At 45.8% G+C, this 144,179-nt stretch overlaps 1 protein-coding gene across 3 annotated transcripts; it reads left to right on the forward strand.

Annotated features, from left to right (window-relative positions):
- The first annotated feature begins 21,983 nt into the window (after positions 1-21,983).
- Positions 21,984-77,455, forward strand: LOC123443805. Of its 3 annotated transcripts, XM_045120338.1 has the most exons (36): positions 21,989-22,925; positions 23,520-23,664; positions 24,228-24,500; positions 24,620-24,787; positions 24,873-25,085; positions 25,268-25,362; positions 25,956-26,130; positions 26,254-26,657; positions 26,937-27,060; positions 27,894-27,989; positions 28,074-28,145; positions 28,759-28,896; positions 29,255-29,405; positions 29,487-29,848; positions 39,268-39,731; positions 39,803-40,105; positions 40,238-40,462; positions 40,646-40,736; positions 41,223-41,300; positions 41,458-41,748; positions 41,830-42,027; positions 42,177-42,659; positions 42,997-43,158; positions 43,235-43,564; positions 43,651-43,733; positions 47,957-48,061; positions 48,393-48,624; positions 48,973-49,317; positions 49,409-49,510; positions 56,933-57,076; positions 57,287-57,375; positions 63,211-63,293; positions 63,807-63,922; positions 64,648-64,733; positions 76,253-76,352; positions 76,946-77,455. In XM_045120338.1, the coding sequence occupies exons 1-36, from the start codon at positions 22,222-22,224 to the stop codon at positions 77,009-77,011; spliced, it is 7,296 nt and encodes a 2,431-aa protein (XP_044976273.1). In that variant the 5' UTR covers positions 21,989-22,221; the 3' UTR covers positions 77,012-77,455. The 3 variants fall into 3 exon arrangements, with proteins under 3 accessions (XP_044976274.1, XP_044976273.1, XP_044976272.1); XM_045120337.1 differs by having other exon boundaries at positions 29,255-29,848; XM_045120339.1 differs by lacking the exons at positions 48,393-48,624; positions 48,973-49,317; positions 49,409-49,510; ... (5 more) ...; positions 76,253-76,352; positions 76,946-77,455 and adding an exon at positions 47,411-47,568 and having other exon boundaries at positions 21,984-22,925; positions 47,957-48,049.
- Positions 77,456-144,179: the final 66,724 nt, after the last annotated feature.

Here is a 144,179-nt window from a genome sequence, read left to right on the forward strand (position 1 = left end):
TATGGACCCGTGAACTCTTGGCGAGTTATTCCGCTCATGGACCCTGAACTTGCCTTGGTTAAAACATGTCTGGTACCGGCAAGCGCCTCACATGGAAAATAGAGAAACCATTGGTTCATTGAACCCTCTTCACTGAAGCTTGACTTGTGCCTCATCAGCCGGTCTAAATACTTGAGCTTTTGATACAAAAGTCTCCCTTGGGTGGCGCTTGAGTTTATTTAACTCGCCCTATCCTGTCGCGACCTGATGAGCCGATGAAATTGCTATTTTTAACCTTCCTGGCACTGCCACAAGGTTTTTCAGACTTTTTTCTGACTCGCCTCAAAATATCTTGGGGCGATTGCTATTTATTATCACCCATTACTCACTGAGATGGTTTGATATATGTTTTCAAGCTTAAAATAGGTTGATGATCAAAATCACTCTAGCCATGGCGGATCAAGCATCATGAAAACGCCTCAATGGCGGGTCAAGCATCATAATAATGCCTCAAACGGCGGATCAAGCATTTCAAAACGCCTTAAGGGCGACATAAGGATTTTTCGAGATATCACAGAAGCAGTTTGATTCCTAAAAAGACTTATTACATGGCTCTCATGGCCAAATCTATGAAGTTTTATTCTGTTGATGTTTTTGGATCAGCCTGCTGCGAGCTTTGGCCGACTTCAATTTGCAAGTCGCCCAGTACCCAGTTACACTTGGATAACGCGGCGAACTCATCTTCATCGTTCAACACTGATGAGAGATCCGCCTCCAAGTCAAAAGGATTCTTGGGTCGACGCGGAGTTAAGCTGGTCGTCACAAAGGTTGGTGGGTTAACCTTCTTGTTCTTTTTGTCATAGGTGGCTTGGTATTTTGATAAATCCAAGCTTGCAGCAAGCTGAGTCGCCGCCAAACGGGAGTCTTTAACAACACGCTGGTAGTCCTCTTCAGCAAATTCTGACCCGTCATCCTTGAGCTGAGGAAAGCCCGCCGCTACTTCTTCTCGGTTTATTTCTGGAGCATATGCTAAGCACCGACTCAGTGTAGTCAGTGCTCCTTTCCGGGCGGCTAACCGAGTTAGCTCGCCAATTTGAGGAGGAAGAGTAGATAAGCAGCCAAGCATATTCTTTATTGATGTTATAGGTTCCTTGGCACCCATCACTGCTTTCACGGTCAGCACACTTCCGGTATACAGTTGCTCCGTCAACGTGTAAGTCGCCTTCAGCATCAGGACGCAATCATCCTGAAGGTTGGCAGCTCTCGAACCTGTATAAGAGGTAATGATAGTCAGCGATTTATACAAAGCTATTTGTTTACAAAGGTCAAGGGTTGGTTTTTACCAAAGACAGCTTGCGCCATGTTGGAGATATGTCGCTTTAAGCCGGACAGCTCTTGTTGCACAGTATCCAACTTGGCTTCAGCTTTTTCTGCTCGCTTTATTAAGGCATCTTGATCAGCTTGAGCCCTTTTTAAGTCGGCTTTTAGCTTCTCCATCTCAGATAAGATCAGTTGATACTTCTCTTCTGATTTTGCCCGGGCATCCTACTGATCGGTTAAACTTTTCTTCAAGTCGCCAAATGCTGATTCAGTTTGGATAAGTGATTCCTGTTGTATATAGTTAAGGGGCAAGTCTCAGAATTATTGCAAGCAACATCCCTGACACTTGGGGGCTAATGTATAATTTTTTAGACAAAATTATACAGTATCAAGACCCGGCCTATCTTTTTTACTGATGACCCGGCCCTTGGGGGTTACAGGTCAAAAGTTTTTTCTTCAATTATCAAGACCCGACTCATCTTTTTACTAATGACCCGGCCCTTGGGGGTTACAGGTCGAAAGTTTTTTATTCAATTATCAAGACCCAGCTCATCTTTTTACTGATGACCCGGCCCTTGGGGGTTACAGGTCGAAAGTTTTTTCTTCAATTATCAAGACCCGGCTCATCTTTTTACTGATGACCCGACCCTTGGGGGTTACAGGTCGAAAGTTTTTTCTTCAATTATCAAGACCCGGCTCATCTTTTTACTGATGACCCGACCCTTGGGGGTTACATGTCGAAAGTTTTTTCTTCAATTATCAAGACCCGGCTCATCTTTTTACTGATGACCCGGCCCTTGGGGGTTACAGGTCGAAAGTTTTTTCTTCAATTATCAAGACCCGGCTCATCTTTTTACCGATGACCCGGCCCTTGGGGGTTAATGAGGATAATACAGTGTGCAATAAGACGTACCTCATGTTTGTTCTTCAGCAGTCGAAGCAGGCTTTTCTCCATCTCATAACTCGCCTCCAGGCGACTTGCAAAGCCAGAGCAAAGTTCTTTGAATTCGAGATTCTCATATTGGGAGAGCTTAGCCTTGGAAAGTTCATGCTCAAAAACAGGTTGAGCTGATGATGATACATGCTTCGATAAAACCGATGTGGCCGGCTTAGAGAAGTGAGTACCGGTGATAACTACAGCGTCTGGGTCTTCTGCTGTTTTCAATGGACTTGGCGGGTTAGGTGTTTCTATGGTTTCCTTGGGCGAGTTGGGGAGATCCGCTTGATCTTCAGGCTTGTCTTGGTCTGGGTTATCCTGGATCGGCGTCGATTGTTCAATAGGCTCCGAAGCTGTAAGGGGAGTTGACCCGCCAGTTTTCCTTTTCTTCGCCTGTGCCCTAAAAAGAGAAGAGGGTGCGTTTAAAGGAGTTGATGTTACCACCATCAGAACAAAGGTGAATGTTGTCAAAGGCTTACCCGGGGACACGGATCATTGGTGGGAGTGCCGACATCACTGAATCGCCAGATGTGGGTGGAGAACTCTGCAAAAATAATACCTCGAAGATATGAGCGAGTTACAAACGCGATCCAAAAGGACCTGAAGAACTGTTATTAAAAGATACCTCATTTTGCCTTTTCTTGTTTCTTGTTGGTAACCTGGACACTAGGTCTCCAGAATGACTTCGAGTTTTCCGATTTGAGGCATGTTGTGCTTTCTTCAGAAGGAAATTTGGATCCAAACAAGCATTTAGGTGTGAGAAGGGAACTTTTCCACAAATTCGCCTGGTCGGCTTAGGTGGACAAGAAGATGAGTCGGAGGAAACAGAAATTACCTCTACGGAGTCTTCCTGGCTTTCATTGTCCTCATTCTACACAAAATATATAGAGGTGTAAACGCAAAACTATCAGTAAATGGATGGCGAGTTAAAGAGGATGGATTTTTTACCTGTGAAAGTACGTCGCCGACTTGGGATTCATCGGCTTCAGATGGCTCAGTAACGGCGGGTTTGCCCTTGCCCTTGGACTTCTTCTTTGGAGGCGGCCTAGCTTGCTTCATGGCCGACTTCTTTGGCCTCTTGGACCAGAATTTATCACCTTTCTGAAATGGCATATTTTATAAGAGGTCATAGTTCAAGTAAGACGAAAGGAATAAAAACAAGAGGCGGGTTAAGTTATTTACCTTTGGTGCCGGGTTGATCTTGCAGAACAGCTTAAGACCTATTTGGCCGCATTTTGCCGCGGGTTCGCCGGTCAACTTCTTGATGATGGTTACAATATCACTCTCTGTCAGAGCCGTGTGGAAGTAGCACTGAGGGTGATCCAGGGTGCCGTCAAAATCACACATTAATCCCTCCCGGCGACTTAAAGGAAGGATACGCCATTCGACCCAGCAGCGGATCAAGTCAACCCCAGTAAGGCCGTTGTTTGTCAGAGATCTTAACTCGGACAATACTGGGATAAAATCTGACTCCTCTTCTTCGGTGAGCTTGTCTGGGAGTTTAAAATTTGTTGGAAGGTGATCTTTCCTATAACCGAGAAGCTTGTTCTCGCCCTCAGGCGAAGTCTCTCGACAGTAAAACCAAGACTCGCCCCAGCCTTTGGGATGGCTTGGCATGGCGAGTGATGGTAATGGACTATCCCTACGACGCTGAACATTGACACCTCCAAGCTCCAGACTAGGGCCATTGTGAAATTCTTTTTGGCGATTCAAGTGGAAGAAGTACCAAAATAAAGAAACGAGGGTTCCATTCGCAAGTAAGCCTCACAAAACACTTGGAACTGGCATAGATTGCTTATCGAGTTGGGTCCTAAATCCTGGAGGCAGACATTCATAAAAGTCATGGCGTCTCTGAGGAATTTCGATCCAGGCGGCTTAAAGCCCCGTTCAAGGTGTTCAACAAAAACAACTATCTCCCCTTCCTTCAGATTGGGGACTTCTTCTCCTAACCCGGTGCGCCAACCGATAACCTCTTGAGGGTCCAGATTCCCCGTTTTTACATAGTCATTAAGTATAGCATCATTAACCTTGGTTGGGAGCCAATCACTTTTGAAAACAGCGCCCATGCTACAAAGGGGTAAAATTACGGGTGAATCGACATGCCAAGCATCTACTGAAAATGGTGAAACAAGTTTATTTGACTCGCCAAAGCAATTTGTCTGATGGCTGAGGGAGGTTTTTGACCCGCCGACGAAGGTCCGGGTCAGGCTGCCAAAGGCGACTTATGAAACTCCTACTACTTAAAGGAGAGGTGTTTCAGAGCATCAGTAGTACTTGTCAAGATGGTGAAGTATAAGATTATAAACAGATTTCACTCGACAAGCGATAGATTATGGATCTACCGGACAAATAGAAATGACTGCGAAAAATGTCTGGATAAGATTTTTGCTGCGAAAAAAACGAGGTCTTCGGGTGACGGCGGAGCTCTCGGGTGGCGATAAGATTTTTGCTGCGACGGTGAGGAAGAGAAGGGCGACAAGACGGGTAGGTGAAATGCGCCCAGTCCCTTCCTCCCGCCTATTTATCAGGTCGGGCGCCAGGATCGAGGCGCCACGAGCGGGAACTGCCAAAAGATAAAGATTCGCCATGATGGCGCCCCAAAAATTTTGGGATAACGATGTCGAAGGATCCGTTGGGGATTACGTCATCATCCCTTCCGAGATTCAAGGGATAAGGAGGCGCTAACAAGAAGCGGTTGGGCGACTTGAGTTTTTCCGCAGCAGATGGCGGTTTAAGTACATGGCGCATAAGAGGAGTGAAGATGAATCGCCCCTAATTGAGTAAGGATGTTGGCATGAAAAGAATTCAAGTCAATCTAGGGCCTAATGTTGGGGATATTATCTGTTGGATAACCCGCCCTAGTTGGACCGGGTCACCGAAGCTGGCGATTCATCTCAATGTGGTTTGGGCCTTGTCCTGGTAAGGCCGGAAGTCATATGGCGGTTCTAAACCTTCGGAAGGAGTCCATAATAGAGAAGGTCTCCAAGCCTTGGAAAGGGGGTGACTTAGAGATTGCAAGACTCACGATTTGTGTAAAGGAAAGGACCCTTGTAAACCCTAAGGACTCGACCTGTATATAAAGGCGAGTCCCAGGGAGGAAGAGTGTAGGTTAGAAATCATCGAGTGCTAGGTCAGGCGAGTTACGCCTTCCTTGTAATCGAAACTCCATCAATACAACACAAAGCAGGACGTAGGCTTTTACCTCCTCACGAGGGGCCGAACCTGGGTAAATCTCTGTCTCGTTCCCGTTCAACCCCTTTGAGTCGCCACCAAGGTGCGATGGCTCCAACACTAAGTCCTTTCACGAGGACATCTGCCGTGACAAAACCACGACAATCTCCATGCTGATCGTATCAACCATACGACTCATGTTCGACCTTTCTGTCTCCCGTATTTGAGGCCATGTCTGTATATGCTAGGCTCGTCGAGTCAACCTAAGTATTTTGCGTGTGTAAACTGGCTTACACCCGTTGTATGCGAACGTTAGAATCTATCACACCCGATCATCACGTGGTGCTTCGAGACAACGATCCTTCGCAACGTTGCACACTTAGGGAAATACCTTTCTAGAAATTTTATGAGGGATCATCTTATTAAGCTACTATCGTTCTAAGCAATAAGATGAAAAACATGATAAACATCACATGCAATCATATAGTGACATGATATGACCATTATCATCTTTGCTCCTTTGATCTCCATCTTCGGGGCATCGCATGATCATCATCGTCACCGGCGTGACACCATGATCTCCATAATCATGATCTCCATCATTGTGTATCCGTGAAGTTGTCATGCCAACTATTACTTCTATTACTATAGCTAACCGTTACCAATAAAGAAAAGTAATAAACATATGGCGTTGCATCTCATAGAATAAATGAAGACAACTCATATGGCTCCTGCCGGTTTTCATACTCATCGACATGCAAGTCGTGAATCCTATTCCAAGAACATGATCAATCTCATACATCACACATGTAACATCACATCCTTTGGTCATGTCACATCACATAGCAAACCCTGCAAAAATAAGTTAGACGTCCTCTAATTGTTGTTGCAAGTTTTACGTGGCTGATTTGGGTTTCTAGCAAGAACGCCTTCTTACCTACGTGACAGCCATAACATTGATATGCCAAAGCTATTTAACCTTCATACGGACCCTTTTCATCGAATCCAATCCGACTAGAGTTGGAGAGATAGACACCCGCTAGCCACCTTATGCATTGTGTGCATATCAGGCGGTGGAACCAGTCTCATGTAAGCGTACGTGTAAAGTCGGTCCGGGACGCTTCATCCCACAATACCGCCGGAAAAAGATAAGACTAGTAACGGCAAGCAATTGACAAAATCAGCGCCCACAACTTTTGTGTTCTACTCGTGCATAGAATCTACTCATAGAAAACCTTGGCTCGGATGTCACTGTTGGAGAACGTAGTAAATTCAAAATTTTCCTACGCCATGCAACGATCTTGTTAGAGCATATCTCTCCATATGTGGTTTGGTAATTGATGACAATTCCTATGGACTAATGGTTGCCTTAAGTTATATTTATAGAATTTGTCCATAGGCACTTCTAGAAGTCCATCTTTTCGGTTCAAGGAGTTTATATGATGACCAAGGTGGTATTCAAGGTATTATCCAAAGAATGGCCATAAAGACACAAGGTTGATCAAGATCGTCAAACAAAGAGTAAATCAAGATGATCAACACACAAAGCGTACAAGATGTACCGAGAGGGATCAGGTGATCCCATGGTATGGTAAGCATTGTCCATTACGTGTTTGTGTACTAACCCATGGCCTTCGCGAGAGTTTTATGTGGGGTTAGGTGTATTTCCATGGGCTTGCGTCAAGAGTAAGATCTCATTCAACCCATGGAGGATGAAGTCAAGTGGTGATCGTCATCAAGATTGCGGTATGCAAGTTCAAGTGGATCATCATGAAGATATCATGCTTGAAGCTTGTCGTCCATTGTGGTGGCAATGGACTTGTGAAGATATGCTGAAGAGCGGCTAACCCAAAGTGTGTATGCGGGAGCAATCAACTAGTCTTGATCAAGCCAACGCAATCAAGAAAGATGGTCCATCTTGAGGAAGCCAAGATTGTCGTCATCTAGCTCAAGAGGACGAGGTGCAAGGTATAGGTTTGCCCTTGATAGGTTTTCTGTTCTAGGATAGATTGTCGTACTGTCAAGGGGGGCTCTCAAGTGAGTAGCTTGATCCTATCGTTTGCTGAGAGCTCAAATCGCTTGCATCCTTGCATCATACTTCCTGGTTCTTGTTTGGTGTTTCTCTTTGTGAGTTTTAGATCTTATGGTCATCTTCATGACAAACTCGAGTTCATCGAAAACAGAGTCCATATGCATCTTCTATGATGTTTTCGACGTTGGGAGTTTTTATCGGTCTTATTCGAGGAAGGGTTCTCACCATTTTCTATGCCTTTTCTCACTTGCTTCTTATTGATATTTCTATCAATATTGTGTTAGCCATGTCGTTAGCTTTCCAACAAATATGGTTTCGTTGAATTCGGAGTGTGTATGCGAAAGTTAAGGCAGTTTCTGTGGCGAGCAGTAGTACCGCTTGTGCCGAGCGGTAGTACCGCTCCCACGAGCGGTAGTACCACTCCGTCGGACTTTATTTGCACATCCTTTTTGCCTCGGCGTGGCTGGTGAACCTACGAGCGGTGGTACCGCTACCACGAGCGGTAGTACCGCTCAGTCGGACTTTATTTGCGCATCCTTTTTGCCTCAGCATGGCTGGTGAACCTACCGAGCGGTAGTACCGCTCCCATGAGCGGTAGTACCGCTCTGTGCGGGTTGTGAAGCATGACAGTTCGTTCTTTCCCACCTATAAAAGGGGGTCTTCTTCCCCATTGAACCTTATCTCTTTAGCTCGTGTTCTTCCCCCCATTGTTGACCTTCTTCAAGCTTGCTAACTCTCAATCCCTCCAATGATTCTCGCTAGTTCTTGAGGGAAAAGAGAGAGAAGATTTAGATCCACATTTCCACCAATCACTTTCTCCTCTAAGTGAGGGGAACCCCTTGGGTCTAGATCTTGGAGTTATTCGTTCTTCCTCTCATTTTCCTCCCTAGCATTACTTGCTTTGGTGGGATTTGGGAGAGAAGGACTTGGGCACTCTGTGTGCCCTTGCCATTGCATTTTGTGCATCGGTTTGAGTTCTCCACGGTGATACGTGGAAGTGAGAAGTTGAGAATCTTATTACCCTTGGGTACTTGGTACCCCTAGAAGCTTGGTGGTGCCTCGGAGCTCAATCATTGTGGTGTAAAGCTCCGGGCAAGCGTCGGGGTCTCCAATTAAGTTGTGGAGATTGCCCCAAGAATTTGTGGTCACCTCGAATCCATATGCCATTGTGGTGAAAATTCGTGGTGTTGTTGGGAGCCTCCAATTAAGTTGTGGAGATTGCCCCAACCTTGTTTGTACAGGTTCGGTGACCGTCCTCAAGGGTCCCTTAGTGGAATCACGACATCTTTAATTGTGTGAGGGCGTGAGGAGATTAGGTGGCCTTAGTGGCATCTTGAGGAGCATTGTGCCTCCACACCGCTCCAACGGAGATTAGCATCCGCAAGGGTGTGAACTTCGGGATACATCATCGTCTCCGCGTGCCTCGGTTATCTCTTACCCGAACCCTTTACTTTGTGATAGCCATATTGTTTCTTGTCATATATCTTGCTATCACTTAGTTGTTTATCTTGCTTAGCATAAGTTGTTGGTTCACATAGTTGAGCCTAGTTGTTTTAGGTTTTGTGCTTGACAAATTAAACGTTGGTTTTATTCCGCATTTGTTCAAACCTAAACTGTAATTATTTTAAAGTGCCTATTCACCCCCCTCTAGGCGGCATCCACGTCCTTTCAATTGGTATCAGAGCTAGGTATCTCTTTATTAGGTTTAACCATCTAGAGAGTAAGGATGTTGACTAGGGGTTTAGGATTCTCTCACACTCTTAGTTTCGATGGCACAAATTTTGATGTTTGGGTAATTCGCATGCTTAATCACTTTAGGGTCATGGACCAAATTTGGACTGAATTGTAGATATGGGGTTTTCTCCTCCAAAGGATTCTCAAAATATATCTTTAGAGGATGAGAAAAACTCTTACATCAATGCTCAAGCTTCTAATGTGCTTTTTGATGCTTTGAGCAATGTAGTTATATTTCAACTCATGCCATTCCGGCATGCTCATGAGTTGTGGACAAAGCTTCAAGATAAATATGGTACGTCCAAGATTTGTGGGAATGATTGTTCTCCCTCCACCTCCGGTCGTGTGGTCTTCTCAACTTCATCTACTTCACCTACATGTGGATTTCCACAAGGTAATGATATGGTGAGTAGTGGAGATGATTGCAATGATGATAGTGGGCTTATTGTTGATGATCCTTCATCACTATATTACTGCAATGCTTCATCTTTGGGCATTAACACTTCGAGCACTCTAAATGTTTTACATGCTTGTGTTGATAGTCCTTGCATATCATGTAAAAACAGCTTGACTAAATCTCATGATGATATGCTTTCTATATCTTGTTGCCATGGTAAAAATGTATCTATTTCCCCAAGTTGTTGTGCTAATAATGTAGAGGAAATCGATCACTCCATGGAACAAGATGTGGCTTTGAATGATTCTTCAAGGGGTCCTACATCATCATCTATTGTTTCTCACTTTTTCCTTATGGCTAAGGCTTCAAAGGTATCTCCTACTTTGAATCCCAATATATCTCATGATGATGATGTTGATGATATTGAGGATGAGGATAAAGATGAAGAGAGTGATGATATGGCATCCTTAAAAATTAAGGCTGAAATGATTTTTAAATCTCTTTATAAGAATAAACTTTCTTGTTCCAACTTCCTGGAAATCATGTCTATTGCCACTGAGGTCAAGAAATATATTGAGGAGTTGGAAGCTCATCTTGAGGAGCATGAGGCCACCATTGAGAGGATGGAAGGTCATGAGCGTGATTACGCTAATGATATCGCGGAGCTATCTCAAGCTCTTGAAAATGAACAAACCACCAAGGAATCTCTTGAGGAGACCTTTGATCTAGAATTATCTAGATTAAAGGAATCTCATGATAGAGATCTCGAGGTGGCTAATGATTTTAGAACTAAAAATGATAAGCTTGAAGTTGCACATGCTAAACTCCGTGAGGACTATGAGCACCTCGAAAATGGCTCAAGGGCTATTAAGAGTTCGCTCATTGAACTCACCGAATCTCATGCTCAACTTGAAGCTTCATATGCTAAAGAGCTTGCCAAGTTACCTTATACTCTTATTACTAATGATGATGCTTGTGCTACTAACTCTACTTCTTGTGAAGCATCCATTTTAAAGGAGAATGTTGAGCTAAGGGCTCAACTTGAGTTGCTATCTGGCAATTATGGGAAATTGGAAGAAAGTCATGTAATGCTCACAAGCTCTCATGATGATCTTCTAGCATCCCATAATGTGCTCAAATTAGCTCATGAGTCTATTACTACCAAGGTAACATGAAGTGAGCCTCATGTGGACAATGGCACTACTTCTAGTCAAAATGCTATATTGCCATGTGCTAGTCCTCGTAATTCTTTTACTCATAATGTTGCTACCTCTTGTGACTTTCCTTGCCTTGTTGCTCTAACAATGAATCTTATACTTCCTCTAGTACTTGTGTTGATACTAACCATGTAGACGAAATCGAAGAGCTCAAGGCTCAAGTCACTTCTTTGAAGAAAGACTTGGAAAAGAGTCATGAAGGGATGTCCACACTCAACAATGTCTTGTGTGGGCAAAAATCCCCGAATGACAAAGATGGACTTGGATTCAACTCCAACAAGAAGAGGAAATCCAAAAACTTCAAGAAGAAGGGCCAAGAACAAGTCAAGAATTCAGCCAAGATTATTTGCTTCAAGTGCAAAATTGAAGGACACCATGTTAGATCTTGCCCACTAAAGAAGAAGCCCCAAAGTCACAAGCAACAAGGGAAGCGGCCACAAGTTCAATCACATACTCAACTACAAGTTTAAGAAAGGCCTCTTCCCAAGAAGACCCAAGCCAACACTCCTCATGTTGAGAAATCAATAGGGAAGGAATTAAAGGGTAGATGTTGCTACTTATGTTGTGAGAAGGGTCACTTCGCTTCTTCTTGCACGAGAGGTAATTTATCCAACCCAATCATTATTAATGATATCTATTCTCTTGGGAAGGATAAGGTTGACAATGTGTTTGCCAAGTTTGTTGGTACTCAAAGTGGTGTCAAGAAAAGTACCATTTGGGTTGCCAAGCCTATTGTGACTAACCTCTTAGGACCCAACATGGTTGGGGACCAACAAGCTCAAACTTGATCAATAGGTGACTCTGGAGGACATTGGAGACTTGGATACATAATTAAGAACTAAGGGGTCTTCATCATTCATATTATCTCAAGCCAACTCATTTGGATTATCGAGTTTCTATCTTATATCCAATGTGTCTCCTTACGGTAACTTGTATTTAAACTGTTTACATTGTTAGTTACTTGCCCCTTTGCATGTTGTGGTTTTGTACCTTGCATGTGTTTGTATATGTTGTGCTTCCAACTTGCTTATCTTGAGTAATCGAGTATGTGTATGTTGGTTTGCACATCATGTACATGTGAGTCTTGTATTAAGCCTTTTTGCATCTTGTTTGTATCCTTGTTGGCTCTTGTGAGAGATTAATGGATTATCCCATTGTGGGGGAGTGATGTTCTTTGCACACCTCACAATCCTATAAATGTGTATACATGGGGAATACCACTTAGTATTGATATTTCAAGATTATCTAGTTTCTATGTGGTATGTCTTACTCATTAGAAATTCAAACTCTATATGGTCAATTAATTATCTCTTGTTGGTTTTAATTTGCCACTTGTATTGTGTTATCACATTATGGGGGAGTAATATGCTATGTGCATATTAAAAGCCTAGAAAATGTGTACATTTGAGGTATTGCCACTTAGTGTTGATATTGTAAATTATCTTGTTCCTAGGTGGCATGTTATCTCGACAAGTGTCATTTGCTTGCGTTTTAGGGGTAAAAGATGATGTTGGATATATTTGCGATCTACCAATGAGTATTATTTCCAAAATCATTCTTGTCCTTGACAATTGGTATTGCCATCATGTGGTAGAAATTGCTAATCATATTTACATTGGATTTTGTGTTTCATTTGTCTTCCTTGTCTCTTGTGGTTCTATTTAAACATGTCTAGTGTTTTTATAGATATAGAGAAAGTGATGATCCCATCTTGTGCATTTTGTATTTAAATGCAAACTCTATATAATGCACATCCCTTGGGGGAGCTATCCTATTTTTCTTTAGAACAGTCTCTTTATTCGTCCATCATAAAATCTTTTGATCCCCATCAAGTGTGTTGATGGGAGGCAAGTCTTGATCTTTATGATGCTTTGTGCCATCATGAATATTTTTCGAGGGTTCGGTTTGTTTGGAACCTAGGTCTCTTTTGGAAACTAGATACCTCGTGTTTGTTTTCCTTCAATTGGTATCTTGTTTCTTTTATTTGGCATGTGTCAATGGATATCTCATTCCTTGAGATATCTTTTAATTGATATCTTTCAAGTGATAGTTTTTCGTTTGGTATCTTATTATCACTTGATACCTTGTCTTTTGGTGACTTATCAACTTTGTGTTGAGTTTATTCTTGAAAGCCTTGAGCATGCATATTTACTATATATAGCTTCTTCTGCAGGCTTTCTTTCCTTGACCCGATATATAGGGGAAACTCCACCTTGTCATAAATTGGCTAAAGTGTGCATGAAATTCAATTTCATATCTATATGCACATATTTATGTGGAGTTTTTCCTATATATTGTTGGTTTTCTAACTCTTTGGTCCCAATGAGTTTGGGCACCATTTTGTTTGTTTGTTGTTCTAGGAACAATTGGAGATGCGTTGGATGCTCGGCTCACCTACAAGGAAGGTGTTGACACCGTGTGCTTAATGGAGCCAAGTTAGGATGATCAAAGAACAACCATCTACTACGTCAATCCAATGATGTCTCGGTAACAAGTATCTACTTCATGCATACATTCCTTGCAAGGCCCGAACATGTCTTCTCTTGGCTCGGAGTGGTACTACCGTGGGTAGCCATGGTACTACCGCTGGAGATGTGTTACTGCTGCACTCATGGAGTAGTAGCACCGACACGGTACTACCGCATCCAGCATGGCAGTATTTTTCTGCTGCCGCTAGACGAACGGTACTACCGCCCAGCGAGCGGGAGTAAAATTTTACAACCGCTGGCCAGGCGGTACTACCGTGATGACGTGCGGTACTACCGCGCCGTCGGGACCGCGAGGGGTTATACCCTCCTCTCGTGGTTCTGTCTCTCTCTCTCCAGGTTGCATCTTGGCATGAATCTCTCATTCGTTCTTGTGGTACTTGTTTCCTTTCTCAAAGCATCCAAACGATGATGTCTTATTGCTAGTTGGGAGCGATATTCGAATGTTGGAAGTTCATATTGTACAATAAGAAAATATTAGGCCATGTGCTATGCTTCCAAGCAAAGACCTTATTGATATATTTATGACTTCCTTTTGGATATATTGTTTGTTCCTTCTTGTAACCATTTCGTGTGTACATCCTTCTTTGTGGATATATATCATCATGATTGTCTTCTACCTAAAATCTTTTACACTTGAGAGAAGTTACATCTCTAATTGATATCCTCTTTTCTTTCACGCCCACCGTTGCATTTCCTTTTTCAGTTTTTGGTGGCTTCGTGAAAGGATTTGTCTTGAGTGTGTATCTTATATTCTTGCATCTTGATGCACTCTTTGGTGGTGAAGATTATTTTTCCTCATGCTTGTTTTGATGAGGGTTTTGCCATTTCGATTGGTATCCCTCCTCTTGCCAAGGTTATTATTTCCTATCTTCACCATGGGCTGTCACAAGTGTTGGTTCTCAATTTGTTTTTTAGTAAGCTTGTGAACCCATTTTCTAGTAGTGTGTGTGGGGGAAGGATATGTCTTGCACTTTGTTTCTCATTTCATCAATACTATATTTATGAGTAATGATCGTCCTTACCTTAGTCTTCTCAAGTGCTTTGCCATGACACACACACATTATTTTGGTTGAGCCTATCTTAAGTTGCTTCTTTTACATGTTGCTCAACCATTTGTTTTGTGCAAGTGATATGCTTATTGTTTCATCTATCTTCTTGCACTCGTTGTGTTTTTTTTATTAATTTTGGGGGAGCAACGATCCTATTTTGTGCACTTGTATCAAATACAAAAATCTCTTATTAGTGCACAAATCATGGGTAGCTTCTCTAGTTTTGATAAAACACTCCTTTGCCTTTATCATAATATATTTTATTCATGTGGTTCGAACGACCATGTGAGTGTTTGTTCCATATGGTATCTTTTGATTGCTTGCTTCTGTTTTGTATGTCTTTGTGTCATACGATCCTCCTTTTTGCAATCTTTGGGTCCTCAATATAGTTCGTTTTCCTCCAACTACTTATCATTGTATTTGTGTATTTCTTTGCACTCATTTCCTGCGAAGTACACACTTTTTGGAGGACCACCTACTATATTGGCTTTCTAAACTTTTCGTCCATTTTGGCAATCGATGCCAATGGGGGAGAAGTTTAGAGAGTTTACTTTGGATATGTTTAGAGGGTTTTGCTTTTATTGCGTAAGAATTTACATCTTGCACGCATGCATTATTGCTTTGTATGTGTGCGCTTGGTTATGCTTATTTCCTTATATAAACTCTCTTGAAGTGGTTGTCAACAATTACCAAAAATGGGGGAGATTGTTAGAGCATATCTCTCCATATGTGGTTTTGGTAATTAATGACAATTCCTATGGACTAATGGTTGCCTTAAGTTATATTGAATTTTTCCATAGGCACTTCTTGAAGTCCATCTGTTGGGTTCAAGGAGTTTATATGATGACCAAGGTGGCATTGGAAGTATTATCCAAAGAATGGTCATAGAGACACAAGGTTGATCAAGATCGTCAGACAAAGAGTAAATTAAGATGATCACCACACAAAACGTACACGATGTACCAAGAGGGATCAAGTGATCCCATGGTATGGTAAGCATTGTCCATTACGTATTTGTATACTAACCCATGCTCTTCATGAGAGTTCTATGTGGGGTTAGGTGTATTTCCATGGGCTTGCGTCAAGAGGAAGATCTCATACAACCATGGAGGATGACATCAAGTGGTGATCGTCATCAAGATTGCGGTGTGCAAGTTCAAGTGGATCATCACGAACATATCATGCTTGAAGCTTGTCGTCCATTGTGGTGGCAATGGACTTGTGAAGATATGCTGAAGAATGGCTCACCCATAGTGTGTATGGGGGAGCAATCAACTAGTCTTGATCAAGCCAACACAATCAAGAAAGCCGTTCCATCTTGAGGAAGCCAAGATCAACGTCATCTAGCTCAAGAGGACGAGGTGCAAGGTATAGGTTTGCCCTTGATAGGTTTTCTGTTTTAGGATAGATTGTCGTACTGTCAAGGGGGGCTCTCAAGTGAGTAGCTTGATCGTATCGTTTGTTGAGAGCTCAAATCATTTGCATCCTAGCATCATATTTCTTGGTTCTTGTTTGGTGTTTCTCTTTGTGAGTTTTAGAGCTTACAGTCATCTTCATGACAAGCTCGAGTTCATGGAAAACGGAGTCCATATGCATCTTCTATGATGTTTTCGATGTTGGGAGTTTTTATCGGTCTTATTTGAGGAAGGGTTCTCACCATTTTCTTATATGCCTTTTCTCACTTGCTTCGTATTGATATTTCTACCAAGATTGTGTTTAGCCCATGTCGTTAGCTTTCCAACAAACTTGGTTTCGTTGAATTCGGAGTCTGTATGCGAAAGTTAAGGCAGTTTCTGTGACGAGCAGTAGTACCGCTTGCGCCGAGCAGCAGTACCGCTCCCACGAGCGGCAGTACCTCTCCGTCAGACTTTATTTACGCATCCTTATTGCCTCGGCGTGGCTGGTGAACCTACCGAGCGGTGGTACCGCTCCCACGAGTAGTAGTACCGCTCAGTCGGACTTTATTTGCGTATCCCTTTTGCCTCGACATGGCTGGTAAACCTACCGAGCGGTAGTACCACTCCCATGAGCGGTAGTACCGCTCTGTGTAGGCTGTGAAGCATAACGGTTGGTTTTTTCCCCACCTATAAAAGGGGGTATTTTTCCCCGTTGAACCTTATCTCTTTAGCTCGTGTTCTTCCCCCATTGTTGACCTTCTTCGAGCTTGCTAACTCTCAATCCCTCCAATGATTCTTGCTAGTTCTTGAGGGAAGTTCTTGAGGGAAGAGAGAGAGAGGAGATCTAAATCCAAATTTCCACCAATCACTTTCTCCTCTAAGTGAGGGGAACCCCTTGGGTCTATATCTTGGAGTTCTTCGTGTTCTTCTTCGTTCTTCCTCTCATTTTCCTCCCTAGCATTAGTTGCTTTGGTGGGATTTGGGAGAGAAGGACTTGGGCACTCCGTGTGCCCTTGCCATTGCATTTGGTGCATCGGTTTGAGTTCTCCACGGTGATACGTGGAAGTGAGAAGTTGAGAAGCTTATTACCCTTTGGTACTTGGTACCCCTAGAAGCTTGGTGGTGCCCTGGAGCTCAATCATTGTGGTGTAAAGCTCCGGACAAGCGTCGGGGTCTCCAATTAAGTTGTGGAGATTGCCCCGAGCATTTGTGGTCACCTCGAATCCATATGCCATTGTGGTGAAGCTTCGTGGTGTTGTCAGGAGCCTCCAATTAAGTTGTGGAGATTGCCCCAACCTTGTTTGTACGGGTTCGGTGACCGCCCTCAAGGGTCCCTTAGTGGAATCACGACACCTTGCATTGTGCGAGGACGTGAGGAGATTACGGTGGCCTTAGTGGCATCTTGGGAAGCATTGTGCCTCCACACCGCTCCAATGGAGATTAGCATCCGCAAGGGTGTGAACTTCGGGATACATCATCGTCTCTGCGTGCCTCGGTTATCTCTTACCCGAACCCTTTACTTATGCACTTCACTTTGTGATAGCCATATTGTTTCTTGTCATATATCTTGCTATCACTTAGTTGTTTATCTTGCTTAGCATAAGTTGTTGGTGCACATAGTTGAGCCTAGTTGTTTTAGTTTTTGTGCTTGACAAATTAAACGTTACTTTTATTCCGCATTTGTTCAAGCCTAAATTGTAATTATTTTAAAGCGCCTGTTCACCCCCCCTCTAGGCGACATCCATGTCCTTTCAGATCTATCTATGGAGAGACCAGCAACAAGCAAGGGGAAGAGCATCTTCATAGCTTGGAAGATCTCTAAGCGGAAGCGTTACTATGAACGCGGTTGATGTAGTCGTACTCGTAGCGATTCAGATCGCAGTGGACTCCGATCTATGTGCCGAACCACGACACCTCCGCGTTCAACATACGTGTAGCCCGATGACGTCTCCAACACCTTGAACCAGCAAGGAGGAAGGAGAGGTTGAGGGAGAGAGCTCCGGTAGCACAACGGCGTGGCGGCGGTGGAGCTACGTGGAACTCCGACACGGCTTCGCCAAGCACCGCAGAGGACGAGGAAGGAGAGAGGTAGGGCTGCGCCGAGAGAGAGAGAGTTCGTGTCTCAAATCAGCCCCAATACCCCGGGTATTTATAGGAGGAGAGGGAGGAGGGTGCGCCACCTCTGGGGTTCCCACCCTAGGGTGGCGGCAGCCCCATCTGGCGCTAGGAGGTGGCGGCCAAGGCAGGGAGAGGAGGGGTGGCGCGCCAGGTGGGCCTGGGCCCCCTCCTGCGCTAGGGTTGCCCCCCTCCACCTCTCCTTGCGCCTTGGGCCTAGGTGGGAGGCTCACCAGCCCACTCTCGGCTGGTTCCCGTCCACCTTTTGGCCCATGCTAGCCTTTGGGGCTGGTGGCCCCTCCCGGTGGACCCTCGGAACCCTTCTGGTGGTCCCGATACGTTATCGGTGACGCCCGAAACATTTCTGGTGTCCATAATCTCACTTCCTATATATAAATCTTTACCTACGGACCATTTCGGAGCTCCTCGTGACGTCTGGGATCTCATCCGGGACTCCGAACAACCTTCGGTAACCACATACACTATTTCCCTATAACCGTGGCGTCATCGAACCTTAAGTGTGCAGACCCTACGGGTTCGGGAGACATGCAGACATGACTGAGACATCTCTCCGGCCAATAACCAACAACGGGGTCTGGATATCCATGTTGGTTCCCATATGTTCCACGATGATATCATCGGATGAACGAGGATGTTAAGGATTCAATCAATCCCGTATGCAATTCCCTTTGTCTATCAATATGTTACTTGCCCGAGATTCGATCGTCGGTATCCCTATACCTTGTTCAATCTCGTTACCTGCAAGTCTCTTTACTCGTTCCGTATCACATCATCCCGTGACTAACTCCTTATTCACATTGAGCTCATTATGATGATGTTCTACCGAGTGGGCCCAGAGATACCTCTCCGTCACTCGGAGTGACAAATCCCGGTCTCGATTCGTACCAACTCAATAGACACTTTTGGAGATACCCGTAATGCATCTTTATAGTCACCCAGTTACGTTGTGACGTTTGATACACCCAAAGCACTTCTACGGTATCCGGGAGTTGCACAATCTCACGGTCCAAGTAAATGATACTTGACATTAGAAAAGCTTTAGCAGACAAACAACACGATCTAGTGCTATGCTTAGGATTGGGTCTTGTCCATCACATCATTCTCCTAATGGTGTGATCCCGTTATCAACGACATCCAATGTCCATGATCAGGAAACCATGATCATCTGTTGATCAACGAGCTAGCCAACTAGAGGCTTACTAGGGACATATTGTGATCTATATATTCACACATGTATTACTGTTTTCGGTTAATACAATTATAGCATGAACAATAGACAATTATCATGAACAAGGAAACATAATAATAACTGCTTTATTATTGCCTCTAGGGCATATTTCCAACAGATATAATCACACAAGGACTCACTCAACTTCTGTACACAATGTTGTAACTCATAAAGGTCGGCAGGGCGCTTGCAAGTGCCCTCGAAGGTCTTGATGAACACTCGGGCCAGATCTGCCCAACAATATATGCTTGAAGGTGCCAGCTGATTGAGCCATTCACGGGCCGAACTATCCAGCATCAGGGGCAAGTGCTTCATCGCAACGTTGTCGTTGTCGCCGCCAATCTGTACTGCAACTCGATAATCATCCAGCCACGTTTCGGGCTTGGACTCTCCTGTGAACTTGCTGACTCTAGCCGCCAACCTGAAGTTGAGGGGAATATCGGCAGAGCGGATTGCCCTGCTGAAACACTCGGGACCGGAAACTGCGGTACCACTTCCACTCGTGTGATCTCTATAGAGACCATCTCTGTAGGCTGTGCATATGTCGATCCTTCTCTGTGCAAGTACATCTCTCGCATCAAATTCAGGATTCCGCTCGTCACCGAACGAGCGTCGGTCATCGTAGTGTCGGGACACATACGAGCCGCTTCATGGAGGAGAATGCACTCGACAGTGGTCATCACAGTGATAACGAGGGGGAAACTGGTTCTGACCCTGGCCTCGGTGCTGATACTCTCAGTGGGCCCCGTCTCTGCGACGCTGGGGTGAACCTGGACTATAAACTGAATGGACTGTATCTGCTCTTGGCGAATTACTGTGTAATCTATTGAGCGACTGCGATACAACTGAGTTTTGCCGTTGTGCTGCTTGATGTAAAGCGCGAATCTGCTGCTGTGACATTAAGTACTGGAGTACGATATACCTTAGTATTGTCTTGATGACCGCCTGAGAAGAGCTGTCGCTGACTGGAAGTTGGAGGACGACGACGACCGCGTCCAGATGACAGTTCGCCGGCCTCATGCACGCCGTGACCAAACCCGGGTGGGCTCTCCGCGGAGCCCACCATGAAGACCTGCGCTGCTGGGTTGCAGCTCTCGCACTCGGAAGGAACGTCAGACTGATCTGACGCCGAGTGGATCGGTTCCCGAAGAGGCATAACAGGCTCGATGGCTGCGACCTGAGGAGTCGACGGAGATGACGCCTGGCGAGCCACTGCGTGCTTCACCCATCGCTAAAGTCGTGAGCGACCGGAGTCAACGATTGCCGAAGAAGTACGTCGAAGGAGCTTGCACGGAAGTGCGTTGCTCCACGGATCGGGAGCGCCTCGATGTCGAGTGGCGCTTCTTGAAGCCATGCCGAGTCGTCGGCGACGAAGATGAGGGCGCCGAAACGGATCTCACCACCCATGAACGAATCGCCGCCGGAAGACATGACGAAGAGTGAAAAAATGCAAACTTGCTGAAAGTCGCTTAGACGCCTGCCCCATGGTGGGCGCCAACTATCGTGGGAATGAACGTGACAGTAAAGGTGTAAGGTACGAATGGAGAGGGCAGAGTCCTAGCTACGGCAAGCTTGTACAGAGGATGTATGAGTTCAGGCTCCTCTCTTGGAAGTAACAACCCTACGTCTCAGTGCTCGGGAGCTCTTGCAGTGTGGATTTGTAATACAGGGGTGCGAACCGTTCTGCCAGAGGGGAGGGATGACTTATATAGAGTGTGCTACACCTCAACAAGGCCTGAACATCTAAGAGCTCGATCAATATGAGTTAAAGATATACGTTACTGATAACATATGCAAGTAATAAATGCTACTAAAGACCATTGGCTGTACGTATGTCCGTTGGCCTTCGTAGGTGACTTCTGGTCTTCAATGTCGACTGGAATCATTCCGAGTGGATACATGTTGTCGAGTGGATGGGAATGTAGCCCGAGTGTTTGTGTACCGAGCACTTTTTAGGTGCCATGTCCATTGAGTCTGAATCTTCTGTGGACCCCTTGACCTAATAATGAGGTACCCTTGGGTAGGACATTCATGTCACGTCCATGACCCTACCCTAGGTATATATCCCCATCAGCTACCAACTGCTTCATTAGGAGTAGAGATTGAAGTATTTATAAGCCTATGTGTAAACATGTTTGAGAGTTTTTTATAGCTCGGTGCCCTCGGTCAGTTTTTTTCCCGGGTCCGTCCGTGGACATATGCACTCCTCTTTTAGGAGTAAAGATTAATGTAATTTGATGATGTATGAAAATATTAATAAATGTGATTGAGCCATTTATGATAAGATTAATTAATTCAGTTTTGATCTTTAAAAATTTATTAAAAATTAATATAATTTGATGATGTATGGAAATATTAGTAAATGTGATTTAGCCACTTATGGTAAGGCTAATTAACTCAGTTTTGTTTTTAAAAGATTTATTTAAAATTAATGTAATTTGATGATGTATGAAAATATTAATAAATACGATTGAGCCACCCATGATAAGGTTAATTAATTTAAATTTGATCTTTAAAGGTTTATTAGCAATTAATGTAATTTGCTGATGTATGAAAACATTAAGAGCAATTAGGAATGAACCACTTATGACAAGGTTGATTAATTCATATTTGATCTTTGAAGATTTTATTAAAATTTAATTGATTCTTTCACATAAATACATTACTGAATGTATTATGATGGAAGGAGGGATAAAAAACCCGAACAAAGATGAAAGGTATGACCAAAAAAAAAAAATTCTACCATCACGACCGGAGAATCCATGTTTAACAGTAGAGATGTTTGGATGGCCGCATTCGTATCTCTGTTCACGGATCGGTCCCTGTTACGGACGGATGGCGAAGGGAAATGGTGGGTCGGAGCGTATGTCTGAGAAAGATATCAGTTCCACTCGCGTCCATCCGTTCATCCGGCGTCTAGTCCGAACGGGGCATGAGTGAATAATCCAGCCTTATTTCCCCCTACGTTGTTTGTTCGTCTTCTCCTTCCTCCGTCCTCCCCAAACCGCGAGACATCAGCAAACCCTTCTCCAAACAGAACTCTCCGCTCGCCCGCACCGCGCTCCAGTTTCCGCCCGCGCCACCATGCTCATCGCCACCTCGTGATTCCTACCGAACCCGCACCCGGAATTCGCCATGGCGGCGTCGGAGCGGGAGGCCGCCCTCCTCGCCCGCGTGGCCGCGAACCACCTCTTCCTCGCTCAGTTTGAGCCCATGCGCGCGGCTCTACTCAGCCTCCGCCGCCGCACCGATCCCGATCTCGCCGCTGACTTCCTCCGCGCAGTGGTCGCCTCGGGGGGGCGCGTCCCTGGCGTGCTCTGGTCGGCGCTGCCCGCCTGCCCCTCTTCCTCCCACCTCGCCTGGCTCGCCGCGCTTGAGCTCGCTGCCCTCCCTTCCACTCCCAACCCCGAGTCGCTCCGCCTCAAGGCTGAATTTCTCATCCTTCTCCAGCCCATCGCTGATGACCCTGCCACCGGCGCCGATGCTCGGGGAACGATCGTGGAGCTTCTGGATTTGGGGGTGGCGAGGCTGAAACGCGAGGTCGACGGCTATGGGGAACTTGTCGAGGAGGTCTCGGTCACCGAGGAGGATCTGAGGGGGTTGTGGGGTGTGGTCCTCGACAATGCCGAGCTGTTTGACGCCCTGTGTGCGGGCGTTTCGAGGCAGATCGGACTGGACTCGGGTTTTGGTGTAAATGTGCTCCTGTGGTTGCGACGTAGCGTGCAGCTCGCCCACTTGGACGCCATGAAGGCGCTTGTCACGGCTGGTGACGTCGAAAGTGCTACTGGGCATATCCGGTTCCTCTGTTTGGAGAATGGCGTAGAGGAGGACAGTTATAAGTAAGCTCTATTGCAGCACCTTTTGTTAATTTCTAAATATGAATCCGGTCATCATTTCCTGTGGAACATCTCGACATATGTTTGATAAGGTTGCAAGCTAAGAATTTAACAGGCATCTCAAGCTGACATGGTGTGGTTGGTTGTAGCTTTAGGTACAACCTGCATTTGTGTGATTGCCTATTAAGAACATTCGAGCTAAATTACAGCCTTGAGTTAAGGTCCATGTGTATGTCATGGATGATCTTTTGTAGTCCCATTCCATACCAATGTCTCGATGAAAACAGTGAGCCCCTCTACTCATGTGATATTCTTTGTTGGTACTGGAATTTGCAAATTACAAGTTTTAGACATGCTTGTTTACCATCATTCATCATGATAGTTCAATGGGCGCAAACCAGGAAAGTAAGATGATATGCTCTTAAAGTGACTAGTGAACTGCTAACCACCAGGTGTTATTCAAAGCACTGTTGTCGAATTTTAATGTAGCATCACCATATCCGTGTTTGTCATTTCAGATTAGCACGTTTAAGTGTGTGGTGATAGATCTAGATATGACCAAATGTTCAATATTTTTTAATATAATTTTTTGTACAGGGTTGTCCTAGGTGATCTAGTGAAAAAGGGTTGGGAAAAATCATCAAATTATTTTGGAGAATGGTTTCAATCGCGTAATAGAATTATTAAGATTTATGGAGAAGCACTTAAGTCAAGCAGTCCCCAGCTTGTTCAAGTAATTCAGGTAAATGCAAAATTTTCATTCTTACTGGTATGGTTCTTCCATTGAAGTAGTTTACCACGAATTTGGTTGCCTGTTCATTTTTGTCAGCCTCCCATTACCCGTCGATGACATGTGATCATCTACAAGAAGGGAAATTTTATTTACTTCTGTAGCGCACAGAAATTCAACACCATCGAACACTCTGAATCCCGGATTCTGAGCTTTATCCCTTCATCATTATTCCGTGCTTTAGTTGAACAATAAATTAATGGCGGTGGCCAGTTGTACCTTCACTGTTACTTCCTTATCCATTGTACCTAAGAACATCCACATCTCTTATCACCTAATTTAGGTGCTAAGACTGGACGCATCAGCTCTCTCTGTAATAATAAATTTGCTTCCACCTCGCATTTGTGGCGCTGATGCTACCTTGTCTATCTCTCCTTTAGATTCTACCCAGGATCATCTGATGCGGATGCTCTAGCATATTGCCAGTATTTAGCTTTTGGAATGATTATACATACTTGGTTTTAGATAGCTGATGCTAATATCTTTTATTTTTTATTTTTGGCTACCGATACTAGATCATTCTGGATGGCATTCTTTCTGAAGAATTTGAAGACCACAGTATCTCTGATGCTCATTGGATGCCTCTTCCTTTCAAGAAGTTTCTGGAAACATTGTGGTTGGAGAGGGATGCTGATTCCGATGACAGGACCGTCTTGACCGAAGCTATAGTATCCTGCAAGAAAGATCTGTACCATTATTCTCGGCTTTCTGGAAAGCATGTCCTTGAAGTTATCATGGAAACTGCTCTATCATTAGTTAAGAGAGAACAGCTTCAAGAAGCTGTTAATGTATGCACGTTTTCAGTGGAATACTGCCATTTATTTATTTGTGGATCTGCTATGAGCACTGCAGAACTGATTCTGCTGTTTTCTGCCGCATTAACTTCTGGCAAGTTGCTTTTTTGCAGGTTGTTTCTTTATTTCCCCTTCTCCAGCCATTGGTTGCTGTGTTGGGTTGGGATATTCTGAAAGGTAAGACAGAACTGCGGAGAAAGTTAATGCAGTTGTTCTGGACAAGCAAATCCCAAGCTCTGCGACTACAAGAATATTCACATTACCGTGCACAGACAGATGAGGTACTTCCTTTTCTCCTGAATTATCTTGCCTCTGTGATATTGTTTAGCAAAAATATGTGAAGGACTATGAATTTTCCATTGGCAGGCATCCTGTGAGGAGTACCTATGTGACCTGTTATGCTTTCATCTGGATCTTGCATCTTTCGTTTCCAGTGTGAATTCTGGGCACCCTTGGAATTTGAGGAATTCGTTGTTGTTCTCCCAACAAGAGCAAGATTCAGTTGTTAATGCAGAAACATTAGACCCTTTTGTTGAGAACATGATACTCGAGCGGTTAGCTGTTCAGACTCCCATGAGAGTGAGTTCTCTTATCTGAATTTGTGATCTCATTTATTTATGATTCTACATGTGGCCATATGTTTATCAGTCCTTCACACCTTCTACGGTTGCCTTATATGCATTTTGGTCTCCCATGTTGCTTGCAAAAGTATCATCCTAGTTGATAGTTTGATGCTCTTCTGATTTATTTTTTACTTGCAGGTGCTGTTTGACGTAGTCCCAGGAATAAAGTTTCAAGATGCAATCGAGCTTGTTGGTATGCAGCCACTTTCTTCAACAACTGCAGCTTCGAAAAGGTTCGCAACCAACTTTTTTTGAAGACAGTGCAGGAGTACAACAACAACAACAACAAAGCCTTTAGTCCCAAACAAGACAGTGCAGGAGTGCTGCATGTAAATATATTAGGATATGAAAAAAGTCTTGCATGCACGAGGGGAGCGACCAACAATAAGTTTGAAAAACCAGAACGAAAACACACTGTACACTCAAAACAGGAAAAAAACCCCGCCTACAACCAAAGCCTCTCATCTCGCTACCCCAGCCAAGCTTCAGGATTTGAAGTGCGTTGCACCGCTCGCCGATATGAAAGTGTCCTTGACAACCATTTATGACATCACATTTGTAGCTGCTATGTTGTATTAACATCTTATATAAATATCATCTTCTATGCTTCATGTTTCCTGCAGCATAAAGATTTCCCCCTCTTTAGTTTTTGACCTGAGCATAAATATTGTATACCCCCCCCCCCCCCCCCCCCCCCCCCAACACACAGAACAAAAGAGCACACACGCAGAGAGAGAAGAAAACTTGCGGGATTGTTCACTGATGAATTGACACTATTGTTCTCGTTAGCAGTTTATTTCATGTGGGCTTCTTGTACCTATGGCAGGATGCATGACATCGAGCTGATGCACATGCGATATGCTCTACAGTCAGTCATCCTTGCTTTAGGGGAGATGGAGAAGTGTTCAGGTGATGACAATGAGCACCATTATCACATAGCTTTGTCATATTTGAAGGAGATGCAAAATTTTATGGAGGCTATCAAAAGCACTCCACGAAAGGTTGGCTCTGCTTTGTTATATCGATATTTTCAGGAGTCATGCTAGAATGCTAGTCTTGAAAGCTTCAGAGAAGTCGTCAGTTCCTTGAATAGTTAAGCCTCATTGGGCTACCTTCCTTTGCAGATTTTCATGGTCAGCATTGTGTTATCATTATTACATATGGACGACAGTATCAAGTTGCCGCAAGCTGCCCCCCCAGAGTGTTCTGTCAATCATGATTGCTGTGTTAGTAATACTGAATCTGAAGGGAAGAACATGGTGATATCTTTTGTTGGACTTCTGCTTGACATACTTAGGCATAATGTCCTGTTTAAAGGCCCTGATATGGATCAGTTGCCAAGTACTGGTCTGTCACCTGCTGGCAGGCAAGCATTAGAGTGGAGACTCAAACATGCCAGCCATTCCATTGAAGACATGGATTGGCGTCTATCTGTTTTACAACGCCTCCCACCTCTGTCTGGACGACAATGGAGTTGGAAGGAGGCATTAGTTGTTTTACGTGCCGCTCCTTCAAAATTGTTGAACGTGTGAGTTTTCTGTTCTGTACATTGGTTTCTTTCTGTATTTTACTTTAATCACTTTATGCATCTAAGATCAGGCTTTAATGTGTGCTCTTTGCGCATTACCCAGTATAATTACCTCACGTATTTGTTCACTATATTGGGGTCACATGTTGGTAAATATCACTGTTTATGCTCTGTGCTTCTTTTGAAACTTCTGTAGTTCTCTCTCCATGTGTGTGTGTGTGTGTGTGTGTGTGTGTGTGTGTATCACATGGTTGTGGAGTTCATTGGAATTCTTGACAGGTGCATGCAAAGGGCAAATTATGGTATAGGAGAGGAAGCTGTACAACGATTTTCTTTGCCTGCTGAGGATAAAGCTTCTCTTGAATTAGCCGAATGGGTAGCTGGTGCATACAGAAGAGCATTGGTATGCCTTTTCTTGTCTTTTTTTTGTTTCTTTATTGGTTGAGATGAAGTGGCGTCCCCCCTTTTTTGTCTATGCACATGTAGCACATAGAATTTTACACTTATGCTCTTCCGCTCTCCCCCTCCCTCTCAGCAGAGGGAAGGAAAGATGGAAGGGAAATGATTGGAAGTGTGGAAGTGGTAGAAATGTATGATTATAAGTGCCAGTCACAGAAGTAGCAAACTCTCGTCAGAGGGAAAGAGATGTAAATGAATTGAGAATGTGGAAGTGGCAAAAGTTATGATTTTAAGTCCCCACATATGACCTTAAGACGCAAAAAACCGTACCTTGAAATATATTTGTGAAATCAGAGAACATTATAATACTATAAAAAGTATCTGTTAAGATAAACCTACTCAAGTATTCATATGTCCAACCTATAAAAAGTATCTGTAAAGATAAACCTACTCAAGTATTCATATGTCCAACCTATAAAAAGTATCTGTAAAGATAAACTTACTCAAGTATTCATATGTCCAACCTAAATGTTTGATTGCAATTCTAGATGCCACCTTATTCTTTGACCGGACAGAGTGCATATCAAACCATTTTGCAGTGTACTCATATTAGAATTTTTGGATAAGCAGATATACAATCTTGTGATCTGCTATCAATCTATCTCAGGTGAGTACTTGATTGTGGCAGGATTGAAGGAAAAATGACAAATGGGTTCTGTGCAGTACCCCCACTTCATTTTTGCTTTCGTCAGAATAATTAAACAACGTTTGATATTACAAAATATTTTAAGGTTGTGTCAAACTTTATGTTTCTTATTTCCTTGTTTTATGTCCCAGGTTGAGGATGCTCTAAATCGGGCCACAGACAACCCAAATGTTGCAGGCGAATCAGATATTTTGTCATTCCGTGCTCAGCTTGGTCCTTTAACTACGGTCAGGATTTTTAATCATGATCTGCATTTGATGTTGTGATAGGTATTCGTGGTATTTGACCTGACAATAAATCTGAACCGTCAGATTCTGCTTTGCATTGATGTTGCTGCAACTTCTGCTAGGTCAGGGGATATGTGTCGATTTCTTCTCGATGAGGTAAGTGTTGACTGTCATGCATTTCTACATCTCGGACACTCACTTTTGGTACAGTATCTAGTACATTGTGTATATCTTCACTCATGCTGTTATACAATTTCTGGTGAGAAGATGGTTTTAACTGATAAATTTTTGGGGAGCTTCCTGTAAATATTTTTAGTGGAATAATAGGCTATCCATTCATTTTTGCCTTGTATTATTATGTCACAATCTTCCAAATTTGAAAATTTGTGGATTTCTTAGTGATTGATTGGATCATCAACACAGATCAAGTCTCGTCCTGCATTCTGTACTAGTGCCCGTAGGAACACTACCCGTCTGGTCCACATTCCTTGCTACCCACCACCAACGTAACACGACGCCATTCCCAGACCTGGGTATCTGGTGACTAACCAGAACGTACTTTGCCTTCTCTGTGTTTTGTCTTGTTTAATCTGGCATCTGTTTTTTGCTACCAGAAAGTGTGTAGCCATATATGTCAATTCTAGTTGCACAAGCTAGCCAAGTTCAGTTAGGTAACCATATTGCTTTGATTATAGTGCCATAGTGTGTGTAAACTGTCAAGCTTGTAAAGAAAGTGTATAACCTGACGTTTTCTTTTTCTCATGTACAGGCTACAAGTTTGTTATCTGAAATATTTCCAGGAACCTCCCCAAAAATAGGTCCCACTTATTGGGATCAGATTCAAGAAGTTGCTATCATATTAGTGATAAAGCGCATCCTTCAGCGCCTGAGTGGCATTTTAGATCTGGTGAGTTTTTTATTTGCTTGTGCCTATCTGTAAATCATGCATGGTTCATTTTCTTCATTGAGTTTCTTCCTCTTGTGTACCATTTGTTTATTTACTTGCGAGATGTTTGCGAATCTTAACGTACGATTTCAGCGTTGGAGGATGTATCAAAGGCCTCTCAGTTTTACATGTTCAGTAGCATAATCTAATGCCATACTCTTCCTTTATAAAACGGTATTTGATTATTTTTATGGCTTTGATTTTAAATATCACACCAAAAAAAGATATCTGTGATTATGATGTCATATTGTCCACAAATCGACTTGACTATGTAGTTATTTTTTAATACCAATAGTGCATACTTTTTGGTGTCATCTAGGAAGGTCGTCCATATCTTCAATTAGTTTTTACCGAAGTGAGTGCCTCTTTGTCAACTGAATCTAGCAGAGTTGGACAAAAGCAACGTCCACTTGGGCTCCTGCATCAGATGATTGATGATGCCTTCAGAGGAAAGCGTCAGTTCTTGAATGGTAATGCCTACTTTATTCAGTTGAACTGTAATTGTTGTTGTGATTATGTTCTAGAGGCATTTCTGAACTTTCCTATTTCAGGTAAGCTTCACAATGTTGCAAGAGCTATTGTTGATGAAGATTCGGATAAAACTTACTCAAAAGACGGTACCAAGTCAGAAAAAAAAGATGCTTTGATATCTGAAAAAGGTACAGTCCTTGGTCATGGACTTAGAATCCTGAAGCAAGCATCTAAGGCTGACCCAACAACTTCAAGCGTTCCTGAAAGCAGTTCGGACCACAAAGGTTCTACAAACAGATACTTGGCTCATGTATCTACCAAGCCGTCGACATACTTATCAAACTTCATAATATATATCGCAACCATTGGTGACATAGTTGATGGAACTGACACGACTCATGATTTCAACTACTTCTCATTGGTGTATGAACGACCAAAAGATGTAAGCTCCTTCACACGCTGGCTAAAAAACGTTCCATTTGTCCTTTTCTTCTACTTCTTGCAAAAATTACATGAAAGACCATAGCAAATTGTCCTCTTTAGAATGACATTTACTACTAATAACTGGAAATGGAGTGCTGGTTGTATTTGTAATAATCACCTAAAACAAATAACTACCCCCTCTGTCCCAAAATTCTTGTCTTATGTTTGTCTAGAAATGAATGTATCTAAATACCAAAACATGACTAGATACATTCATATCAAGACAAATACTCCCTCCGTTTCTAAATATAAGTCTTTGAAGAGGTTTCACTAAAAGACTACATACGGATGTATATAGACATACTTTAGAATGTACATTCATTCATTTTACTCCGTATGTAGTCACTTAGTGAAATCTCTAAAAAGACTTATATTTAGGAACGGAGGGAGTATAAGACAAGAATTTTGGGACGGAGGGAGTACTTTTTAAGAAATTCACTCCACCTACATGTTTATTACTTCAGTTATCCTATAATTCACTTACATAACTCATTCCCATATTATCGAAAAGGGGAGGATAAGCAGGAAGAACTACCTATCTTTCACTTCAAGAGTGGGGATTTGCACCCAAGGTCTCAACCAGGGACGTAGCTAGGAATTGTATTTGAGGGGGGCCAGTGAAGCATGTAAAGCATTGAGGGGGGCCAGTGAAGCATGTAAAGCATTGAGGGGGGCCAGTGAAGCATGTAAAGCATTGAGGGGGGCCAGTGAAGCATGTAAAGCATTGAGGGGGGCCAGTGAAACATGTAAAGCATTGAGGGGGGGGGGGGCATGCATAATAATTTAGCGGTCAAATTCATAAGTGCACGTACTACATAGGGGCAGGTTAAGATTTTTTTACAGCATGGGGGGAGCCATGGCCCGAGCTCACCCCCCGCTGGATCTGTCCCTGGTCTCAACAACCAGAGTCTTATCCCTTACCTTACCTTACCACTGGAGCCACAAAGGGTGCCCTCTGATTACCTATTATGGGACATTCTCTTCTACTCCCTCCGTCCCAAAATAACTGTCTCAAGCTTAGTACAAATTTGTACTAGAGCTAGTACAAAATTGAGACACTTATTTTGGGACGGAGGGAGTATTTTCTAAATGACAAAATTAGCCTGTTTCCATTGCAAGGAAGTTGAAATCCATCCAACACGAGAATGACATGAGGGCCAGGGTCACATGTCACTGGCATAACGCATGGAAGTATCCTACTTGGTAATCTTTATGATGGTGCAGTAATACAACCTACACGGCAGGCAATGTTCTATGGCAAGCAAATCGGAGCTGTTATGATGGTCCATGGCTAAGTGGATGAATAAGTTCCCATGGCGTCTAGTATGTTGATATATCTTTGGCCGCTGTGAACGTGGGAACCTCATGGCTGAACAAATAATAAATAAATATTAGTTATCACTTGTAGGTATCCGTGGGGTTTCGTCTACGAGCTTAGAGCATCTCTGACCGACCCCCTATAACTTAGAGGAGTAAATGGCCGAGTATTCTTTAGAGGAGTACATTTGCTCCTCTAAAAAAAGTGTCATTTCTAATCGCTCCCCTAAACCTAGATTAAAACTTACATTTGGCTCATACATTTCGTCAAACAATTGTTATGCGCTTCGCGACGAGTGACGACGATGTTGACCACGCCGGAGTCACGAGTCCTCGTCCGCTGCCGAACACATCACACATATCGCCCGCCTCATCATGTTGTTGCTCACTGCCGCGCGTGCTGCTCGTGCTTCCCGGGTCGATGCCGAGCCGCCTGAGTGATGGGAGCTGCAACCTGAGGTACCCGGAGGTGCCATCCGCTCCATCCTCATAGCGTGCTTCCTCTAGTGGTTGGACCATGAACCCATCGTAGCGGCCGCCGTCAAAGACAGCTCCGGCGTGTCCAACAAGTGGCTGTGGATACCGCCGCCAAGGCCAGGTACAAGATCGTGCATAACCTCCTCCACCGTGGCTTCGGCGGCTCTGACTATGGGAGGAGCGCCGCCGGGCTAGGGACGATGAGGAGGAGCGTCTCCGTGGCCGAAGGCGATGGAAATGACAAAAAATTTAAGAAAGAAAGATTGCCGGAATCTCGCTAGAATTTGGTGGCGGAAGGTCGACGGGGCTGTGGGGTGTCGTCGGAGGTAAGGAGGGAAGCGTCAGATGAGTATTTTTACTCCACGGGTTGGCAGACAAGTATTTTTCCTCCTCGGCGAGGCCGTGGAGGATAAACTATCCTCCTCTAAATGTTATAAGGCCTCGTTTGGTTAAGGGGGATTGGAGAGGTTTTGAGAGGGAGGGATTTCAGGGGGAATCCCTTTGTTCCACCCAATCCTCTCAAATCTCCGGGGTTTTGCTTCAACTAGTCCCCCGAGGAGGATTTTAAAACACATGGATAGGAAGGGATTGAAGGGGAACGGAGGGGATTGGACTAAGCAAATCCCTCCTACCAAATGGACGCCCGAGGATCTGTGGGGTTTCTGGGCCCCCCGGGGATTTTCCTCACAAAACCTCCCCAATCCCCCTTAACCAAACGAGGCCTAAGGGATTGGTTAGGTGTCGATTAGAGGAGGAAAACAGAATTTATCCTCCTCTAATCGATTATAGGGGATTGGTTAGAGATGCTCTTATGTGGTGAAATATTTGCAACCCATGTTAGTCTAGCTTGGCAATGGTCAGCGCTGTTCAATGCGAAAATTTCTTCAACAACATTAATGCAGCATAGAAACCATCACCGATCAGTGCAAGGCAACATTCATAATGTGGAGTGTGATTGGAGCGAAGGAGCTGCAGGCCTTTACATGGCAGTAGTCATTGCGTTGAATCACCTTTAGATCTTTGAATTTTCATGTTTATTCAGTCACGCGTTATGGACCATTTTTCATTGGCTTTGTAAAACCTTTTCTATCTTACTATACGTACATGCAGTCTTCCTGCATGGGCTCCATTCTTGATGATTTCGGGCCCAACCTGAAATTCTATGCATCAGACCACAATACAACAAAGCCTTTAGTCCCAAACAAGTTGGGGTAGGCTAGAGGTGAAACTCACCAACTCATGGTTCTGGCATATGGATCGCAAGCTTCCACGCACCCCTTTCCATGTCTAGTTCTCTAGTGATACTCTAGTCCTTCAGATCTCTCTCGAGTCCTTCAGATCTCTCTTTCCGCAAGTTTGGTCTATCCCGACCTCTCTTGACATTATCAACACACTTTAGCCATCCGCTATGCGTTGGCGCTTTTGGAGGCCTGCGTTGAATATGCCCAAATCATCTCAGATGATGTTGGACAAGTTTCTCTTCAATCGGTGCTACCCCAACTCTATCTCTGTATATCATCATTCCGGACTCGGTCCTTCCTTGTATGGCCACACATCCATCTCAACATGCGCATCTCCACCACACCTAATTGTTGAACATGTCGTCTTTTAGTCGGCCAACATTCAACGCCATACAACATTGCGGGTCGAAGCACCCGTCCTATAGAACTTGCCTTTTAGCTTTTGTGTCACTCTCTTGTCATAGATAATGCCAGAAGCTTGACGCCACTTCATCCATTCGGCTTTGATTCGATGGTTCACATCTTCATCGATAACCCCATCCCTCGACAGCATTGACCCCAAATATCAAAAAGTGTCCTTCTGAGGCACCACTTGCCCATCAAGGCTAACCTCCTCCTCCTCGTGCCTAGTAGTACTGAAACTGCACCTCATGTACTCGGTTTTAGTTCTACTAAGTCTAAAACCTTTCAATTCCAAGGTTTGATTCCATAGCTCTAACTTCCTATTGACCCCGTTCGACTATCATCGACTAGCACCACATCATCCGCAAAGAGCATACACCATGGAATAACTCCTTATATATCCCTTGTGACCTCATCCATCACCAAGGGAAAAAGATAAGGGCTCAAAGCTGACCCTGGTGCAGTCCTATTTTAATTGGGAAGTCATCACTTTCGCCATCACTTGTTCGAACACTTGTCACAACATTATCGTACATCTCCGTGATGAGGGTAATATACTTTACTGGGACTTTATGTTTCTCCAAGGCCCACCACATGACATTCGACGACGTCTCTTATCGTAGGCTTTCTCCAAGTCAATGAACACCATATGTAGGTCCTTCTTTTGCTCCCTGTATCTCTCCATGAGCTGTCGTACCAAGAAAATCGCTTCCATGGTCGACCTCTCCCGGGCATGAAACCAAACTGGTTCTTGGTGACGCTTGTCATTCTTCAGTTTCTCCAACACTTGTTCGAACACTTGTCACAACATTATTGTGCATATCCTTGATGAGGGTAATGTACTTTGCTGGGACTTTATGTTTCTCCAAGGCCGACCACATGACATTCTGCGATACTTATCGTAGGCCTTCTCCAAGTCAATGAACACCATGTGTAGGTCCTTTTTTTGCTCCCTGCATCTCTCCATGAGTTCTCGTACCAAGAAAATGACTTCCATGGTCAACCTTTCCCAGGCATGAAACCAATCTGATTTTTGGTCATGCTTGTCATTCTTCTTAAGCGGTGCTCAATGACTCTCCATAGCTTCATTGTATGGCCCATCAGCTTAATTCCACGGTAATTAGTACAACTCTGAACACCCCCCTTGTTCTTGAAGATTGGTACTAATATACTCCGTCTTCATTCTTTTGGCATCTTGTTTGCCTGAAAAATGAGGTTGAAAAGCTTAGTTAGCCATACTATAGCTATGTCTCCGAGGCTTCTCCACACCTTAATGGGGATACAATCAGGGCCCATCACCTTGTCTCCTTTCATCCCTTTTAAAGCCTCCTTGACCTTAGATTCCTGGATTCCCGCACAAAACGTCTGTTGGTATCATCAAAGGAGTCGTCCAGTTCAATGGTAGATCTCTCATTCTCCCCATTGAACAACTTGTCGAAGTACTCCCGTCATCTATGCTTAGGGATCCTTTGATTCAAAGGAATTTTATAGGATTTTTGGAGGATTGAAATCCTTAGGAATTTTTCCTACATTGGTCCTTTGATTCATTGGATTGGATCCCATAGGAATTTTTCCTATGGAATCTTTTGTACTGCATTTCATAGGAAATTTAACATCCACTCCAACCTCTTTTTACAATTCCTTTGTTTTTTCCTTTGACATCAAACACTCCTTACTAATCCTATAGGGTTTAAATGGACATACCGCTCCAACGCTATATGTCGGTGCGCTAAAGAATGGGCCTTTAGCGCCCATGACTTGTGCACATGCAGTGGTAGCCATGCCCGCGACAAGACTGCTAGGGACGACGGGAAGTAGAGGGGAAGCCCTCAGAATGTCGCCTAGATCAACAGGCAGGGAGGACCCGAAGGAAAAAGCCCCGGCAAGATCGGGGACATGACAACTACCCGACAAGACCTTCGACGCCCGCCTCGGCAAGATCGGGGACATGACAACTACTCGACAAGACCTTCGACGCCTGCCCAGGCAAGAGCACCTCTCCGGAGCTCGCGGGAGATTACCACGAAGGCACCCAAGGCCACAAGCCCAGAAGACTGAAGACATAGACCCCGACAAGGCTCTTGCCGGGGGAGGCCAGCGAAGCCCAGGCAAGGCCTGCCAGGAGAGTTGGCAACGCTCCAGTACGGTTCGTCCCCGGCAGGATCTCGACTCGCCCCTGTGCCAGCGCAGCGGCCAGCTGCCCCTCATCACTTGATACGTGTCGGTTCGCGCGACGCGTGTCGAGCGGTATCTGGGGAGAACAGTGCCGAAGGGGCGCGCCCCTGTCCCATCTTTGGGACACCTGACGAAGCATTAAATGCGTCTGCTATGACGCCAGGAACACTGTAATTCACTATACGTCTCGTGGGTGCACTATTTCACTGTGCACCCCGTGAGAACCCTGTGCTGCCACCGTTGGTAGCCCCTTAGACCTATAAAAGGAGGCCCTGGACATGCACGGAGGAGGATAGATAGCGAGTCAGTCAGCGAGGACGCAACTAACAGTTCATCATCTTTCATCAGATAAATACACACAAAGCAGGAGTAGGGTATTACGCTTCAATAGCGGCCCGAACCTGGGTAAATCCGCCCCCGACCTTTTGGTCTGCTCTTGGTGCATCCGTCTCCCGCCGAACCACATGGGACGCCTCCAGGTCCCATAGGTGCTCGTGATTCTGCACCCCGACATCTCTGGCGCGCCAGGCAGGGGAGAAGAACGCTAACCTGACAAAGAGATCGGGGCATCAATTCCGTCATCAGCACCACCGCCACGGCCTCCGAGGGAAGAGCGGCCGTGGTGGCTCGTCGATCCGCGGCCACCGCGCCTGTGACTACCTGGGCCAGCGGAGGCTCGGACGAAGGCTAGGGAAGCAGGGGCCCTGGGCCTCCACGCACTCCAGTGGACGCACCTCCTCCTAGAGTGCAGCGTTGCTGTTGAGCACGCGCTGAGGGCTCTGGCAAGACCTCCGGCACCCTCTCCAGCAAGCGCACCCCCCGAGGTGATGCGTCGTTGTCGAGGGTGTGCCAGGAAGCTCCTGCAAGACCCCAGGCGCTCGCTCCGGTAGGTCTTAGGAGTGTTGCACTGCTGTCGAGGGTACGAGGGGGAGCACCCTCGGCAAGACGTTGCATCCTTGCCGGGGCCCATCGCTCCCTAGGAGGCCCAACGCCGCCCTAGCCGCCTCCAGGCCGTCAAGATCCTTGCTGGCAGCCCCTGAAGCACGGTTGTCGGGGGCTCCCGACAACCATCCCTTATGCAAGTTTTGCCGGCAGGGCATGTAAATCTTTGCACAAGGCTAAGCACAAATCCTGTGCACAGTATAGTAAAAGTTAAGCGTTTCGCATTTCTTGCCGATTTTCATATTTTTTGGTGTGCCTAGTTGTGCGTTACGCTTACCTCCGGCAAGTGTTGACAAACCACCTAGTTTCCGAAACTTGCCCGCGAGGGAAACTTGGCGTGGCCAAACGCGCCCTTACTTTGCTCCGAGCCCGCTCAGCAACTTAAGCGGTAGCGCTGGAAGTGCCAAGGAAGCCTTGCTGGCAGCAGCGCCTCCAGCAGGTAGCTAAAGATCCGCTCCTCAGAGCGCCCGCGGTAGGGCTAGCCGCGCCGGAAGGTCCCAGTGAAACGGTTGTTTTCCTTGATAGATTTCCCCCTTTTCGATACGAGAAACCTGCACGCAAAAGGAACCTTGTCACGGTCCGTCGCACCCTTTGTTTCGAGTCCGCTCAACAACCTAAGCGGTTGCACTGATTGCGTCAAGACACCTTGCCGGAGGCTACACCCTCAGCAGGCAGCCTAGGACCTGTTCCTTCGAGCGCTCGCGGCGGGGCTGTACGCACCGGCAAGGTCGGTCGCGCCAAGGTAGCTTACCGGCAGCGGCGCCCTCGACTGGCTGCTGAGGACCCGTCCTCGAAGCCCAATACAGCGTAGGGTTTTTGTACCATACAGGGAGAAAACAGACAAGGAAAATAACAACCATTTTTCATTCATGATGACATAATATATTACATTGATAGTGATTGCCGTACTAACTTAAGATAACATTGTCTTTTGCCACGAGGCGGCACCTACAAGAAGTAAAAAGCAGCAAGGCCCGCGGCAAGGGCCCAGGTTGGTCCCTTCTGGACCAACACTGCGCAGAGGAGAAGCCAACCGGAAGGGATGACGAAGCCGGGGTCCACGAGCCTCCTGGAAGATGAGGCAGCGTCGGATCCACCGGCGAGTCCGCCCCGCCGGAGAGGGGGAGAGACGCGAGCTGACGGTGATGGTGCAGCCGACGGTCAATCCGAGCTCAGGTCATCGTACTCCGACTTGACCTTCACCATAAATCTTGTCGGAGAGCAGGTCGGCCTCCAGGTCCACATAGGTGCTCGTGGTCCTGCACCCCGACACTATACTTCTTCTATTCCTACGTTTTGAAAATCCCGCGAATCAAAGAGGCCCTTAATCTCCTCGTTCTTCACCAGGAGCTGGTTTGCTCCGTCCTCTTTCCGATCTTGGCGATCTTATAGATGTCCCACCTTCCTTCGTGTCTAACCACTGGTAGAGGTCCTCATAAGCCCGACCCCTTGCTTCACTCACAACTCGCTTTGCGGCCTTCTTTGCCATCTTGTACTTTTCTATGTTGTCTGCACTCCTATCCAGGTATAGGTGTCTAAAACAATCTTTCTTCTCCTGCTTCTACTTCCCCTGGACACTCCAAACTCCTCTGAGGCCACCTTACGAATGCAAGTCGCCATCTTCATCCACATATTGTCTTGCATCACCTCCTTCCTCCCAAGGCCCCTCCTTAATGACCCTCTCCTTGAACGCCCGAGCCACCTCCCCCTTGAGCTTCCACCACTTAGTTCTAGCGACTTTGGCACGCTTCTCCCGCTGGGCATGAATCCTACAGCGGAAGTCAACCACCACAAGCTTATGCTGAGGGACAACACTCTCCAGGTATCACTTTACAATCCTCTTGGTGTTCTCATTGTGGCCTACTTGCGGGGCATACGCGCTGATAGCATTGAGAACCGAGTCCCCAACTACCAGCTTGACCAGGATTATCTGGTCCCCATGTCTCTTGACGTCTACCACTCCATACTTGAGGCTCTTGTTGATCAAGATGGTACTCCATTTCTGTTTGCAGCCGTCCCGTGTACCGCAGCTTGAAACCGGTATCCTCCACCTCATTCGCCTTCTATCCCCTCCATTTTGTTTCTTGGACGCAAAGGATATCAACACCTCTCCTCACCGCTGTATGCCTGTATCAACAAGCTCCTGAAGCTTACCTGTCAAGGACCCTCTAGGCTTGGCTAGCTTCCTTACCATTCGCACTCGTCGAGTCAAATGCGTAGACCTTTGCTCATTTTCCACTACACCTGGCCGTCGATGTAGCGTGCCACTAAGGATGTGACGACCCGATCCTTGTTCACTTGCCACCATATCCAGATCAAGATACGGCGTGCCACCTCGGGAGGGGGGGGGGGGGAGGGGGTGTGACGGCCCGGCCCTTGCCCAAACCCGGGTTTCGATGTGATGCATTGCTGAGGGTTATGCCCCAACAAAAATTTTGTGTTTCATCTCCACAAGAGTGGCTGAGTTTTGACGTTGGCTCGCCAAGCCTATCACAACCCAGCTTGTCATTATATTGGCGAGCCAACTGTAGTCATGCCGTATACTGTTCTAATTGAGCATCCTTTAAAATATTGCCTAAAAAGAATGAGAAAAGAGTAACCGACACATTATATTGGTGAAGACATAATGTGCAACGCCATTTATATGAAGTGAACCTCTTTAAAGAATCACATGGTAATTAATGTTCAGTGTCCTTATGCATTTTTTAATGTGAAACTACGATGGAATATTGTTTACATTCAGTTTCTTTTGTCTTGCTGTTATTGTACTCCAAAGTGGTTCAAGAATTATTTCGGACTCATATAATGTTTGTTCCCCATGCAGCTTTTAACTCGTTTAGTTTTTGAGCATGGAAGCACAGACGCAGCTGCGAAGGTAGCTGACACAATGGGTGTGGATTTTGTGCACGAGATAATATCTGCTTGTGTGCCACCAGTTCTTCCTCCACGAACAGGACAAGGATGGGCTTGCGTTCCTATTTTAACCACAGTTTCCAATATTATTTCTGAAATCAGTTCAACAGTTCCAAAGTCCCTCCCCCCTAATCAAGGATGGAGTCCACATGATTCATTGTTGTCTTCTCGCCTGGATCCGCTGTATCCTCTTCAGTTAAATTTAGTGAAGCATTTGGCCCAATTATCATCAGTAAGAGCAGTTCTGGCATGTGTGTTCGGAAGTAGCATACTATCTGGTGACAGTGAATTATCTCCTACTTATGTGAAAGATGCAATGCAAACCACTGAAGTTGAGAGGTCATTCTATGAATTTGCTCTTGAACAATCAGAGAGGTAATGAATAGTCATTTTATGCCGTCATGTCCCAATCAACTTCACGTTGTAAGTATCTAAGTTATTTGCAGATATCCAACCTTGAACCGGTGGATACAAATGCAGTCTAACCTTCACCGGGTATCTGAGTCTGCCGTGGCAGTTAAAACTGAAAATGAAGTCGCCGTGCATCAATCAAAAGGAAAATTTTCTATTAAGCGAGCTCGTGAACCTGACAGTGATGCTGAATCAGAGCTTGAAGATGTCGTCATAAATGGAAATGCCGCTTCAAGTACACTAGAATCTCCTAAACACGATGATGCTAAACTAGAGCCAACAGCTTTTATTTCTTTTGACTGGGAGAACGAAGGACCATATGAGAAAGCTGTTGAGAGGTAGCAGGATTTTACAAGTTTTCCTCGGCCACACCTTTTGCTCTACACATAATGAGAGTTTCTCACTTGCACTTGGCCATTGCTTGCTGTGATAATTTTTTTGCGACAATAAAATTCGCTTTGTCTTTGTAGGCTAATTAATGAAGGAAAACTAACTGATGCTCTTGCTGTATCCGACCGCTGTTTGCGCAATGGAGCGTCTGATAAATTACTTCGATTGCTCATTGATCAAAGGGAAGAAAGAAATCTAGGCACAGGACAATTCCGTCCATATGGATCCCGTAACTTGGGGAGTAATACTTGGCAGTATTGCTTGAGACTGAGGGATAAAAAACTTGCAGCCCAGCTTGCTCTGAAGTACGTCATGTCATTTTGGTTCCAGCCTTGTTAGTACGATAAACCTTTTGATTTTGTGTAGCGAAGGCATTCTTTCAGTTTTAGTATATTTGATACATGTCCATTATGAATGCATCACCTTTGCTATATTTTTGTTCTCCAGATAGGCATATTGAGTTACTGAGTGCATACTTCCATTTCTAGGTACCTGAACAGTTGGAACCTTGACGCTGCAACCAATGTTCTAACTATGTGCATCTGCCACTTACCTGAGAATGATCCTATGCGGAGTAAGGTAGCTTGACTTGCATTTATTTACATTTCAAGTTCACACATTATCTTGAAAGGTCATATGGACATATGTTGTTGTGTGCCTGGTCAAGTCATGGCTTTACTTAGTAAAAAAAAAACTGTGATTTCATTTATGCATATCACCTAACAGATATTCCTGTCCAAGCCAACACTAGGTAGCTCTTGCTTGTTTGTCTTGCTATCTAACTTCAAAACGTAACAATATGTGCTTGAGTGCTTACGTTCATACATGATCGCATCATTCTATGACACAACCTGTTTAGTTTGACGCAAAAGGTTCAGTTTCTCAAAACTTAGCTTTTATGACCTGGTCTAGCATTTCTTCTTTGTTATTGTACAATCCCACCACCCATTCCTGGTCATCTTCAACTCGAATTTAGGGTGCCTGTTATTCTTAATTACATTGATACCTAGGTCCTTCTAGCTATCCATCATTTTTTTTTAAATTTTCTGTGTCATTTTGTAACAGGTGTTACACATGAAGCAATCTCTGCAGCGGTATGGTCATATTTTGAGTGCTGATGACCATTACACAAGATGGCAAGAGGTAAGCCAATCAATGAATGTCATATGATTTTGATCTTCCATCCCACTATTTTAAATTTTGTGACAACATGGGCTTCAAAATTGTTCCTTAAAAGTACGTGTCGCTTTTTGTATCAAAGTTTTCCATGTTTAAACTTGACCAACATTCAAATTACTAGGTCGAAGTTGATTGTGAAGATGATCCAGAGGGGTTAGCACTTAGGCTTGCTGCCAAAGGAGCTGTATCTGCTGCTTTACAGGTTGCCGAAAGTGCCTCCTTGTCAATTGATTTGCGGAGGGAACTGCAAGGCCGCCAGCTTGTCAAACTTCTCACGACTGATCCACTTAATGGTGGAGGCCCAGCCGCGGCATCACGATTTCTATCGACCTTACGAGATTCCAATGATGCTCTTCCTGTTGCCATTGGTGCCATGAAGTTATTACCTGACCTGCGCTCAAAGCAGCTTCTTGTATGTTGCCAGATCTGATAAGAGTTAATTGTACTAAACTTTTCTGACAAGGATTAAGATAATACTGATTAATTGTTTCAGGTGCATTTTTTTCTCAAACGCACAGTTGGGAATTTGTCAGATGCTGAGATTGCTCGACTTAATTCATGGGCGCTGGGTCTTCGTGTTCTTTCCTTATTGCCATTGCCATCACAACAGCGTTGCTCTTCTCTGCATGAACATCCTCAGTTGATTCTGGAAGTACTATTGATGATGAAGCAACTCGAGTCTGCATCTCTGGTATTCCGTTTCAACTAATTTTTTGCATGCCAACTCTCATCCTTCAGCTTTTTGGGACAACAGAAATGATTCTCTCCTTAGAGCTGCTGTTTTACTAGGAACATGTCAACCTACTGTGCTAATGGAATATTTCTTCTTTATGACTTCAGGTTTTGAAAGAATTTCCATCCCTGAGGGATGACAAGTTAATCATTGCTTACGCTAAGAAAGCAATCTCCGTCAATATCGATTCTACTCTTAGGGAACCGCGACAAACCATCTCTGCGGCAAGAGAAAAACAAAAAAAGGTTGCCATACCAGCTAAAACAAATTTTGTACAGAGTTTTGGCAACTTTCAGAGAGAAGCACGTAAAGCATTCTCATGGGTGCCCCGTGACGGTGGCACCAAACCCCCCCCGAAAGATATCCCTCGGAAAAGAAAGAGTTCAGGCTCAGGAGGTGATAGGTCCTCTTGGGAAGCGATGCCTGGTGTACAGGAGGAGCAGACACCTGTATACCCTTCTGAAGGACAAGATAGACTTCCTTTTGTTTCTGCTCCTGAGGAGTGGGTGCTTACCGGAGAGCCTGACAGGGATAACACAACTCGTTCATGTCATAGATATGAATCCTCTCCAGATATTGCACTATTCAAGGTGTGTTGTTTGCTTATCAGGCTTATCTTTTTCCGAATGCTACTGACTTTCAAGTTCTTATCCTGCATTATTCTGGATTATCCTCAGTTGCCCTTTTTCCATATTATGCATCAAGGGCAGCTAGCTTTGGATTATCGATCTAACATTATTTCTTGATGTGCCATTTTTTTAGTAGTTAAGTTGGAAATACTGCTAAATTGGACTTGATTTTAGATTAATATTATTATTGGAAAAAAAGAATGAAGTGTCAATATGAAGCAACTTCTGAAGTGTACATAAGTGATAGTGTCAATTTTCTGTCAACTATTTGTGTAATTCTTTGTGAATCAAATTCTAGGCATTGCTTTCACTGTGCACCGATGTGTCAGTAGCCGGAAAAGGTGCACTTGAACTGTGTGTTACTCAGATGAAGGTTGTACTAAGCTCCCTACAGTTGCCTCTCAATGCATCTATGGACAATGTAGCCCGGGCTTATCATGCAACGGAAACTTATGTGCAGGTATGAAAAAGAACTAGCAGCATGGTACTTTTGAGTATCATAACTTGGTAGATTAACATCAATGACATTCCATCAGGCAATCTCTTATGCAAAAAATCTACTAAAAAAGCTCAGTGGGAGTAGTGATTTGTCAAGTGGCTCTGAAAGAAGTAGAGATGCTGACGATGTTTCTGTGGACGCTGGCAGTTCAAGCACCGGGGTCCAACATCAAGATGAGCTGTCTGATCTCCTTGCTCAAGCAGATATGTGGCTAGGGCGTGCCGAACTTCTTCAAAGCCTGTTGGGATCAGGTATTATTGCATCACTTGATGATATTGCTGGCAAAGAGTCTTCAACTAGTCTACGTGACAGGCTGGTCAGTGATGAGCGATACAGCATGGCTGTATATACTTCTAAGAAGTGCAAGGTGAATATTACAGCTTGTTTCTGTCTGTACTTTATAATTTTCATAACAGTGATGATAAGGTAATTTAATGTCGCGATCAATTTCAGATTGATGCTTTTCCAGTGTGGGTTGCATGGGGCCATGCTCTAGTTCGAATGGAACACTACGCTCAAGCCCGTGTGAAATTTAAGTAAGGGGAAACTCTTCTTTGTTGTTTCTCACTTTCTCTATAAGTGCCTGCCTGCAAAAGAAATGGAAGATTTAGTTAGAAATACAAAAGAAATCAAGGAAACAAATAGATAAAAAAACACTGCCTTCAGGAAAAAGAAGACATTAGAGGATGATGAACCGCAACCAGAATGCATTCATCCTGCGACAAAGCCTACAGGACAACTTCGTCCTCGTCAGGCAATCGCTGAAGCAGCTGCACCAACTTGGGGGCCCGAGAGTTATGCTCAAACCAGACCTCACACTTGGGGCCTTTGACTCCTTGTCATGGCTCTTCCTCTTTGAGGTCCTCGAGCAGTACGGGTTTGGGCCTCGATTTCAAGAGTGGATCGCTATCCTGCTATCGACATCCAGCACCAGGATCCTGCTCAACGGCGAGCCAGGGCCGCCAATCTGGCATAGATGCAGGCTGCGTCAAGGTGACCCCGTGTCCCCGCAACTCTTCGTGCTTGCCGTGGACACCCTGGGCCGCCTCATTCGCCGTGCCCACGACTATGGCATCCTGCATGAGCTGCACCCACGGCGAACCATCCCGGCTATCTCACCCTATGCCGACGACGTGATGATCTTCTGCCACGCTACACCAGACGATGTGGAAGCCGTCAAGGGTATATTGACCCTGTTCGGCAACACTAGCGGCCTACGGGTTAACTACACCAAAAGCTCGGTAACTATCCTCCACGGCGACCCAAGCACTGCCGCGATGATTACCCAAGTGGGATGCTCGGTGGTGGAGCTCCAGATCAACTTTTTTTTTTAGAAAAGGAGGAAGACCCCCGGCCTCTGCATCTGAGCGATGCATGCAACCATTTTATTAATTATTCACAAAGATCTTACAAAGTAATACATCAGTAAGACTGAAGCCACCGTCTAGACAACATATGTCGCTACTTCTATACAGTTGATGAAGGGATGCTGATAGTCTGGGCCTAATACCAAAGAGACCTCGCAGCCAAACCTAACATCTAAGACCTGATGCCCCAACCAAGCCACCTGCCGGGTATGGGGCACCCACCGGTCCGACGCACACTCAGAGGTTGCCGCCACCAACTGCCATCAATCCATCTTCAGAACTGTACTGACGCATCCACCTTGCCCGGTCTAGTTGCCGTGGATGCCACCACGACGCCAGACAGCGTCGCCCTCCTACGCGAGTCCATCCTCGCACATCAGACGCCTAATCACCTGGGCGCCACGCCATCGAGATCCGTCGCCTTCAATGTGGAGGATGAAGCACCGCACCACCGAAGAAAACATCCACTGGTCCACCGAACCCACGTACACCTCCAAGAATGACGCCCCCAAGGGGGAGACGACACAAGCGCGCCGTCGTCTTCTGATCTATCGATCTAGGGTTTCCCCCGAAGGTAGCAGATAGTGGTCTAGAACTTCTCCTCGGCGATGCCTTCAAGAAGGGAACGACGCCGTAGAGCGTCGCCATCGCCGGCCTTGGCATCTAGCCAAGAGCAGGTTTTCACCTAGATCTGTTCAGAGAACTCCATCCAGCTTCTTGTGCACGGGTCGCCGCCTTCTTTGCTGGAGACTACGATCAAAGGATCCAGCTGCCGCCGCCTGAACGGCCGAAGCACCACCACGGTGCCAAAGCAGCCCGACACTGACTGGACTGCGAGTGGGAAGACGGAGACTGCAAAGGTGACGCCTTCAAGAAGGTAACGACGCGTAGGCGCTGTCGTCACCCGCCACGACCGAAGTTGGATCACCGATTTCACCGGCAGCCGCTCGTCCCCACTCCATGCGGGGGCTCCCCGGTGCGGGGCGGCGCCGCCCCACGGGGGAGGCGGGGGGCTGTAGGGGAGGTCGGGGGAGGCGGGGGGCGGCTGTAGGGGAGGTCGGGGCAGGCTGCCGTTCAGCTGTACCAGACCAGCTCCAGATCACCTACCTTGGCATCCCTCTCACGTTGCGCCACCCCACCGCTGCCCAAGTACAGCCCCTCGTCGATTCTGTGGCAGCTAGGCTCCCGACCCGGAAGGCGTGGCTAATGAACAAGATCGGACGCCTAATATTGGTCAAATCGGTACTGAGCGCTATTCCGGTTCACCAACTGCTCGCGTTTGCACCACCAAAGAAGACCCTCAAGCAACTAGAGAAGCTCCAGAGAGGATTCCTTTGGGCTCGGCGCGCCGCCGCATATGGTGGGCACTGCCACGTCAACTGGCACCACGTGTGCCGCCCGTTGGAGTATGGTGGATTGGGAATATGCGACCTGGAGCGCGTAGGACTAACACTGAGGCTGCGATGGCTGTGGTATGCCCGCACATACGAAGACCGCGCATGGCAAGGACTTGATCTGCAATTCTCACGGGAGGAGAGAGCGCTATTCTTTGCCTCCACGATCATGGCCATCAGGAACGAACTGACTGCTCTATTCTGGGAGGACCGCTGGCTGCACGGGTGGTCGGTACGTGAATTTGCACCGGCGCTCTATCAGTGCATCCCCAAGTGACGACGCAAAACAAGAACAATGGCGGAGGGGCTGGCGGGCAGCTCATGGGCCCGTGACATCCAAGGGGTCCTTGGGATCCATAGATTGGGCAATACTTGCAGCTTTGGTAGGCCGTGCAGCAGATCACCCTCACAGATGAGCCTAACCTAATGCTTTGGAGTTGGACGACCGATGGTGCATACTCGGCACAATCCTGCTACGGCGCGACATTCCATGGATCCACGCATTGCCCCTCGTGGAAGCTCTTTCATTGGTTAGCCAACCGGGACCGATGCTGGACGGCGGCGAGGCTCACCCGCTGCGGCCTAGAACACCACCCCAGATGCCTGCTATGCGATCAGGCCCCGGAGACCATCCAGCACCTGCTACTGGCCCGCCCGTTCGCCCAGCAGACTTGGCATGACATTTTAGCCTGGACACGCATACCTGTCCAGCCTCCAGCCAATGAACCCACACTGATGGACTGGTGGCAGAGGGTGAAAGGGCAGACTCCCCAGGCGCTGCGCAAGGGCCTGCAATCCATCGCCATGCTTGTCCCATGGATGATCTGGAAGCACAGGAACGAACGTGTCTTCGACAACGCGCGACCCTCGATCGATATTTTTGTGGATAGGATTCAAGATGAGGCCAAATGTTGGGCACAAGCAGGAGCACTGCGGCTCAGGGCAGTCCCTACCCACATCCTGTGACGTCCACTGATCGGGCTCATGACCCATGTACCCTCAGCCTCCTAGGAGGATTGTACTCCCCTATCTTTTCATTGAAATGAAACGCAAAGCTTTTGCATTTTCTCGAAAAAAAGAGGATGATGAACGTTTCTCATCATTTAGTTCTTCCAAGTTCCTTATCGTGTAGTGATCTCGCACTGGTTGCTAAGGGTCAGTTTGGTTGCAATCCTGGGACAAATTCGCCTGGCCTGAGATATCCCTGAGATATGCCTGGACATTATTTGGTTGGCTACCTGGATTCACGGACACGTCCCTGGCCTGGAGCTTGTTGCAGCTAGATTAGCCTGGCTAGCTCCCAGGCAGATTGCTTAGCCTCGTCCAGGCCGACGGGAGCAGACGCCTGGGCTCCAGGCAGGCGCAGTTATAGTCTCATTAGTACTTGCATGCTGCACTTTCTGTCAAATCAGCCTTCAAATCTATTTTTTATTGTTTAATTGTTTGTCCCAGGCCAGGTCCTCAACCAAACATCATGTGTGCACACATGCCTGGACAGGCAAAAATCTTCTTTTTCTCAGGCCAACACCAGGCATCAAATTTTACCAGGCGCGAAGCCGAGGACATGAACCAAACAGGCCCTAAATGTGTATAGGGTTGCAGATGGAGTGGTATGCTCTTTTAGTATAGCTGTCTAAGAATATGTGAAACCTAATAGTTAAAGAAAAAAATTCTTGCATAAAATTGCACATTTTTTTTTCTGCAATCGTCCTTTATCATTATTCATTAGAAATATGGTGAAGTAGGTTGATTGTCGTCAATTTGTCATAGCAATAAGCACTCTAGAACTGTTGCATACAGATGGAGCATTGGATTTTTTGTAGGAATTGGTATTGCTTACATCCAGACTGTCAGATATGAGGTTGCAATAGCTGACCTCGGGCACTCTCGAGTCTTTGCTTTATGTTAGCATGGTCAATGACTCTATCCTTGAACTTGTCAACCATGGTGATACTTTCTGTTGTACAAACCTTCATTTGTATTGCATTTCTTTTCCAGGCAAGCTCTTCAACAGTTCAAAGGTGATGCACCTCCTGTTGTCCTTGATATCATTAACACAATTGAAGGAGGTCCTCCTGTTGATGTTTCTTCTGTCCGCTCTATGTAAGGGATTAACATCAATTGTGTTTCATCTTTTGAAACTTCTAACAAAATGTTCTTGCACGGAGCAAAGTAAAATTGCCTAAGTTATTCTGGTCATTGAATAACCATATTTATGATGTATATTTCATATTCATGAACTCAGCAGTTAACCTTTTTTGCTAGACTTATTTGTTTCTCTAGTTCTGGTATTAGTGCTTTAGGTCAAGAACTGGTTGGTAGTAGTGCCCCTGAACTGAAAACTTATTTACCAGCTCCCTGGCATTATTAATTCCAATTAAGAGATATGTGTTTTTTCTCTTTTTAAGTAACTGCTATCAAACTTACATTGCAGGTATGAACATGTAGCAAAAAGTGCAGCAACCATCTTCGATGATTCCCTTTCTGCTGATTCTTATCTTAATGTTCTATATATGCCATCCACATTCCCACGATCTGAGAGGTCCAGGCAATCCAGAGATTCTCTAGATAGCCAATTTTCGTCTGCTAGCTCATACCTTGAAGATGGTCCTCGCAGCAATCTTGATAGCGTCCGATATGCAGAGTGTATTCATTACTTACAGGAAGTAAGATTTGTCCTCCTTCAAAGGTGTTCCTATTTTTCTTTAATAGCTCAAATTTTGGCATACAAGGTTTACCCTAGAGTTTTCTTTACATTTTCTAGACTCTGCAGTTCCAACATGCAACAAATAATTGTTGTACCTGTAATAACTGTAAACACCTAATTTTTGTTCCTGGCATCCTGCTCATCATTGTGATGACCATTTCTTACGGTGGCAATTAAAGCCACTCTTGAACCCTGTTCAGGTTTTAGTTTACCCAAGTCCTTCTGAATTTATTTTAGCCAGTGGATTGTATGGTTTGCCCAAGTCCTTTTGAATTTGTGATTAATGGTTTCTTTCGGATACTTGCAGTATGCTCGCCCACAAATGCTTGCTTTCATGTTCAGGCATGGCCATTATGCAGAAGCATGCTCTCTATTCTTTCCATCCAGTGAACCAAACGCAGAAGGGGAAACATCTTTGTCTTCAGTTCCTCGGAATGATCCTTTAACAACTGATTATGGGACAATTGATGACCTGTGTGATCTATGTCTTGGATATGGTGCTATGTCTGTATTGGAGGATACAATATTGGCAATAACTCAATCCCCGACGTATCATGACACAACTGTGATTCAGTACATGAACACTGTTCTCACCCGCATTTGTAACTACTGTGAAATGCATCGGCACTATAATTATCTTTACAATTTTCTGGTACTATCATCAAATTTTCCTTTGTGTCACTTCCTTTGAAGTCCACTGCTTTCGCGCTAATTAATATTTACATTGAAACATGGTGTATCAGGTTCTAAAAGGTGATCATGTGGCTTCTGGCCTTTGTTGTATTCAGTTATTCATGAACTCAATGTCCCAAGAGGAATCTCTGAAGCATTTGGGACATGCCAAGGTATTATGATTTTCATTATCAATGTGTTATAATGCAGTAGTTGGTCTTTGTTAGGAAATATGCAACTTGTATTTCCAGGAGGCCATAGGCCAGTATATATACATGTACAGGTGTGTAATATGCAGAAAACCCTTTATATAATAGGGTAAATACGAAAGGTTATATGGCTACATATATAGTATATAGTATTCTAACCCCCCCCCCCCCCCCCCTCAAACTCATGGCGGATTAACAACACTGAGTTTGGAGAGATAGAAGCCATGCTGTGCTCTAGTCTGGGCCTTCGTCAGAAAATCTGTCAACTGTAATTCGGAAGGCACATACTGAAGAGCAATAATCTGATCCTGCACACCAGCGCACACATAGAAAGCATCAACACCAATATGCTTGGTGAGCTCATGCTTCACAGGATCGCGCGCAATGCTAATAGCACCTGTACTGTCAAATAAGAGCAGAGTACTATCAGATAAGAGCAGAGTAGGTGTAGTGACAGAAACATCAAAATCCTGAAGTAATCACCGTAACTAAGTTGTTAGGAAAGCAACTTATGTTTATTGAAGGCCCAAGGGGCATATATATATTACACAAGACTTGAGGTGCAAGGAAAGTAAACATAGACTAATAAGGACTCCTAGACTAATACTAATAGACTAATAAGGACTCCTAGACTAATACTAATACTTCCTAACACCCCCCTTCAAATGCAAAGCGTATGCAATAGCAGAGGTAGACACCGCATCACTCGAAGATACAAGATAAGTATCAAGAGAAGATGGGTTGTCAAAAGAAGATTGCACATCAAGAGGAATAAAGCATTGCGCGGAAAATCATAGTCCACGACAACCGTCGGCGAAAGAAGCTCGGCGGATAAGACATGATGGACGTAGATCGACAATGCAAAAGAAGTCCAGAAAATCCTATAGAAAACAACAAGGGCAAATATGCCACAAAAGTTGCATAGAAAGGATCAGGACCGGATAAAGGCTGACGGACTAAGGTATGGTGGACTCGCATAGCATGAGAAAACACAAAATATCAACGGATTTGGTGGACGCAGCGGGAAAAAAAACTGAAAAGCATATATGAAACTAGATGCGGTAGCAGCGGAAGAGAACCATGACGGAAAACAGCAGACTAGCAGCAGCAGACCAAGTGCCCACGTACAGATGAAATCACACGCACACAAAATCAGGCAACAACACCAGCTAGATGCAGTACGTAGAACAGCCAAACGAGGAGAGCAACAACACCCGTACTAGATCCTTGTCCGTTGCCTATAATCCTGTTGGAGACGAGACACCGCGATCTGCTGCAAGATCCGGCTGGAAGCAGTGGAACACGGCGGCCGGCGACAAAATCCGACTGAAGATCACGAGAGACGGCGGCTGGCGGCGGGATCCGGCTGGAGGACAGCAGATCGAGCCCAACGGCCAGATCGCGAGCACGGAAGCCTGCGAATCTGAACAAAGCAGCCAGGTACGTAGCAGAGAACGGGCGGGCGGTTGGTGAGAACCGAGCAGATGCCATGACGGCGTTGACCGAGCCAATCCGGTATCTGGCTCTGGAGGGTGCAAAACCAGCCCGATCTGGAGGCAGCCTTGACTGGGGCGGCCCAATTTCCTGATCTGGAAGGACCTGGGCAGGGCGCGTGAAGGGGGAGGGAGAGCAGCGCGAGACGACCAGAGGAAGATGGCGGCATTGCGAGGGGAGGCAGCGTCCGGCCAAGAGGAGGTTGGTGGCGGCGCGAAATTGGATCTGCACGAGTTGCGTGTGCGAAAAAATAACCTAAGGCTCTGATACCATGTTAGGAAAGCAACTTATGTTTATTGAAGGCCCAAGGGGCATATATATATTACACAAGACTTGAGGTGCAAGGAAAGTAAACATAGACTAATAAGGACTCCTAGACTAATACTAATAGACTAATAAGGACTCCTAGACTAATACTAATACTTCCTAACACAAGTCACCTCTGCCGTCAAAAGAGCCATAGCTCGCAACTCAGCCTCTGCACTCGAACGAAAACTGCGGTCTGTTTCTTCGTCTTCCAGGCAATGAGAGAACCACCAAGAAAAACACAGTAAGCAGAAAGTGAACGGCGATCTGAAGGATCACTAGCCCACGTAGCATCCGAATAGGCCTGAAGCTGTAAAGAACTGGAGCGAGGAAAGAATAGACAGTGAGAGATCGTGCCCCGAAGATATCAGGGAACACGAAGGAGGTGACTATAGTGAATCGAGGTGGGAGCGGAGATAAACTGACTCAGAATATGAACCGGATAAGAGATATCCGGACGAGTGACAGCTAGATAGACTAGACTGCCAACAAGGTGACGATAACGCGTCGGATCAGGCAGGGGGTCACCATTAGTATCACGGAGGTGAACATTGAGCTTCATGGGAGTCTCAACAATACGCTCGTCAGTAAGAGCAGTATGAGCAAGAAGATCCTGGATATACTTTTCCTGGGATATAAAAAAGCCATTAGAGGTAGAAGAGACTTCAATCCCAAGAAAGTAGCGAAGAGGTCCAAGATCGGACATAAGAAACTGCTCACTAAGACGGGTCTTTACAAAGGCAATATACTTGGGGTCATCATCATGTCATCAACATAGAGAAGAAGAGTCCGACCACGAGGAGAAAGGTGGACAAACAATGCCAGATCATGAGCACTTGCTGAAAAACCAGCGACAGTCACCACAGAGGCAAAACGCTCAAACCAGGCGCGGGGGGCTTGCTTAAGGTCATAGAGAGAGCGACGAAGACGACAGACCATGCCATCAGGAACAAAATACCCAGGTGGTGGCTGCATGTACACCTCCTCACGTAGCTCACCATTAAGAAAGGCATTCTTAACATCAAGCTGAGATACAGACCAGTGGCGTGTAGAGGCCACGACAAGTGTATGAATAGTGGTCATATGGGCCACATGAGCAAAAGTCTCGTCGTAATCACGACCATGCTCCTGCTGAAAGCCACGAGCCACAAGACGAGCTTTGTAAGAGAACCATCGGAGCGAGTCTTAACCTTGTAGACCCATTTACAAGTGATGGGACGAACACCGGGAGGAAGAGAAACAAGATCCCATGTACCAGTGCGTTCAAGAGCAGCAATCTCCTCTGTCATCGTAAACTGCCATTCAGGATGAACAATAGCCTCACAATAAGAAGTTGGCTCAAGAACAGCAGCACCAGCGGTGGAAAATCCAAGGCGATCAACAGGCGGACGAGGACGAGGACGAGGACGCAAGCCATAGGTAGGCTGAGACGAGGAGGACGACACATCCGCAGAGGCATCCACATTACGTGAACGACGAGTGAAATACTGAGGAAAAGATGGAAGAATACAAGGAGGAATCGCCAAGGTAGAATCGGGGGTGGAGACGAAGAAGTCATCGAAGATGAAGGTGCAGAATCCGGTGACATGCTAGGTGAGGAAACCGTGGGAGATGGTGGCGGCAAATTGGCAAGAGATGGAGAGGCAAATGTAGCAGAACGAATAGACAAAGGCTCGATGGGGGTGATAGGTGTGTCAGGAAAAGTGAGGAAAGAGATATCCTCCACTGAAAAGATCGAGGAAGATGGGCGCGGGTAGAAGGGACGAGACTCATCAAAAGTCACATCCCGAGAAATACGCATCCGACGATCGATGGGATCCCAACAACGATAGCCCTTATGCTCATCACTATAGCCTAAGAAGACACTCAACAGACTGAGTGGTCAGTTTGGTGCGTTCGCGAGGGGCAAGAAGAACATAGAAAACACAACCAAACAAACGAAGCGTCGAATAATCGGGGGAACAATCAAAAAGCCGCTTGAAAGGAACGCCACCTTGCAAAGCAGTGGACGGCTGAAGATTGATGAGATAGGTGGAAGTGGAGACAACCTCAGCCCAAAAGTGAGGCGGAAGAGAGGCAGCGATCATCATCGCAAGAGCCGTCTCAAGAAGGTGACGATGCTTGCGCTCAGCCACGCCATTCTGAGCATGAGCACCAGGACAAGAAAACTGAGCAAGGGTACCCTGCTCAGTAAGAAATCCACGCAACATCTTGGAGATATAGCCTCCAGCAGAGTCAGCACGAAACACTCGAATAGGCGAAGAGAACTGAGTGTGAACCATGGCAGCAAAACGCTTATAGATAGATAAGACCTCACTATGAGAAGACATGAAATATATCCGCGTATGTTGAGAGAAATCATCTATAAAGATAATATAGTAGCGATGACATCCCTTCGAAGCAAAGGGAGCTGGACCCCAGACATCGGAGTGAACAAGGTCAAAAGGACGTTGAGACACAGTCTCGCTATGTGCTATGAAGACAAGGTAACTGAACCTGTTTACCAAGCCGACAACCCTGACAGTCTAAAGACACACCGCCAGAGACGGATCCAAGAAGACCACGCCGAACTAAGGATGAGAGACAAGAGCCACATAAGTGACCAAGGCGATGATGCCACTGCTGAAAAGAGCTGGTAGACAAGGCAACAGAGGTGGAGAGACTGGCTGCGGTGGCAGCGGATGGAAGGTGAAGCCAGTCAAGCTCCCAGAGACCCTGAGAGTCACGGCGCCGGGGGCCAGCACCAAGAAGAGCACCAGTGTGACGGTCCTGTACCTGGAAATACAAGTTGCATATTTCCTAACATGGTATCAGAGCAAGGTTACATGGCTACATATATAGTACTCTAACACTCTCTATGCAGCTCCGTTAGATATGGCACATTGACAATATAGTTCAGTCTCGGTAAATATCAAAGTGTTCCCTTATGGTTTCTGTAACTGACATATTTACCAAATTTTATATGGCAACAACTTGTAATCTCTACTCTAGAAAAGGTCACTTGACATGAGTACGTACTAGCACGTATGCCTGTGCGTTGCAACGGGAGAGAAATTAGCGTGTCTATCAAAACAAAATCCAAACAGTGCCACCCGAAGAAGACAGGGAGGTGCACGCCAAAATCTAGATAAAATGCATATCAGCAAGAACTGCTCAATTATCGCTTGATTTTCTTTTTAAAATACCAGATTATCAATGCCGGTTGGACTCAGCAAGAGTTAATTGGCGCACCTCGCTTTCTCTTTATACATGAACTTGGCAGCCCTATTTGCAACACGGCCATTTCTATTAGGCCGGCTTAATTAAAGACGTTTACTTTTTCTTTGGTACTTATTGATTCAGGTATATGTAGAGTTCAATGTGAGGGAGAGAGAATTGGAGCCGTACATTGTTTAAACCTATTATATCTTTAACTCCTTATCTCTAGCTTAAACACAATATATACTTTTGACACTCTGATTACCCAAACTTAAACACAATATGTACTTTTGACACTCTTATCACCCAAAAGGTTCCCACAATACACCATAAAAAGTGGACCTAGACGCGAGACATGAAGAAAACGGGTCTCTGTTTTTTGCCGGTAAAAAGAGAGTAAGTCCAACCATGGTAAATAAATAGGAGAAAGGAGCTACCCCTGTGAATGACAGCACGTCACTGTCTTATGATGCGTAATTACGGCAGCATGCATGGTGCATGGCTGATACTCTGTACATCTACAGTAGTGGTAGTGGAGCAATTTATTTGCCACGGGGACCTAGAGACGCGGAGGCGGTGTCACGGGGACGGCAGAAGGAGCAGACCTTGGCTGCTAATGCTATGGTTAGATAACTAGGCTGTTGGTGTAGCATGTGGCGGAGCTGGTTTGGAGTCACTACGCCAGTTTGGCAGTGGGCCAGGTTGATCAGGAGTCTCTGGAGTTCTTTATTTTGTCTAGTTTGCCTGTTACTAAAATTTTCCTGCTTTTCACCAAAAAGAGTGGAAGCATAAAAATACACATTCTCCATACAGTACCGAAAACAATCAAATTGAGCTGACCGGTTTGGCTTGTTTTTCTTGTTCGTATTAGGACTTTGGGCATGTATAATATCCAGTCCACTTAGCTGAACAGGATCCCTGTAAATCAGCATTCCTGTAGAAGTAACTCAGTTACTCAGAGAGTAAATTTGGCAACTAGTTGCCAGTCCTCGTGCAACCCTATGCTCCCCCCTTCCCCCTCCCTCTGCCTCTCTGGTCTTCCGAGTTACCATAAAATCTCAAAAAGAAGTCATGGATATAGGTCATGCTAAAGCACTTGCACTTACAAAAAGATCATCAAATAGTTCTACCATTTGTGATGAATTTCTTTTTCGTACAGGTCACAAGAGGTCATATCTTTTTGTAAACATTTGCAGGGGCACACTGCAGATGATATAGCATGGGTTGCATCCACTAATTTGTGTAGCACTATACGGAAACTCATAAAGTTGTTTTGAATAATGGGGTGTAACCGTGTAAGTGTCAACTAGTATGACACCATCCAGTTATACTACTTGTGACTCTTTTCTAAAATAAAGACTTGGTACTTAAGTGTTATGCTCAAATTAGACTCTTTAATTTAATGCATAGTTCAACCTCCATGTGGTGCCACCATGAAGAAGCACTTCTTGGACCTAGGGTTACGTATCATGTGGTAACAATCCGAGCCAGCAGCTTCAGTCACATGAGGGTCTAGAAACGTTAGCACTTAGTTCGAGATTTTGTGCAACATGCAGTTTTTCTTTTTGTGCAACATTCTTATGCTGCGCATAGAAATGTAAACTTACAGGTGAATAGTAGCACCCTGTACTGTTGCAGTCATTTGACAGCAAAGCCTGCTTTCTAGTGCACTGATTTAGTGTAAAGGGCAGCCCGGTGTATGTAGCTCCTGCTTGCACAGGGTCAAGGGAAGGGTCCGACCACTTTGGGTCTATTGTACGCAGCCTTTCCCTACATTTCTGCAAGAGGCTGTTTCCAGGACTTGCACTGATCTAGGAGCTGTTCGGTAACCATCCAGCTCCATGAAATCTGAGAATCTGCGGAGTACCTCTTGTCCAGCTCTGCAATTTTTACCTGCTGCTCCTCCAACTCCGGGAGTGGAGATGCGGAGTGGAGGACATCCGAACAGGCCTCTAGTGTAACATTATGCAAAACACTTTTCATAGAGTAACTCTCAGGGAGACTAAATGTGGTCTGCACTGCTCCATAAGGAATCTAAAATAGTAGAAAACATTGTAAAAAAATCTCGTGCCCTCTTGAAAAATAGATGTTGAATTTGTTCATGGACATCTTTGCATAGCATAAACTAATTTCAGTGAAATACTACCATGACATATATGCAGTTTGATTTGCCTCATCTATAGTGCTAACAGTGTTACATTTGACTACTGTGGATGTTATTTAAGCAAGTCTAATCATTAAAAAAATACTTATAAAAATAGACCGACGTTTTGGGTTCTTTTGGACCCGACTATTGCATATTTACATTGTAATTTTGAACAGTGGCTTGATAATAATTAATCAGTAATGGTTTGGTGTGTTTCTTATACTCGCTTCTTATGAGTGCAGACACATTTTGAGGAAGCCTTGTCTGTACGAGATAGAACAATTGAGGCTACAAAATTGGTATCACGGACAGCTCGCAATAAGAGTGCTTCAGAAAAACTAACTCGAGAGATGATAATGAAATTTTCTACCAGAGTTTCCTATCAGGTGAGAAAATTGTCAAGGCAGATAAATTACTGGGCGAACATGGCTTATTTCCCTTCTATAATGTTTTTTGTTCATGTTTGAGACTGTTTCTCTGGGACCCAACTATCATTATAAACCAACGTGCATGTAGTTTTTTCTAGCTCTGCACTGATTTGATGTCCATTTTTAGACATTGGTAGGCTAATCGAGTTGCATATGTTGAATACATAGATGGATGTTGTGAAGGCCCTCAACAGTGTAGATGGGCCTCAGTGGAAGACCTCCCTTTTTGGAAATCCAACTGATCCTGAAACTCTGAGGTTTGTGCTACTTCTTTGCCCTTTAAGGTTAAATATATTTTAACTGCTCTTGAAGGAGGGTACACTCTTACACATGTTATCTGAAAGACACACCCCTCCTGGATGATTGCTATTATTGCATGGTCATGTCCAGTTTGTTAGGAAAGCAACTTGTATTCCCATGAGGCCATAGGCCAGTATATATACATGTACAGGTGGTGGACTATATGCAGGAAACCCCTTATATATTGGGATAAATACAAAAGGGTACATGACTTATATTATAACTCTAACACCCCCCCTCAAACTCATGGTGGATGAACAACACTGAGTTTGGAGAGATAAAAGCCATGTTGTGCTCTAGTTTGGGCCTTCGTCAGGAAATCCGCCAACTGTAACTCGGAAGGCACATACTGAAGAGCAATAACCTGATCCTGCACAGCAGCGCGCACATAGAAAGCATCAACGCCAATATGCTTGGTGAGCTCATGCTTCACAGGGTCACGCGCAGTGCTAATAGCACCTGTACTGTCAGATAAGAGTAGAGTCGGTGTAGTGACAGAAACACCAAAATCCTGAAGTAACCACCGTAACCAAGTCACCTCTGCCGTCAAAAGAGCCATCGCTCGCAACTCAGCCTCTGCACTCGAACGGGAAACTGCAATCTGTTTCTTCGTCTTCCAGGCAATGAGAGAACCACCAAGAAAAACACAGTAAGCAGAAAGTGAACGGCGATCTGAAGGATCACTAGCCCACGTAGCATCCGAATAGGCCTGAAGCTGTAAAGAACTGGAGCGAGAAAGAATAGACGGTGAGAGATCGTGCCCCGAAGATATCGGAGAACACGGAGGAGATGACTATTGTGAACCGATGTGGGAGCAGAGACGAACTGACTCAGAATATGAACCGGATAAGAAATATCCGGATGAGTGACAGCCAGGTAAACAAGACTGCCAACAAGATGACGATAACGCGTCGGGTCAGGCAGGGGATCACCATCAGTAGCGCATAGGTGAACATTGAGCTCCATAGGAGTCTCAACAATGCGCTCATCAGTACGAGCAGTACGAGCAAGAAGATCCTGGATATACTTTTCCTGGGATATAAAGAAGCCATCAGAGGTAGAAGAAACTTCAATCCCAAGAAAGTAGCGAAGAGGTCCAAGATCAGACATAAGGAACTGCTCACTAAGACGGGCCTTGACAAAGGCAATATACTCGGGGTCATCCCCAGTGATGACCATATCATCAACATAGAGAAGAAGAAGAGTCCGACCACGAGGAGAAAGGTGAATAAATAATGCTGGATCATGAACACTGGGTAAAAACCAGCGGCAGTCACCACAGAGGCAAAACGCTCAAACCAGGCACGGGGAGCTTGCTTAAGGCCATAGAGAGAGCGACGAAGACGACATACCATGCCACCAGGAACAGAATACCCAGGTGGTGGCTGCATGTACACCTCCTCACGCAGCTCACCATTAAGAAAAGCATTCTTAACATCAAGCTGAGAGATAGACCAGTGGCGTGTAGAGGCCACGGCAAGAAGTGTACGAACAGTGGTCATATGAGCCACAGGAGCAAAAGTCTCATCATAATCACGACCATGCTCCTGCTGAAAACCACGAGCCACAAGACGAGCTTTGTGACGCTCAAGAGAACCATCAGAGCGAGTCTTAACCTTGTAGACCCACTTACAAGTGATGGGACGAACTCCGGGAGGAAGGGAAACAAGATCCCACGTACCAGTACGTTCAAGAGCAGCAATCTCCTCTGCCATCGCAAACTGCCATTCAGGATGAACAACAGCCTGATGATAAGTAGTCGGCTCAAGAACAGCAGCACCAACGGTGGAAAATCCAAAGCGATCAACAGGCGGACGAGGACGAGAACGCAAACCATAAGTAGGCTGAGATGAGGATGATGACACATCCACAGAGGCATCCACAGAACGTGAACGACGAGTGTAACACTGAGGAAAAGATGGAACAATGGAAGGAGGAATTGCCAAGGTAGAATCGGGGAGTGACGACGAAGAAGTCACCGGAGAGGAAGGTGTAGACTCCGGTGACATGCTAGACGAGGAGACCGTGGAAGATGGTGGCGACAAATCGACTGGAGGTGGAGAAGCAGAGGGAGCGGAACGAATAGGCAAAGGCTCGACAGGTGTGATAGGTGTGTCAGGAAAAGTGAGAAAAGAGACATCCTCCACTGAAAAAGTCGAGGAAGATGGGCGTGGGTAGAAGGGACGAGACTCATCGAAAGTCACATCCCGAGAGATACGCATCCGACGACCGATAGGATCCCAACAACGATAGCCCTTATGCTCATCACTATAGCCTAAGAAGACACACTCAACAGACTAAGCGGTCAGTTTGGTGCGTTCGCGGGGGGCAAGAAGAACATAGCAAACACAACCAAACAAGCGAAGCATCGAATAATCAGGAGAACGATCAAAAAGACGCTCGAAAGGAACACCACCCTGTAGAGCAGCGGAAGGCTGGAAATTGATGAGATAGGTGGAGGTGGAGACGGCCTCAGCCCAAAAATGAGGCGGGAGAGAGGCAGCAATCATCAATGCACGAGCCGTCTCAAGAAGATGACGATGCTTGCGCTCAGCCACGCCATTCTGAGCATGAGCACCAGGACAAGAGAATTGAGAGAGTCCCTTGCTCAGCAAGAACACCACGCAACATCTTAGAGATATACTCGCCAGCGGAGTCAACACGAAACACACGAATGGGAGAAGAGAACTGAGTATGAACCATGGCAGCAAAACGCTTATAAATGGACAACGCCTCACTACGAGAAGTCATGAAATAAAGCCATGTGTAACGAGAGAAGTCATCTATGAAAATAATATAGTATTTATGACCCCCTTTCGAAGCGAAGGGAGCCGGACCCCATACATCGGAATGGACTAAATCAAAAGGACGCTTAGACACTGACTCACTATGTGGATATGGTAACTGAATCTGCTTGCCAAGACGACAACCCTGACACTCTAAGGAGGCATCTCCTGAGACAGACCCCAGAAGACCTCGACGAACTAACGACGACAAACGAGAACCACACAGATGACCAAGTCGATGATGCCACTGCTGGAAAGAACCAGTAGCCGAGGCGACCAAAGCGGAAGAACTGGCGATAGAGTGGGCAGCGGAAGGAACATGAAGCCAGTCCAACTCCCAAAGACCCTCAGAATCACGGCGTCGAGGACCAGCCCCAACCAGAGTGTGCGTGCGACGGTCCTGGACAGAACAAGAGTCAAGGTCAAGGATGACACGACAACCAGAATCAGCAAGTTGACCAGCGGAAAACAAATTCATGGTAAGTCGAGGAACATGAGCAACATCAGGAACAGAATAAGGAGTGGTAAGAGTGCCTCTACTAACGACAGGAAGGGGAGTACCATCAGCGGTGAGGACATGAACAGGAGAATCAAGCGATCGAAGAGAGGACAGAGTGGAAGAATTAGAAGTCATATGAAAGGAAGCTCCAGAGTCCAGAACCCATGGGGATGTACCTGACTGTGTAGAAGGTGGTTGCTCAGTGCGGGAAGCCTCAGTCACAGAACCAGCAGTACCCGTTGAGGAAGAACCTGAAGTAGCGAGCAGACGCTTAAGTCTCAGAATATCCTGCTCAGTCAAAGCGATGGCTGAAGCTGTCGAGGTAGATGACGAAGTCGCTGTAGATGATGACCGTGCCTTGCGCAAGTGTTTCTTCTTCGTGTAGCAGTGGGACTCAATATGACCATCATTGTTGCAGTAGTTACAATGTGGACGGGGGCGACCTGAGCCGCCAGAAGGAGTGGGCAAGAGCGGCGGAGCACTCGAGCGAGAAGGGGTCGGTGCAGCAGGTGGCGTAGAAAAAGTCCGAGCAGCGAGCACCGAGGGAACCTCCAGCAAACCAGCACCACGTAAGCGAGTCTCCTCAGCACGAATCTCAGAAAGTGCCTCCATGAGAGAAATACGGCCACGAGCAAACAACTGAGCACGCCGGGGCTCAAACTCCTTACGGAGCCGAGACAGGAACTCGTAGACGCGATGAAACTCCAAGTCGGCCTGGACAGCCTGGCAACAGGGGCAAGTACGACAACCAGCACTGCGGAGAGAATCAAGCTGGCGCCAGATAGCAGAACTCTGTGCATAGAAGTCATCAACAGTAGAGTCACCCTGCTGAAGAGCATGCTCCTGACGGACCACAGAGAGGTATAAGGCATCACCAGAGGGCTCATAGCGCTGACGAAGGCGGGTCCACATCTCAAATACAGTAGGAAGGCCCAGAAACTCAGAAGCAAAATGAGGCAGAACACTAGCAGTGAGAACAGCGGCAGCACGAGCATCATCATCAAGCCACTGGGTGTAAACGGACAGAGCACCATGATACACCTGAAGAGCCTCCTCATAAGCCAAGACCTTCTCATCATAAGCACTCACAGCGGCCTCATTAGCAAGCTTAGTCGCATCCTTTGCGGCCTGAGAAGCATCCGCAGGAAGAGCCGGTGGGGTCGGCGGAGTGGGAGCCACGGGAGGAACCGGACATGGCGGACAGCAGACCTCGCCGGAAAGAAAACCCCATAGGCGGATGCCACGCATGTGAATGCGCATGAAGCCAATGAACTCGGTGTAGTTAGTGCCATCAAAGATCACCGGACAACGAGGAACAGCAACGTAGCCGGATGCAGCAGACATTTTTTTTTTTTCTTTTGAGATCACGTCGAGACAGGAGAATCCGGCGAAATCCGACGAATTCAGCAGCGGGGCGCGATGAGATCGGGATCTGGTGGTGACGGGAGCTAGCAGGCAGTAGTTTTGTAGTAGAGCCTGGCTCTAATCCGGATCGGGAGCTGGTGGTGACGGGCTCTAATCCGGATCGGGATTGGATCAGCAGTGCCTGGAATCCAGATCGGGATTGTGCAGAGGACGGCGCGACCTGGAGAGCACGACCGGGAGCAGAGCCTTGATCCAAGCTGGAGATCAGACTAGATCAGGGAAACAGGCAGATCCTGGCAGTGCTAGTCTGGGAGCCGCTTCTGGGAGTTTGACCTGGAGCGGTGACGGGATCTGGAGGCTTCGAACAGGGCCAGTGATGAGAGCAAGTATGGACCTAGACGTGCTGGACCGGGAGCTCGAGCGGGACGAGCTCACTCACCCGATCCGATCCGGCGGGATCTGGAGGCTTCGAGCCGGGCCGGCGGGAGCAGACGAGGAGTCGGCGGCAGGACGGGGAGCAGAGCCACGAGGCACAGACGAGCAGAACCTGCGGGAGCAGCAGGAGGAGGAAGACTCGGCAGCGTGGGCACCTGCGGCAGGATTCAATCCTGCGAGAAGCAGCCGTAGGAGGAGATCGAGAGAGGTAGCAGCAGACAGACGGCGGCTGCGTGGAGATTGGATCGGAGCACGAGTTGCGCGTGCGAAAAAATAACCTAAGGCTCTAATACCATGTTAGGAAAGCAACTTGTATTCCCATGAGGTCATAGGCCAGTATATATACATGTACAGGTGGTGGACTATATGCAGGAAACCCCTTATATATTGGGATAAATACAAAAGGGTACATGACTTATATTATAACTCTAACACAGTTCACATTTTCCCATCATGATTTAGCTTTTAAATTTCCTCTATTGCGTTGTTTTAAGTGCCAATGAAGAATTATCTACTATAAATAACTATCTTGTTGTATCCAGATCAAAGTTTTGCTGACACTTGCAGGGATAAGTCTTTAAATTTATTATCTTTATGATTGGTATCATTACCGATCTTTGCTTTTCCTTATGCACCAGTACTTGACTAGTCCATCTTTTATTGCCTGGTGTGCTTATTTGTTTGACATAAGCTCATATTATTTGCAGGCGAAGGTGCATGGTTGTTGAAACTCTGGCTGAAAAACATTTTGATTTAGCTTTTAGAATGCTTCATGAGTTTGATCTTCCAGGTTACTTATATTCCACATCCTATATACCTAAATAGTTCATCCCCACTATCTCTATTATCTCAACATGCACTCATGCCACCTCATCAAAGGCCCACCACAACATGCATAGGATTTTTTTTCATTATTACTTGATCCCCACTATTTTTTTTATTTCAACATGCAAACATAAGCCATGCACACATGCCACCTCTTCAAAGGCCCACCCAATATGCATCGGAAAACATTCCGTCATGTTATACTACCTATATTCAATAAAAAAATCAATTATACAATGATCCAATAGAATATATAATATGTATTTTTAGTTTTTTCATATATTATTAATCCAAATGTTTCATGCAACTAAATCTTATTGAAATATATTGCAACATATTCCTTCCGCAATGTGCGGGGTATCATCTAGTTTACTCTTAATTTTTCAGAATTAATGTTAAAAATTGATGCTTATTTGGGAACAATGTATGGAAGTGGCATCTATATACTCAGAGTTACTGACAGACAAATTCTTTTCAGTTGTGGATGTTTATGCCGGTGTAGCAGCATCCCTCGCAGAGAGGAAAAAAGGTGGCCAGTTAACGGAGTTCTTGAAAAACATAAGAGGAACCATAGAAGATGATGAATGGGATCAGGTGATGTGTACTATGTGTTTTTTTTGTGTGTGCAGCCTTCAGCTTTGCTTATAGGCTATCAATCTCAGAAATAATATATATTCTTGTAGTAGATTGTATTGTTCATGGGAGGATCTTTTGGAAGTTTGAGTTCTGCTTTGTTGTTACTTACCTCATCAGATGCGGAACTAATGTGTAGCCTATGTAGATATACACGATATCATATAACATTATTTGTGTCTGGAGTTCACACTATGTCATATGACATTATTTGTGTCTGGAGTTCCCAACTTATCCAAAGAGTCACATATCCAAGTGTCGCTAGTACTCTATAAATGTCGCTGTATATCCAGTTATATTTCTATGTTCCCGCATGTTCCATCGGGCATTCAGGAAATTCAAGTATCACAGTACAAAATGTGTAGATGATGCTCCATATTTTCTTCTGCAGTAGAAAAATGGATATGCTGTATCATTTTTTTGTTGAGAAAACACAAAAGCTTTGCTTCTCATTGCATAGAAGAGTCATTACAAGCCCCAAGAAGGACACACCCGGCGTGTAGTAGGGCAAGGAAGGCCACAAATAACACATAATACAACACCCCTAGACGCTAGTTGTGACTCCCCCCGGGAGCGAAGCCCAATATTTAAAACTTCAACATAAGATCCTTGTTTGGTTGATTACTGTATGGGAATGATCTTGGTGAAACGCTCTGCTGATCTTTTTGTTCACTTGCTTTTAATAGGTTCTTGGTGCTGCTATAAATGTTTATGCTAACAAGCATAAAGAAAGGCCAGATCGACTTATTGACATGCTAATCAGCAATCACAGGTATCACTTATTCGTAGCAAAAAAATTACTCAATTGTGCCACTGCATTTCATGTGGAAGATAACTCTTTACTTCAGCCTTTCTTGCTAAAGTGCTATAAATTTCTTTATGGTACCTGTGACTTGGTATTTTTTAAATTATATTTTAAGTGTTAAACTGTGAGTGCATTGCTTATCAGTGATTGGTTACCTTTCCTTGCTTTCTTGGGCATTATCATGTAATTTGCTCCTCAAGTAGGGCAGCTATTGATACTGTAAGGGAAGTTCAAACAACATTCTTTAGTTTGGATTTCTTGCACTGTAAACTTAGGATCATGTCCACACATTCACATATACTCCGTATTTCACAACGTGCAACTGTATATTCGCGTACTTTGTCTTTCAGCAAACTGAAACTTTTATAGTTACAGAAGTGATATGTTTATATGCAAAAAAAAGGAGCAATCAAAGTTCATAGGTGCGATCACTTCTATATCATGCCTTCACATTATACCTATATCATGCCTTCACGTAAGCGCAGACACACGAACTTTCCTGCCACCGGCCGTTCAGACGGCATGGATGTGGACGAGCTGGGCTGGTGCGCAGGAAGGCAGGCACGGGCGGACGGACTGGCCATGTCGCCGGTGTGGCTTGCCAGTTCCGGCACAACGGCGCAGCCACCCTCGATCCCGACGAGAGCTGGCATGCTGCCCTGGCCCGGCCAGCACGTGACTCACAACTCGCCTCACCATGCCAGAAGAAGAAAAAGCAGAGGAAAGCTAAAGCAGAACTTGACAGTTGGCCAGACACACAACGCTGTTGCGGCCGCGGAGGTCACTCAGACAGGCGCGGTCGGGACACGTGTCAGCCCCGCACAGGCTGGAGTTGGCCCGTAGCCGTCTTGGATTTTGAATCTGGAGTCTGGCCACGATCCCAACGACGATTCAACGGGGCCACATCCTGGTTCGCCTGACGCTTCGGGTTGTCGGGATCTGGACTTGTCCAGCGATATGCAGGACTCGCTGCGGGAGGTGCCAGCCGTGTCAGCGGCCCTGTCGGGACAAAGTGGCAATACATCCCCACCCAATCCCAACGTGGGGCTGGACGCCGCTGACCAGTCGATGGACTCGCCCCCCACACACGACGCTTTGGATGGGGAGGCGACACCCCTTGGCGCCAAATCTCCCGCCCAAACGCCCGAGCTCCCGTCTGCCTCTGCCACGACAACTCCCGACCATTACACACGAGGCCCGGTCACGATTCTGCAAAGACATGCAGCCCATCCCTCTCCGCCGAGGTCAACGGAAGACCCGTCAACGCCAACTGCCCAGGCCGTGAATGCCCAAAGCCCAGCGCTTTGCTTCGCCGCCTATTACGCTGCGACGATCCCGTGGGCGTACCATGTCCCAATCCTGGACGCTTGGGGAGTTCCTGCTCGCTGTGACAAAACAGTTGAGCACTGCTTTGCCGGCACCAGGGAAGAAGCCACGCTGGCCTCTCAACTTCGCCCCCCCCCCCCCCCCCCCGCCGCGGGCGATCTGCGACCGCCACCTATGCTATGGGCGCGCCCCCTACAGCCCCGCGACGCGCCCAAGTACAGGTTATGCGCACGTTCGGGATAATCGGGCTTGATCAGAAGATCACGCCGCAGAGATGGAGGCCTATGACGACATGTTTGCTGCGCCCCTCCCCCTGACGGTCATCAAGGCCATCGCTGCACTGGTTGATCGTGAGATCCCAGTCTGCATGGCGTCACCGGCGACCGCCGCGGCATGCGTCGTCGTTGTGCGCGAGGACTAGCTTAGTCTAGATTACGCTACCAGTCGATCCCATCTTCATGGATCACGACCTAAAGATAGTTGTATGGAACGTGCTCGGCCTTAACGCGCGTGCCCGCCGTCATGCCATCCGGTCCTTGCTGGACACTAGTGGGGCATCCATTGTATGCTTGCAAGAAACGAAAATGGAGTTGATCTACTCGACTGTCGTCCTTGACACACTCGGCCTAGAGTTTGATGACTATGCGTACCTACCGGCCCATGGTACGCGGGGCAACATTCTGCTGGCGTGGAGGAGCAGGGCCGTGTCTTATCCCGAACCTAATGTTCATCACCAATGCACTCACCGCGAAGGTTTCCACGGCCACTGGGATGCCGTGGTGGCATACGGTGGTCTACGGACCACAAGACGACGCCGACAAAGTCGCATTCTTGCAGGAGCTTCGTGAGATCAGGGCAGTCTGTCCGGAGCCTTGGCTGGTTTGTGGCGATTTCAACCTCATCCTCCGTGACGAGGACAAGAACACGAGCAACGTCAACAGACGAATGATGGGAAAATTCCATCGTCTCACCAATGACCTCGCGCTTAAGGAGATATATCTCAAAGAGCGGTGCTACACGTGGTCGAACGAGCAATCCCCGCCGACTCTGGTACACCTTGATCGTGTGCTATGCACCTCGGATTGGGAAGACGCGCATTGCAGATGGCACCTTCGGTGCCTCGCATCCGTCGTGTCGGACCACTCACCGTTGTTGCTTGACTGTTCGCCCATGCCCAATGCGCATTGACAATTCCATTTTGAGGAGTTCTGGCTTCGGATGCATGGGTTCCATGATACGGTGACCACAGCCTGGAGCTCCACTTACTACGTCGATCCCTTCTACCGCCTCATGCTACGGCTCAAGGCGACGGCGATGGGACTCACGAGTTGGAGCTCCAAATCCACGGGCAACCACGCAAACTCATCTCGCGCTTCGACAAGGCCCAGGAATCGCGAAACCCGTCGCCCCCGGAGGATTGGCTGCGCAAGCAGCTCAAGGTACGATTGCCCGCCAACGCTCTTGCATAGCTAACCTCAAGGACGGAAACGCTAACACGGGCTTCTTCCACCAGCAATGCTTGTTTCGTTAGCAAAAGAACCATATCTCCAGCCTGACCGTGGATGACATGGTGCTCACGGACCAAACCGAGATGGCGCAGGCGGCCTTCTCGCACTACGACGCCTTGCCGGGCACTGCCGCCGACCGGGCGCACTCCCTCGACCTGTCACATCTCATTGAGCCGACCGACCTCGCCGACCTCGACGAACCGTTCAGTGCTGAGGAGATCTGGGAGGTTGTCAAGCGCCTCCCCGTGCACAAGGCGCCTGGACCAGACAGGTTCCCAGCCGAATTCCTTCGCGCGTGCTGGGGCATTGTCAGAGAGGACTTCATCGATGTGTTCCAACAGCTGTTTGAATTACGTGAAAGGGGATTCTACAAGCTCAACCAAGCGTTGCTGACTTTGCTTCCGAAGCATGCCGTTGCGAATGGTTTGCGAGACTACCGGCTGATTTGCCTCATTCACATTATGGCAAAAATCTTCACCAAAGTGCTCTCGCTTCGCCTTGGCGCCAAGTTGGACCGCCTTGTCAGCCGCAACCAAATGCCTTCATCGTAGGACGGAGCTTGCACGACAACCACGTCCTCGTCAAGCAGTCGCTCAAGATGCTGCATCAGCTGAGTGATCCGACGGTCATGCTTAAACTCGACCTCACACGTGCCTTTGATTCCCTATCTTGGCCATTCCTCTTTGAGGTTTTGTGTCAATATGGATTTGGGAACCGCTTCGTGGAGTGGATCGCCATCCTCCTATTATCCTCCAGCACGCGAATCGTGATGAACGGCGAGCCGAGATCACCCATTTGGCACCGACAGGGACTCCGCCAGGGTAATTCCATGTCCCCGCAGCTGTTTGTGCTAGCCGTCGACACACTTGGTCGGCTCCTCTGACGCGCCCACAGCTCGGGCATTCTACAGCCGCTGCATCCACAACGACACATCCTGGCGATCTCGCTATACGCCGACGATGTCATGATCTTCTGCCATGCCACGACTGGCGACGTCACAGCGGTCAAGGAGATCCTCGCCTTGTTCGGCAGGGCCTCCGGCCTCCTGGTGAACTTCGCCAAGAGCTCCTTCACCGTCTTGCACGGCGACCAGACGGCCACGGAGGCGATTGCGCACCTCGGCTGCCAGGTGGTGACACTGCCTATCACCTACCTCGGCATCCCCCTGTCTACGCGTCGCCCATCGGCCGCCCAGCTGCAGCCCATGGTCGACTCTGATGCTGCGCGGCTCCCAACTTGGAAGTCATGGCTGATGTCAAAAACCAGGCGCCTGGCCTTGGTAAAATCTGTCCTAAGCGCCAGCCCAGTTGAGTGCACCAACTGCTAGCGTTCGCACCCCCCAAAAAGACCCTCAAGCAGCTTGAGAAGATTCAAGGCGGATTCCTCTGGGCCGGGCGCGCCGCGGCCAACGGTGGGCACTGCCACGTGAACTGGAACCGCGTCTGCCGCCCCATCGAGTTTGGGGGCCTGGGCTTAGGCGATCTCGAACGTGCCGGACTCGCACTACGGCTTCGTTGGTTATGGTTTTCAACAGATCCCGAGCGTGCATGGCGAGGGCTTGACCTCCAGTTCTCGCGTGTGGCTCCACACGCTGTTCTGGGCATCCTCTTACATGGTCGTCGGGTATGGCATGACCCCCCTGCTCTGGGAGTACCGGTGGATCAACGGCCGGTCCGTCCGCGAGCTCATGCCCCGCCTGTATGACTGCATACCCAAGTGCCGACGCACGACCAGATCTGTGGCGGACGGACTCAATGGCAACTCCTGGGCACGCGACATCCACGGCACATTAGGCTTGCACGAGATCGGTCAGTACCTGCAGCTCTGGCAGATCATGCAACACATCGGGCTCTCGGCTGCCCTGGACCAGTTGATCTGGAAGTGGACAGCGAGCGACACCTACTCTGTGAAGTCCTGTTACTTGGCCACATTCCATGGATCGACGGCCTGCTACTCCTGGAAGCTCATATGGAAAAGTTGGGCGCTGCCGAGGGTCAAATTCTTCCATTGGCTGGCCAACCAGGATCGTTGCTGGACTGCCGAGAAGTTGTCCCGCCATGGACTGCAGCACCATCCATGCTGCTTCCTATGCGATCAAGAGCCGGAAACTTTACGGCACCTGCTGCTGGAATGCCCATTCGCTTGCGAGGCATGGCATGAGACCCTGGCCTGGCTTCGTATTCCAGCACCTATACCCAGCCGCGAGCCCTCGCTCATGGACTGGTGGATGCATGCCAAGGAGAACACGCCGCGGATCCTCCACAAAGCCCTGAAATCAGCCGCGCTGCTCGTGCCCTGGATGGTTTGGAAGCACAGAAACAGCTGCGTCTTCGACAATGCAACACCATCCATGAATTCGCTTCTAGATAGGATCAAGGACGAGGCCCGTTGCACCTGGCCTCCGGCTTGTGATTCCACAAACCTGGGATGTTCACTGATCGTAATGTAATTCGTGTCCTAGGACGATTGTACCTGAACTCCTTTTCAATGCAAAGAAACGCAAATGCCTTTTGCGTTTTCTCGAGAAAAAAAAAACACTATACCTATTCCACTGTAATCATCCCAAAAGTCATTGTAGCTACTTTGTACACTGAACCTGCATTCCCAGAATTGTTAGACACTGCCACCAAGCAGCACAGTGGGCACCTTTAAGTGTTACCTCAGACATGGAAGCACATGATTATGCATTATGTGTTTGTTAACTTTGTATTTGGAAGTTATTTTAAGTTAATTTGAAGGCGCACCTGAGAGCACTGTTAGACCTTTCAACCTGAGCATTGATAGTTGTGGATGACACTAGGAGAGTTGGGACAATTTTCGTTGGTTTATTTCTCACACAATGCCATTGCCAACCTGAGGGGTTGGGGATACATATTTATAGGCTGCTAGCCAGCCAAGCATATGCTAAGATGCTAGTCTAAGATGCTAGTCTAAGATGCTGCTAAGATGCTAGTCCAAGATGCTATCCTAACTGCCAGTCCTTGATGGTCAAGGATTCTATCCTAACAGCCACAAGGACCATGTGCTGCAGCCCCACAAAGGACTATGTGCTGCAGCCCCACAAAGACCATAGTACATAGACTTATCCATCATTCTCCCCCTAAGTCTTGTACGTTGTCTTGTGGGAGAGTCGAATCATCCCAATCCTGGAGCAGAGTTCGAGGAACTTGATCCTCCCAAGAGGCTTGGTGAGCAGGTCTGCGAGCTGGTCCGCGGTGTTGATGTAGCTCGCCTCGATGCTCCCTTCTTCCAAGCAGCTGCGGATGAAGTGATACCTCAATCGGATGTGCTTGCTCCGTTCGTGGAAAACGGGGTTCTTTGCCAGAGCCAGGGCGGACTTGCTGTCCACCAGGAGCTGCACCGTTCTGGTGTCTCGGACGAGGAGATCACCAAGCAGTCGAGCGAGCCAGAGCGCCTGAGTGCAGGCGGTGGAGGCCGCTATATACTCGGCCTCACAGCTGGACAGGGCCACCACCTGCTGCTTGACCGATTGCCAGCTCACGAGACACTTGCCGAGGAAGAAGAGGATCCCGCTCGTGCTCTTGCTGGTGTCGATGTCGCCGGCGTGGTCGCTGTCGCTGTACCCGACGAAGTGTGCCGCCCCCGGACACCTAGGGTAGTGGAGGCCGTGGTCGAGGGTCCCTGCCACGTAGCGGACGATCCTCTTCACTGCCTGCTGGTGCTCCGACGTCGGTCGCTCATGAACCGACTGACATAGCCGACGGAGAATGCCAAGTCCGGCCGTGTGTGAGCAAGGTAGCGAAGGCTCCCCACAAGGCGTCGGTACTGCGTAGCGTCCACTTCCTCCGTCGTGCTGTCGCGGCTCAGTTTCAGCCTCTCCTCCATCGGAGTGAGAGCTGGGTGGCAGTCGGTGAGCCCAGCTAGCTCAACGATGCGCTTGGCGTAGGCGGACTGTCGAAGCGCGATCCCGGAGTGATCCTGGTGCACCTCGATCCCTAGATAGAAGGAGAGGAGCCCCAGATCACTCATCTGGAAGGTGGCCTTCATGTCTTCCTTGAACGCCGCCACCTCTGCATCTTTGATGCCGGTGATCACCAAGTCGTCAACATAGACGCCCACCAGCAGGGCATTTCCTCCGCTGCCCCGTCGGTAGACGGCCGCCTCATGCGGGCTTTGCTCGAAGCCCATCTTCTTTAGCGTGGAGTCCAGCTTGGCGTTCCACGCCCTAGGTGCCTGCCGTAGGCCGTAGAGAGCCTTACGCAGGCGGAGTACCTTGCCCTCCTGGCCAGGGATCGCAAATCCCGGTGGTTGATGCACATAGACTTCCTCCTTCAAGTCGCCGTTGAGGAATGCCGACTTGACATCCATGTGGTGGACACGCCAACCCTCCTGGGCAGCTAGCGCAAGGAGAAGTCGCACGGACTCCATCCGTGCCACGGGAGCGAAAGCGTCGTCGAAGTCGACTCCTTCCTGCTGCAAGAAGCCTCGAGCCACCAAGCGAGCCTTGTGCTTGATGATGGCGCCGGCTCCATCCCTCTTCAGCTTGAACACCCACTTAAGGGTGATTGCGCGGTGACCACGAGGGAGGTCAGCGAGCTCCCAGGTGCGGTTCTGCTCGATCGCATCCATCTCCAACTGCATCGCGGCGCGCCATGCCGCGTCTTTCTCGGCCTCTGCAAAAGACCGAGGTTCGCCGTCCTCACACGCGAGTTGTAGCTGTGCCTCCAGGTCGCGTGGCACCAGTCCTGGCACCGGCTGGTCGCCGAGTAGATTATCCATCGTACGATACCGTAGCGGTTCGCCGCTATGATACGCGTCGATGCGCTCCTCGTCGTGAGTGAGCGGGGAAGCGAACTTCATCGGGTTGTGCTCTGCGTGAGCTGGTGCTGATGAAGACGAGCCCGGAGTGGTGACTGTCGGGGCTGGAGTATGCGGCGTCGCCGGTTGTGGTGCCGTCGGCGTAGCAGGCACCGGAGTCGATGTAGTTTTGGGGGCTGGGGTAGACGTGCTCGGCGAAGAGGAGCTGCTTGCTCCCCCAGCTTCCTTGAAGTGGACGTACTCGACAATGAAGTCGTCATACGTCGGCGTCGAGCCGTCGTCCACCGCCTTGTCCCATTTCCACCCTCGCCCTTCGTTGAACACGACGTCTCGCGCCGTGCGCCCACGCTGTGTCTCTGGGTTGAGGATGCGGTAGGCCTTTGAGCCCTCCGCATAGCCGATGAAGACTCCCGGAGTACTCCTGTCGTCGAGCTTGCCGATGTGGCCGAGCTCTTTGGCGAACGCAAGGCAGCCAAAGACCCGCAAGTGAGAGACCGCCGGCTTCCGCCCATGCCAGGCCTCGTACGGCGTCCTGCCGTCGAGTGCCTTAGTAGGCGAGCGGTTGAGGATGTAGACGGCCGTTAGCACCGCCTCTCCCCAGAAAACAGCCGGCATCCCTCTCTGCTTGAGGAGAGCCCGAGCCATCCCCACAACCGTCTGGTTGCGCCGCTCGACGACGCCGTTTTGTTGCGGGCTGTACGGCGCGGAGTAGTGGCGCTGGATGCCCTCATCAGCGCAGTACGGCGCGAATTCAGCCGCCGTGAATTCGCCACCGTTGTCAGTGCGCAACATGCGCAGTTTGCGGCCGCTCTCCGCCTCCACAGCAACCTGCGCACGCCTGATGGCGTCCGGCGCCTCTCCCTTACTGCCGAGGACCATCACCCACATGTAGCGAGAGAGGTCGTCGACGAGCAGCAGGAAGTAGCGTCGACCTCCTGGTGTGGCTGGCGTCACCGGGCCGCACAGATCTCCGTGCACGAGCTCCAGCCTCTCCTTGGCCCGAAAACTCGCCTGCTGGGGAAAGGGGAGTCGTCTCTGCTTCGTCAGCACACAGATGTCGCAGAACTGCTCCACATGGTCGAGGCATGGCAGGCCTCGCACCATCTCCTTGGCACTTAGACGCTTCAGGGCCTCAAAATGAAGGTGCCCAAAGCGCTCATGCCATTGCCACGCCTCGTCGTCCCGACGGACAGCGAGACAGACCGGTTGTGCCACCTGCACATCAAGGACGTAGAGTCGATTTTCACGTCTGGGTACCTTGGCGAGAAGGCGACGCTGGCGATCCCAGATGCGTAGGACCCCATGCTCAATCAGCACGCGTGAGCCGTTCTCATCCAGCTGTCCCAAGCTGATGATGGAGTTCCTTAGCGCGGGGATGTAGTAGACACCGGTGAGCAGCCGGTGCTCTCCCGTCTTGGTGGTGAAGATGACGGAGCCGACGCCCTTAATTTCCACAGCTGAGGCATCCCCAAACTTGACGGAGCCTCGCGCGTCGGAGTCGAGCTCGGCGAAGAATTCCCTTCGACCGGTCATGTGGTGGGTGGCGCCGGTATCGAGGCACCACCCCGCAGTCTTGTCCTTCCCGGAGCCATCGCCGAGAAGAGCGTGTGCTTTTGGCTCGTCGAGGTGGAGGGGAGCCTTTGCGACTGGTGTCGCTGAAGGTAGCTCGATGCTTGCATGCGCCATGAACAGAGCCGTCTCCTCCTCCGCCGCCTGTGCGACGTGAGCCTGGCCTTGTCGTGGTTGGCGACACTCATTGGCCCAATGGCCAAGCCGGCCACAGTTGTGGCAGCTGTTGTCCTGTGCCGGCTTGGGCTTGCCAGCGATGCCGTCCTTGGCGCCTCCGCGGGCGTCACCTTCGGCACGTCCTTGTGCCTTGCCGCCCCTTCGCGCCTTGCGCTGCTTGCCGCGCTTGCGGCCGCCCGTCGTGGAAGAAGGCTCCCCCTTCTTCTTGTCACCAAGGCTGGCATCCCACTGCTCCCGAGTTAGGAGCAGCTTCCCGCCGGTGGTGATGGGCCCCAAGGGAGGCTGTGGCTCATCGGTGTCGACGACCTTGAGGCGACCTATCGCCTTCTCGATCGTCATCGTGGAGAGGTCCAGCAAAGACTCGATCGAGCGAGCCATCTGCTTGTACTTCTCGGGAATGCACCGGAAAAGCTTCTCGACAGCTCTCTCCTCGCTGTAGGTGGCATCGCCGAACTTCACCATCTTCTGCAGTAGAGTGTTGAGACGGAGAGCAAAGTCATCAACGTCCTCACCTGGCTTGAAAGCCAGGCTCTCCCACTCCTTACGAAGTGCCTGCAGTGTGGACTTGCGAGCACGGTCGCTGCCGATGCGTGCCGCGGCGATGGCGTCCCAAGCCTCCTTGGCAGTCCGCTTGTTGGAAAGCGAGAACTACATCTCGGGCGGGACTGCGGCGATGAGGGCGTCCAGCGCCCGTCGATCTTCTTGTGGTCGACGTTGCTGTCCTGGACTGCCTCCCACAGCCGCCGCACCTGGAGCCTGATCTTCATGATCGCGGCCCACTCGACGTAGTTGGTTTTAGTGAGGGTAGGCCACCCAACACTGGGACCAACATCCCTGACCACAGTCCGGACCTCGTAGAGGCCGCGGTCCTGGTCGTTGCAGCCGCCGTCGCCGTGCGCACCTGCACCTGGAGCGCGGGCGTGCTCGGCTGCCCACTGCGCTGTCCGCTCTTGCGCCACTTTGGCACGGTCTGCGTCGGCACCGTCGTCCGCAGGCGCGGAGCCGTTGGAGCTGCCGACGCGGAGTGCCTTGGCACCCGCTGTAGCCTCATGTGCTGCCTCCGCTGCTGCTGCTGCTTCTACCTCCGCCCTGGCTGCTTCTACCTCCGCTCTGGCTGCTGCCAGCTCCGCTGCAGCCAGCCTTGACACCCTTGCTGCCGCAGCAGCTCTGCTACAGCTGCTCGCTCACGCTCCTCTGCCACGGCGCGCTCGGCCTCCTGCCGGCGCCGTATGCTCGAGGTAGCCGTGTGCTGAGAGCGACCTGCAGACATGGCTCGCTGCAGGGGGGCTGTTGCGTGAAGAGGAGGCTGTTGCTGGCGAGCTGCTGCTCGACAGTCCGGAGGGAGGGAGGTAACTAGGGGCAGTCGGAGCAGCAGCTGCTACCGGCTTAGGCTGCTCAGCTCCCGGTGAGAGAGGTGAGCAGGAAATGCTCAGGGTGCAAGATAACCTGGCTCTGATACCACTTGTTAGACCTTTCAACCTGAGCATTGATAGTTGTGGATGACACTAGGAGAGTTGGGACAATTTTCGTTGGTTTATTTCTCACACAATGCCATTGCCAACCTGAGGGGTTGGGGATACATATTTATAGGCTGCTAGCCAGCCAAGCATATGCTAAGATGCTAGTCTAAGATGCTAGTCTAAGATGCTAGTCCAAGATGCTATCCTAACTGCCAGTCCTTGATGGTCAAGGATTCTATCCTAACAGCCACAAGGACCATGTGCTGCAGCCCCACAAAGACCATAGTACATAGACTTATCCATCAAGCACGTCTTCCCGGGTGAAAAATAGATTTATCAAACGTCAAAAAGTTTGGAAACTTTTAGATATGCCCATACATTTTCATGGAAAAAGAACAGTTTTGTGTCATGTATTAAAAACCAAGTTTAGTGCTTGAAAATTTGCTGCTTTATTAGAGCACTGAATTAAGATAATTTGCTCATGGCGCAAAAATGTTGCTCTTTTTCCCCATGAAAACCACCATGCATAGAAAACTTTAACATGTACATGCGTGAACTTCCAAGTATTTGGTCAGAATTTACTGTTTGTACCAGGAGCATGTGCTTCAGGGAGTCATTTTGCCCCACCCTCTTTCTCACCTTTCTGATTTTTTCCTAATTTCTATAGGAAAGTACTTGCTTGCGTTGTTTGCGGCCGTCTAAAAAGTGCATTCCAGATAGCCTCACGAAGTGGAAGCGTAGCTGATGTTCAATATGTTGCCCATCAGGTCAGCTATCTTTTACAAATCTACATATGGTTGGCACTTAATGATCAAATGAATTTATGTGATTTCCTTTACCTGCGTCCATTACAACAAAGGGGCCGACTGATGCGCACCAAAATCAGTTGCAGTAAATAATAAATGAAAATGTACTGATTTGATTCCTTTATGTTTAGGTCAGATCTGTTTGGCCCCTGAACTTTCAAGTGTTACTCCCTCCGTTCCAAAACAAGTGCATCAAATTTGAACTAAAACCACTACACATATTTAGGAACAGAGGGAGTACTTATGTTGTTATTTGGTCCATTAACGTTAATAATGGTACCATTAGTCACTTCCACTTAAAAGTGCATCAGTTTGTCAAATGTCAGAGTCATTGACAAGTGAGGCCTATCGGTTGGCCGCTGTTTAGAAGTATTGATTTGGACCTGTCTTCAAGCCGAATAGTATACTTGGAAAGTTATGACACTTAACAGGTGTTACATCAAATTTGAGGGACTAATTTTGAAGACATCTCTCACATATAACTGATGCATAGATGAATTAAGGGAAGTGAATTTGTTTTGTTCTCTTTTCTGACTTCCATATTCTCCTGACAGGCATTACATGCAAATGCATTGCCGGTTCTTGATATGTGCAAGCAATGGCTGGCCCAGTACATGTAATTGTAAGTGTTCTGACTCTGCCGAGGGAGAATTTAAATTAGTGAAAAGAAGAAGGGTTTGCACTAAGGAACAGAATTCTGCTCTGGGCCAGGTGGGTTAATGCAGAGATCAAATTCAGGACAAGACCCACTCATCTGTATATGTTTTCGGGTGAGTGGCTGTTGATGCATTTGCACATGGGAGTGCATGTATGCGTTATGTGTGGTGTAAATTTTGCAGTTCCATTGCATCAGTGACGGATAATTCTACCATGAGGGATGGACAATCCAGAAAGTCTAGTGCGCACTTTAGTCAACGTTTCTATCAAAAGTTTGGCTGATCTTGTGTTTTTTTAGATGCACATTTGTATAGCAAAATAGTTGTACATGCAGCATGCACTCTTTAAGTAGCAGCTTTGAACTCTTGATTTTTAGCTCATGAGAAAAAAGATCAGTCTTTCAGCTAGTGCCTCCCCTGTGCAATTGGAGTATTATTATGTTTGGTGGTACTGTCGATGGTTATGTTTCTGGTTTGTGCCAGTCGCATTCTTTGTATCTTGTGAAAGCTAGCAAGAGCATCTCTAACAACAGCCTCTTGGTTCGAGACATGGTAGGAGGTCTTCAGTGAGGAATCAACTTGTGATTTACCCAACAGCCTATAAGACTCTGCTTGTATTTGTTTTTTGTCTTTTTAGGCAACTGTGCTTGTATTTGTGGCATGGTTGTACATGCAACTGCTTGTATTTGTGGCCTGCGGAACATGGGCCTGGGCCTGGGCTGGAAAGAAGCAAGCGTGCGTTCCATTTGGGGCTGCGATGCGAGTGCGTGCCCGAAAAGGAGCAGATGGAATACTGGAAGCGACGAAGAGACCTGATGCGTGTGCCAAGCAACGGCCAAAAGGTGCGGTTTCGTTGGATGGTGCCATTTGCCTGCAGCTAGAGTGGGTGCGCCACTCACTCACTCACTGTGCTGGTCATATTGAAAGTAAAATACTCCATCTATTTCTAAATATAAGTCTTTTTAGAATTTTTTCATTATAAACTACATGTAAAACAAAATGAATGAATTCATATTTTAAAATAATGTCTATATACATCCGTATATAGTTTGTAGTGAAATATCTAAAATAATTTATATTTAAAAATGAAAGGAGCAGATGTTACATAAGTAAAAAAGATAATGTAACAAATAATTAATAAGAAGAAAGTCAAATAAAATAACATAATATGTTATCATCACATAGGGATTTGTAATGTAAAATGGCTCTACAAAGTAATAAATGAGAACATCTACTCCGTCTCAAAAAAAAAATGCCGTTGATCTAATACAAAATTTATACTAATTTAGTATTAAATCCGCAAAACTTATTTTAGGACGGAGGAAGTATATGACATCATTCGTTATGAAGATAGTAATATATGCTAAGAGCAACTCGTAAAAGGGGCTATCCGACCAGTTTACAAGAGGAGGGCATTTTTTCTGCCCCAAATAGATCTCGAAAAAATGTTATTTTTTGTGGGATCTTACATATTCCGGTATGTTTCCTCTATATGTACATATGGACCTAAAAATAAGAAACGGTTGACGGAATAGAACTTTGAGCTCCTGCCACGATCTTTTAGCACGACCTCGCCAGAACGCCTCGAAGCCGGCGACCATCGGATCCTAGATGCCGTCCCGCGAGCTGCCTCCGGCCCATGAGTCGTCGCCATCACTGGAGCTGTCCCACGAGCTGCAAGGTGTGACCTCGCGAGCACCATGAGCGGCCTCCGCCCCATGAGTTGTCGTCGTCGCTGGAGCTGTCCCATGAGCTGCAAGGTGCGACCTCGCGAGCACCACGAGCTATCTAGCTACTACTGTTGCACCGCCGCTAGCTAGCTAGCTGCTGCCGTCACCTGCTCCTCGCGTTTGCCACCACAATCCCCGTCCCGCTCCACGGCGGCGGCGCCACAGGCAAGGCACAGGTGCTCCTTCTCGCGCTACAGCACCTTCGACCCAGCGCGCGCCTTATCTGCGAAGGATCTAACCGTAATCTTAAATTTTCTTGTAGGGGGCTTTATGCTATTTTGCAACACATGGCTCTCCAGGTCATCTTACACTTGGACACGGCTCAAGAACATAGGACTCTTTCCCCCGAAGAGGCAAATCTTCGATCCGGTGTCAAGCGGAGAGTTATAAGTCTCGCTGGGCTAGTGAGGGCAAGGAAAAAACAAAGCTCGAGGGTGAAAAATCTGAAAGAGGGAGACGCCAACACCAAAAAAAAAAATCATCTTTGAGTCAATGCGAGAAGGAGAAAAAAAATTCATCCATAGGCTGAGATCGGACAGGGTTGGGTCACCTCACATGACGAAAAGAAAAACGTGGTTCAAGGTCATTTTAAGGAAATACTCCACAAGGACCCACGACGGATACAAGATTTCAACCGGGATGCCCTTCACTTCGACGACTGTGCTCTTTCGAGCTTGGGAAATAATATTACATAAGCGGAAGTGTTTGCGGCCATAACACAATTGCCCGGGGACAAGGCTCCGGGGCCAGCCGGGTTCACTCGTGCATTCTTCAAATCGTGTTGCGAGATCATCAAGGTGGACATGATGAGCGCTATTAACTCCTTCTCCGACCTGCAGACTGCGAATTTGCATTGGCTAAATTTGTCAAATATCGTTTTACTCCTTAAGAAGGAATGGGCAGAGCACATTGCAGATTTCCGTCCAATCAGCCTTATTCATGCCTTCGCCAAAATTAATGCCAAGATCATGGCCATTCAGCTAGCCCCTTTCATGAACGGATTGGTTTCCATGGCACAAAGTGCATTAATCAAGACTAGAAGTATTCATGACAACTTCATAATTGTACGAGGATTCACTTGACACCTACACAGAACAAACACACCGTCCTTGCTTTTCAAGCTTGACATTAAGAAAGCATTTGATTCAATTCGTCGGGACTATTTGCTGAACTTGGTGCAACACAGAGGTTTCCCTTCTAGATTTAGGAATTGGGTGGCGGCCCTCTGGGCATCATCATCTTCGAGGGTGCTCTTGAATGGCATTCCGGGTGATCCCATTAAGCTCGGTAAGGGGCCAAGTCAGGGTGATCCGCGATCCCCTTTGTTCTTTGTCATTGCCATCGATCCCGTGCAGCAACTGCTCGCCTAAGCAACAAATCAAGGTTTACTGCATTGATTGCGTGGCCGTGCCACCACCTTACATACCTCATGATATGCCGACGACGCAGACATCTTTGTCGCCCCCATCAAAGAGGATATAGAGCAGTTGGCGGCTATTTTGAAAAGTTTTGGAGAGGTTATAGGTCTGGTGGCGAACCCTCTAAAAAGCGTTGTTGCTCCGATCTATTGCGGTAACATTGACTTTGATGATATCCTCCATAGTTTTCCTACCACCCGTGTGGGATTTCCTCTTCGGTATCTTGGCCTCCCGCTGTCCACCCACAAACTGAAGGTGTTCGACTGCCAATTTTTGGTGGACAAGGTGGCGGCCAAGCTCCCACCTTGGCAAGGAAACAACATTAACTCAGCTGGCCGATCCTGCCTTGTCAAGTCGGTCTTAACTTCACTCATGATCTACTTCATCACCGCGCTTGTCATTCCACATGGAATCAATGTGAGTATTACCAAGATTCAGAGGGCTTTTCTGTGGGCCGGAACCGATCACGTTTTAGGTGGGAAGTGCAAGGTAAATTGGAAACGATATTGTCGCCCAACCTCTCTTGGATGTCTCGGAATCCTTGATATGGAACTCTCCGCATGCGTTGGCTTTGGTTTGCTTGCATGGATCCTCAAAGGGCATGGGTTGGCTTCGAAACTCCATGCGATGACAAAGACAAATATTTATTCTACGCGACAACCATGCTTACCGTGGGCAATGGCAAGAAGGCTAGCTTCTGGCACACTCCTTGGCTTTCTGGTCAAAAACCGAAGGATATCGCTCAGGGCATTTTTCGCCCTCTCTAAGCGAACAAACTCCTGTGTTGCCAAGGCAATGATTAATAATGATTGGATCCATCAAATCAACATGCAAGGGGGAATCTCTGTAAACATTATTCATGAATTCTTTGACCTTTAGTGCAAAATCTAAGAAATCAACCTCATCCCGGACATTGAAGATACTGTTCGCTGGAAATTCACCAATGATGGTTGCTACTCAACGGCCACTCCTTACGGATGCAGTTTGTGGGTGTGATTAACTCCGAGATGCCGAGAATGGTCTGGAAAATTTGGGAACCCTCCAAGATTAAATTCTTCTCTTGGCTAGTTCTTCAAGACATAATTTGAACTTCTGACAGACTACAATGTAGAGGGTGGCCAAATTGCGGCATGTGCCACTTGTGCAAAAGGGAGCCGGAATCAGCGCCACACCTTGTGTTCAAATGCCGCTACACCATAAGAGCCTGAAACATGATTTATGATTTGATGGGCATACAACCTGCAACACCCTCATGAAATGATCTTCAAACAGTAAAATAATGATGGGCCGACAACGGTGGACAACCTAACTATCCTAGAAAGACGGGAATCTCCCGGTAAATGCTTGTGTGCTGTGAAATCTGGAGCGAGAGAAATGCTAAGGTCTTCCGTAACAAGAAATCTTCAACCATGAGAGTGATGGCAATAATGAAGGACGGGGCGAAGACATGGTTCATAGCCAGGGCCAAACTTTTGAGCATTTTAATTCGGGAAGACTGATCCCTTCTGTTTATATTGGATCCGTGTGGTCGTGTAAGCTTGAAATTATGTCTAAACTTTTTTAATTAGTGAGATGAAGCAAAGCTTTTGCCTCCGTTTAAAAAACACGTAATTTCGTAAAAATGTTGTACCGAAAAAGGCTTTCGTCCTGCTTTTCAAATAAACAAACTGTCAAAACACAACATTCGACACAAATTCAACACACACGCACGCACAAAAATAACACAAGACACCAACAAAGCATTCTGTACAACTCAACAAGCTCTAAAAAAACACAATCACCCACACCCACACCCAAACCCAACAACGGGAGAATATTGTAAAAACGTTTTTACAATATCCTCTAACATGATTTTGCATGACAAATGTTTACGTGATCTGCAACTATATAGTTGCTCTAAGTTACGCCCCACTATCCAGTCTCACCACGACGCAACGCAAAGGCAAAGCTGCTTTGCTTCTATTCTATACCTAATAATAAAGCGGTTATTGTTTTCGTCGGAAAACCCACCGCGATATTTCTATAAAAAAGCCTCTGTAATTTTTGTTATCCAACCCGCGCTCCATCATTTATCTGCAACGCAAAAGAAAAAATGATTCGCTGCAAAAATTATACATGTACGCATCGCCTCCTCCCGTCGATCCTGGGCCACCCTGGCCTGTGCCCAGGCCGCCGCCACATCACTCGCCGTCGCGGTCGACCTCAACCGCCACCGCTGCCGATCTCAACCCACCTGCCTCCGCGGCCGTACCTCTCCCCGCTCACTGCCCCCGTTGCAGCGCTCGAGTGCATCGCGTCGACCCTGGTCCACCCTGGCATGTGCCCAGGCCGTTGTCACACCACTCGCCGCCGCGGCCGACCTCAACCACCACTATTGTCCATCTCGACCCACCTGCCTCCGCGGTCGTACCTCTGCCCACTTGCTGCCCCCATTTCGGCGCTCGAGCACAGCTTCTGGATCAAATCAACCTGCCAGCTACAGTGACTGGGGATGATGCGTCTGCAAGATGCAGAAAAGCGGCGGCGCGCGGATAAGGCGTGGCGGAGCGAAGCACTTGCAGGTGGAGGCGGGCCTCCATGGCTCATACGGGGAACTTCGAGGTTATGGCGCGGCAACGGCGACTCCTTATGGCCAGATAGAGGCGCCTAACCCCTGCTCCCCTCATCGTATCCCCTCCTTCGGCAGGAACTCATCATCTGATGAAATCCCCTCCCCATGCCTCCAACCGTGTGCCAAGCACCGACAAGAAATTTTGTTTTGTGGAGATTTGTTTGCTGATGAATGAATGTATTGAATGTAAGATTGTATTGTTTGTAGAGACAAAGAATGGAACACCACCTTCAGTTTGTCATCTGATCCTACATTCTCTACCCCATGAGTGAAATAAGATAACAGTCCATTGATCAATTCACGTAGCCTCTTTGTTTTGCTTTGTTTGTCCCGCTCAATTTCTCATCATGGTAGAATTAACAATGAACGGGTTGATTTTTCAACAAAATAGGATAGGACTCACTACATTAGTTAGCTAGCTTATTATTTTAATAAATCAAAATGATTACAAAAAAAATTAAAAACGTATAGTATTTTTTTCTTCCGTTGGAGCCCTTTTGCTAGTCGTCTCAAAAAAGACTAAACACAGAAAACCAGAGCCGATTCTAGTATTACTCGGCCTTCTAGAACGAGCATCGCAGCAAAAAGCAGTAGTTGCTAAAAAAAAGAAGCAAAAAGCAGTTTTTTTTAACTAAAGCACTTTATTTTGAACTAAAGCAGTTTTTCTTTACCGTGCCCGCGCGGCTGCATTGCACCGACGGCCGGCCGCATGAAAACAGAGCAGCTCAGGAGCAGCATAGTGGGGTTTGACGTGGTACCGGACATCGTGTCTCGTCCTTTCCTGTTTGTCTGCAACCGGCCTTGCCTAGGATGCGATGGATGGCGATGGAAGACCGGAAGAGCCAAGGCTCCAAACTTTGTATATCCTCCCTTTACTCTCGCCAAAATAAAATCCAAGTTACGTGAAACAAAGTCATTTGAAATCGAAACGGGGGGCACGACCGTGTAGCATTTCTTCGACTAGAACTTCTACGACGCCGTATTCAGCATCTTTTTCTTGGAGAAAGATGTCGGTTTTATTCATCACGAATCAACATATTCGGAATTCACAATAACCACGACATAATCCATACGAAAATGAATCCAACTCTTGCAAAGCCCTACGCTGCAATCCTATATTTGCTAGAGCATCTCCAACAGTCATACTATAACGCAATGCTAAAATAAAACACTCTTTTGCACGTCCGTAGCCGTTTCAGATGCTTCAATGTAGACTAAAAAACATGCACGCAACATAAATGGTTCAGCGCGTGCGACGAAATGGCATCACTCGTCGTTTATTTCGTGCGTCCGCTCCCGCGCACTGGACATCGACGATTCACACGCGGTTTTCACCCACCACTAGATCCAGGCTCTAGCGCCGCCCGCGCCACCCCATTTGCTCCGGCAACCCGAAGGTGCTTCCCCGACCTATCCCGTCGCGGCCGCCGCTTCCTCCATCTCCCTCTGCCCGACGCCGCCCCTCGCGCGCGCAGTTCCTCCGACGAACAGCGTCCAGCCGCCCACTGCCGCTCAGCGCTCACTGTCGCTCAGCGCCCACAAGGTGTTCGATAAAACGCTTGCAAGGTATGTATTGCTTCAACTTCACTTTTTTTACATGCCTCCTATCATGTCATTCGACATCCTCAAACATATAATAATCTTCAGAAGGATCTAATCGAGGAGTGATGGACATGGAATGGCCGACAAAACGAATGATGATTTGTATGTTTCATGTTGTATGTTTGATGTTGTAGTGTCAAACTATTATTGTACTGGAAGATAAATTATTTGTCAATAATTAAGTTATTTATTGTTAATTATTTTTTGTGTTTGATTTTTTTGGTTTTGTTTGAAGTGCATATGTTGTGTGTTGGGCGCGCGGGCCTTTTTTTTGCAGCGTCTGCTGGAGCGGCTCGCACGCGCAATTTTTTGCGACGGCCGCTGGAGCCAGCGCTCTCCGGCGCGTTAAAAATCACCATTTTGACGCTGCAAAATATTTTTAGCACGCGCAACGGTTGCGCGGCTATTGGACATGCTCTAAACAATGCATAATTGTCGCACCCAATACACCTTAGAGTGGTTAATAATACGTCCAACTCCTAGCTATATCGTGTTGATATGTCATCTATATGCAAGCTCATAGCTAGTAAGTATAATATTTAAATGTGAATAAGTACTATGCTACAGCTGGGTGTTAACTTGTAGCCCCTTTTTCTTTCTCTCCTCCTCTCTTTCTTTCAACTCAGTATAAATATATATTTTAAATCTTATAGCCCGTCTTAAGTTATCATGTTTTACTTGCTTTTAAACTCAACATGTCTTATTAATCATGTAGCTCATGCCTACTCATGAGGATTGTCCAACCCTGTCCCCTAAACATTCATCCATATTATTATTTTCTTAAGTATGCAACACTCAAAATAAATATAAAAAGTAGCATAATTCATATATAAATAACAGGCAAATACCCTAGAACAACAATCATTCAAATGTAAATATTACATTTGAGATACCACATGTTCAATAAGATTTCAAAATTTGTCGATTCCAAATTCAATGATACTCGAGTCAGAATCTACACACGTCGTCTCACATATTGTGTCCCTTGATACTAGAGTCAGAATTCTCACAAGTCATAATCTACAAATTCGACTATACTCGAGTTAGAATTCAAGAATATATAAATGTAAATGGTTTGCCCTTAGTCATGTGTAAACCTGGGCATACTTTAGTCCGGGCCGAGCCCGTCAAAGCCTGACTTGCAAAGTCTAGGCCCGAGTCCGGCCCAGCCCGACCGAAAAAACGAATATATAGGCCCGAGCCCGACTCGAAGGGACTAAAAAGATCAATTTCTGATCGGGTCGGGTAGGGCCTCCATGTAAACTGCATGATTTCCCAGGCCCGAGCCCGACCCAAATTTCACACATGAGCCTGTCCCGAACACAAAGCCCGTCCTGGCTCGGGCCGTTGCAACTCCGAGTCAATGAATTGATCAACATACAGAGCAATAAGAAGAAAAACTTACGATCTCAATGGTTTGCTAGTGCCACCTTCTCTCCACTTTTACAATCACATCATAAAACTTCATGACGGAGTTGGAGATGGTGTATCACTGATGGGACATCAACTTCACATTGTGTTAATGGATCACATGCAAACCGTAGGGCGCGAAGTGTTTTTGTTCATGAAACGAGCACACACATTTTGCCAATAGGTCGAAACCCCTTACCTCATTCCTACAAAGTTCGCGGATACAATCTTCCACACATCGTACATTAACTCATCCTCCATCACCGAGTACCCCGCCATCGTGCTTACTCCGGCAATGACCAGCTCACCAAAGAGAAAAACGACACGGACGATAGCGACGAAGATGTAGACGATGACAATAGTCCACCACCGCCAACAGCCTGGTTTGGCTTGTAGACCCATGGCTTGAATCAAAAAGCCTTCCCTAAGGACGTACGAGGAGTGAACATAATTTTCCATGGGTTCGAGTCCAAGCGTGTCCAGAAATAAGCTCTCAAGGAGGTATACACCCTCGTACCATGAGTTCCCTAGTACCTAGACTCACGAGAGTGCATGATCTACATTCACATAACATGCCACTAGAATACATCCTGAACCTAGGAAAATCCGCACTCGTCATCGACCCAATCATCAGCGGTTGCCTCTTCTCCATGCTGCTAATGGACTGTGGGTCCGACATCAACATCATGTACGCCGACATCTTGTAGAAAATTAGGCTCTCGTTGACTAACCTTAGCCCTTCCCCAACACATTTTCACGGGATTATGCCAGGGAAGAAGGCAAATCCCCTCGGTCAAATAAGGTTAGAAGTTATATTTGTTGGGGAACGTTGCATGAGAAACAAAAAATTTCCTACGCACACAAAGACCTATCATGGTGACGATCATCTATGAAAGGGAGATCAGATCCACATACCCTTGTAGATCGCTAAGCGGGAAGCGTTAAGAAACGCGGTTGATGTAGTGGAACGTCTTCGTGATCTAGTTCGCCGCTGTCCCACGATCCGTCCCAATCTAGCACCGAACGGATGACACCTCCGCGTTAAGCACACGTACAGCTTGATGACGATCTTCGCCTTCTCGATCCAGCAAGAGAGATGAAGAGGTAGCCGAATTCTCCGGCAGCATGACGGCGTGGCGGTGCCGTCGGCGATAATGGTGGAGCTACTCCGGCAGGGCTTCGCCGTGCCGTGCTCATCCAGCTACGAGGTGTCACGAAGTAGTGGAGGGAGAGAGGTTCACACAAAGGCTTTAGGTGCAAAAACCCTGTCAAATCTCCAACATATATAGGAGGAACAAGAGGGAGGCTGCCTTGCCTCCTGCTCCAAGTAGGAGGGTTCGGCCGAGCCAAGGAGGAAGGTCTCTTCCTCCAATTCGGTTTGGTGAAGGAGTCCTTTCCTTCTTGTCCACCTCCTTCTTTTTTTTCCTTCTTTTCCTTGGCTGAAATAGGCTTATTGGGCTAGCCTCACCAGCCCACTAAGGGCTGGTGCGCCACCCATGAGCCTATTAGGTCCTCTCCCGGGTGGGTGGCCCCTCCTCGTAAAACCCCGAAACCCATTCGTCACTCCCGATATTTTATCGGTAATGCACGAAATCTTTCCAGAAGCCAAATGCAACAATCCTAGACATCAATCTTCGTTTTCGGACCATTTCGGAGACACTCGTGACGTCTGGGATATAATCCGGGACTCCGAAAAACATTCGGTTACCAACATCAATAAGTCAACTATACCAAAAACGTCACCGAACCTTAAGTGTGTAGACCCTGCAGGTTCGAGAACTATGTAGACATGACCGAGACACTCTCCGACCAATATCCAATAGCGGGACCTGGACGTCCATATTTGATCTCACATATTCTATGAAGATCTTATCGGTTGAACCTCTATGTCAAGGATTCACACAATCTCGTATATCATTCCCTCTGTCCTTCGGTATGTTACTTGCCCGAGATTCGATCGTCGGTATCGCCATACCTATTTCAATCTCGTAACCAGCAAGTCTCTTTACTCGTTCCGTAATACAAGATCCTATGGCTAACTCTTTAGTCACATTGCTTGCAAGGCTTGTTTGTGATGTTGTATTACCGAGTGGGCCCCGAGATACCTCTCCGTCACACGGAGTGACAAATCCCAGTCTTGATCCATGCTAACTCAACGGACACCTTCGGAGATGCCTGTAGAGTACCTTTATAGTCACCCAATAACGTTGCGACGTTTGATACACACAAGGCATTCCTCCAGTGTGAGTGAGTTACATGATCTCATGGCCATAGGAATGTATACTTGACATGCAGAAAACAATAGCAAAAAAATGACACTATCATATGCTACGTTTATAGTTTGGGTCTTGTCCATCACATCATTCTCCTAATGATGTGATCCCGTCATCAAGTGACAACACTTGTCTATGGCTAGGAAACCTTAACCATCCTTGACCAACAGGCTAGTTAACTAGAGGCTCACTAGGGACATTGTTTTGTCTATATATCCACACATGCATTTATGTTTCCATTCAATACAATTATAGCATGGATAATAAACGATTATCTTGAAACACGAAATATAATAATAACTATTTTATTATTACCTCTAGGGCATATTTCCAACAGTCTCCCACTTGCACTAGAGTCAATAATCTAGCCTCACATCTCTATGTGATTTACAATGTAATGAATCTAATACCCATACCGTTGTGGTGTTGATCATGCTTTGCTCGTGGAAGAGTTTTAGTCAACAAATCTGCAACATTCAGATCTGTGTGCACTTTGAAAATATTTATGTCCTCCTCCTTGATGTCATCGCGAATGGCATTGAAGCATCGCTTTATGTGTCTGGTCCTCTTGTGAAACCTTGGTTCCTTGGCTAGAGCAATGACACCCGTGTTGTCAGAGAACAGATTGATTGGATCAAGTGCACTTGGCACTACTCCAAGACCTGACATGAACTGCTTCATCCAGACACCCTCCTTAGCCGCCACTGAGGCAGCTATGTACTCCGCTTCGCACGTAGAATCAGCTACGATGGTTTGCTTGGAACTGCAGCAGCTTACCGCAGCCCCGTTAAGAATAAATACGTATCTGGTTTGAGACTTAGAGTCATCCAGATCAGTGTCAAAGCTTGCATCGATGTAACCCTTTACGACGAGCTCTTCGTCACCTCCATAAACGAGAAACATTTCCTTAGTCCTTTTCAGGTACTTCAGAATATTCTTGACCGCTGCCAAGTGTTCCACTCCTGGATCACTTTGAAACCTGCCTGCCATACTTATGGCTAGGCTGACATCCGGTCTTGTGCACAACATTGTATACATGATAGACCCTATGGGTGAAGCATAGGGGACGACACTCATCTTTTCTCTATCTTCTGCAGTTACTAGACACTGAGTCTTACTCAACTTTATACCTTGTAACACAGGCAAGAACCCCTTCTTGGATTGTTCCATTTTGAACTTCTTCAAAACTTTATCAAGGTATGTGCTTTGTGGAAGAGCTATTAGGCGCCTTGACCTATCTCTATAGATCTTTATGCCCAATATGTAAGCAGCTTCTCCTAGGTCCTTCATTGAAAAACTTTTATTCAAGTAATCCTTTACACTTTCCAAAAACTCTACATTGTTTCCAATCAATAATATGTCATCCACATATAATATTAGAAACTCTATAGAGCTCCCACTCACTTTCTTGTAAATACAAGCTTCTCCAAAAACTTGTAAGAACCCAAACGCCTTGATCACCTCATCAAAGCGCTGATTCGAACTCCAAGATGCTTGCATCAGTTCGTAAATGTATCGCTGGAGCTTGCACACTTTGTTAGCATTCTCTGGATCGACAAAACCTTCGGGTTGCATCATATACAACTCTTCCTTAAGAAACCCATTAAGGAACGCCATTTTGACATCCATCTGCGAGATTTCATAATAGAAAAATGCAGCTATTGCTAACATGATTCAGATGGACTTAAGCATCGCTACGGGTGAGAATGTTTCATCGTAGTCAACTCCTTGAACTTGTGAAAAACCCTTTGCCACAAGTCGAGCTTTATAAACGGTCACATTACCGTCTGCGTCCATCTTCTTCTTAAAGATCCACTTGTTCTGAATAGCCTTGCGACCTTCAGGTAATACTTCCAAAGTCCATACTTTGTTTTCATACATAGATCCTATTTCGGATTTCATGGCTTCTAACCATCTGTTGGAATCTGGGCCCACCATTGCTTCTCCATAACTCGCAGGCTCATTGTTGTCCAACAACATGATTGACAAGACAAGATTCCCGTACCACTCCGGAGCACTACATGCTCTTGTCGACCTGCGAGGTCCGATAGTAACTTGATCTGAAGCTTCATGATCATTATCATTAGCTTCCTCTTTAAGTGGTGTTGCCTCGACAGAAATTTCTTTCTGCCCCGCGCCACCATCTTGTTGAAGCGAAGGTTCTGCAACCTCATCAAGTTCTATCTTCCTCCCACTCAATTCTTTTGAGAGAAACTCTTTCTCAAGAAAGGCTCCGTTCTTAGCGACAAACACTTTGCCCTCGGATCTGAGATAGAAGGTATACCCATCTTTCTCTTTTGGGTAACCTATGAAGACACACTTTTCCGCTTTGGGTTCCAACTTTTCAGACTGAAGCTTTTTGACATAAGCATCACATCCCCAAACTTTAAGAAACGACAACTTTGGTTTCTTGCCATACCATAGCTCATATGGTGTCGTATCAACGGATTTTGATGGTGCCCTATGTAAAGTGAATGTAGTTTTCTCCAATGCATAGCCCCAAAATGATAATGGAAAATTGGTAAGAGACATCATAGAACGCACCATATCTAATAAAGTAGGATTATGACGTTCGGACACACCATTACGCTGTGGTGTTCCAGGCGGTGTCAACTGTGAAACATTTCCATGTTGTCTTAAGTGAGCACCAAACTCGTAACTCAGATATTCACCTCCTCGATCAGATCGTAGGAACTTGATCTTCTTGCTATGACAATTTTCAACTTCACTCTAAAATTGTTTGAACTTTTCAAACATCTCAGACTTGTGCTTCATCAAGTAGATATAGCCATACTTACTCAAATCGTCAGTGAAGGTGAGAAAATAACGATATCCGCCACGTGCCTCTATGCTCATTGGTTCGCACACATCAGTATGTATGATCTCCAACAAGTCACTTGCACGCTCCATTGTTCCAGAGTACGGAGTCTTAGTTATCTTTCCCATGAGACATGGTTCGCATGTGTCAAGTCATTCAAAATCAAGTGACTCCAAAAGTCCATCAAAATGGAGTTTCTTCATGCGCTTAACACCAATTGACCTAAGCGACAGTGCCACAAGAAAGTGGCGCTATCATTGTTAACTCTACATCTTTTGGTCTCAATGCTATGGATATGAGTGTCATCACAATCGAGATTCAATATGAACAAACCCCTCACATTGGGTGCATGACCATAAAAGATATTACTCATATAAATGGAACGACCATTATTCTCTGACTTAAATGAGTATCCGTCTCGCAATAAACAAGATCCAGATATAATGTTCATGCTCAACTCAGGCAATAAATAACAATTATTTAAGTTCATCACTAATCCCGATGGTAACTGAAGTGAGACCGTGCCGACGGCGATCGCATCAACCTTGGAACCATTTCCCACGCGCATCGTCACTTCATCCTTCGCCAACCTTCATTTATTCCACAGTTCCTGTTTCGAGTTGCAAATGTGAGCAACAAAACTGATAGAAAATACTCATGCACTACTACGAGAGCTGGTGAGGTACACATCAATAACATGTATATCATATATACCTTGTTTGGCATTGGCCGCCTTCTTATCGGCCAGATACTTGGGGCAGTTGCGCTTCCAATGACCAGTCCCCTTGCAATAATAACACTCAGTTTCCGGCTTAGGTCCAGCCTTGGGTTTCTTCATCGGAGGGGAACAACTTTGCCACTCTTCTTGGAGTTATACTTCTTGCCTTTTCCATTTTTCTTGAAAATAGTGGTCTTATTGACCATCAACACTTGATGTTCTTTCTGGATTTCTGACTTAGCGACTTTCAGCATCGCAAATAACTCGTCGGGTGACTTATTCATCCCTTGCATGTTATAGTTCAAAACGAAGCTCTTATAGCTAGGTGGCAGTGACTCAAAAAATTTGTCAGTGATAGCTTCTTGCGGGAGTTCAATCCCCAGCTCAGATAGACGGTTAGAGTACCCATACATTCTGAGCACGTGTTCACTGACAGACGAATTCTCCTCCATTTTGCAAGAACTTATCGGAGGTCTCATACCTCTCGATCCGGGCATTCTTCTCAAAGATAAACTTCAACTCCTGGAACATCTCATATGCTCCATGACGTTCAAAACGTCTTTGAAGTCCCGGTTCTAAGCCATACAAAACTGCACATTGACCTAGTGAGTAGTCATCCTTACGTGCTTGCCAAGCGTTCAAAACATCTTGGTCTGCCGTAGCAGGTGGTGCATTGCCTAGCGCAGCATCAAGCACATATTGCTTTTGGCCAGCTTGGAGGATAAGCCTCAGATTTCGAGCCCAGTCAACAAAGTTGCTTCCATCATCTTTCAGCTTAGCTTTCTCTAGGAACGTATTAAAATTCAGGGTTGCTACTGCGCGAGCCATTGATCCACAACATAAAGTTTTCCAAAGATTACTTAGACTATGTTCAAGACAATTGAGTTTAGCTAATCATATTACTAATAAACTCCCACTCAAATAGACATCCCTCTAGTCATTCCAGTGTCGCATGATCCAAATTCACTAACTCAAGTCCGATCATCACGTGATTTGAGTATAGTTATAGTGGTGAACATCTCCATGTTGATCATATCAACTATATGATTCATGCTCGACCTTTCGGTCTCTTGCATTCCGAGGCCATGTGTGTACATGCTTGGCTCGTCAAGTTTAACCCGAGTGTTCCGCGTGTGCAACTATTTTGCACCCGTTGTATGTGAACATTGAGTCTATCGCACCCGATCATCACGTGGTGTCTCGAAACGACGAACTGTCGCAACGGTGCACAGTCGGTGAGAACACAAATTTATCTTGAAATTTTAGTGAGGGACCACCTTATAATGCTATCGTTGTTCTAAGCACAATAAGGTGCATAAAAGTATTAATATCACATGCAAATCATAAGTGACATGATGTGGCCATGAACTTGTGCTTCTTGATCTCCATCACCAAAGCACCGGCATGATCTCCATCGTCACCGGCGCTGCACCATGATCTCCATCATCGTGCCGCCATCGAAGTTGTCACACTATCTATGCTATTACTACTAAAACTACAACCTAGCGATACAGTAAAAGCATCTGCAAGCACAAACGTTAGTTTAAAGACAACCCTATGGCTCCTGCCGGTTGCCGTAGCATCGACGTGCAAGTCGATATTTAACTATTACAACATGATCATCTCATACATCCAATATATCATATCATGTCTTTGGCCATATCACATCACATGCATACCCTGCAAAAACAAGTTAGACATCCTCTAATTTGTTGTTGTATGTTTCATGTGGCTGCTATGGGTATCTAGTATGATCGCATCTTACTTATGCAAAGCCACAATGGTGATATGAAAATTTCTATTTAACCTTCTCCAAGGACCGCCTCGGTCAAATCCGATTCAACTAAAGTTGAAGAAACAGACACATCTTTATGCAACAAGTTGCATGTCAGTCCATGAAACCGGTCTCTCATAAGCGTACGAGTAAAGTTGGTCCGGCCGCTTCAATCCAACAATATCGCCAAATCAAGAAAAGACTAAGGAGGGCAGCAAATTGAACATCAACGCCCACAAACTCTTTTGTGTTCTACTCGAGATATCATCTACGCACGAACCTAGCTCATGATGCCACTATTGGGTAACGTTGCATGGGAAACAAAAAAATTCCTACGAACACGAAGACCTATCATGGTGATGATCATCTACGAGAGGGAGATCGGATCCACATACCCTTGTAGATCGCTAAGCGGGAAGCATTAAGAAACGTGGTTGATGTAGTGGAACGTCTTCGTGATCCAAATCGCCGCCGTCCCACGATCCGTCCCGATCTAGCACCGAATGGACGGCACATCCGCGTTCAACACACGTACAGCACGATGACGATCTCCACCTTCTTGATCCAGCAAGAGAGACGAAGAAGTAGATGAATTCTCCAGCAGCACGGCGTGGCGGTGATGATGGTGGAGCTACTCCAATAGGGCTTCGCCATGCCGTACCGATCTAGCTACGAGGTGTCACGAAGTAGTGGAGGGAGAGAGGTTTGCACAAAGGCTTTAGGTGCAAAACCCCTCTCAAATCTCCACTATATATAGGAGGAACAAGAGGAAGGCTTCCTTGCCTCCTACTCCAAGTAGGAGGGTTCGGCCGAGCCAAGGAGGAAGGTCTCCTCCTCCAATTCGGTTTGGTGGAGGAGTCCTTTCCTTCTTGTCCACCTCCTTCCTTTTTCTTTTCTTTTTTTTCCTTTATTTTTGCCTTGGCCGAAATAGGCTTACTGGCTGGCCTCACCAGCCCACTAAGGGTTGGTGCACCACCCATGGGGCTATTAGGTCATCTCCCGGGTGGGTGTCCCCTCCCGGTAAAACCCCGGAACCCATTCGTCACTCCTCGTAATTTACCGGTAATGCCCAAAATCTTTCCGGAAGCCAAATGCAACAATCCTATATATCAATCTTCATTTCCGGACCATTCTGGAGACACTCCTGATGTCCGGGATCTCATCCGGGACTCCGAACAACATTCGGTTACCAACATCAATAATTCAACTATACCAAAAACGTCACCGAACCTTAAGTGTGCAGACCCCGCGGGTTCAAGAAGTCTGTCGACATGACCGAGACACTCTCTAGCCAATATCCAATAGCAGGACCTAGACGTCCATACTGGATCCTACATATTGTACGAAGATCTTATTAGTTGAACCTCTATGTCAAGGATTCACACAATCCCGTATATCATTCCCTTTGTCCTTCGGTCTGTTACTTGCCCGAGATTCGATCGTCGGTATCGCCATAGCTATTTCAATCTCGTTACCAGCAAGTCCCTTTACTCGTTCCATAATACAAGATCCCGTGGCTAACTTTTTAGTCACATTGCTTGCAAGGCTTGTTTGTGATGTTGTAGTACCAAGTGGGCCCTGAGATACCTCTCCGTCACACGGAGTGACAAATCCCAGTCTTGATCCATGCTAACTCAACGGACACCTTCGGAGATGCCTATAGAGTACCTTTATAGTCACCCAGTAACGTTGCGACGTTTGATACACACAAGGCATTCCTCCGGTGTGAGTGAGTTACATGATCTCATGGCCATATGAATGTATACTTGACATGCAGAAAACAATAGCAAAAAAATGACACGATCATATGCTACGTTTACAGTTTGGATCTCGTAATCACATCATTCTCCTAATGATGTGATCCCTGTTGGGGAACGTTGCATGGGAAACAAAAAATTTCCTACGCACATGAAGACCTATCATGGTGATGTCCATCTACGAGAGGAGATTTGGATCTACGTACCCTTGTAGTTCGCACAGCAGGAAGCGTTAAGAAACGCGGTTGATGTAGTGGAACATCCTCACGTCCCTCAATCTGCCCCGCGAACCGTCCCACGAACGGTTCCGCGATCCGTTCCACGATCCGCTCCGATCTAGTGCCGAACGGATGGCACCTCCACGTTCAGCAGACGTACAGCTCGACGATGATCTCGGCCTTCTTGATCCAGCAAGCAAGACGGAGAAGTAGATGAGTTCTCCGGTAGTGTGACGGTGCTCCGCTGGTGGTGAAGGATCTACTCCTGCAGGGCTCCACCCGAGCTCCATAGAAATACGATCTAGAGGAAAAACCGTGGTGTTTGTGGTCGGGCTGCCGTGGCAAAAGTTGTCTCAAATCAGCCCTAAATCACAAGTATATATAGGAGGAGAGGTGGGGAGACTTGCCTTGAGGGCCAAGGCCCTCTAGGTGCGCCGGCCAAGGAGGTGGAGGAGTCCTCCTCCAATCCTAGTCTAACTAGGATTGGAAAGTGGAGTCCTTCTCCACCTTCCCACCTTCCCTTTTTTTCTCTTGTTTTTTCTCCTTGTGGCACCTAGCCTCTCTTGGGCTGTCCCACGAGCCCACTAAGGGCTGGTGCGCCACCCTCAAGGCCTTGGGCCACTCCCGGGTGGGTTGCCCCCCTCTCGGTAAATACCCGGAACCCATTCGTCACTCCCGGCACGATGCCGGTAATGCCCGAAAACCTTCCGGTAACCAAATGAGACAACATTCAGTAACCCTCGTGACGTCTGTGATCTCATCCGGGACTCCGAACAACATTCGGTAACCACGCATATAAGTCAACTATACTAAAACATCGCCAAACCTTAAGTGTGCAGACCCTGTGGGTTCGAGAACTATGTAGACATGCCCCGAGGTACTCCTCGGTCAATATCCAATAGCGGGACCTGGATGCCCTTATTGGATCCTACGCATTCTCCGAAGATCTTATCGGTTGAACCTCAGTCTCAAGGATTCATATAATCCCGCATGTCATTCCCTTTGTCCTTCGGTATGTTACTTGCCCGAGATTCGATCGTCGGTATCCACATACCTATTTCAATCTTATTACCGGCAAGTCTCTTTACTGGTTCCGTAATACACGATCCCGTGACTTACACTTAGTCACATTGCTTGCAAGGCTTGTGTGTGATGTTGTATTACTGAGTGGGCCCCGAGATACCTCTCCGTCACACGGAGTGAAAAATCCCAGTCTTGATCCATACTAACTCAACGGACACCTTTGGAGATACCTGTAGAGCACCTTTATAGTCACCCAGTTACGTTGCGACGTTTGATGCACACAAGGTATTCCTCCGGTGCCAGTGAGTTATATGATCTCATGGTCATAGGAACAAATACTTGACACGCAGAAAACAATAGCAATAAAACGACACGATCAATATGCTACGTTCATAGTTTGGGTCTTGTCCATCACATGATTCCCCTAATGATGTGATCCCGTTATCAAGTGACAACACTTGACTATGGTTAGGAAACCTTGACCATCTTTGATCAACGAGCTAGTCAACTAGAGGCTTACTAGGGGTAGTGTTTTTTCTATGTATCCACATATGTATTTGAGTTTCCAATCAATACAATTATAGCATGTATAATAAACGATTATCACGAACAAAGAAATATAATAATAACCAATTTATTATTGCCTCTAGGGCATATTTCCAACAGTCTCCCACTTGCACTAGAGTCAATAATCTAGTTCACATCACCATGTGATTTCAACGAATCCAACACCCATATAGTTCTGGTGTCTGATCACGTCTTGCTCGTGAGGGAGGTTTTAGTCAACAGTTCTGAAACTTTCAGATTAGTGTGTTCTTTACAAATCTCTATGTCATCTTACAGATGCTGCTACTAGGTGCTATTCGTAAATACTCCGAATAGTTACTCTACTATATGAATCTGTTTTACTACTCATAGTTATTCGGATTAGTGTCAAAGCTTGCATCATCATAACCCTTTACGACGAACTCTTTAACCACCTCCATAATCAAGAAAATTCCTTAGTCCACTAGTTACTAAGGATAACCTTGACTGTTGTTTCAGTGATTCAATCCTGGATCACTCGTTGTACCCCTTAACAAACTTGCGGCAAGGCACACATCAGGTGCGATACACGGCTTGGCATACTTTAGAGTCTATGGCTAAGGCATAGGGGACGACCTTCGTCCTTTCTCTTTCTTCTTCCGTGGTCGGGATTTTTGAGTCTTACTCAAATTCACACCTTACAACACAACTAAGAACTCCTTCTTTGCCGATCTATTTTGAACTCCTTCAAAAACTTGTCAAGGTATGCATTTCTTTTGAAAGTTCTATTAAGCGTATTGATCTATCTCTATAGATCTTGATGCTCAATGTTCAAATAGCTCTATCCAGGTCTTCCTTTGAAAAACTCCTTTCAAACAACCTTTTATGCTTCACAGAAATTCTACATTACTTCTGATCAACAATATGTCAACCACATATACTTATCAGAAATTCTATAGTGCTCCCACTCACTTCTTTGGAAATACAAGTTTCTCATAAACCTTGCACAAACCCAAAAGCTTTTATCATCACATCAAAGTGTATATTCCAACTCCGAGATGCTTGCACCAGTCCATAAAAGGATCGCTGGAGCTTGCATACTTGTTAGTATCTTTAGGATCGACAAAACCTTCTGGTTGTATCACATACAACCTTTCCTCAAGGAAACTGTTGAGGAAACAATGTTTTGACATCCTATGTGCAATATTTCATAAATAATGGAGCAACTACTAACATAATTCCAACAGACTTTTAGCATCGCTACGAGTGAGAAAGTCTCATCATAGTCAACTCTTTGATTTTGTCGGAAACATCTTTGCGACAAGTCGAGCTTTTCTTAATGGTGAATAGTCACCATCATCGTGTGTCTTCCTTTTAAAGATCCATCTTTACTTAATAGTCCTACGACTATCAAGTAGTTCTTCCAAAGTCTACACTTTGTTTTCATACATAGATCCTCTCTCGGATTTCATGGCCTCCAGCCATATGTCGGAATCCGGGCCCACCATCGCTTCTCCATAGCTCGTAGGTTCATTGTTGTTCAACAACATGACCTCCAAGACAGGGTTACCGTACCACTCTGTAGTAGTACGCGAGCTTGTCAACCTATGAGGTTTGTAGTAACTTGATCCGAAGCTCTAATGATCACCATCATCAGCTTCCACTTCAATTGGTGTAGGCACCACAGGAACATCTTCGTGCGCCCTGCTACACACTGGTTGAAGTGACGGTTCACTAACCTCATCAAGTTCCACCACCCTCCCACTCAATTCTTTCAAGAGAAACCTTTCCTCGAGGAAGGACCTGTTTCTAGAAACAAACACTTTGCTCCGGATCCGAGATAGGAGATGTATCCAACTATTTTGTATATCCTATGAAGATGCATTTATCCGCTTTTGGTTCGAGCTTATCAGACTGAAACCTTTTCACATAAGCATCGCAGCCCCAAACTTTCACGAAACGACAACTTAGGTTTCTCCAAACCATAGTCTATACTGTGTCATCTCAATGGAAATACGCGGTGCCCTATTTAAAGTGAATGCGGTTGTCTCTAATGCATAACCCATAAACGATAGTGGTAATTCGATAAGAGACATCATAGTATGCACCATATCAAATAGGGCGCGGCTATGACGTTTGGACACACCATCACACTATGGTGTTGTAGGTGGCATAAATTGTGAAACAATTTCCACATTGTCTTAACTGTGTACCAAAAAACTCGCAACTCAGATATTCATCTCTATGATCATATCGCAGACAGTTTATCCTCTTGTCACGGCGATCTTCACTCTGAAACAACTTTGAACTTTTCAACATTTCAGACTTGTGATTCATCAAGTAAATACTCCTGTATCTACTCAAATCGTCGGTGAAGTAAGACCATAACGATATCCACTTCATTCCTTAGTACTCATTGGACTTGAACACATCAAAAATGAATTACTCCCAGCAAGCTACTCTCTTGTTTCATGTGGCATGATTTGCATGTCTCAAGTGATTCAAAATCAAGTGAGTCCAAACAATCCAACTGCATGTCTCAAACGTTTCAAAAATGAGTGAGTACAAAGATCTATCAGCATGGAGCTTCTTCATACATTTTATACCAACATGACTCAAGTGGCAGTGCCACAACTAAGTGGTACTATCATTACTACATTGTATCTTTTGGCACAAATATTATGAACATGTGTAACACTACGATCGAGATTTCAATAAACCATTGAGGGTAATTATTCAAGGAAATAGAATAACTGTTATTTTCTTTAAATGAATAATCGTATTGCAATAAACACGATCCAATCATGTTCATGCTCAACGTAAACACCAAATAACAATTATTTAGGTTCAACACCAATCCCGATGGTAGAGGGAGCGTGCGATGTTTGATCACATCAACCTTGGAAACACATCCAACACTTATCATCACCTCGCCTTTAGCTAGTCTCCGTTTATACCGTAGCTTTCATTTTGAGTTACTAATCACTTAGCAACCAAACCGGTATCCAATACCCTCATGCTACTAGGAGTACCACTAAAGCACACATCAATATCATGTATATCAAATACACTTTTGTCGACTTTGCTAGTCTTCTTATCTACCAAGTATCTAGGGTAGCTCCGCCTCAGTGACCGTTCCCCTCATAACAGAAGCACTTAGTCTCGGGTTTGGGTTCAATCTTGGGTTTCTTCATTAGAGCAGCAACTGGTTTGCCGTTCCATGAAGTATCCCTTCTAGCCCTTGCCCTTCTTGAAACTAGTGGTTTTACTAACCATCAACAATTGATGCTCCTTATTGATTTCTACTTTCGCAGTGTCAAACATTGCAAATCACTGAAGGATCATCATATCTTTCCTTAATATGTTATAGTTCATCACAAAGCTCTAGCAGCTTAGTGGCAGTGACTTTGGAGAACCATCACTATCTCATCTGGAAGATTAACTCCCTCTTGATTCAAATGATTGTTGTACTCAGACAATCTGAGAACATGCTCAATGATTTGAGCTTTTCTACTTTACTTTGTAGGCAAAGAATCTTGTCGGAGGTCTCATACCTCTCAACAAGAGCACGAGCATGAAATCTCAATTTCATCTCTTAGAACATCTCTTATGTTCCGCGATGTTTTCAAAACGTCTTTGGCGCCTTGCTTCTAAGCCATTTATGCACTGAACTATCACGTAGTCATCAAAAACGTGTATGTCGGATGTTCGCAACATCCACAGACGATGCTCGAGGTGCAGCACACCAGGTGGTGCATTAAGGACATAAGCCTTCTGCGCAGCAATGAGGACAATTCTCAGTTTTACGGACTCAGTCCGCAAAGTTGCTAATATCAACTTTCAACTAAATTTTCTCTAGGAACATATAAAAACAGTAGAGGTATAGCGCAAGCTACATCATAATTCGCAAAGACCATTAGACTATGTTCATGATAATTAGTTCAATTAATCATATTACTTAAGAACTCCCAATCAAAAAGTACATATCTCTAGTCATTTGAGTGGTACATGATCCAAATCCACTATCTCAAGTCCGATCATCACGTGAGTCGAGAATAGTTTCAGTGGTAAGCATCTCTATGCTAGTCATATCAACTACACGATTCATGCTCGACCTTTCGGTCTCTTGTGTTCCGAGGCCATGTCTGCACATGCTAGGCTCGTCAAGTTTAACCCGAGTGTTCCACGTGTGCAACTGTTTTGCACCCGTTGTATGTGGACGTTGAGTCTATCACACCCGATCATCACGTGGTGTCTCGAAACGATGAACTGTCGCAATGGTGCATAGTCAGGGAGAACACAATTTCGTCTTGAAATTTTAGTGAGAGATCACCTCATAATGCTATCGTCGTTCTAAGCAAAATAAGGTGCATAAAAGGATTAACATCACATGCAATTCATAAGTGACATGATATGTCCATCATCATGTGCGTCTTGATCTCCATCACCAAAGCACCGGCACGATCTTCTTGTCATCGACGCCACACCATGATCTCCATCAACGTGTCGCCATCAGGGTTGTCGTGCTACTTATGCTATTACTACTAAAGCTACATCCTAGGAATATAGTAAACGCATCTGCAAACACAAACGTTAGTTTAAAGACAACCCTATGGCTCCTGCCGGTTGCCGTACCATCGACGTACAAGTCGATATTAAATATTACAACATGATCATCTCATACATCCAATATATCACATCACGTCATTGGCCATATCATATCACAAGCATACCCTGCAAAAACAAGTTAGACGTCCGCTAATTGTTGTTGCATGTTTTACGTGGCTGCTATGGGTATCTAGTAGATCGCATCTTACTTACGCAAAAACCACAACGGAGATGTGCAAATTGCTATTTAACCTCTCCAAGGACCGCCTCGGTCAAAACCAATTCAACTAAAGTTGAAGAAACCGACACCCGCCAGTCATCTTTATGCAACGAGGTTGCATGTCAATCGATGAAACCAGTCTTTCGTAAGCGTACGAATAATGTCGGTCCGGGCCGCTTCAATCCAATAATACCGCCGAATCGAGAAAATACTAAGGATGGAAGAAAATCGAACATCACGGTCCACAAAACCCCTTGTTCTACTCGATATAATATCTACGCATGAACCTAGCTCATGATGCCACTGTTGGGGAACGTTGCATGGGAAACAAAAAATTTCCGACGCACACGAAGACCTATCATGGTGATGTCCATCTACGAGAGGAGATTTGGATCTACGTACCCTTGTAGATCGCACATGAGGAAGCGTTAAGAAACGTGTTTGATGTAGTGGAACGTCCTCACGTCCCTCGATCTGCCCCGCGAACAGTCCCGCGAACCGTCCCGCGATCCGTCCCACGATCCGCTCCGATCTAGTGCCGAACGGACGACACCTCCGCGTTCAGCACACGTACAGCTCGACGATGATCTCGGCCTTATTGATCCAGCAAGCAACACGGAGAAGTAGATGAGTTCTCCGGCAGCGTGATGGTGCTCCGGTCGTGGTGAAGGATCTACTCCTGCAGGGCTCCGCCCGAGCTCCGCAGAAATACGATCTAGAGGAAAAACCGTGGTGTTTGTGGTCGGGCTGCCGTGGCAAAAGTTGTCTCAAATCAGCCCTAAATCACCAGTATATATAGGAGGAGAGGTGGGGAGACTTCCCTTGAGGGCCCAGGCCCTCTAGGTGCGCCGTCCAAGGAGGTGGAGGAGTCCTCCTCCAATCCTAGTGTAACTAGGATTGGAAAGTGGAGTCCTTCTCCACCTTCCCACCTTCCCTTTTTTTCCTTTTCTCTTGGGTTTTCTCATTGTGGCGCCTAGCCTCTCTTGGGCTGTCCTACCAGCCCACTAAGGGATGGTGCGCCACCCTCAAGGCCTTGGGACACTTCCGGGTGGGTTCCCCCCTCCCGGTAAATACCCGGAACCCATTCGTCACTCCCCGCACGATGCCGGTAATGCCCGAAAACCTTCCGGTAACCAAATGAGACAAACCTATATATCAATCTTCGTCTCTGGACCATTACGGAAACCCTCGTGACGTCCGTGATCTCATCCGGGACTCCGAACAACATTCCGTAACCACGCATATAACTCAACTATAATAAAACATCGATGAACCTTAAGTGTGCAGACCGTGCGGGTTCGAGAACTATGTAGACATGCCCCGAGGTACTCCTCGGTCAATATTCAATAGCGGGACTTGGATGCCCATATTGGATCCTACATATTCTCTGAAGATCTTATCGGTTGAACCTCAGTGTCAAGGATTCATATAATCCCGTATGTCATTCCCTTTGTCCTTCGGTATGTTACTTGCCCGAGATTCGATCGTCGGTATCCGCATACCTATTTCAATCTCGTTACCGGCAAGTCTCTTTACTCATTCTGTAATACAAGATCCCGTGACTTACACTTAGTCACATTTCTTGCAAGCCTTGTGTGTGATGTTGTATTACCGAGTGGGCCCCGAGATACCTGTCCGTCACACAGAGTGACAAATCCCAGTCTTGATCCATACTAACTCAACGGACACCTTCGGAGATACCTGTAGAGCACCTTTATAGTCACCCAGTTACGTTGCGACGTTTGATGCACACAAGGTATTCCTCCGGTGCCAGTGAGTTATATGATCTCATGGTCATAGGAACAAGTACTTGACACGCAGAAAACAATAGCAATAAAACGACACGATCAATATGCTACGTTCATAGTTTGGGTCTTGTCCATCACATGATTCCCCTAATGATGTGATCCCGTTATCAAGTGACAACACTTGTCTATGGTTAGGAAACCTTGACCATCTTTGATCAACGAGCTAGTCAACTAGAGGCTTACTAGGGACAGTGTTTTGTCTATGTATCCACATATGTATTTGAGTTTCCAATCAATACAATTATAGCATGGATAATAAACGATTATCACGAACAAAGAAATATAATAATAACCAATTTATTATGGGTTAATTGGATCTATGCCACTCCAATTTTCACAGGTTGGAGATATGCCATTACAAAAACTGAACATGGACATATGCCACTACAACTTTTTCGTATTTTTATCCATGCAATTTTCTCCAATACCAAGCCATATACATCCCTTATACGTGCACACATACATATACGTACATGTGAAATACCAAGTCAACTCACACAAATACATACACCACACACACTACACCGCGTCTCCACCCGACTCACACACACGAACCCTAACTCACACACACGAACCCTAGCGCGGGGGCGACGGCGGCTGGAGGCGCGGGTGACGACGGCTTGCTCGACGCGGTAGGACCGGGAGGCGGGCGCCATGGATATTGGCTCGCGCTGCTGCGGCTGGAGACGCGGGCGACGGCGGCTTGCTCGAAGCGGCGAGGCCCAAGGCGGCAGGAGGCGGGCGTCGCGGCTGTTGGCTCGCGCCGCTGCGGCCTGAGACGCGTACGACGGCAGCTTGCTGGATCCATGGATGGATCCATGGAGTACGAGAGCCCCACGTTGTACGAGTGAGTTCATGATGCCTGAAGCTCATGCCCGAGCCCTTGCACTGTTAACTGAATATTTTCATGATGGTTGAGTGTGCACATGGGCCATGTCCATGGCACATACATGCACCCACACCGCAAGACGGTAGAACCGTCATGGTATGGGTTGTTTACAAAGCTACTTTTTATCTTATGTAGATTTTTTTGTTGCATCTGATTTATGTAGTCCTCATGTTTTTTGCAGATAAAAACACTTCCATTTGAGCACAATTGTCCAACTACAAAATTGTCAATTTGCACAATGGCTTCACAAGGATGGATTGTAGATAAGATTGGGGATTGGGTGAATAAAAATCCTGGTGTTGGTGCAAAAGACGCCAAAGGAAAGTTGGAAGATGAGTTCAACATCAAGCTGAAATATAACAAGGCTTGGTATGGTATGAAGGTAGCACTTGATCAAATTCATGGTAGTTATGAAGATTGTTTTCCATTGCTTTTTAACTGGAAAGCTGAGATAGAAAATAAATGCCCGTGGAGTATTATAGAGATAGAGCTGTTAAAAAATGGAGATAAATATCATTTTAACAGAATGTTTGTTGCATTCAAGCCTTGCATCGATGGTTTCTTAGCTTGTTGTAGGCCCTATGTCGGTGTGGACTCAACAAGACTTAATGGCAAGTTTAAGGGCCAGTTAGCATCAGCAACTTCTGTAGATGGGCACAATTGGCTATATTATGTAGCATTTGCTGTGTTTGATTCAGAAACTGGTGAAAATTGGAAATGGTTCATGAAACAACTACATAGAGCTATAGGTTCCCCACATGGTCTTTTTATTTCTAGTGATGCTTGCAAAGGATTGGAGACTGCCATTGACCTTGTGTTCCCTAACTGTGAAAACTGAGAGTGCGTCAGGCACTTGTATGCAAATTTTATGAAGAAATTCCATGGTAAAGTGTACACAGAAAATCTTTATCCAGCTGCAAGGTCTTTCTCACATCGAAAGTTTATGTATCTTATGAATAAAATTAGGGAAGCAAATCCAACAGCTATTGAATATCTAGAGATTCATCACAATAGGTTGTGGTATAGATGTGGTTTTGGCGAGGCCAGTAAGGTTGATTATCTGACGAATAACATATCTGAGAGTTTCAACAAGCAAATAAAAGACTTCAAAGGGATCAATGTCCTCAACCTTTTTGATAAAATTAGGGAGATCATCACAGAGAAGTTCTATATTAGAGGTCAAGTAAGTAAGCAGCTAAAGGGTAGGATTCTTCCTCATGTCATTAAGCAGCTAAATGCTCTCAGCAAAACCATTGGTCGAAACAGAAGACATGCAAGATTCCTAATCCTGAATATATGGCAGTAGATGATGATATACCTATAGAGGATTCATCTACATCGACAAACAAAAGGTGATGCAAAAAACTGCTACAACATAAGTATTTTCTGAATATTTTTTCATAAGTAATCTTCACAAAAATGATTTTTCTTCTTTGTACTGCAGGAAGAAGTGTGATGGAACAACGACTACAACAGATGGTGATGCATGAGATGATGAAGTCCTTATCAATCTTATAAGGTAAATTACTGCACTTGCCTTAATCTATGATTACTCAGTCTAAAACAAATGTTGTCAATGCAGGAAAAGGGCCAGAACAACTTCACAGAAGAGGAAGGAACCAGAAAAGACCAATACATCAGCCAAGAAGACACCTGTGAAGATAGTTGCAGTACAAGAGATGACCAAGAAAAAGAGTCATGTGAAGAAAGCTTCATCACAAGAGAAATCCAAGAAGACAACTAAAGGGAAGAAAGTGAAGAAAAATGTTCCATTTGCACCTGTTATACCTCCACCTCCGCCTCCACCTCGAGAAGGGCAGCCTACGAATGGTGCAAAAAGAAGCCTTCTTTATTGGCTTGGTGGCTAGGAGCTTGTGAACCTATTTACTAAGTTATGCTTGTTAACCTCCTTATGAACTTGCTTATGTAAACCTATTTACTAAGTTAAATCATGATTGTGATCCTGTTTATGAATCTATATGAATTCTGCTTGTTAATCTGTGTTAATTTGAGCCAAAATGCTGCCCAAATATCGTGTATTTAAGGCATCATAATTTTTTCTGGCAAGTACGCATTTTCTATTAAAATTAAAAAATCACACTTTTTGGTGCATGGAAGACCCAGACGTGCTGCTGAAAGTTGGAAAGAGGAGTAGTATGGTAAATACTTGAGTACATGCCGAAATACATGTATTATTTGAACTATTATTATTTTAAGTTAACAAAATGGCATGCATAGAGGTATAAGAAAGTTAGAGTGGCATATGTCCAAGTTCAGTTTTTGTAATGGCATATCTCCAACCTGTGAAAATTGGAGTGGCATAGATCCAATTAACCCATTTATTATTGCCTCTAGGGCATATTTCCAACAATCCCGTCATCAAGTGACAACACTTGCCTATGGCTAGGAAACCTTAACCATCCTTGACCAATAGGCTAGTCAACTGGAGGCTCACTAGGGACATTGTTTTGTCTATATATCCACACATGCATTTATGTTTCCATTCAATACAATTATAGCATGGACAATAAACGATTATCTTAAAACATTATCTTAAAACATGAAATATAATAATAACTATTTTATTATTGCCTCTAGGGCATATTTCCAACAATATTTGTCTTTGAGACAAACTTCTAGACTAAGACACTTTGCTTCGAGGTGATACCCTTCAAGGGGGGCTACCACGCCTCCTAGGGCAATCAACCTTCATCAAGTTCATGGTGATACCCTGCTACACCTACATGAAGCTGAAAACATGAGGTACTCATGGAACCATCACAGTCTCTAGCGACCACAAGAACGCCTTGGAAACATAGGTCACCAAACTAGAGAATGTCGAGGCCGAGCTCACCAGCTACGACGAGGTCGAGACCAGAACAAACACGAAGGAGGTCACCATTGTGGCGACGAAGAAGCCTCACCTTGACAACAAGTGTCCCAAGACGCGGACTCCATAAATAGATCCATCTGGTTCCAACTAGGAGGCGATGCCTCCCGACAAGTTAGAAGCCCGATGAAAAGGAGGCGTCAATAGGCCCACAGAGAGCTCCAAATGACGCCACAGACGAAACACTAAACCAGTTGCGTCATTTTTACCTTCACATTCATTTCATTTCAAAATATTTTAAATTCTAGTTTGTGTGATTGTCCCTTTGCTCGATCATGTAATAGTTATGAATAAAGGTGGTCCCAAAAAGTCATTTTTTCAAAAGATTTTACGTATGATTGCTGAGACATACACACATTCATGGTCCCAACCTGACATTAAGCGGTGGCAACCCTAGTTGTCTGCTCTACCTCCACTCACGTAACAACAACATTATTTCTCTAGTTACTACTATTTCTGGTGATCCCATCCCATCGATGCGTGCACGGTTGTACTTGTACGAGAGTGCAGGCCTCGAGAACCCCTTACTTTATGATCCTACATTAGGCAAAGGAGACGGTTAGGTGTTCGGGGAGCATCTCAGGCGCAATTGCCCTCTACTATTCATCTACTTCGACTACGTCCCTAACCTCTCCAACATTGCCATGGGATAAAACTCCAAAGCTAACAAGAAGAAGGTTGCGTGTTGCGGCCTTGTCATGCCCAACTAGAGGGTATGATCTATTCACCCCCCTTTTACTACTGTATGTACTTGCAATACTTAATACATTCACAGACAACCTAGTTCTATGCTTAGTACGCTCTAGCATGTTTACATATCAGTATGATACTGATACTTCAATTGCTATGATTTATTTATCGATTAAATCAGTTTAAAAAAATTCTAATTTACCCACCAATTCAAAAACCTATTTTAATAGGACTTCTTTATTCAAGGCTTTGCTGCAACATTGCAACTGAACCCGTTTAATGTGCTACAACGACTTATCTCTAAGGTGTGTGCGACACGGTTTGCCCCAATGTTGGAACAACTCTCTCATCCCAATCAGTTCGACTTTCTAAAGGGTCACCGTATTCATGATGGAATGATAACTCTTCATGAAATAGTTCATGATGTCAAGGTACCATGCTAGGTAGGTGTGTTCTTTAAGTTGGATGTACAAAAGACATACGACCGCCTCAACTCGTATTTCCCTCGCATGGGTTTTGAGAGAAGGGGGTTTGATGACCGTTGGTGCTCTTGATCATGTAGTTGATTAGGAGCGGTAGCACCACTATTGATATTAATGGAGATATTCCCCCTTTTTAGGTTCTCTCACGGGTGAGGTAGGGGGATCCTATAGCTCCAGATCCTATAGCTCCAGTCATGTTTAATCTTGCAGTCGATGCCCTTGCGGCCATCCTCGATTAGGCTAGGATGGCCGAGCACATTTCTAGTGTGGTGGGCCATATTATTCCTTTAGTGTGTGTGTGTGCGGGGGGGGGGGGGGTCTGTTACATACCTACAAGTGCAGATGATACTATGATCGTGGTGGAGGTGTCGAAACTTGATATCATCAATCTCAAGTTCCTTCTCCTCTTCTTTGAATCCATTTTCGAGCTTAAGATAATCTACGCTAAAAGCAGGTGGTGGTGTTAGGTTATTCGACCAACGATCACTGGTAGACTACGAACAATCTCAATTGCATGTTGCCCATGTTCCCCAGTGCTTACTTAGGGATGAATCCATTTCTGCTCCTTGGAACCACTTATGGGCGAGTGGTCTCTAGGTCGGAGTCGTTGTGTGGCCAATTTACGTTCAAAGGGAGTAAATATGTCATTATCGACTCCTCCCTCTCTAGCCTCCCCATGCATACCATGCGAAGGGGGGGGTATATCTTACAAGAATGGGTGCATAGGTCCTTTGAGAAGGACCTATCATGCTTCTTCTCGCAGGTGACATATGGGTGCCAGAAATAGCATATGGTCAAGTGGGTATATATTTTCTTGCCCAAGGACTTGGCGTCTAGGTATTCTCGCATCCCAACGTATGAACGTGGCCCTGTTAGGGAACGTTGCATGGGCAACAAATTTTTCCCTATGCACACGAAGACCTATCATGGTGATGTCCATCTACGAGAGGAGATTTGGATCTACGTACCCTTGTATATCGCACAGCAGGAAGCGTTAAGAAATGCGGTTGATGTAGTGGAACGTCCTCACGTCCCTCGATCCGTCCCACGAACTGTCCCACGAACCGTCCCGCGATCCGTCCCACGATCCGTTCCGATCTAGTGCCGAACGGACGGCACCTCCGTGTTCAGCACACGTACAACTCGACGATGATCTCGGCCTTCTTGAGCCAGCAAGCAAGACAGAGAAGTAGATGAGTTCTCCGGCAGCGTGACGGTGCTCTGGTGGTGGTGAGGATCTACTCCTGCAGGGCTCCGCCCGAGCTCCGGAGAAATACGATCTAGAGGTAAAACTATGGTGTCTAGATCTGAGTTGCACGTGGCAAAAGTTGTCTCAAATCAGCCCTAAATCACCACTATATATAGGAGGGAGGTGTTGGGGAACGTCGCATGGGAAACAAAAATTTTCCTACGCGCACGAAGACCTATCATGGTGATGTCCATCTACGAGAGGGGATGAGTGATCTACGTACCCTTGTAGACCGTACAGCAGAAGCGTTAGAGAACGCGGTTGATGTAGTGGAACGTCCTCACGTCCCTCGATCCGCCCCGCGAACAATCCCGTGATCAGTCCCACGATCTAGTACCGAACGGACGGCACCTCCGCGTTCAGCACACATACAGCTCGACGATGATCTCGGCCTTCTTGATCCAGCAAGAGAGACAGAGAGGTAGAAGAGTTCTCCAGCAGCGTGACGGTGCTCCGTAGGTTGGTGATGACCTTGTCTCAGCAGGGCTCCGCCCGAGCTCCGTAGAAACGCGATCTAGAGGAAAAACCGTGGAGGTATGTGGTCGGGCTGCCGTGGAAAAGTCGTCTCAAATCAGCCCTAAAACCTTCGTATATATAGGTGGGAGGGAGGGGGCCTTGCCTTGGGGTCCAAGGACCCTCAAGGGGGTCGGCCGAGCCAAGGGGGAGGACTCTCCCCCCCCAAACCGAGTTGGACTAGGTTTGGTGGGAGGGAGTCCCCCTCCCTTCCCACCTCCTCCTTTTTTTTTCTTTTCCTCTTGATTTTTCTTCTCTTGGTGCATAGAGCACTTGTGGGCAGTCCCACCAGCCCACTAAGGGCTGGTGTGTCTCCCCCAAGGCCTATGGGCTTCCCCGGGGTGGGTTGCCCCCCGGTGAACTCCCGGAACCCATTCGTCATTCCCGGTAACTCCGAAAACCTTCCGGTAATCAAATGAGGTCATCCTATATATCAATCTTCGTTTCCGGACCATTCCGGAAACCCTCGTGACGTCCGAGATCTCATCCGGGACTCCGAACAACATTCGGTAACCAACCATATAACTCAAATACGCATAAAACAACGTCGAACCTTAAGTGTGCAGACCCTGCGGGTTCGAGAACTATGTAGACATGACCCGAGAGACTCCTCGGTCAATATCCAATAGCGGGACCTGGATGCCCATATTGGATCCTACATATTCTACGAAGATCTTATCGTTTGAACCTCAGTGCCAAGGATTCGTATAATCCCGTATGTCATTCCCTTTGTCCTTCGGTATGTTACTTGCCCGAGATTCGATCGTCAGTATCCGCATACCTATTTCAATCTCGTTTACCGGCAAGTCTCTTTACTCGTTCCGTAATACAAGATCCCGCAACTTACACTAAGTTACATTGCTTGCAAGGCTTGTGTGTGATGTTGTATTACCGAGTGGGCCCCGAGATACCTCTCCGTCACACGGAGTGACAAATCCCAGTCTTGATCCATACTAACTCAACTAACACCTTCGGAGATACCTATAGAGCATCTTTATAGTCACCCAGTTACGTCGCGACGTTTGATACACACAAAGCATTCCTCCGGTGTCAGTGAGTTATATGATCTCATGGTCATAGGAATAAATACTTGACACGCAGAAAACAGTAGCAACAAAATGACACGATCAACATGCTACGTCTATTAGTTTGGGTCTAGTCCATCACGTGATTCTCCCAATGACGTGATCCAGTTATCAAGCAACAACACCTTGTTCATAATCAGAAGACACTGACTATCATTGACCAACTGGCTAGCCAACTAGAGGCATGCTAGGGACGGTGTTTTGTCTATGTATCCACACATGTAAATGAGTCTTCATTCAATACAATTATAGCATGGATAATAAACTATTATCTTGATACAGGAATTATAATAATAACCATATTTATTATTGCCTCTAGGGCATAATTCCAACAGTCTCCCACTTGCACTAGAGTCAATAATCCAGCCCTCACATCGCCATGTGAATTACATTGTAATAAATCTAACACCCATACAGTTCTGGTGTCGATCATGTTTTGGCCGTGGAAGAGGTTTAGTCAGCGGGTCTGCTACATTCAGATCCGTGTGCACTTTGCACATATTTACGTCCTCTTCCTCGACGTAGTCGCGGATGAGGTTGAAGCGTCGTTTGATGTGTCTGGTCTTCTTGTGAAACCGTGGTTCCTTTGCTAAGGCAATGGCACCCGTGTTGTCACAGAACAAGGTTATTGGATCCAGTGCACTTGGCACCACTCCAAGATCCATCATGAACTGCTTCATCCAGACACCCTCCTTAGCCGCCTCCGAGGCAGCCATGTACTCCACTTCACATGTAGAATCTGCTACGACGCTTTGCTTGGAACTGCACCAGCTTACTGCACCCCCATTAAGAATAAATACGTATCCGGTTTGCGACTTAGAGTCGTCCGGATCTGTGTCAAAGCTTGCATCGACGTAACCTTTTACGGCGAGCTCTTCGTCACCTCCATACACGAGAAACATCTCCTTAGTCCTTTTCAGGTACTTCAGGATATTCTTGACCGCTGTCTAGTGATCCACTCCTGGATTACTCTGGAACCTACCTGCCATACTTATGGCCGGGCTAACATCCGGTCTAGTGCACAGCATCGCATACATGATAGAACCTATGGCTGAAGCATAGGGGACGGAGCGCATATGCTCTCTATCTTCATCAGTTGCTGGGCACTGAGTCTTACTCAATCTCGTACCTTGTAAAACTGGCAAGAACCCTTTCTTGGACTGTTCCATTTTGAACCTCTTCAAAACTTTATCAAGGTATGTGCTTTGTGAAAGTCCTATCAGGCGTTTTGATCTATCCCTATAGATCTTAATGCCTAGAATGTAAGCAGCTTCTCCTAGGTCCTTCATAGAGAAACTTTTATTCAAGTAACCTTTTATGCTCTCCAAAAGCTCTACGTTGTTTCCAATCAGTAATATGTCATCCACATATAATATTAGAAACGCCACAGAGCTTCCACTCACTTTCTTGTAAATACAGGATTCTCCAACCACTTGTATAAACCCAAATGCTTTGATCACCTCATCAAAGCGTTTGTTCCAACTCCGAGATGCTTGCACCAGTCCATAAATGGATCGCTGGAGCTTGCACACCTTGTCAGCATTTTTAGGATCAACAAAACCTTCGGGTTGCATCATATACAATTCTTCCTTAAGGAAACCGTTAAGGAACGCCGTTTTGACATCCATCTGCCAGATTTCATAATCGAAAAATGCAGCTATTGCTAACATGATTCTGACGGACTTAAGCATCGCTACGGGTGAGAAAGTCTCATCGTAGTCAACTCCTGGAACTTGTGAAAAACCCTTTGCCACAAGTCGAGCTTTATAAACGGTCACATTACCGTCAGCGTCCGTCTTCTTCTTAAAGATCCATTTGTTCTGAATAGCCTTGCGGCCCTCAGGTAGTATCTCCAAAGTCCACACTTTGTTCTCATACATGGATCCTATCTCAGATTTCATGGCTTCTAGCCATTTGTTGGAATCTGGGCCCACCATTGCTTCTTCATAATTTACAGGTTCATTGTTGTCTAACAACATGATTGATAAGACGGGATTACCGTACCACTCTGGAGCAGCGCGTGATCTCGTCGACCTGCGTGGTTCAACAGAAACTTGAACTGGAGTTTCATGATCATCATCATTAACTTCCTCCTCAACCGGCGTCGCAACGACAAAGGTTTCCCCTTGCCCTGCGCCACCATCCACAGGGATGAGAGGTTCGACAACCTCGTCAAGTTCTATCTTCCTCCCACTCAATTCTCTCGAGAGAAACTCCTTCTCGAGAAAAGCTCCGTTTTTAGCAACAAACACTTTGCCCTCGGATTTGAGATAGAAGGTGTACCCAACTGTCTCTTTTGGGTAACCTATGAAGACACACTTTTCCGCTTTGGGTTCCAGCTTTTCAGGCTGAAGCTTTTTGACATAAGCATCACATCCCCAAACTTTAAGAAACGACAACTTGGGCCTTTTGCCATACCACAGTTCGTATGGTGTCGTCTCAACGGATTTTGATGGTGCCCTATTTAAAGTGAATGCAGCTGTTTCTAATGCATAACCCCAAAATGATAACGACAAATCAGTAAGAGACATCATAGATCGCACCATCTCTAACAAAGTACGATTACGACGTTCGGACACACCATTACGCTGTGGTGTTCCAGGCGGTGTTAACTGCGAAACAATTCCACATTGTCTTAAGTGAGCACCAAACTCGAAACTCAGATATTCACCCCCACGATCAGACCGTAGGAACTTGATCTTCTTGTTACGATGATTTTCCACTTCACTCTGAAATTGCTTGAACTTTTCAAATGTTTCAGACTTGTGCTTCATCAATTAGACATAACCATATCTACTTAAATCGTCTGTGAAGGTGAGAAAATAACGATATCCGCCGCGTGCCTCTACGCTCATTGGACCACACACATCGGTATGTATGATTTCCAACAAGTCACTTGCACGCTCCATTGTTCCGGAGAACGGAGTCTTAGTCATCTTGCCCATGAGGCATGGTTCGCACGTGTCAAGTGAATCAAAGTCAAGTGACTCCAAAAGTCCATCAGCATGGAGTTTCTTCATGCGCTTTACACCAATATGACCCAAGCGGCAGTGCCACAAAAATATGGCGCTATCATTCTTTACTCTAACTCCTTTGGTCTCAATGTTATGTATATGCGTATCGCTATCAAGATTCAATATGAACAATCCTCTCACATTCGGTGCATGACCATAAAAGATGTTACTCATAGAAATAGAACAACCATTATTCTCTGACTTAAAAGAGTAACCGTCTCGCAATAAACAAGATCCAGATATAATGTTCATGCTCAACGCAGGCACTAAATAACAATGATTTAAGTTCATCACTAATCCCGACGGTAGCTGAAGTGACACTGTGCCGACGGCGATTGCATCAACCTTGGAACCATTTCCTACGCGCATCGTCACTTCATCTTTCGCCAGCCTTCGTCTATTCCGCAGTTCCTGTTTCGAGTTGCAAACATGAGCAACAGAACCGGTATCGAATACCCAGGCACTACTACGAGAGCCGGTTAAGTACACATCAATAACATGTATATCTAATATACCTGATTTTTCTTTGCCCGCCTTCTTATCTGCCAGATACTTGGGGCAATTGCGCTTCCAGTGACCCATACCCTTGCAATAGAAGCACTCTGTTTCAGGCTTAGGTCCAGCCTTGGGTTTCTTCGGCGGATTGGCAACAGGCTTGCCGCTCTTCTTCGAATTGCCCTTCTTGCCTTTGCCGTTTCTCTTGAAACTAGTGGTCTTGCTCACCATCAACACTTGATGCTCTTTATGGAGTTCAGACTCTGCGACTTTCAGCATCGCAAACAACTCGCCGGGAGACTTGTTCATCCCTTGCATGTTGTAGTTCAACACAAAGCCTTTATAGCTTGGCGGCAGTGATTGAAGGATTCTGTCAGTGATAGCTTCTTGCGGGAGTTCAATCCCCAGCTCAGCTAGACGGTTTGAGTACCCAGACATTTTGAGCACATGTTCACTGACAGACGAGTTTTCCTCCATCTTGCAAGCATAGAATTTATCGGAGGTCTCATACCTCTCGATCCGGGCGTTCTTCTGAAAGATAAACTCCAACTCCTGGAACATATCAAATGCTCCATGACGCTCAAAGCGACGTTGAAGTCCCGGTTCTAAGCCATACAAGACTGCACATTGAACTATTGAGTAGTCCTCCTTACGTGCTAACCAAGCGTTCTTAACATCCTGATCAGCCGTAGCGGGTGGTTCATCTCCTAGCGCAGCATTAAGGACATAATCCTTCTTCCCAGCTTGTAAGATTAGCTTAAGATTACGAGCCCAGTCTACAAAGTTGCTTCCATCATCTTTCAACTTAGCTTTCTCTAGGAACGTATTAAAATTCAGGATGACTGTCGCGTGAGCCATGATCTACAACACAAATATATTCAAAGTGGACTTAGACTATGTTCAAGATAATTAGAGTTCAACTTAATCAAATTATATGCTAAACTCCCACTCAAAAAGTACATCTCTCTAGTCATTTGAGTGGTTCATGATCCACTTACACTATCCCAAGTCCGATCATCACGTGAGTTGAGTATAGTTTCAGTGGTAAGCATCCCTATGCTAATCATATCAACTATATGATTCATGATCGACCTTTCGGCCTCATGTGTTCCGAGGCCATGTATGCACATGCTAGGCTCGTCAAGCTTAACCCGAGTGTTCCGTGTGCGCAACTGTTTTGCACCCGTTGTATGTGAACGTTGAGTCTATCACACCCGATCATCACGTGGTGTCTCGAAACGACGAACTGTAGCAACGGTGCACAGTCGGGGAGAACACAATTTCGTCTTGAAATTTTAGTGAGAGATCACCTCATAATGCTACCTTCGTTCTAAGCAAAATAAGGTGCATAACAGGATTAACATCACATGCAATTCATAAGTGACATGATATGGCCATCATCACGTGCTTCTTGATCTCCATCACCAAAGCACCGGCACGATCTTCTTGTCACTGGCGCCACACCATGATCATCCATCAACGTGTTGCCATCGGGGTTGTCGTGCTACTTATGCTATTACTACTAAAGTTACATCCTAGCAAAATAGTAAGCGCATCTGCAAGCACAAACGTTAGTATAAAGACAACCCTATGGCTCCTGCCGGTTGCCGTACCATCGACGTGCAAGTCGATATTTCTATTACAACATGATCATCTCATACATCCAATATATCACATCACATCGTTGGCCATATCACATCACATCATACCCTGCAAAAACAAGTTAGACGTCCTCTAATTTTGTTGTTGCATGTTTTACGTGGTGACCAAGGGTATCTAGTAGGATCGCATCTTACTTACGCAAACACCACAACGGAGATATATGAGTTGCTATTTAACCTCATCCAAGGACCTCCTCGGTCAAATCCGATTCAACTAAAGTTGGAGAAACCGTCACTTGCCAGTCATCTTTGAGCAAAGGGGGTTACTCGTAACGATGAAACCAGTCTCTCGTAAGCGTACGAGTAATGTCGGTCCAAGCCGCTTCAATCCAACAATACCGCGGAATCAAGAAAAGACTAAGGAGGGCAGCAAAACGCACATCACCGCCCACAAAACCTTTTGTGTTCTACTCGAGAAGACATCTACGCATGAACCTAGCTCATGATGCCACTGTTGGGGAACGTCGCATGGGAAACAAAAATTTTCCTACGCGCACGGAGACCTATCATGGTGATGTCCATCTACGAGAGGGGATGAGTGATCTACGTACCCTTGTAGACCGTACAGCAGAAGCGTTAGAGAACGCGGTTGATGTAGTGGAACGTCCTCACGTCCCTCGATCCGCCCGGCGAACAATCCCGCGATTAGTCCCACGATCTAGTACCGAACGGACGACACCTCCGCGTTCAGCACACGTACAGCTCGACGATGATCTCGGCCTTCTTGATCCAGCAAGAGAGACGGAGAGGTAGAAGAGTTCTCCGGCAGCGTGACGGTGCTCCGCAGGTTGGTGATGACCTTGTCTCAGCAGGGCTCCGCCCGAGCTCCACAGAAACGCGATCTAGAGGAAAAACCGTGGAGGTATGTGGTCGGGCTGCCGTGGAAAAGTCGTCTCAAATCAGCCCTAAAACCTCCATATATATAGCTGGGAGGGAGGGGGCCTTGCCTTGGGGTCCAAGGACCCTCAAGGGGGTCGGCCGAGCCAAGGGGGAGGACTCTCCCCCCCCAAACCGAGTTGGACTAGGTTTGGTGGGAGGGAGTCCCCCTCCCTTCCCACCTCCTCCTTTTTTTTCCTCTTGATTTTTCTTCTCTTGGCGCATAAAGCACTTGTGGGCTGTCCCACCAGCCCACTAAGGGCTGGTGTGTCTCCCCCAAGGCCTATGGTCTTCCCCGGGGTGGGTTGCCCCCCCAGTGAACTCCCGGAACCCATTCGTCATTCCCGGTACATTCCCGGTAACTCCGAAAACCTTCCGGTAATCAAATGAGGTCATCCTATATATCAATATTTGTTTCCAAAGCATTCCGGAAACCCTCGTGACGTCCGTGATCTCATCCGGGACTCCGAACAACATTCGGTAACCAACCATATAACTCAAATACGCATAAAACAACGTCGAACCTTAAGTGTGCAGACCCTGCGGGTTCGAGAACTATGTAGACATGACCCGAGAGACTCCTCGGTCAATATCCAATAGCGGGACCTGGATGGCCATATTGGATCCTACATATTCTACGAAGATCTTATCGTTTGAACCTCTGTGCCAAGGATTCATGTAATCCCGTATGTCATTCCCTTTGTCCTACGGTATGTTACTTGCCCGAGATTCGATCGTCAGTATCCGCATACCTATTTCAATCTCGTTTACCGGCAAGTCTCTTTACTCGTTCCGTAATACAAGATCCCGCAAGTTACACTAAGTCACATTGCTTGCAAGGCTTGTGTGTGATGTTGTATTACCGAGTGGGCCCCGAGATACCTCTCCGTCACACGGAGTGACAAATCCCAGTCTTGATCCATACTAACTCAACGAACACCTTCGGAGATACCTGTAGAGCATCTTTATAGTCACCCAGTTACGTTGCGACGTTTGATACACACAAAGCATTCCTCCAGTGTCAGTGAGTTATATGATCTCATGGTCATAGGAATAAATACTTGACACGCAGAAAACAGTAGCAACAAAATGACACGATCAACATGCTACGTCTATTAGTTTGGGTCTAGTCCATCACGTGATTCTCCCAATGACGTGATCCAGTTATCAAGCAACAACACCTTGTTCATAATCAGAAGACACTGACTATCATTGACCAACTGTCTAGCCAACTAGAGGCATGCTAGGGACGGTGTTTTGTCTATGTATCCACACATGTAAATGAGTCTTCATTCAATACAATTATAGCATGGATAATAAACTATTATCTTGATACAGGAATTATAATAATAACCATATTTATTATTGCCTCTAGGGCATAATTCCAACAGGAGGGGGAGGAGGCTTGCCTTGAGAGCCAAGCCCTCAAGGGTGCGCCGACCAAGGGAGAGGAGGAGTCCTACTCCAATTAGGATTGGAAAGTGGAGTCCTTCTCTTCCTTCCCACCTCTTTTTTTCTTTTTCTTTGGTTTTCTTTCCTTGGAGCATAGGCCCTCTTGGGCTGTCCCACCAGCCCACTAAGGGTTGGTGCGCCACCTCTAAGGCCAATGTGCTTCCCCCGGGTGGGTTGCCCCCTCTCCCGGTGAACTTCCACAACCCATTCGTCACTCCCGGTACAATCCCGGTAATGCCCGAAAACCTTCTAGTAGCCAAATGAAGTCATCCTATATATCAATCTTCATTTCCCGACCATTCCGGAAACCCACGTGATATCCGTGATCTCATCCGGGACTCCAAATAACATTCGGTAACCACACATATAACTCAACTATACTAAAACATCGCCGAACCTTAAGTGTGCACACCCTGCGGGTTCGAGAACTATGTAGACATGCCCCGAGGTACTTGATGACCCACAAGTATAGGGGATCAACCGTAGTCCTTTCGATAAGTAAGAGTGTCGAACCCAACGAGGAGCAGAAGGCTCTCATAAACGGTTTTCAGCAAGGTAATAACTGCAAGCACTGAAAGTAGCGGTAACAAGTGACGGTGTAGCGAGGTGAAACGTAGCAAGCAAAGAGTAACAAGTAACAAGTAGTACCAACGGTGCAGAAAGTGGCCCAATCCTTTTTGCAGCAAGGGACAAGCCTGAACAAAGTCTTATAGGAGGAAAAATGCTCCCGAGGACACACGGGAATTTCTGTCATGCTAGTTTCATCATGTTCATATGATTCACGTTCGTTACTTTGATAGTTTGATATTTGGGTGGACCGGCGCTTGGGTACTGCCCTTACTTGGACAAGAACCCCACTTATTATTAACCCATCTCGCAAGCATCCGCAACTACAAAAGATGAATTAAGACAACGTCTAACCATAGCATTAAACTAGTGGATCCAAATGAGTCCCTTACGAAGCAACGCATAGGCTGGGGTTTAAGCTTCTGTCACTCCAGCAACCTATCATCTACTTACTACTCCCCAATGCCTTCCTCTAGGACCAAGTATGGTGAAGTTTTATGTAGTCGACGTTCACATAACACCACTAGAGGAAAAGACAACATACAGCATATCAAAATACCGAACGAATATCAAATTCACATGACTATTATTAACATGACTTATCCCATGTCCTCAGGAACAAAAGTAACTACTCACAAAGCATAATCATAATCATGATCAGAGGTGTAATGAATAGCATCATGGATCTGAACATAAACTCTTCCACCAAGTAATCCAACTAGTATCAACTACAAAGAGTAATCAACACTACTAGCAACCTTACAAGTACCAATCGGAGTCGTGAGACGGAGATTGGTTACAAGAGATGAACTAGGGATTGAAGAGGAGATGTTGCTGATGAAGATGTTGATGAAGATGCCTCCCCTCCGACGAGAGGAGTGTTGGTGATGACGATGGCGACAATTTCCCCCTCCGGGAGGGAAGTTTCCCCGACAGGATCGTCCTGCCGGAGCTCTAGATTGGATCTCCTCAAGTTCTGCCTCGTGGCGGCGGAGAAACCACGAAAAAGCTCCCGATTGATTTTTTCTGGAATGAAACCCTTCATATAGCAAAACAGGGGGGCTAGTGGGCCGTCAGGGGGCCCACAAGCTTGCCCTCCGCCACCAGGGGGGGTGGCGGTGGCAAGGCTTGTGGCACCCTGGCAGCCCCCCTCTGGTACTTCTTTCTCCTAGTATTTTTTATATAATTCCAAAAAATTCCACGTAACTTTTCAGGGCATTTGGAGATGTGCAGAATAGTGGACTAAGATTTGCTCTTTTTCCAGTCCAGAATTCTAGCTGCCTGAATTCTCCCTCTTCAAATAAACCTTGCAAAATAAGAGAGAAAAGGCATAAATATGGTACCACAAAGTAATATAACATCCCATAAAGCAATGAATATCAACATGAAAGCATGATGCAAAATGGACGTATCAACTCCCGCAAGCTTAGACCTCGCTTGTCCTCAAGCAAAAATCAAGTTCCATAAACATGTCCACATGTTTAGGGGCGAAGGTGTCGATAAAACATAATACATACATGAGGGCATCATGATCACACATAGGACAACAATACATCATAAATATTCTTATGGGAAAGTAACAATTCCTTTACAAAGCAAAGCATGAAGCAAAATCCTTACCGAGAAGTAACCAACAACAATCGAAAGTCATTGAAGCAATTGCAATTTATCACAACATCAGAAAGAGTCAAATAAGAGCTTGTAAGGAAAATCCACATACTCAATCATCTCTTTTGTTTTCCACAATTGTTACAACTCACGTGATACTCATGGTGTTAAAATTTCAGCTGGACACAGAGGAAGATAGGGGCTTATAGTTTTGCCTCCCAACTATTTACCGCAAGGGTAAAGTCAACAATAATAAAGCATGAGTACTCAACTCCAAGTTGATATATGAATATAGATCTTTCCAAGCATGTGATGGTAGCCAAGACAAAGGCAAAAATAGGGAATTGGTGAAGATCACCATGACTCTTACAAGGGCAAAAAGTAAAGGTACAAGATAGGCCCTTCGCAGAGGGAAGCAGAGGTTGTCATGCGCTTTTGAGGTTTGAATGCGTGTCCTCTTAGTGCGGAGGAACGTCACTTTATATTGCCTCCTGTGATAAAGAACTTTATTATGCAGTCTGTCGCTTTTATGTATTCCTCATCACAGGTTTGTACAAAGCTTATTTTCCACACACTAATAGATCATACATATTAGAGAGCAATTTTTATTGCTTGGACCGATGACAACTTACTTGAAGGATCTTATTCAATCCATAGGTAGGTATGGTGGACTCTCATGGCAAAACTGGGTTGGAGGTTTATGGATGCAGAAGTAGTATCTCTACTTGGTGCGGGAGTTTTGGCTAATATGAGGTGGAAGCAACCGTCAAATGCTAAGGGATCTCTAATCATATAACATTGTTTGGAAGCAAGCAAACACAATTCATTATGTTGTCTTCCTTGTCCAACATCTACTCCTAAGCATGTAATAGTTTGGTGAGTGCTCAGAATTGTAAAAAGTGTCTAAGATGATATATTTATATGTGAACCTCTATTTCCTTATTACTTCTTATTAATTGCAACAATGATTGAGGTCTATGTTGATTTATTCTCAACAAGTTTCAATCATCATACGTGTCATAAGTGAAGTTATCACTTTCCGTAAGATCTTCTCATGATCTTTCATGCTATCGTTCTTTTCATACTTTTGATCATGGCACAAAGCAAAGCCCTTGACTAAGATACTCTTTATTATATAGCTCGCAAGCTCGAATACATCAGGGGAGAGACAAAGAAAAAGACTCAAACTAAACACTAAAGACTTATTCCTCTAAGAGAAGAAATAAAAAACTGAAAATGAAAGAACTAAAAGAAAGGTAAAAGCAAAAGAAATAAAGGTGACACGATACCAGGGCAACTCCCCCAAGCTTGGCAGAAGCCAAGGGGATTGCCCATACCAATGCTTAGTTGTCTTCCTTTGGCAGTGATGGTGGTGGAGTTGTTGAAGCAGTCTTGAGCTTGTCTAATTTCCACTTGAGCAAAAAGTTCCGCTCCCTTAAATCATCATTTTCCTCCTCAAGCTTCAACACTCTATGGCAAAGCTCCTGCTTACTCTCCTGCAAGAAACGAGAGGGGATAAATATGGTCTTAGGCTTCCTCCTGGAGTTGTGGAGGCTTGACTTCTTGAACTCCACATGGGTGTTTGCAGGTTGAGGTAGAGGAGCCTCCTCTTCATCGGAACTCGTTTGTTCCTTCCCCTTGGGCTCATAGTCCTCTTCCTCATCAGTGGTCCAGCCATATGGTTTCAAGTCCCCATAGACCTTGGGGTTAGCAAGGTAGTCAGCCACATAGCTCCCCCCTCTGAATCCTGAGAAGACATCTTGACCTAGATCTGTGGCAGAAACAAGCTTGAAACGAAAATAGAGGAAAACTGCGCGATACAGAGATCAAAACCTTCGGACGAATATATATTGATTTTTTCTGGACCAGAAGGAGTGCTCCGCACGAAAACGGAGTCCGAAAGGCACACGAGGTGCCCACAAGCCCTCCCTCCGCCACGAGGGGGGTAGGTGGCGGCGTCCAAGCTTGTGGCCGCCTCGTGCGCTCTCCGGACTGCTTTTTATTTTTCTAATTTTCCAAAAATTCTAAAATGGAGGAATTTTCCTATTGGGAAAGCCTCGGAGTCCAATTTCTTACCGAAACAGATACCTCTTCGTTTTCAGGGTCTGAAACAGGCTGATAAACGTCCCTTATGTACTCCTCTGGAGTTATGACATTGATGATATTGGTCTCAACATTTATGGGAGTACCAGAGATGTAATGCTTGATTCTTTGCCCATTTACCAGTCTAGGAAAATTTCCTTTCGTGTTATTGATTTTGATGGCACCGAAACGATATACTTCCTCGATAACATAAGGACCTTCCCATTTAGAGAGAAGCTTGCCTGCAAAGAATCTCAAACGAGAATTGTATAGCAGGACATAATCACCTACATTGAACTCTCGTTTCTGTATTCGTTTGTCGTGCCATCTCTTAACCTTTTCCTTGAACAACTTGGCATTCTCATATGCATGGGCCCTCCATTCATCTAACGAGCTGGTATCAAACAACCGCTTCTCACCGGCAAGTTTGAAATCGAAGTTGAGCTCTTTGATTGCCCAATAAGCTTTGTGTTCCAGCTCAAGAGGTAAATGATAGGCCTTACCGTAAACCATTTTATACGGCGACATGCCCATGGGATTCTTATAAGCAGTTCTATAAGCCCATAGTGCATCGTCAAGTTTGCTAGACCAATTCTTTCGAGATCTATTGACGGTCTTTTGTAGGATCAATTTGATCTCCCTATTACTCAACTCCACTTGACCACTAGACTGAGGATGATAAGGAGATGCAACTCTATGGTTGACATCATACTTAGCGATCATCTTGCGGAAAACACCATGAATGAAGTGTGAACCGCCATCAGTCATCAGATATCTAGGGACTCCAAATCTTGGGAAAATGACTTCTTTAAGCATCTTAATAGAGGTGTGGTGATCAACATTTTTAGTGGGGATAGCTTCTACCCACTTAGTAACATAATCCACAACAACTAAGATGTGAGTGTACCTATTGGAACTCGGGGAGGGTCCCATATAATCAAAGCCCCAGACATCAAATGGTTCAATGACAAGTGAATAGTTCATAGGCATTTCCCGACGCTTACTGATATTCCCTATTCTTTGGCATTCATCACAAGACAAGACGAACTTACGGGCATCCTTGAAGAGAGTGGGCCAATAGAAACCTGATTGCAATACCTTATGGGCAGTTCTATCTCCAGCGTGGTGTCCTCGCAGGCTTCGGAATGACACTTCTGCAAGATCTGTCCCTGTTCATGTTCAGGTACACAACGTCTAATAACACCATCTACTCCTTACTTATAAAGGTGAGGATCATCCCAAAAGTAGTGTCTCAAATCAAAGAAGAATTTCTTCTTTTGGTGATAGGTGAAACAGGGTGGTATGTATTTGGCTACGATATAGTTTGCATAATCGGCATACCACGGTGCACTATGTGAAGTGCGGATGACATTTAATTGCTCATCAGGAAAGCTGTCATCAATAGGTAGTGGGTCATCAAGGACATTCTCTAGCCTAGACAAGTTATCTGTTACAGGGTTATCAGCACCCTTTCGGTCAACGACGTGCAAATCAAATTCCTGTAGCAGGAGAACCCATCTGATCAGCCTAGGCTTAGCGTCCTTCTTCTCCATAAGGTACTTAATAGCAGCATGATCAGAGTGAATAGTGACTTTGGAATCAACTATATAAGATCTGAACTTTTCACATGCATACACGACTGCTAAAAATTCCTTCTCCATAGTGGCAAAGTTTCTTTGGGCACTGTCTAGAGTTTTACTAGCATAGTGAATAACATTCAACTTCTTGTCAACTCTCTGTCCTAGAACAACACCAACAACATAATCACTAGCGTCGCACATGATTTCAAAGGGCAAATGCCAGTCAGGTGGTTGAACAATAGGTGCGGTTATCAAAGCCTTCTTAAGTATTTCAAAAGCTTCCTCACAATCCTCATCAAAAACAAAAGGAACATCCTTCTGCAAGAGGTTGGTAAGAGGCCTAGAAATCTTAGAGAAGTCTTTAATGAACCTTCTATAGAAACCAACATGACCTAGGAAACTTCGTATACCTCTGATATCTATGGGGCAAGGCATTTTATCAATTGCATCAACCTTAGCCTTATCAACTTCAATGCCTCTCTCAGAATTTTTTTTTCCTAAGACGATACCTTCGTTAACCATAAAGTGGCACTTCTCCCAATTCAAAACGAGGTTGGTATCTTCGCATCTCTGTAAGACTCGATCAAGGTTGCTGAGGCAATTGTCAAAGGAAGACCCATAAACGGAGAAGTCATCCATGAAAACCTCGACAATCTTTTCACAAAAGTTAGAGAATATAGCCATCATACATCTTTGAAAAGTGGCAGGTGCATTGCATAAGCCAAAAGGCATACATCTATAAGGAAAGGTACCGAAGGGGCAGGTGAAAGTGGTTTTCTCCTGATCAGATTGTGCAACTGGTATTTGCGAGAAACCTGAATAACTGTCTAGAAAGCAGAAGTGTGTGTGTTTTGATAGCCTTTCTAGCATTTGGTCGATAAATGACAAAGGATAATGATCTTTCCTGGTTGCCTTGTTTAGTTTCCGAAAGTCTATCACCATCCTATAGCCGGTAATAATCCTTTGTGGGATTAGTTCATCCTTATCATTAGGAACGACGGTGATACCTCCCTTCTTAGGTACGCAATGTATTAGACTTACCCAATCCCTATGAGCAACATGATAAATGATTCCTGCTTCCAGAAGCTTTAATATTTCTTTTCTAACGACCTCTTTCATCTTAGGATTTAATCTCCTTAGATGATCAGCAACTGGTTTAAAGTCAGGATCGGTTTTAATCTTGTGCTGACATAGAGTAGGACTAATACCCTTAAGATCATCAAGAGTATATCCAATAGCAGCACGGTGCTTCCTCAGAGTTCTTAGTAACTTATTCTCTTCATGCTCTGAGAGGAGAGCACTAATAATAACAGGATATATCTCCTTCTCATCAAGATAGGCATACTTAAGAGTATCAGGCAACTGTTTAAGCTCGAACACAGGATCACCCTTTGGTGGGGGAGGATCCCCAAGCAGTTCAAGAGGCAGATTATTCTTGAGAATAGGATATTGTTCTAAGACAATTTTATCTATCTCATCTCTCTTCTCCATATGCATATTATTTTCATGCTCAAGCATATATTACTCTAAAGGATCCGTAGGAGGTACGGCAATAGTGGCAAGAGGAATAATTTCATCCCTTCCAGACGACTCTTTTTCATGGGGTTGTCTTCCAAACATGGAGAAGTTGAATTCATGAGACACACCCTCGAAACTAACTGTGACAGTCTGCTTAATGCAATCAATGTGAGCATTGACAATGTTGAGAAAGGGTCTACCAAATATGATGGGACAAAAGCTATCTTGTGCAGTACCAAGGACGAGGAAATCAGTAGGATACTGCGTCTTACCACACAGTACTTCTACGTCTCTCACAATTCCCAGAGGGCAGATAGTGTCTCTATTAGCTAGCGTAATAGTGACATCAATGGGTTCTAACTCAGAAGATGCAATCTCATCTTTGATTTCATCATATAGAGAACGGGGTATTGCACTAACACTAGCTCCCATATCACATAAACCATGGTAACAGTGATCTCCTATCTTGACAGAAACAATGGGCAGGCCAACTACAGGTCCGTATTTGTCCTTCACGTGAGGTGTAGCAGTTCTAGTGGAGTCGTCACAGAATTTGATAACATGCCCGTCTACGTCTTCGGCTAAGAGATCTTTGATAATAACAACACTAGGTTCAACTCTAATCTCCTCAGGGGGTGCAAGTGGTCTAATGTAACACCTACGTATCACAGTTGGAGCTTTAGAATAATCCTTTATCCTAGCAGGGTATGGTGGTTTCTCAGTGTAAGCACAAGGAACAACAGGATCACTAAAAGCAATGACTTTCTCCTCAACTAGATTGGTTTTGGCTATGTTGCTTTCTAGATGAGGATGATATTTAAACCACTTCTCTTTGGGAAGATCAACATCAGCAGCAAAATATTCACATAGGGAAGCTACTATCTCAGAGTCAAGTCCATACTTAGTGCTAAAATCTCAAAAATTGTTTGTCTCAACAAAAGATTTAACGCAATCAAACTGGAAATTCATACCTGACTCCTTACCTTCCTCCAGCTCCCAATCTTCAGAGTTGCATTTGATTATTTCCAATAAATCCCACTTGTGATCAATAGCCTTCTTCATAAAAGAACCAGTACAAGAAGTGTCAAGCATGGTACGATCTTCATGAGAAAGCCGAGCATAAAAGTTTTGAGTGATGATTTCTCTCGAGAGCTCATGATTGGGGCATGAATATAGCATTGATTTAAGCCTCCCCAAAGATTGAGCTATGCTTTCCCTGTCACGAGGCCAAAAGTTATAAATAAAGTTCCGATCACGATGTACTAAATGCATAGGATAAAACTTTTGATGAAATTCCAATTTCAACCGATTGTAGCCCCATGATCCAGTATCATCACATAGCCTATACCATGTCAACACCTTATCCTTCAAAGATATAGGAAATACTTTCTTCTTTACCTCATCCTCGGGCAAACCTGCAAGCTTAAATAAACCACAAACTTCATCTACATAGATCAGATGCAAGTCTGGATGTGAAGATCCATCTCCTGTGAAAGGATTAGCCAGCAGTTTCTCAAGCATACCCGAAGGAATTTCATAAAAGATATTTTCAGTAGGTACCTCAGGTTGAGGAACAACTCCTTGTGCTTCCGTTCGTGGTGAAGATACCCCGAACAAACTCCTCAAAGGAACAGTTTCCATAGTGACAAGTGACAATAAATTTCAGCACAGTATAAAAATGCTTCCTTACCAATTTCCACTTACCAAAGACGTTTCACTCCCCAGCAACGGCACCAGAAAAGAGTCTTGATGACCCACAAGTATAGGGGATCAATCGTAGTCCTTTCGATAAGTAAGAGTGTCGAAACCAACGAGGAGCAGAAGGCTCTGATAAACGGTTTTCAGCAAGGTAATAACTGCAAGCACTGAAAGTAGCGGTAACAAGTGATGGTGTAGCGAGGTGAAACGTAGCAAGCAAAGAGTAACAAGTAACAAGTAGTAGCAACGGTGCAGCAAGTGGCCCAATCCCTTTTGCAGCAAGGGACAAGCCTGAACAAAGTCTTATAGGAGGAAAAACGCTCCCGAGGACACATGGGAATTTTTGTCATGCTAGTTTCATCATGTTCATATGATTCGCGTTCGTTACTTTGATAATTTGATATGTGGGTGGACCAGCGCTTGGGTATTGCCCTCACTTGGACAAGCATCCCACTTATTATTAACCCCTCTCACAAGCGTCCGCAACTACAAAAGAAGAATTAAGACAATGTCTAACCATAGCATTAAACTAGTGGATCCAAATCAGCCCCTTACGAAGCAACACATAGACTGGGGTTTAAGCTTCTGTCACTCTAGCAACCCATCATCTACTTACTACTCCCCAATGCCTTCCTCTAGGCCCAAGTATAGTGAAGTGTTATGTAGTGGATGTTCACATAACACCACTAGAGGAAAAGACAACATACAACATATCAAAATACCGAACGAATATCAAATTCACATGACTATTATTAACATGACTTATCCCATGTCCTCAGGAACAAAAGTAACTACTCACAAAGCATAATCATAATCATGATCAGAGGTGTAATGAATAGCATCAAGGATCTGAACATAAACTCTTCCACCAAGTAATCCAACTAGCATCAACTACAAAGAGTAATCAACACTACTAGCAACCTTACAAGTACCAATCGGAGTCGTGAGATGGAGATTGGTTACAAGAGATGAACTAGGGATTGAAGAGGAGATGGTGCTGATGAAGATGTTGATGAAGATGCCTCCCCTCCGACGAGAGGAGTGTTGGTGATGACGATGGCGACGATTTCCCCCTACGGGAGGGAAGTTTCCCCGACAGGATCGTCCTGCCAGAGCTCTAGATTGGATCTGCTCAAGTTCCGCCTCGTGGCAGCGGCAAAACCACGAAAAAGCTCCCGATTGATTTTTTTCTGGAATGAAACCCTTCATATAGCAAAAGAGGGGGGCTAGTGGGCCGTCAAGGAGCCCACAAGCTTGCCCTCCGCCACCAGGGGGTGGCGGTGGCAGGGCTTGTGGCGCCCTGGTAGCCCCCCTCTGGTACTTCTTTTGCCCAGTATTTTTTATATAATCCCAAAAAATTTCACGTAACTTTTCAGGGCATTTGGAGATGTGCAGAATAGTGGACTAAGATTTGCTCCTTTTCCAGTCCAGAATTCCAGCTGCCTGAATTCTCCCTCTTCAAATAAACCTTGCAAAATAAGATAGAAAAGGCATAAATATGGTACCACAAAGTAATATAACAGCCCATAAAGCAATAAATATCAACATGAAAGCATGAAGCAAAATGGACGTATTAGTACTCCTCGGTCAATATCCAATAGCGGGACCTAGATGCCCATATTGGATCCTGCATATTCTCCGAAGATCATATCGGTTGAACCTCAGTGTCAAGCATTCATATAATACCTTATGTATGTTACTTGCCCGAGATTCGATCGTCGGTATCCGCATACCTATTTCAATCTCGTTACCGGAAGTCTCTTTACTCGTTCCATAATACAAGATCCCGTGACTTACACTTAGTCACATTGCTTGCAAGGCTTGTGTGTGATGTTGTATTACCGAGTGGGCCCCGAGATACCTCTCCGTCACACGGAGTGACAAATCCCAGTCTTGATCCATACTAACTCAACGAACACCTTTGGAGATACCCGTAGAGCACCTTTATAGTCACCCAGTTACGTTGTGACGTTTGATGCACACAAGGTATTCCCCCGGTGCCAGTGAGTTATATGATCTCATGGTCATAGGAATAAATAGTTGACACGCAGAAAACAATAGCAATAAAACGACACGATCAATATGCTACGTTCATAGTTTGGGTCTAGTCCATCACAAGATTCTCCTAATGATGTGATCCAGTTATCAAGTGATAACACTTGCACATAGTGAGAAAACCTTGACTATCATTGATCAACTGGCTAGCCAACTAGAGGCTTGCTAGGGACATTCTTTTGTCGACGTATATTTCCCATCATGTTTACCCAAATATGATACTTATGACATACCCACGCTTTGGCAATTTGCTAGTGTGACAGCCCGAGACCGACGCTCCAGAAGATTCCCCTTTTATTCTGTTGTCGCCGTGTGAATTATTTATTTGTTGCATTCATCATGTCATCATGCCATCATGTCATTAAATTTTTGCAACTCCAATAAATAAATTGTATGGATCTTTAATCCATTTAAATTGAGGGAATTCACATGGTGACTCTCTTGATAACACATCCTATTCCAATAGTAACAAACTTGCAATTGAAATTTTGTTTGATTCCAAATATTCTAAGTGTGTGCTCTGTGTGTTAACTGGTTAGTATGTCATGTAGGATCACATGCTTCACCTCTTGCCATGTTAACAACATTTTAATATTGTCGTGTACCTAAACGGGAGTAAACTAAATAATTCGTATGTGGAATTTCGTCAATATGCAATCCGTTCCATATTGAGCTTTACTTAATGTGTAGTGTTGATTTTTGTCATTTTCCATGCCATGCCTTGCATAATTTATCTAGACATACATCATATTAGGTTTTGCATCATCTCGTGCATGTGCCATGGTGAATATCGTGTGTTGATGCTTGTTTCTGGCTTGCTTCGTCTCGATAGATTTCTGCAAGCGTGTCGGCATGTGAGGACCCGTTAAACTACGTCGGTTTGCGTGCTTCACAGATTTGTTCTTCTTCCAAGCGGGATCTGAGGCTAGATGATCATTTCCCTAGATACCATTACTATCAATGCCATGCTAGTTGTCTCGTTTCTTTCGTTTTGTTTCGTTGCCTACCACATTTTAAATTTTAGCCTCTCAACATTGCCATGAAACCTTCAACCTTCTACAACCTAGCAAACCACAGATTGGCTATGTTACCGCTTGCTTAACCATGTGTTAGTGTTGCTAGTTGCAGGCGCAGTTGCTTCCATGTAATAACATGGGCTCCTTATTATATCACCATATTAATGCTATTTAATTTAATGCACCTATATACTTGGTAAATGGTGGAAGGCTTGGCTTTCTAGCCTAGTGTTTTGTTCCACCTTTGCCGCCTTAGTTTCGGCTACCGGTGTTATGCTCCATAAATGAGCGCTCCTAACATGCTTGGGGTTGTTATGGGGACACCCTGGATTCTCGTTTTGGGATAAAGCTTGTCTGGCATGGCCCAACATTGGTACTATATTTTCCCAACATAATAATCATGATAATACTAAAAACATAGGGCGTCATGAACCCGAGGAGTAATTCAACATAATACATGGAGGGCTAGTGCTGATGGTGCTGGTCCAAAACAGAGCACTGTGCGGGGCCAACCAGGGAAACTTGGGTGATTTCTATCAGGCCACTGTACGCGTCGCTTATCCGTCGTGTCCTGAGAACGAGATACACGGCTCCTAACGGGATCGTCGACACGCCAGGCCTTGCTGGACTTGTTTTGCATCATCTCGTGCATGTGCCGTGGTGAATATCGTGTGTTGATACTTATTCCGGTTTGCTTCGTTTTCGATAGAGTTCCGCAAGAATGTCGACATGTGAGGACCCGTTCGACTACGTCGATTCACGTGCTTCACAGATTTGTTCTTCTTCCAAGCGGGATCTCAGGCAAGATGATCATTTCCCTAGATACCATTACTATCAATGCCATGCTATTTGTCTCGTTTCTTTCGTTATGTCTCGTTGCCTACCATCTATTAAATGTCAGCCTCTCAACATTGCCATGAAACCTTCAACCTTCTACAACCTAGCAAACCACTGATTGGCTATGTTACCACTTGCTTAACCATGTGTTAGCATTGCTAGTTGCAGGTGTAGTTGCTTCCATGTGGTAACATGGGTTCCTTGTTATATCACCATATTGATGCTATTTATATTAATGCACCTATATACTTGGTAAAAGGTGGAAGGCTTGGCTTTCTAGCCTGGTGTTTTGTTCCACCTTTACCACCTTAGTTTCGGCTATTGGTGTTATGCTCCATAAATGAGCGCTCCTAACATGCTTGGGATTGTTATGGGGACCCCCTAGATTCTCGTTTTGGGACAAAGCTCGTCTGGCAAGGCCCAACATTTGTACTTTATTTGCCCAACATAATAATCGTGATAATACTGAAAACATAGGGCATCATGAACCCGAGGACTAATTCAACATAATACAGGGAGGGCCAGTGTTGATGGTGCTAGTCCAAAACAGAGCACTATGCGGGGCCAACCCAGGGCAACTTGGTTGATTTCTATCAGGCCACCGTACACGTCTCTTATTCGTCGTGTCTTGAGAATGATATACACGACTTCTATCGGGATCGTCGACACACCGGGGGGCCTTGCTGGACTTGTTTTACCTTTCTCGAGCGTCTTGTGCGAGGGATTCCGAGGATGCTACGGGTTATATCAAGGTTGAGGTTTTCCAATAGGAACCCGAGAAGATCACGAGTTTTCCCAGATCGAGGTTATTCCGTCGCAGCGCGTGGTAGTTTGTGATGGAATAGTTGGAGCACTCCTGCAGGGTTAAACCTTTCGGAAAGCCATGCCCGCGGTTATGTGGCAACGTGGAAACTTTTTTTAACACCCGGTTCTAGAAAAGTTGAAGTAAACTTAATTAAAACTTGCCAACTGAGTGCGTAACCGTGACTGTCTATTTCGTGAGCTCCTTCTTCGATCGAGCACACGGCGGGGTTATGTCTGACGTAAGTAGGTGTTCAGGATGATTCATTTGATCATTAGTAGTTCACGTCCATTATGCGTAGATCACCCCCCTCTTTTATTCTTGTACTCATAAGTTAGCCACCTCAACTAAATGCTTAGTCACTTGTTGGAGCCTCACCACTTAACCATACCTCACCCATTAAGCTTTGCTAGCCTTGATACCTTTGGAAATGAGATTGCCGAGTCCCCTGTGGCTCATAGATTACTTCAACACCAGTTGCAGGTACATGTAAAGAGTTACTTTGATGTGAGCACGCTGATTGTGCATTTGGAGTTTCTTCTTCTTCTTCTTCGATCTAGTATGGGTTCCAGGCCGGCAGCCTGGGTTAGCAAGGATGGACGTCGTTCTTCTATCGTTTGTTTTTGTCCGTAGTCGGACCCTGGTCTTCTTCATGATGATTGTATGTATTGTGCTGATGTGAATCTGATGTAGCTTGCGGCGAGTGTAAACCAACTCCTTATACTCTTCTTTTCAGTACATGTACTTGTAATGATATCCATTCTTGTGAAACGACGAGATGCATTTCTATCCCTGTCGAGGCCCTCGCGCCAAAATAAGGATAGGACCGCATCTTGGGCTTTACAAGTTGGTATCAGAGCAGTACCGACCTAGGAGCCCCCTTGATTGATCGAACTTGGCCGAGTCGAGTCTAGTGAAAAATTTCTTTGAGTCTACTTATATATTGTAGAGTACGCTTCTTTTTTCTCCTCTTCTATGCTCTGGTGAGGAATCTTGACGTAATAATTTTAATTCTACTCCTCCTCTCACTCAATTTCTTTAGGATCACATGGATATTTTTGGAATCTATATGATGTCGATGTGACGGAATTCTGACTTGGTGCCTCCTGCTGTGTTGATTTTATTCCGGGGAGTTGAGCTCTAGGGGATTCTTGAGCACATCGTTATCATTCAGATTTCTTAGTATCTCAGGACAAAGGATATTCGAAATTGCTTCAATACTAGTATTGGCGAGAGGAGTCTGGCTTCCCTAGTACTAGTGCAGATAGGTCCGGATGTATTGCCATACTTAGTATCATTGTGATTACGAGGGTCTAAGATAGATGATGTTCTGATATTCTGGTAATGTGTTGACGGATGGATATACTGGACGGGTTAGATGCTAGGAGTTGAGTGATGGATTTTACTCCTTGTATCCGTGGACCCGATTGCATGACCAGAAATTTCGGGAGTTTTGAGGTGGGAAATCAAGTAGTTACTTATAGGACAATCTTCCAACAGATGCATGATGTGAGGTTGGGGTTCGACATCTAGTGGATTCGTTTGTTCACGATCGTCTTACAACGGTTCTCGTTGTGTCTTAAAGAGTCCTTGTAGCTTGCTACGACTCAGGGACGCTTCATATGTCGTGTGCACTGCATTGTACATGATGGTTACTGTAGGATAGAGCCCGTGCGATCCTATCCACGAAAATATTGGACAAAATCTGTGTCATGAATTTGTTCCAGCTTGTGTTGTAAGCCTGATCCTTTGTTTTGTTGGAATAAAGTAATTCGAGTTGCTTCGATGTCAAGTGGTGATTTCATATCTTTCCAAGAGGTGTTCACATATTTTTATGGGAGTGCAAATTCTTTTGCTCAATCAAATTGTCTTGTCAATTCTCTTGAACCAGATTCGTCATATCAATTCTTTTGAACCGGTGTGCTTCTCTTCAAGTGAATTCATTCCTCTCCAATTTTTCAAGATCAATCTCCCATTTCTTTCCGGAGTTCATCTGTCCCAAGTTGTCTTTGTTTTTCCCCGCCCTCCCGCCCTTTTCTTAAGTGATTCAATCTTCATCCAAGTGTCTTCATTTCATTCTTGCTTCCGCTATCTTCTCTTCCGTGTTGTATCCGGTGATTCTTTGTGAAGATTCTCATCAGTTCAAGTTCATCATTTATTCATTTTGTTTTCTCTCCGATGGAGTCAATTCAAGATTTTTGTGTCATCATATCCTTGTTATTTGTTCAATGCTTTCAGTGTTGGAAAATTATCTTCAAGCCTCTCTTGTCATTCATCAATCTATTTTCTATCCGGAGTGGCGAAGGTATCTCAGAAGTTCTTGATTTCAATCCTTTCAATTATTTTGAAGTTCCCAACCTCATCAACTTTTCATTTATACTGGTGCAATACCTCTCTTCCTAATCAATTGTTTCAACAATATTTTCTTTTAGTGGGCCCATAACCCACAGGTTCTTTCCGAGGATCTTATCTGACTTGTAATCTTTCTTGGAGATCTCTAATTCTTTTCAAATATGACATAAGAATGATTCCGATCATTCATATCCCTTCTTCAAGATCGCTTCAAATTTATTTCGCATCATTGGCTCAACTTTCCCTTGTTCATTATTCCGAGTGTCTCAGTAATTTTGGTGGTGCTCCTTCTCGTCATTCTCTGCATTGAAGACCTAAGAGGTGTTTTTCTCAAGTCTTTTTCCATTCTTTGAAGATTGTCATCTCATCTTAGTGTTATCTTCTCAATTTTCTCGATCATGAATAATTCTCCATATCTATCCGGTGCATTTCAGAGTTGTTTTCATTCTCGATCCTCCGAAGGCCATCATTTCAGAAGATCTCTTCATTCTCAGCTTTCAGCTTTCAATCTGAAATTCTTCTCAATTGTTGTCTCTTCATTCGTCTCTCAATTATTCCGGTGCCTTGTTGAAGTTTTTTGTTAGGTGGCTCAAGATATCTTCATTCTCAAGGTGTTCATCAAGGTTCCAATTGAAGGTGTTCAAGTATTCTTTATCTTGCATTTCAAAGAGAAATTCTTCCTCCTTTATCCTTTGAGGTGGTGTTATTGCGTTCTTGTTAGTGGAGGAGTCTCAAAGAGAAGTTGTTTAAATGTTTAAATATGTAAACCCACCGATTCTATGACCATGATACATTTTTTCAAACCCATGGTTTCTTCATTGAGCTATCTTGGTTTAGATTTCACCTAAAGCTTTTCCTAAGGGTTGGTGCTATTTTGGTGATTATTGGTGGTCAAAGTTTTCAATGTATCCTCTTGCTGAAAGAAGTTATGCATATCTTGTTGCTCCCAATCCTTGTTTCTGTTAGTGGCTGGTTGTCAACTCATTATTTGAGATGTTTTCCATAAGCCCACAACAAGCTAGTTCTTTCGTTGTTGATTTACAACAACTCCATTCAATTCTTCTTGTCAGGCTGCTCTTCAATTCAATTGTGATAGTAGTTGTCATTTTCTTCTTTATTCTTTTTTCTCATGATCTAGTTTCTATTTTCTTGTTCAGGAGTTGTTGTGTTGTTGATCTTTTTATATCAATCTTCTCGGGTTGTCAAGATCATGCTCTTTTCCTTGCTTATAAATTTAATTAGTGTGTTGTGAATCTTTTCAAGATCTTTCCATCTTATCAATTTTTTGTCCTCAATTTCCTATCGAAGTGCTGCCAAAATTTTGCCTGAATTCTTGCTTGTTCCTCATGTTATTCTTCATCCCTTCCTACCTTCAAGGATCGCTGGTTTCACTCGTTTGTCAAAGAAGCGACTAAGTTTTACCTCTTTCTTTCTCATCCTCTCCCCCTTTCATTCTTAGATCTCGGGGCGAGATCTCTTGTTAGTGTGGGAGAGTTGTGGCAGCCCGAGACCGACGCTCCAGAAGATTCCTCTTTTATTCCGTTGTTGCCGTGTGAATTATTTGTTTGTTGCATTCATCATGTCATCATGCCATCATGTCATTAAATTTTTACAACTCAAATAAATAAATTGTATGGATCTTTGATCCATTTAAATTGAGGGAATTCACATGGTGACTCTCTTGATAACATATCCTCCCAATATTTTAGGGAGCTACTATAAAATATTCCAACAGTAACACACTTGCAATTGAAATTTTGTTTGATTCCAAATAATCTAAGTTTGTGCTCTGTGTGTTAACTCGCTAGTATGTCGTGTAGGATCACATGCTTCACCTCTTGCCATGTTAACAACATTTTAATATTGTCGTGTACCTAAACGGGAGTGAACTAAATAATTCGTCTGTGGAGTTTCGTCAATACACAACTCATTGCATATTGAGCTTCACTTAACGTGTAGTGTTGATTGTTGTGATTTGCCATGCCATGCCTTGCATAAGTTATCTGGACATGCATCATATTAGGTTGTGCATCATCTCGTTCATGTGCCGTGGTGAATATCGTGTGTTGATGCTTGTTTCCGGTTTGCTTCGTCTCGATAGAGTTCCGCAAGCGTGTCGGAATGTGAGGACCCGTTCGACTATGTAGGTTTGCCTGCTTCACGGATTTGTTCTTCTTCCAAGCGGGATCTCAGGCAAGCTAATCATTTCCCTAGATACCATTACTATCAATGCCATACTAGTTGTCTCGTTTCTTTCGTTATGTCTCGTTGCCTACCACGTGTTAAATGTCAACCTCTCAACATTGCCATGAAACCGTCAACCTTCTACAACCTAGCAATACACTGATTGGCTATGTTACCGCTTGCTTAACCATGTGTTAGCGTTGCTAGTTGCAGGTGCAGTTGCTTCCATGTGATAACATGGGTTCCTTATTATATCACCATATTAATGCTATTTAATTTAATGCACCTATATACTTGGTAAAAGGTGGAAGGCTTGGCTTTCTAGCCTGGTGTTTTGTTCCACCTTTGGCGCCTTAGTTTCGGCTACCGGTGTTATGCTCCATAAATGAGCGCTCCTAAAATGCTTGGGGTTGTTATGGGGACACCCTGGATTCTCATTTTGGGATAAAGCTTGTCTAGCAAGGCCCAACATTGGTACTATATTTGCCCAACATAATGATCCTGATACTACTAAAAACATAGGGCGTCATGAACCCGAGGAGTAATTCAATATAATACATGAAGGGCCAGTGCTGATGGTGCTGGTCCAAAACAGAGCACTGTGCGGGGCCAACCCAGGGAAACTTGGGTGATTACTATTAGGCCACCGTACGCGTTGCTTATCCGTCGTGTCCTGAGAACGAGATACACAGCTCCTAACGAGATCGTCTGTCGGGACCCCGATCCTAAGCCATAAGAATCCAGCCTGTAACACATCGCATCTCTTTGTGGTCTCACGCACGGTTAACTCCACGGCTGCAGCCTTACCTTAGCCGGGACCGTTTGCGTCTTTTGACTCACGTATGCGATCGTGTCGCTAGAATTCCAATGTCAAAGAACCCGGATCGACATGTCTAGTCATAAACCAAAGTGGCAGTTCCGCACAAGGACAGGCATACATGACCCAACAAAGCAAGTGTCGGTCATCAACGAACGTAGACGAGTCGTAGCAAGCTACAAGGACTCCATTACGTCGCGTGACATTTCCCCAAAGGGGACAGACACAACAGCTAAGAAGGACACATGCCGGTCAACCAATGCGTCCGGAGCAGTAGCGAACTACCAAGGCTCGTTGGATCACAAAGGGGCATTTCCTTGTAAGGAGTGCTACTAAAGTTCACGACTAGGTATTCGAACCCCATACATATCATGTAAGACACACGCACGCATGGCATACCGATATGTATAGATACATCGATGGCATCACAACATAACCATAAACATACAAGCTTTATTTAAGAGGCTCGGAAGAGCCACACACATATTATTACACATTAAGGGTCTCACGACCCATAATATCAGTCACACAATACAAGCCAGCGGAAGAGTTATAAGCTGTCTGGGTACAGACAGAGCAACTAGAAGGCACATGGCCTGACTATACTACAGAGCCGACGTAGGGCCAGATCGTAGCTGGGACACCAGCTACTCGTCGTCGTCGATGTCTACGAAGAACCCTCCATTAGGGTCATTAGCAACCTCTGCAACATGATTAAGCAAACATGAGTACGAAGGTACTCAACAAGACTTTAGGATGGCTAACTACTCATGCAAGGTATCAAGAAGGTATTGTGGGGTTTCATGCAGAAAGCCAGCATTTGACTCGTGGCTAGACAACTTGCTCTTTGAAATTAGTTTTGACAACTTGTTTTCTCGTACACGAGTCCACTAACACCACAACAATACACTATCGTGGAATCATTCCGTCTCCATACGGGAATGCCGTCCACGACACTCACGCTTATCTTGACAATTTTATGAGTAGCCATTGAATTATCTATGAACAACATATGTCTCCAAGTAGTCCATATCCGCGGACACGGCTATTCGAATAGATCATAACCCTGCAGGGGTGTACTTCGTCACACACGCTCCCGCCACTTATCGCCATGTGCATGTCATGCACCTCGGCAACCTTCAAGCGGAAGCCCAGCGAGGGAGTCGACCACGACCGTTAACCACACTAGTACCTAGTCCAGGTTTATCGCCTATCTGAGAGTAACCCGTACGGAAGTCCGGCCGAGGTTTACGCCACGGCCTCAAACGATGTGCGCAGGGTTCCCAAGCCCACCATCCGGGTGCCACTTGGTACACCGTGCCACTGCCTACCGCATCACGGTCCACCTCTCAGGTCAGCACCATGCACGGCCTCCAGCATTACTATAAACACCAGAAACTACTTGCAACTCCTGGACCGAGTGCTAAGCGATTAATAGGCCGAGCGGGGTCATATTTCAGGGCCCAGCATGTGGTAGTATCTAGTCTTGGATTACATACACGAAACTCAGTTCCTAAGGACGGTTCCGATGAAACAACCCGCCATGTACTCCTACACAGCCTTTCACTGGTACCTTTACCAAATCAAGTTCAACACACGACCTTTGCTTACCAAACACATTCCACATTTCTGTTCATCTCCCAGATGACAGACCATACACAACTCTAAGCATAGCATGCATAGCAGGATAAGGCACATTATAGCTCAAGCAACTACCAGGTATGCTAGGTTGCAAGGTTCGGCTATTTACTGTGACAAGGTTAAGTCATGCAAAGGAAGTGGGTCCAACTATCGTGGCAAAAGCAGTTGAAGCATTTGATCCTAATGCATTAAATAGGTGCAGGAGCAGGAACATAGGTGTTATCGGGATGATCAAAGGGGTGCTTGCCTTGTTGCTCAGAGGAGGAACGATATCCGTCGGGCGGATATTCGGTGGAATCCGGGGGTGCGGAGCCTACCGAAATGAACGGCAACATTCAATAACAATCATATGCAATCAAAATGATGCATGAGCATGGCATGAGAATGCAAAGTGATAATTTATTATAATCAAGATGTTTTAGGTTTAGAGTTGATTTGAATCACATTCGAATAGCAATTCAAACGGGTATTCCCGGATACCGGTTTAATTGATTCGACCTGATGCTCAGATCAACCTAATGTTAACATGCATGAAATGTCATGTTATGGTACTGATTTACATCTAGGGCAGTGTGTGATCATTGCATTTATAATGAAATTTGGATATTTTTGCAAATTCCATTTATAAAGTGATTAAAAGAATTGAATTATTCCTTATTTCACAATTTAGGGTTCTGTAACCTTTTCAAACATAGCTGAAAATAGCATAATCAGAATCCTTGAATTTTTCTGATACTTTTTCATATATAAATTATTTTCATTGGAGTTACAGATTAATTTCTATGATTTTTGCAATTTTTAGCAATTTCCTGAATTATTTTTATACTGGAAATTCCATTTATTGCATCAGGCTGATGTCAGCAGGTCAGCCGACCTGTGCAGGTCAAACCTGACAGGGGGGCCCCACTGGTCAGCCTCTCTGGGGTTAATCCCGCGCTGACCAGCCCCTAATTGGGGTTTGACCACGTGTGGGGCCCTCTGTCAGCGACTCAGAGGAGGGCGATTAGGCCCTAATGGCCGGCCACGTCGACGGCCACCGGAGGGTGGTCACCGGCGACCAAACCCGCGGCGGAGGGCTCGCCGGAGGCGACCTAGACGGCACTGCACAACACCAAATCGCACGCGGATGGCAGCTACAGCAAGCTCGGGAAGCGGCCGATCTGGCAGGACCAACTGGGGAGGCTAGGGTCGCCGGAAGAGGCGTTGGCGACAAGCCGGAGCGGCGGCCGAAGCTCGGGCGTCGTCGGGGGGCTTGAATCAGGGGGAATCCACGCTTATATCTTAGCTGCTACGGCATCTACGCGTCGTCCTGGAGCTTCTGGTGCTCACGGGAGGACGAGCTGGACATCGGAGGGCTACCGGCGACGAGCGGCAGCGGCGGTGCTTGTCGGGCTCCGGTGGAACTAGGGCTAGAGGAGGGGATCGATGGGGAAAGCTTAGGGAAAACCACCGCATGCTCACAGGGAGTGCAGAAAAGAGCTCAGACGGCTCGGGGAAGGCCTGGGGGCGACGAATCGACGGGAGAGGTCCGGCGGCCGGAGGAAGAAGACGACGGCGTTGCGGGCGTTGCAGGGCGCAAGGAAGCTTCGGCTTCTGCAGGAATGACCAGGGCGACGAGGCGGAGCTAATGGCGTGCTCGCGGAGGGGTTCCTATGGCCAGGGGCACGGCCAGCTCGAGCTCGAGCTCGGCTCTAATGGCGGCAGCAGGGAGAAGGAGGGGATCCGGGCGGAGGAGGAGAACGAGGCGGGGAATGGATAGGTGAGGCTCTGGGGAGCTTATCCCCGCCGTCGCCAGCGCGAACCGGCGGCGAGGCAGGCACGCAGGTGCGTGGCCGCGCCGGAGGAGGCGGCGGCCACCTCCTGCTGCCTACTGGCGCGGGGAAGGGGACGAGCGGCGAGATGGGCTGGGCCTGGCGTGGGCGTCAGGTAAGTCTTTTCCTTTTTCTTCTGCTTTTGTTTTTCTGTTTTGCTATTTATTGCTTTGCTAATTATTTCAGCTCCAAAACAAAAAGTAAAAACTAATTTTGACCTCCTGAAATATTTGTTATAATATCCCCACTCATTTCCAAGACTTCCAACATTTTTGGAAAATTATAGTTTCACATTTCAAATTTAAATTTTGAAACCAGTAGCCTTTTGTATTGAAACAAAAAGTTTAAAGTGTCAAGAAAATAGTTTTCTCCAATGCTCATTTACTTTCATGATTTATCAGAAAGTTTGAACATTTCTTGAGGCCATATTGGGTTCATTGATTTTGAACTAGTTTGAAATTTCCTTTAATTTAAATGGTGGCTAGGGTTTTGAGTTTTTCCTTTGCGACTTTGTTGTTTTTGTTGAAACTTTTTAGATGCAAATGCAAAGAAGACATGAGCACAATGCTATCTAGCTTAAGGTTTAGGGATGTGACATCGTCGACATGCCGGGCGGCCTTGCTGGACTTGTTTTACCTTTCTCGGGCGTCTTGTGTGAGGCATTCCGAGGATGCTTTGGGTTATCTCGAGGTTGAGGTTTTCCAATAGGAACCCAAGGAGATCATGGGTTTTCCCTGATCAAGGTTATTCCGTCGCAGCGTGTGGTAGGTTGTGATGGACTAGTTGGTGCACCCCTGCAGGGTTAAATCTTTCGGAAAGCCGTGCCCGTGGTTATGTGGCAACGTGGAAACTTTGTTTAACATCTGGTTCTAGAAAACTTGAAGTAAACTTAATTAAGACGTGCAAACTGAGTGCGTTACTGTGACTGTCTCTTTCGTGGGCTCCTTCTCTGATCGAGGACAAGGTGGGGTTATGTCTGACGTAAGTAGGTGTTCAGGATCATTCATTTGATCTATAATAGTTCACATATGTTATGCGTAGATCATCCCCCTCTTTTATTCTTGTACTCGTAAGTTAGCCACCTCAAATAAATGCTTAGTCGCTTGCTGCAGCCTCACCACTTAACCATACCTCACCCATTAAGCTTTGCTAGTCTTGATACCTTTGGAAATGAGATTGCCGAGTCCCCTATGGCTCATGGATCACTTCAACACCAGTTGCAGGTAAATGTAAGGAGTTACTTTGACGTGAGCGCGTTGATTGTGCATTTGGAATTTCTTCTTCTTCTTCTTTGATCTAGGACGGGTTCCAGACCGACAGCGTGGGATAGGAAGGATGAACGTCGTTCTTTTATCGTTTTTTGTCCGTAGTCGGACCCTGCTCTTCTTCATGATGATTGTATGTATTGTGCTGATGAGACTCTGATGTAGCTTGTGGCGAGTGTAAGCCAACTCTTTATACTCATCTTTTCACTACATGTACTTGTAATGATATCCATTCTTGCGAAATACGAGATGCCTTTCTATCCCTATCGAGGCCCTTGCGCCAAAATAAGTATAGAACCACATCTTGGGCGTTACAACTAGCTCCACCACTGGGTGGGGTCTCAATTTAGAAAGTCCTTTGAGTCTATAAAACATGCAATTAGACTAGGGTTTTTGATCTCTATATGCAATGGAGATCGAACCCTCTTCTGGATGGACCCTTTGCTAGACGGTTCTCGTTTCCCCCTGAGTTCCAAGGCATGTTTTCTATTTTTTCGTGCCTAATGTTGTTGGTATTCTTGACCACCCACGATGGGAGTTGGCATGTCTCGTTCCAAAAAATGGCCCGAGGAATCCTTTGCCTGGAACGACCTTTGCGCACCCTCCCATTATTGCTTTAGGACTTACCGGATTCCATCTCTTGGTGCTTAACACCTTTGAGGTTATTCTTCGTTGACTCGGTGTACCATGCACTTTGTTCATGTCTGATACTTATGTGGACAACTCCATTGTGGCAAGGACCCTTACCCCTAAAAATCAAGATTTGCATGTGGTAGCTTTTGCACGACTGCCTCACATCATGGATGAAGGTGGCCATGCAGCACAATGATACATCTCTAATGTATTGATAATTTAGGAAGTATTCATTCCCTATTTACCAAAATTTTGTATTGTTTTGATGAACTTATATATGTTTTAAATGGAACTAACCCATACTAACGTTGTTTTCAACAGAATTACCATGGTGTTGTTTTAGACCAGAAAATAAAAGTTCCTGAATTGACCGGAAGTTTTTGGTGATGTTTGATGGAACAAAAGTGGCCCGCAGTGCACCAGAGGAGTGCCACATGGTGGCCAAGGAGGCCACAAGCCTGGTGGGTGCCGTCGGTGTCAAAACTAGCGGATATAGGGTAGGGGGTCCCGAACTGTGGACCTTGGGTCGATGGGTTGCAGGAGACGAAGGAGACAATATTTACCCAGGTTTGGGACCTATTGAGGAGGTAAAACCCTACGTCCTGCTTGATTGTGTTGATGGTGTATGAGGATTATAGAGTTGATCCACCTCGAGATCGTATGAGCTAGAACCCTAGATGAATCAACTTGCCTATGCAGAGGACACCCTCTAGTTTATATAGATACCAGGGGTCCCTAGGGTTACATACAACCGACCTCAGCCGGGGGTAGATGTGCCGATTTAGCCTACTCAACTTGGACGACACGCCAGTCTTTGGAGCCTTCCTACTTGTCCATGAGGTCGTCATGCAATCCGG

Source organism: Hordeum vulgare, chromosome 3H (genome assembly GCF_904849725.1).
Source record: "Hordeum vulgare subsp. vulgare chromosome 3H, MorexV3_pseudomolecules_assembly, whole genome shotgun sequence".
NCBI lineage: Eukaryota > Viridiplantae > Streptophyta > Magnoliopsida > Poales > Poaceae > Hordeum > Hordeum vulgare.

Coding starts and splice junctions, on each gene's coding strand:
- LOC123443805 (XM_045120337.1), top strand. CDS start 22,222: ATGGCGGCGTCGGAGCGGGAGGCCGCCCTCCTCGCCCGCGTGGCCGCG. Junction 27,990..28,073: donor AGCTTGGTCCTTTAACTACG/GTCAGGATTTTT, acceptor CTGAACCGTCAG/ATTCTGCTTTGCATTGATGT. Junction 42,660..42,996: donor CAGATATTGCACTATTCAAG/GTGTGTTGTTTG, acceptor ATCAAATTCTAG/GCATTGCTTTCACTGTGCAC.